This window comes from Sinohyriopsis cumingii, chromosome 3 (assembly GCF_028554795.1).
Source record: "Sinohyriopsis cumingii isolate HCF-2022 chromosome 3, ASM2855479v2, whole genome shotgun sequence".
NCBI lineage: Eukaryota > Metazoa > Mollusca > Bivalvia > Unionida > Unionidae > Sinohyriopsis > Sinohyriopsis cumingii.
This window is the reverse complement of record NC_142963.1, coordinates 87,709,635-87,853,813: the sequence shown is the minus strand read 5'-3', so window position 1 is coordinate 87,853,813 and position 144,179 is coordinate 87,709,635. Positions and strand designations below refer to the sequence as shown.

The 144,179-nt window shown below is 36.8% G+C and overlaps 3 protein-coding genes across 4 annotated transcripts; 2 read left to right on the top strand and 1 right to left on the bottom strand.

Annotated features, from left to right (window-relative positions):
- The first annotated feature begins 29,769 nt into the window (after positions 1–29,769).
- Positions 29,770–80,058, top strand: LOC149803251 (outer mitochondrial transmembrane helix translocase-like). Its single transcript, XM_089952904.1, has 11 exons — positions 29,770–29,871; positions 30,216–30,511; positions 35,659–35,700; positions 41,825–42,002; positions 43,937–44,005; positions 48,196–48,284; positions 63,452–63,494; positions 71,670–71,866; positions 73,921–73,971; positions 77,430–77,575; positions 79,869–80,058. The coding sequence occupies exons 2-11, from the start codon at positions 30,221–30,223 to the stop codon at positions 79,987–79,989; spliced, it is 1,227 nt and encodes a 408-aa protein (XP_089809030.1). The 5' UTR covers positions 29,770–29,871; positions 30,216–30,220; the 3' UTR covers positions 79,990–80,058.
- Positions 80,059–85,631: 5,573 nt separating this feature from the next.
- Positions 85,632–95,587, bottom strand: LOC149803250 (uncharacterized). 2 transcript variants are annotated; one of them, XM_089952901.1, is made up of 2 exons: positions 92,844–95,587; positions 85,632–89,081 (listed from the first exon to the last, which is right to left on the bottom strand). In XM_089952901.1, the coding sequence occupies exon 1, from the start codon at positions 95,581–95,583 to the stop codon at positions 92,887–92,889; it is 2,697 nt and encodes an 898-aa protein (XP_089809027.1). In that variant the 5' UTR covers positions 95,584–95,587; the 3' UTR covers positions 85,632–89,081; positions 92,844–92,886. The 2 variants fall into 2 exon arrangements, with proteins under 2 accessions (XP_089809027.1, XP_089809029.1); XM_089952903.1 differs by having other exon boundaries at positions 92,887–95,587.
- Positions 95,588–117,030: 21,443 nt separating this feature from the next.
- LOC149803249 (uncharacterized) lies at positions 117,031–120,345 on the top strand. Its single transcript, XM_089953905.1, has 4 exons — positions 117,031–117,824; positions 118,196–118,376; positions 118,843–118,959; positions 119,193–120,345. The coding sequence occupies exons 1-4, from the start codon at positions 117,706–117,708 to the stop codon at positions 119,364–119,366; spliced, it is 591 nt and encodes a 196-aa protein (XP_089810031.1). The 5' UTR covers positions 117,031–117,705; the 3' UTR covers positions 119,367–120,345.
- Positions 120,346–144,179: the final 23,834 nt, after the last annotated feature.

Here is a 144,179-nt window from a genome sequence, read left to right as displayed (position 1 = left end):
AAAAAAAAATAACCCACCCATTTTACCCTTATAGTACGTGTCTGTGTATGAGTGCGTGAGTGTAGCTTCTTATTTTAAAATCATAACTCAAAGACTCTTACCTTATATCATTCATTTATTCTTTTCTCCATTTTTTACAATCCAATTCACAATTCACAACACAACACTTTAATAAAAAGTTCATTGACTTCTTCTTTCTCCTTGTTTAGTCTCTCTGTTTTTTGAATTTCTTCACCGTCACACTCTTTTCCTCTTCTTCCTCCTCACTTTCTTCCCTTCTTCTTTTCTTCTCCTGTTTCTTTTTCTTCACCTGTCTGCTTTCTTCCTCTGAAGAATCCCTCTCTTCTTCTGAAGAATCCTTCTTTTCTTCTGACTCCTCTTGTTTCTTTTTTGGGCAATCTGGAGACCAATGTCCTTTTTCTTTACAATAATAACAGGTATCTTGACTTTTGTCTTTTTTAGCTCCTGTTTTTTGACGGTCTGGACACTCTGAAGACCAATGCCCTTTCTTCTGACAGATATAGCAAGTATCTTGACTTTTATCTCGAAAGGAAGGAGAGTAGTCCGTAGGCTGGTCTGAAGAGAATTTTCTAATGACCCCTCGCAAAGCTCTGACGAAACGTTCCATCTGGTTAGTCTCTTCCATCGTTGTGCTCGGCTTGAGAGTGAAATGAATAGTGAAAGGACAAGACACGCACCCTTTTATATACGCTGGTCTGCTATGACTATAAAGTAGCTCATGGTGTTTCAACTTGAGTCATTTGACTTTTTGCTTTCAAGATGAAACGATCCCATTCATTCGAGAAGAAAGAAGAAAAAGAAAGTAAGAGGCAGAAACGTGATCTATCGCCTCGTACCAGGGCTGAAATCTTGGCACAAATTCATGCCAGTGATTTTGAAGAGGACATGAGTGAACCAGAATCAGAACCCTCTAAACCAAGTTCACCACCCTTAGTCAACCCTGAAAAATACTATTCCATTCGAGAGACGGAAAAGCGCTCCTCTAGAAAATTTAGAACCACGGCTTACAAATACACGGTGAAGTTTAAAGATTTCAAGTCCGAAGTACCGTTAGAGAAAGCAGAAGGGTTCATCACCGGAGTGTGGGATTCTCTGCTCACTGCACTCAAGCGACAATGTCAACCCAAAGAAGACGATCGCTTGAGACTTTCCATACAACACGACGGTTTGAAATCCCCTGTTTGGATCGAGTTTAGCACCCCTGCAGAATTGACCGCTTCCAAAGTCATGGACAAGATTCAACACGTGCAACAATCTAATGACCAGTTTGACATCACCGATGGAAAAGCCACATTGGACATGACCCACGTCTCTCCTCCTCAAGGAACCGGACGCAAAAAGATGTTATTGGTGAATGACCTTCGCAGCATTAAGCGTAGCCTTGTCCAAATTCACAATCCTCATGACCAGATGTGTTTAGCCCGTGCCATCGTGGTGGGACGAACCTATGTCAACAAGAACGACACGGTAGAATGGAAAAGAACCTGGAAAACTATTCAACGATCCGATCGAGCCAAACAACGAAGTGAAGCAGAACTCCTGTTACGACAAGCTGGCATGTCCAAAGACACACCCTGTGGCATACCTGAGATGCAAAAATTGCAAGATGCCCTAGCTCCACGATACACCTTGAAAGTGCACCCTCAAGAAGTGCGCGGGTCTTTGTTGTTTCGAGGGCAAGATTTTAAGGACGGAAAATACATTCACGTTTATCATCACGATGACCATTTCGATACCATTACCAGTATCACTGGATTCCTAGGATACGGTTATTATTGTGAGAAATGTGATTATGGTTATAACAATCGAGAGCAACACAAGCATTGTGGATCGAAATGCCCAGGATGTTTGGCCTCTCCACCCTGTCTGAGCGAAGAACCAGTGCCTTGTTCAACTTGTCTGCGCACGTTTGTCAGCCCTACCTGTTACCAACAACATTTGAAAACACGAGGTTCACAGAAGAAATGTGCTTGTCAACTCCTGAGATTGTGCTCTACGTGTGGACAAGGCATACTTACCAACAATGCCAAGGCACACGTATGTCGAGGAAAGAAAAAATGTCACATTTGTCACCACATCGTGGACTTGGAACACCAATGTTACGTGCAAAAATACCAACCCCCACCAGAGAAAGAGGACGGTCACAAGAAGAAAGGCAATTTCATCTTTTTCGATTTCGAATGCATGCAAGAGACTGGCATTCACATCCCTAATTTCTGCGTGGCTCATCGAGCGTGCGAGAAGTGTATTCAAGAACCTATCTTCAGTCATTGCCCTCACTGCAGCAAAATTCCTGGAGGGCGTGAAAAAATCTTTCGAGGACCGAACACGTTAGCCGATTTTGCCCAATGGGTCTTAGACCCCGTCGACAAGACATGGAGCCAAGAGGACATCGAACGTTACCGAGATTGTCATCGTCATGCCACAGTGATGGCTCACAATTTCTCCGGATACGATGGACAGTTTCTTTTGAGGTACTATACGGAACATGGCACCGAACGTCCTAAAGTCACTTTGAACGGAGCCAAAATCATTTTCATGCAAGTGGGACAAGTGCAGTTTAAAGATTCGATGAGCTATTTGGCCATGCCTTTGAGCCGAATGCCTAAAACGTTTGGAATGACAGAAATGGCTAAAGGGTACTTTCCACACTTTTTCAATACGGAAGCCAATCAACACGCCGTTCTACCCCATTTACCTGAGGCTCACTATTACGACCCCGACAACATGCGTACCGAACAACGAGAAGCTTTCTACGCTTGGTACCAGGCTCACGCCTCGGACCCTTTCAACTTTCAGGAAGAAATGCTAAAGTATTGTCGTTCCGACGTGGACATTTTACGGCGTTGCTGTGGAAAATTTCGAGAACTGTTCATGGAACACGGAGGGGTGGATCCTTTGAAAGAAGCTTGCACCATTGCCAAAGCGTGTTCCCTAGTGTATCGACAACGATTCATGCCTGAAAACACCGTGGCTGTCATCAGCCCTCAAACGACCCACTTTGTCAAACGTCAATACTCGGTCAAAGCCCTACGTTGGTTACATTACTTGTGCGACAAGGAAGACAAGTGGATTCAGCATGCCCGCAACGGAGGGGGCGAAAAGACCATCGGAACGTATTCGGTCGATGGCTGGGACTTAGAAAACCCCAAGATCGTGTACGAGTTTAACGGTTGCTTATTTCACGGATGTCCCGTCTGCTACCCTGACCGTGGCACTAAAAATCAGTTTTTGCAACGAACCATGGAAGACTTGTACCAGGACACTTGTCAGCGACGCCTAAAGTTAGAACAGCAAGGATACCAAGTGGTGGAAATGTGGGAACACGAGTACGATCACCGTATGAAAACCGATCCCGAGTTTAAACGCCTCGTGGAAAGTTACAAGCTGATGGACTCGCTGAACCCGAGGGATAGTTTGTACGGAGGAAGGACCAATGCCACCTGTTTGCTGTACCAAGCCGACGAAGAGAAAGGAGAAGAAATCAAATACTTGGACGTGTGTTCGCTGTATCCCTACGTGTGCAAATATTGTCGCTTTCCTGTAGGGCACCCGCAATTGTTGACGGAACACATCGACCTGGTCAACATTCGACAATACGAAGGCTTGATCAAGTGTAAAGTTTTGCCTCCCACGAACCTATACCATCCCGTCTTACCTCACCATTGTCAAGGCAAACTGATGTTTCCCTTGTGCCGTACTTGTGCCGAAACGTGCAACCAAGACCAGCCTTGTCATCACAGCCAGGAAGAACGGGCCTTGACGGGAACCTGGGTCAGCGTAGAATTGTTCAAAGCTTTGGACATGGGATACCAACTGTTAGAAGTGTACGAAATTTGCCACTTTCCCAAGACACAACAATACCACAAGGGTGACCCCACTCAGAAAGGCATTTTCGCAGACTACGTGGATGCCTTTTTGAAACTGAAGCAAGAAGCCAGCGGCTATCCTTCCTGGTGTCACACTCCCGAAGACCAAATACAATTCAAAGAGAAATACTACGAACAAGAAGGCATCACTTTAGACCACATCGAGAAAAACGAAGGCAGGCGATCGTTTGCCAAAGTGATGTTAAATTGCTTGTGGGGTAAAATGGCACAACGCCCGTGTTTACCCAAGACGGAATATTTGACAGAACCTTCCCGCTACTTTCAGATGATTCACGACAAAACCAAATACATGAAACACGTGGACGTCGTTCGAGAGGATTTGATCTTGGTCAATTACGAAGAAGATCTGGACTTTGTACAAGACGACCCTTTTGGAAATGTCATCATTGCGGCTTACGTGACAGCCCATGCTCGCTTAAAATTGTACGAAGCTTTAGAACTGTTAGAAGAACGTGTCCTGTACTTTGACACGGACAGTTGCATTTACATCCATCACCCGATTCAACAGCACCCTGACATCGAAGGAGACCGTTTAGGAGCCTGGACAGACGAGCATCCCGACGACAAGATTCTAAGTTTCGTCAGTGGCGGTCCCAAAAATTACGGCTACGAATACCGGGACAAACAAGGAGAAGTGCACACGACGTGCAAAGTGAAAGGACTGACTCTGAATTATCGTACCAGTCGAGTGGTCAACTTTGGGGTATTGAAAGAAGCCTTGCAATCGGGAGAGGATGGAAACTTTAAAGTGACCACCTATCAACCGAACAAGATTGTACGTTTACCCACTCACCACATCGTCAGTCGACCTTTGGAAAAAGTTTATCAAATCGTGTACCAGAAGCGAGTTCGACTTCCCAATCATTTCACCTTACCGTACGGTCACGTCGGTATTGGTCTGTATATAAAAAGGAACCCTAGGCAAGATCGATAGTTCATTGGGACTACCAAGACCGAGCAAACAAGATGAATACTTTGAAAGAGACATCGTTCCAGTTTGGGGATTGTAAAAAAGTTGTATCTTCCTCTAGTGTGACTAATACTGGATGGATAAGACCCAGGCATTGCGACGGAAAATGTCCGGAAGGAGACTGCGATTGTCCATGTGGTTACCATTGTAATTGCGTAACGGAGTTTGCAGACGAGTGCGATTGTGAGCCTTGCGATGGATACGATGCTGTACGTTGTGACCTGAGCGATGCCGTAAAGCATCATGGGAACTTTAGTACCCCTACCCCTGTCATGGAAAGTGATGCTGTGCGTGTCAAACCTGTCGGATGCGAAAGTGATGCCGCTCGTCCTCTTGGACATTTTACTGGGTTTCGTTTTAAAGGGGAATGTTCACCTTCACGTCTACCCCCCTACGGATGTCATCCAGCCTTGAGCAAACTCCTACCCATGTCACTCAACCCTCATCGAAACGAACCTGTGAAAAACGAATATTCGTTCCCTGTGCGATTGTCGGAATACTGCGACTTTGAAAATCGTCTTCAATCGTTCAAAGGAAAATGGCCAAAGTATCTGGGAGGACCGACCCCCGAAGAATTAGCCAGAGCCGGATTTTTCTACTTGGGCGAAGGAGATAAAGTCAAGTGCTTCAGTTGCGGTGTGTCACTTCACCACTGGGAACCGCAAGATTCGGCCTACGTAGAACATGCTCGATGGTCACCGAATTGTCATTACTTACCTTTAGTGGGACCGAGACATTGAAGTAACTTCTTACCATAATCATCTGTTCATGGATACTTTACAAGAGAACATTCGTGCTTTGCCTGTGGAGTTGAGAGAACGCATTTATCGAGAACTGGTCAAAATACAAGTGAAACGTAAAGAACAATTGCATCCGTTACGTCACCGGTGTTTGAACCACTGGTACCTGAAGGCTATACAAGGATTGATTCAATTGAAAGTGTTCCATCGGACAGACATTGATCAACGATCCTCTAGTTTTAAAAAGGATTGGTTTGGTATGGACGATTGTAGTTACATCATTGTAAACGTACTGCATCGAATTCCAGAGGAAGAGTTAACGAATTACCAACATCTTGAACACAATGTCAACTTAGTGAAAGAGGAAACTTCTGAACGAATTGTAATGTGTAGATTAGTGACTCAACGATTTAAATTCGACACTGAAGTGAAACCATGTTTGTGCAAAGAGTACATTTCTTGTGTCAGACCAAAGAGGATTTAGTATGACCTATTCATGGATACTTTGCTAGAGAACATTCGTGCTTTGCCTGTGGAATTGAGAGAACGCATTTACCGAGAACTGATCAAAATACAAGTGAAACGCAAACTCAAAGTGATTCGTCCGTTTTTAAATTATGCTCTGTTCCAAAGTACAAGAAGACTGATTATGAGTGGATATTACATTAGGCACAAAGTTAAACGAGGCTATTGGCTACCACCCAACGATTCCAAAAACAGTGTATATAATTATGGATACTTTACAAGAGTACATTTTGGGCTTGCCTGTGGAGTTGAGAGAACGCATTTACCGAGAGCTGGTGAAAATACAAGTGAAACGTAAAGAACAATTGCATCCGTTACGTCACCAGATCTTTAACCACTGGTACCTGAATGGTATAAGAGAACTGATTCGTCAGAAATTGTTTCAGTGGTCAGACCTTGTTCAACACTTTGAGTTAGTGAATGATCGAAATGTTCATTATTTTGGTTACTTCGAGATTCACCTACAGCAATACATTGAGGAAGACAAGTTAAAGGATTATCAACATATTTTACGTGGAATCCACTTAGAGGAAGAGGAAACTTCTAAACGAACTCTGAAGTTTCGGTTACAGTATGCAAGATTTAGATTCCCTACTGGAGAACGAAGATCTCTGGCTAGAAAGTACGTGTATTGTTTCCGAAACAAAGAGACTATAAAAACAGGCTGCCATGCCACGACTTATGTCACATGTCATCCAACAGATTCCGTGGAAGGAACTCAATGACCATATTCAAACCGTGGATCATTACCATCGATTATTACAAGAACTGTATCCATTCAATTTGGGACGACAAGTGGTGTGTGTCTTAGTGACTTGTTTTTTGGGATTTCGTTTACCAGCCGATTCTTTGTGGACTCTTTACGATCAGTACTTACCACCTCAATGGCCTTAAATGGTCACGAAAAACTCCTTTTGCTCAAAGCCTTGCGTTTTCATCTGGATACTTCTCGACCTCTACGGGAAAAAAAGATTCGTCAACTTTTAGCTACCCAAGACGTGTATGACGATGTGTGTGTAGCTTGTGACTTACATCCCCATTGGACAGATGTCCGTGCCTGGAAAGAATGGGATTTTGAGGCTTGGACCCAAGAAGTGGCCCAGTATGCACGAGAGTTGTTCAAGGAAAAAAGTTACTTTTCAACCCGTGTTAGTGACGGTGCCAGAAGAACCCGTCACCCAGGACAGGACTGTCGTGGACAGACCTGAAAGACCCTTTCGGGAGGACACTTGTGTGACCTTACCCCCTGTTGAACTGGTTAGAACATTACCCAAAAGATGTGATTGTTGTACAGACACTTGTGTTTATTCCACGTTCATCGTTATCATGTGCCTTTTATCCTTGTACTTAAGCCTTTGGCTTTTATGTATTTTTGTCTTTCGTATTCATGTTTGAAAAAAAACATTCAATAAACGTGTTCTGAAAAAGTATATAAACTCTTGTCTTGTTTGTTTTCGTGTCACAAGTGACATTTCTCACACCATGGCTACCTCTGCTGTCTCTGCTCCCTCTTCCTCTACTGTCAAAGTCATCGACGAACACTTAGATCGTGCCAGTTGGGAGGCTTTGTATCTTCGCCATCCCTTTAACATGCTCATTGCTGGACCTAGCGGTTCAGGCAAAACCGAATTCGTCAAACGTTTGATCGAACATAAACATCATTTGATCGATCGGCCCCCTCAACGGATCGTGTGGTGTTACAAAGAGTGGCAATCGGCGTACAGCCTCTTGCGAGAAAGTCAAGGTGATTCCATCGTGTTTGTGGAAGGCATTCCTAAAGAAGACGACGGCATCGTCTCTGACTCCCGTCAAACCCATTTGGTCATTTTCGACGACATGTTAGGAGAAGACGAAGAAGAAATTAAATTGTGGTTCACGCGCAAAGGGCATCACCGTAATGCCAGTGTCGTTTACATCACCCAAAATTTGTTTCAACAAAGTAAAGCCCATCGCACCATCAGTCTCAATGCGCATTACGTGGTCTTGTTTAAAAGCCCTCGAGATAAATCGCAAGTGCAAGTCTTAGCCAAACAGTTAGGAACGCCTTGGCTGACTCAGGCGTACGACGATGCCACTCAAACGCCACACGCCTATTTACTCGTCGATTTGAAACCTACGACCCCCGAGGATTTGCGATTTCGTACCCACTTGTTTCACCACTGGTGCCAAGACGGAGGGCTTGTCCTGTACACGTCTCCGTCCTCGACTTCATTTCACTCCCCATAAAAAATCTATAAAAACCTCAGACCCTTTTTCGTCTGTCTCACACAGTGTGAACATGACGTCCCTTCAGTCGCATCTTCCCGTCAAATTGATTCGTGCCTTGTATGGCATCAGTCGAGAAAAAAATCCACAAACACGAGCCCGTGTCTTAGAAGCTAGTCTCAAAGAAGTCTTACGATGGTTCACGGTGACGGCACGTCAATTACTCCAAGGAATCATTCAGATTCCTCATCAAACCCAACGCTTTTTCGATCGAAACAAAGTCGCTTTGGTCCAACTGGCCGATCCCCGCATCGACACTCAAACCAAAAAACAAATCATTTTGAAACCTGGAGGGAGCGGTACTCTAGGAGGGGTCATCATTCGCTCACTCTTAAGATGGGATCCTAATGCCCCCAAAGTTATCCCCAAGACAAAAGTCCAACGAAGCCCCAAGAAGAAAAAGAAAAAGACCAGGTCCCCAAGAAGAATAACTTCTCCAGTGGCAGGACCCTCCTCTTACCAGACACCACCACCCCGGAAAAAGAAAAGAAGCCCCCAGAAAAAGAAACAGAGAAAAAGTCCCCAGAAAAAGAAAAGTCCACAGAAGAAAACTAGTCGCAAGAGAGGCACTTCGGCCAGGACGCAACCTTACACTCGCAAACCACGACCTGCCACGGCAGTGACTGCGTCTCCGGCATCCTCACGTTCATCCACTTCTCCGTTGATGACACCCAGAACTGAAGAGTACTTGGAGACGTTGATCACACCAAGAACATCTCCGTTGATGACCCCCAAAAGAACTTCCCCAGTGGCAGGACCCTCCCATTTAGCGGCAGTGGCTGCTGCTCACAAAGTACCTTCTCCCAAAATCAAAGTCCAAGAAAGATCGGGCATGTTACAAAGTTTACTGGATTTGTCCAAGCAAGAACTGGCTCGATTTAGTCCGTTGCGTACCCCTGCACGACGTGTCATGCCTGTCCTCAAACTGATAAAACGTAAAGACAATCAGTGGCGACGCGTTCCAGTATAAAAAGAGCCTGTGACCAAGTCGGGGTATCAGTGAACTTGTAAAAAAGATGTCACCTCCAAGAAGCCACAAAAGAAAGAGACAAAGGCAGACGCGTCATCCGACAAAGCGCTTAGCCAAGCATCGACATTACCCTAAGAAAAGACACAGTCGTTCCAAGAAAAAGAGGCGTCAACAAAGGGGAGGATTCCTTGGTGATTTTGGGAAAAACATTGTCACCTTTATGACAAAGCGATAGTCCCAAAAAAAAGATAAAAGGGTGTGCGTTAAGTCATCGACGTTAGTGTCTGTTCGGTGAATGTCCCGGAACCCACAAGCAAAAAATGTCACCCTCCAGAAAACCCCAAGGAAAGAAAAGGAAAGGACTGCCACCACGTTTAGCTAAACATGGGGACCTGTTATCTGTCCTGTCCAAAGCTTCTTCACCCCTACGAAAAAAACTCATTCAAACGGCCTCCAAAGAGGTCATCGATACCGTGTGCGAATGTTGTTTGAACGTTTTGAAAGGCACGATCCCTTTGTCCAAACACCAGAAACAATGCTTAGGCAAACATCGTCACGTTCTTCGCCAAATGGTTCAAAAGAAAATTCCCATTCGTCAAAAAAAGAAGATGTTGGTCCAACGTGGAGGTATTTTACCTCTCTTGTTAGGCCCCATACTGAAAGGAGTCTTGGGAACCATGTTGGGAGGACTGATGGGAGCAAGATAAAAAGGCCTCGGAAGTTCCAAGATCTCAGAATCGACCCCTGACAACCCCATGGAAGGACGAAAACTAGCTTTAGTGCCTTACAAACGATGGATGGAATACCATCGGTGGCAAGAACAACGCACCCCGCATTTACCTCCCAATCCCAATTTGAGCGAGATGTCCCAGTTACAACACGAATTGCAATCCTTGATGGATCGCCAAGATTTGTCCGAAACAGAAAAATCGCAAAAGTACGGTCAACTCTTGCAACGACTGCAACTCTTTCACCAGAAAGCTTTAGACGAAACAGCTTTACCCACTCTAAAAGATTTTAAGACCTTGATGAAAAGTCCAGCACCATCACCAGTACCAGTACCAGTTCCACCACTACCCGTGACCAAGACAGAAAAAGGAAAAGAAGAAGAAGAAGAAGGGTTTCAAACTCCACCAGAAAAAGTACGCAAGTTAACAACACCACCTACCTCCAGAATTGGATGGATTAAAAAGATGATGGCCACCCCTTCTTCATCACAAGAGAAAAAGAAAGTGAAGACAGAAGTGAAACAAGAACCGATATCCCCCGCTCAGACATCCTCCTCTTCAACACCTATTGCCGGTCGCACACGCAAAGCCTTGCAATCCAAGAAAATACCCCAAGAGAAAAAGAGTAGCCTCTTCCAAGAGTGGGTGCCTTATTAACACACCAATCCACACAAAAAAATGGAAAAAGTCTTAGCTAGCATTTACTACGATCCCTCGCATCCTGCAGGTTACGCAGGAGTTCAAAAATTGTATCGTGCTGCCAAAACGCGACTGAAAAGTCTCCGTTTACCTCAAGTGCAACGATGGTTACAAGAACAAGCTACCTACACTTTACACAAACCCATTCGACGCAAGTTTGCCAGAAGTCGCACCCAAGTGGAAGGCATCGATCATCAATGGCAAGCCGATTTAGCCGATGTCTCTCATTTGGCCAGCTACAATCGTGGCTACAAATATCTGTTTTGTGTCATCGACGTCTTTTCCAAATTTGCCTGGGTCGTGCCCTTGACTTCCAAATCCAGCAGCGAGTTAGTGCAAGCCCTGCAACGAGTGTTGAAACAAAGCGGCCGTCACCCTCTTCGATGGCAAACGGACAAAGGCACCGAATTTCTGAACCAAGCTTTCCAAAAAGAATTAAAGAAACGTGACATTCATTTTTTTACCACCGAGAATCCCGAAACCAAAGCCAGCATCGTGGAACGTTTTCAACGCACTTTGAAAGAACGCATGTGGAAATATTTTACGCATCACCACACTCTGAAGTACATCGACATCTTACCGCACCTGGTGCAAGCGTACAACCAATCTTACCATCGAAGCATCGGACGTGCCCCGCAAGACGTGACTCCCGACAACGAAGTGCTGGTGTTCGAGCGCCTGTTCGGTACGTCCCCGACGAGGGCTGTCCCCAAGAAAAGTGGAGAGTTGGCCGTAGGAGATTGGGTGCGCATTGGCAAAACCAAACGCACTTTCGACAAAGGTTACTTACCTAACTGGACGACCGAATTGTTTCGCGTCACTGGACGAGTGCATGGCCGTCATCCTGCCGTCTATAAATTGGAAGACATGAACGGAGAAGTACTCAAAGGAACGTTTTATTTGCCCGAGTTACAACGTGTCACCAAAAAAGAAGACGACGTGTACGACATCGAAAGCATTCTGGAACGCAGAACCCGTAAAGTGGGCAAACGACGTGTCAAAGAAGTCAAAGTACGTTGGAAAGGATATCCACCCAGTTTCGATTCTTGGATCGACGCTTCGCAAGTCATCGACTATAAAAAGAAGAAGTGACCATCATGCCCTTTCACACAGCAGACGCAGCTACGTCGACCAGTCCTTCTTCCCCTAGTTCTTCTGTGCAAGATTTACAAAAACAACCCTTGTGGGTGTGGTGTGGAGAACGTGTGCCTAAAACGCAAATCGTCTTTTTCTGCCAAATCTTCGTGGTGTATTGTGTCATCGGGGCAGCCATCGCCAATTTGAGTTTGCAACAAGGAGACAAACAATTGTGGACCATTTTATTGAGCAGTTGCATCGGTTACCTGCTTCCCAATCCCTCCCTGAAATTCTCCTCGAACGGGAACGTTGTGTCCAGTGCCAGTGCCAGTCACCAGTCCAACCACAATCAGAACCCCATTTTGGGCGGAGACACACCTCTGACATCCACTAATATTCCCTCGGACAGCCACAGAACTCTGGAATTATGAGTCACCAAAACCAATTTTACTTAACCTTACCCAGTGACAGTTCCATGGAGGTGTTTCCCCACAACACGTTGTGCTGTTACACGGCCAAATTACCTCAAGCCATCGCGTTAGATCACGAAGCCCATTGGGAAGTGGCTTTAGTAGAAATGATTCACCCTACACAAATCCAAAACATCACCGAAAAACAAAACTTTTTTGAGGTGGAAATCCTGAACCAACAATTACAAGAAGCCATGACTGACATCGGGTTTTCAGGGATCACAAGACCAGCCAGCAAACCAACCTTCAGTATCTACACCGTGAAAATTCCAGCAGGGTTTTATTTTAGTGGTCAACATTTGGTGGACACTATTGTGGACAGGTTCGAGTTCGCCTTTGGCAAAGCCCTGAACAAAGCCAAAAAAAGTGTCACCCTGGAGTACCATAAAGTGGCTCGTCGCTTACTGATGAAATTTCCAGATACGGACACATTGTCCTTCAGGTTCAATGGTATTTTGTTTGAAATTTTGGGTGGACATTCAACAATGGTCACAAACAATTGGAGCCCCAAGATCAACAGTAATATGGATTTTTACAAAGCTTTTGGAAAACCGGTAGAACTGAACCAAGGAATGAATTTAATGTTCGTGTACTCCGATGTGGTGGAGTATAACGTGGTGGGACACACCTCTGTGCCATTACTGCGTGTCATTCCTTTCAAAGTGGATTCTACCACGAACGTTGACGAGGAAGGTGGAAACACTTACCACGTCCACCGCGAATTTGTCCATCCTCACTATTTGCCGGTCAGCAAGTCGTATTTGGACACGGTCAACATTACTATAAAAGGAGATTTGGGACAAAATATTCCATTCACCAAAGGAAAAGTCACGGTGAAACTCCATTTTCGAAAACGGTTCTCTCACGACTCGTAAGTCATGTATCCAGTGTACCGAGGGGTGGCTCAGCAGCGAGGACACGGTTTAGGAGACATGTTAAAATCGGCCTTTCGTTCGGTGGCCCCGGTGTTGAAACCGATGGTGACACGCGGATTGCACGCCTTGAAAGATGCGGCACTGACGCAAGGCAAAGAATTTCTCCAAAATGTCATCATCGACAAACAAAACCCTAAAGAAGCCTTCATGAGGGCAGGCAAAAATGTCTTGCTGCAAACGGGCAAAGACATTTTAGGCCGACGAGACACACCTATAAATGCCCTGCACGCTACCGAGTCAAGCATTCAGCAAGGACAAGGCAGAAAGAGACGAAGAAGAAAACACCCTTTCACCAGACTTCAAGCTAGAAAGGCCAAGAAAAGAAGAACCGTTCGAGACTTAGACGTTTTCGATTATTGAGAAAAGAGACAAAAAAAATGATGCACCGAGAATCTTGCGCTTGTTCCAAGACGGAACTGGATCTGTTTGCCATGCCCCCTACCATGATGACGATGCAAGAATCCCAATGGGTGGAATTTCACCCCGTCTCCTCATTGACAGCCTCAGCTCCCATCGAGTTTGAAATCAAAGGACAGCCCGAAGATTACATCGATCTGAATAGCAGTTACTTGTACTTGAAAGTCAAAGTTGTCGATGAGGACAATTCGACCCTAGATGGCGATGAGGTAATAGCTCCCGTCAACAATTTCATGCATTCCTTGTTTAGCGGAGTGGACTTGTACTTGAACAACAAACTGGTCAGCAGCAGCATGGATACTTACCCTTATCGAGCGTACCTGGAAAATCTCTTGACGTACGGAATAGATGCCAAGAACACTCATCTCAATGCCTGTGTGCTATGGGAAGCTGACGAAGCAGGCCAGTTTGAAGAATTCGAAATTATTACAAAGGATAAAGATAAACCATACAATGAGGGATTTACAGAACGAAGAAACAGAATCAAAGATGGACAGAGTTTAGAACTGATGGATCGTTTGCATTTGGACATGTGGTTACAAGAGAAATATTTGCTAAACGGGGTGAATGTCCGCCTGAGACTGAATCGTAGCAGTACCGCTTTCCATTTGATAGGTAAAACTGCTTGCAAAACTGTCATCGAGGAAGCCAGGCTCTACGTACGACGCGTAGAAGTGTTACCTAAAGTGGGTAACGACATCAGTCAGACGTTGAGCAGAACGACCGCTAAGTATCCCATCCGACGCGTGGAAGTGAAAACCTTCACCATTCCCAAGGGACAACGATCCATGATCGAAGATCATCTGTTTCAAGGACAGCTACCCAAACGTTTGATCGTTGGTATCGTCGAAAATACAGCCTTCAACGGAGATTTGGGTAAAAATCCTTTCCACTTTCAACACTTTGGCGTGTCCAAGATCGAAGTCAGTCGCGATGGCAAGACCTTGTGTACCCGACCTTTCGAACCTGACTTTGAGAAGAAGAATTACTTGAGATCGTACTTGTCCCTGTACGAAGCCACCGGCCAGTTAGGAACCAACACCAGTCACGGTATTACGTACGAGGATTACACAGGAGGCTATGCTTTGTGGGCTTTCGATTTCACTCCTGACCAAGGCAGCGACGAGGGACATTTCCACCCTATAAAATCTGGCCAGATTCGTGTGGAAATTCAATTTGCAAACCGAATCCCTGATGAAACGGTGAACGTCATTCTGTATGCAGAATTCGACAATACCATAGAAATCAACAGTTTGAGAGAAGTCATTCTAGATTACTAGAAACCATGGAAGACTGTTATCCCTCTTTACCTAGTGGAGAAACTTTGGACATGAAATGTGAGGAGACTGTGGAAGAAGTGATCATGATGAAGTCAAGATGGCCAGAACAAGAAGCCCATTTAGTCTCCTGTTTTGCCAAACACTTGGTCGACAAAATGACGGAATTGATCAAGAAAAATTGTTATGGATGTCAAAACGATCATCCCAGTCAAATTCAACACGATAAATGCCTGATGTTGAGTCAAGAAGAAAAATTGGACGAGTATCTGGACGAAGCTTGGAGTCTCATCTCGAACAAAGACGTGTTGCACCAGTGGTATAAAGACTTGCGTGAACATTCTTGTCCACCATTAACCACTCAAGAGATCCATCGTATCGAAGCTCTCCTGAATCAGAGTGAGGAAACAGAACGAATAACCGTTTATTCGTCAGACATTTTCAAGCAAAAAGTCAGGATCGAATTGACGACTTATTATTACCTGTGAAGAAGAAAAAAACAACACAGATGGATACCTGGGAACTTTATTACCTTCTGAACCACAGTTCGTATACGGCTTCTTGGAATCCCGTCGTCTGTGCTAAAGATGAACTCCCTCATCGCAAACCTAAAGACCATCAAGCTTACGTGATCAACACGGACGAGAGTCATCTCCCAGGAACCCACTGGGTAGCCGTTTACTTTCCTCAAGAAGGATGTGTGGAATATTTCGATTCGTACGGATTGCCCCCTTTGGAAGACGATATCATCGACTTTATGAGAAGAAATGCTCAGACCACCCGATTCAATAATGTGAAATTGCAAGGCACAGATTCCTTGGTGTGTGGACAGTACTGTGTGTATTTTCTGCATCATCGCAGCCTGGGCTATTCCTTAGAACATTTAGTGACTCATTTTGATCCTCGTTCTTCTGCTAGAAACGATGTGAAAGTAGATCGATGGTTTTGTGACCATTATGCTTATCTTTTGTCTCAAGCTAGGAAACGTAGTGTCCATCAATGGCCTAATGATTTCCAACAGTGGAAATCACAATTTCATTCACAACGTTGTCAGCCCTGTTTAAAGTAGATTGTATTTGAAGAAAAAAATGTTTGTGATTAGAAAAAAATTGTTTGATGTTATAGTGTTGGATTATTGTTAAAAATGTTGTTGTTTAGTGTTAAGTGATTTTTGAATAAAAAAATGTTGTGTTTTGAAAAAATGCTTTTGTCTTTTGTTTAGCTATAAGAATGTTGAATTGATGCTCTTTCATTTCTTACTATCCCTCTCATGACACTCACTGAACGTTGCGGCTCGAAAACCGTGTGGGGGATGTTTTCCTTCACGTCCGCGCTTTCACTTTAAGAACCGGGGTTGTTTCCAGTCTAACCATCCATTGTCGACTCATCCTCCTACGAAGATGTGCTCCAAACTAGCTAAGCTCAACGAAGCCTACGTGAATTTGCATAGGGTCAGACACAGTCTGATACCGAAGCCAGAAGAAATAGAGAATGTGAGAATGTTAAAAATCACTGAAGACCTGATAGAAGAGCTCTTCAGAGAAGAAGTGAACAGGGAGAAAGAAGAATGGACAGAGAAGTACAGACTTCAAAAACAGCAGCAACAGCAACAACAACAGCAGCAGCAGCAACCTGAACCTGACAGAGGCTTTGTCGATTGCCGTATCGACACCAAAGAGTTCTTCTTCTCTTTCCGAAGAAGCAGACCTATTGCCAGAAAGTCTATAATCAGAGGACATCGCATTCTTAGAAACTAAAAAAAGAATGCCATAGCAAAACAAAAAACAGCCCTTTTCAGGGCTACCCAATACTCTAGAAAAGAAATAACTATTAATTTGCCAATGTGTGTAGGTGGAGTAGTGTGTATATAAACACTAACTCTTTTATAAAAAATGTGAGGGTATGTGTTTGTGTGTTTGTGTTTGTAAGAGCTCACGTAACTTGGTATGGATAGTAGATTAAAATGATGTTAGTTTTTTGGCTGTTAGAGGTGTATATTTGGGGTTAGATTGGATTGCTTTGCGTATGTGGATAGTCTATTGAAGTGATTAATAAAAAATTTTAGAATAGTGAGTGAGTGTTTCTTTTAGGTCCGCGCGTTGTTGTTGATTTTGGTCACGATCTAGGTAAGATCCATTTTATGTTTTTTAGGGGATGTTTTCCATCACGTCCGCGCTTTCACTATAAATTGAAACTCGTTCGGCAGTCCAGCTACCCTTGTTGATTGATCAACACAGCCAGAAGAATGACTAGCAGAATAGTGAAACTGTTAGAACTCCAGATGCACCTGGAATATGCCAGGCGGATAGTAAACGAACTATCAGCGGAGGCTATAGTAGAAGAAGCAAGAATAAAGAAGGAAGAAGAGGAGAGAAGACAGAGGGAAGAAGAAGAAAAGAAAAGAGAAGAGAGGATGTCGTTCAATATTCCCGAGACAGAGGATTGGGGTGTTGAAGCGAATCATCCTCCCTCTGCGCTCCCCAGAAGAAAGGTGAAAGAAGACTGGGGAAGAAGATGCGTGTGCGGCGCCAGGCCAGGACGGTGCAACCATTAGATAGGTGCATCTGGAGTTTAAAAAAACAGCCCTTTTCAGGGCTACCCAATACTCTAGAAAAGAAGTAACGATAGATTTGCCAATGTGTGTAGGTAGAGTAGTGTGTATATAAACACTAACTCTTTCTTAAAAATTGTGAGGGTATGTGTTAGTGTGTTTGTGTTTGTAAGAGCTCAGGTATGTTAGTGTGAATAGTAGATTATGGGTTTCTTAGCGTATGTGAAGAGTAAAGTTAGGGTTTTATTATATGAAATGAGAAAGTAGGGGATGTTTTCCTTCACGTACGCGCGTTGTTGGGTCATGATCTAGGTAAGATCCATTTTATGTTTTTAGGGGGATGTTTTCCTTCACGTTCGCGCTTTAAGTATAAAACTAACAGTGTTTGCCATTGGAGCCCATTCTACGGAATAAGCAAACAAGAAGATGCCAGCAGCTTCAGCTTTGTACAACAACCTTATGGGAAGTTGGTATTGGATGGTGGATGGATTGAATGTAGCAGAAAGGCTTGAACAGGAATGGAGGCATGCAGTGACAAAAGACTTCGTCTCAAGACAAGTAACCAGCCTCCACTTAGCCATCGATATAGTAAAAGAAATGATAGAGGATGAGGAGAAGAGAATCAGAGGTTTAATTAACCCACCGTATGTGAAAGTGGGTAAGTTGAAAGAAGCGATAGTTTATGTGACAAGTGTAAGGTGTTTTTTAGAAGACATTGTGGAATGGACAGATTGGTGTTTCGCGAAGTGGGGCTTAGACAAGCTTAAGAAAGCGGAAGAAGTAATGAGGAATGTGCTGACCGAAGAGGTCAAGAAGATCAAAGAAAAGTGGTCAAAGGAAAGAAAAGAAGAAGAAAATAGAAAGAAAAAGGAAGAACTAGAGAAACTAAATGCAAACTGGATGAAAATCCAAGAGAAGTTCCGAGCCATGGGTCACCCGGACTGGTTGCCGGAAACAGAAAAGAAAAAGAAGAAAGGAATGATGGACAAAATAAGAGGATGGTGGAAGAAGTTAAGAAGTTAAAAGAAGAAAAAACCCAAAGGCCCTTTTCAGGGCCAGCCATATTTCTCGAAAAGAGATAGTCTTTGAATTGCCTACCCCTTTTTTTATTTTTTTAAAATTTAAAAAAAAAATCCCATGTTAATTTCCTTTGTCGCTATATGTTCCCACGATTTTTCTCCATGTTCAAATCCCCTTGTCGCTCAACAGTCCCACGATTTTTCTCCATGTTAAATTTCCCTTGTCGCTATATGTTCCCACGATTTTTCTCCATGTTAAATTTCCCTTGTCGCTATATGTTCCCACGATTTTTCTCCATGTTAAATTTCCATTGTCGCTATATGTTCCCAAGGGGTCCTGTAATGCTAATTTTCATTGTCGCTATCCTATCCCACATAACTACTTCCATTGTTGATAAATCCGACTTTATTGTTGTCACCGATATGCAGCGTTGTTGTCGCTGCTTACAAGTTTTTCTTGAACTTGTAGGAATGCTTCGCATAGAAGAAAACAATGAGATGTGTCTTTAACCTTAAGTCACATGGGCCATTGCGTGACTGGCATTCTGGCCTTGTGCCCATAATATTCGAAACTTGGAATGCCCTTATTTTGCAACACATGTGTGTCCGTGTCCCACGCGTGATCCAATACATTTTTACTGAGCCATACATTTTTTTTAACATAAGTTGTCCGGATTTTACATCTTCCCTTACGTCATCGCCAGACCGGATGTATGGTGCATTACCTTAAAATGACTTTCATCCTGGTCTTTAATAACGTTTCTTTACTTAGACACACACACACACACACACACACACACACACACACACACACTTTTGGCTTTTGTATCTTGGTTCTTATCAGATCTATATAAATAAATTTATTCTTTGCTTTTTACCCTAAGGAGTGAAGTTTTGTCCAGCATTAAATGGAAACTAATCCACCTTAAATAAAATTAAAAAAAACGTTTAAGTTTCTTTTTCAACTTCACTTATAACTTACTGTATAAAATTATTAGTTTGTGTTATTTATTTTATTTCCTCAAAACTTGTGCATCGAATAGGTGTTTAATCAGTACAACACCTTTGTTCTCCACCTTGTGTATGATTTAAACTTCATTTTTCCATTGAGATAAATAATAAATAACATCACGCCAAAATATATTATTAATCGTTGTAGAGGTTTCTTTCAATTTGGTTTTTCCTAACTTTAATAACAGTATACCTGCAAATTTGCCAAATATTTGTTTAGAAACCAGTTTTGCCATAATCCATCTTCATTCAGTATAAGGCGCTTAATCCAGGAAAGTTTGATACAACACAAAAATGAGTGCAAGTGAATCATATTTAATCCTCCTCCCTTAAGGGAAGTTATAACAATATCGCTTTTTAGCCTCTCGGTTTTGCCACCCCAAATAAACTTAAAAAATAATGTATTCAGTTGATTTTCTATATAAGGAGAAGGACTTGGTAGAGCAAATCGTTTACACATTATTGGTTTCAATACATTTTATGAGAAAGAAGTAATGCACTCCCAATTGTCTGATTGGCAATCATTGAGTCAGTATTGGCTCATTGCAACTCAGCCAGATGTTACTGAGCAGCTTCTTGGATGATTTTACTAACCGCCACGAGAATTGTTCTCGTGGATGGCAGTGAAAAACTCGTAGTTATGTAATTGCTTCAAGTTGTCGAGTTACTAGTCGATCTTGACTTGAGAAAACCACTTGCGATCCCAGATATTTCAACCGATTCACAAAGACGTTTGTGACGCTGTATACGAATCATATCGCAGCTTGTTTAGCGATCGGCTCAGTACGCGAGGTAAGGTCCGCGAGCTCCTGTGAATAATACCCTGACGACATCGCCCTTTGCCACTTACACAACATGTTTCGTAAACAATATTTTTTGCATTAACAATACGTGCAGTTATCACGCGCACGGTTGTCATTTTTAAAAATTAAATACCAGGTCAATCTCTAAAGTACGTTTGTAGTGTCAGAGTCTCCAACGCAAACACATCTTGAGGGAAGAACAAAGGTGCGTCGATCGGGGATTGTTGCAAGTAAGACACGCAGGCGCTGTCGGAGTAACTGAGAGAAAATCACTCAGGGAAGTATTCGGGGAGAACATAAACAATGTGTAACCCTGCGCAGCTATGCCTGCATTAGATAAACGCTAACCGCTACTGATGACTTCGCGGGTTATATTTGATCTGAATTGTCGAGGTGATATTGACAATGTCTGGCGCGATATTGTATCCGGACCCTCTAAGGCAGATGTGGGCAAACTTTCCAGTGCAAATGCCGCATACACAAATTTACACCTTGTCGCAGGACGCATAGTTCATTAAGTAAAATAATTAATATTTGAAATAGCAAAAACAAAAGGTTTTTCTAAATAACATCATAATTAATCTTCAGTTGTTAATATGTTGTTAATATTTGAAAACTTAAACTTCAAAAGAAGCACATTTATTTGATAAACAGAGTAACATAAACAGAGTCAGTGCGAATGATGACTTGTTCCTAGGCCGCATGAAAACCCTTGGCGGGTTGCATGAAAGCCCTTGGCGGGCATGCGGCCCGCGGGCCGTAGCTTGTCCACCCCTGCTCTAAGGCCTGCGCGTGTGATTCACTTGAACTCTTGATGTCCAACTAGAACTGTTCTCAGCGGTGACTGTCCGATGTCAAATGCGTAATCTGGAGTTCAGACCTAGATGGCAGAGCTGGTTGTGGGCTCGTGCATGCGTATGTAACTTTTAAAATCTTTGCTGACCACCAACGAATTCCTTCACCGGATCTCATCATTGATTGAGTCAGTGTCGCACGTACCCATGGGCAGTGCTATAACGTTCCAAGTTTTGCCTGAGTCTGACAAATACATGAGAGAATTATCGGTACTGAAGCCTCCAAACGGCATAAATTGAATATTTTGCCATCTGCGATAAACGAGCAACGATGCTAGTGCGACCTCTAATGTGAAGGATTTCCCAGTGGTGATTGGTGTCAGGAAAACCACATGGATTTGCGGCTTTGTTGACGAGATTGTAATGATTTAGGTAACGTTCATGTTGTATATGTAACTACACACTGTATTGAGTCTCTTTAGAACACATCGGACATGGATTCATTATTGACGTCTTCATAGAGTTTGTATATTAATGTGCGCAATGTCTCCGGGTCCATGATGTGATCGGTAAGCAACCGCTGACAAATTGGTGTGTGCTCACTAACAGCTTCTGGCAAATTATTACTGACGCGAATCGACTCTACAAGTGTTTTCAACTGACCCACAAGTTCGTGGATCTACTGCTGGTCTGCAGTCGCACAGTCAACAATGCATAAACGTTGCGCTTTTCCTCATACCTTCGCTAAAGAGTTTTTCCGACTGTGATCTCTCAAAGTCTTCTTTTCCAATACGGTCTGCCATGCATATTTTGATTCTTCTTTTTAACTTCACCGTTAAATTCCTCCGACTCTGGGCCCGATGCCCCATGCTGTTAAAACTTGTTGTTTGTAAATTAATTATGCACAGTGCTTGCTTGGCCAGCTAGATCTAGCTACATCGCGGTTAACTTTTTTGTTCCTCATATTCATTCTTATTGTAAAAATCATCAAACTCTTCATCCAAATGGGGTTATCAAACTCTTCTCAACCAACGTATCCACTGTGCACTTTGTAAACAGATCAAAAACAGGTTGAAAAAAACAGTTTTGTGAAATAAACAAGTAGAGAAAACGAACGCAAACATGAATTACAAATTAGTTTAGTAGCTGGAAATAACTGATTTAAACATTCAACTGACAAGGATTTTAAAAACAGAGAAATGAAAAGAAGTTCAGAGAAAATAAGACATTTTATAAATGCAAGATCAGTTAAAATATGAAAGTCATTCTCAGACGTAGTAGTACTAATAGCGACAACAGACATAATAAAGAAGAATACATAACAATGAAGTGAGATATACTGAGTTTCTATCGTTTAGGACAGGGTTGTCTTTTTCTGCAGTGAGTCCATGATTAATAACATTCATCACCAAAACGTTTATAAATCAAAATGTGAGCAAGGCAAAAAGTTCTAAAAGAACAAAAAAAAAAAAAATCCCCCAGAACATTCACTCTATTAACATGTTATGTAATCGATGCATTTGTTACTTTAATAGTTGATGTAACAGCTGTCACTTAACTATAACGATATATATATATATATATATATATATATATATATATATATATATATATATATATATATATATATATATATATATATATATTCTTATGCCACCTGTTTAGGCCCGAATAAACAGTAACACAAGAAAGAGTGAAAACAACAAGCTTTGAAAAAATACAATAATTTATTTCCCTGGAAAAATTCTGTAAAAATGAAAAAAATATGAACTTAAGGTTTTAAAGAATCAGATCCAAAAAGAATCCAAGAATACTCAAAGAATAACATTTTTGTAGTCCTACTAGCAAAATGTTCTACTGATTTCAAGTTCGAATCCCGACGAAGAATCCAAGATGGAAGACGATGACGTATCCTGCAATATCTAGTGTTGAAGTCTACAGTTCCTTGTAGAATCAAGACTTATCACTCCGGTTTTGGAAATCAAAATAAATTTCTTATAAGAACTGTCTTTGATTAAGAATCTCACATGAGCACATGTGTTTTCCAGAAAAATAACAGAATTAATCCTTTTGAATCCAAGTAATTTGAAATAACTCCAAACAGCACAACATACAACTTCCAATTTAACAGCCCAGCTTCTACTGAGAATAATTCTCCAAAACATTGGTTATATCGTATTCTAAACGTAAACAAGTGGTCACGTGATCATCCTCTAGACGCTTATGAAACTACGTACTTGTTAAAGTTCACGTACACCCAATGTGTCCCTGACGAAAACCAATCATTTTATTCTAAGAAAGAAAAAAATTGTTTACATCTTAAGCACAAAGTCTCATCATGACATCGACAACAACCAGTCATTTTTTTTAAAAAATCGAACTTGTTAACGTACTTGCTCAAATTTTTAAACACTGTCATGATTTAGATCAACACCTGGTGTTTAGAAACTAACAGCCAAGGTCAAACTATTGAAAAAAGTATCATCTCTAGGAATAAATTAACATTATAATATCATGTAATGAAAAATATATAAAAAAAATTTAAACTGACGAACAATTAAATTAAAATAAATATATTAAATCGGATATAATTAAATCAAATTATATTATATTATATTATATTATATTATATATATATATATATATATATATATATATATATATATATATATATATATATATATATATATATATATATATATATATATATATATATGAGGATAACAACATTCTGATTAATTTACCACACAGTTAGCAGGTTTGTACTTTTTTTTTCTCCCTTAGAATGTTTGCTCAGACATGGGAAGATATTTCTAGACAAAGACTTTAGGACGACATTTAATTAGTAGAAGATAGGTGATTGAGAATAAAAATTCACTTGTCAGAGATATTTAGAACTGTTACGAGATAGTGATTTTTTTTAATATATGCTGAGAGCGGGTAATCTGCAAATCAGAGCCAATACAGGAAAATATGAAAATTTTTGTCGTGAAGAAAGACTGTGTCAAATTTGTACTGTCAACATTGTTATAATGTGATTTTCCCTATAACTTGTTATGAACAAAATTTGGCCGGCAGTTTCAACACAGTATGATGGGATGATGATTTATGGTAAGAGTTCCCTTCATCGTGCCCAATTTATATGCGGGCTCTCTCAAATCGTTAACAAGATGATATAGTTTTTGTCTCCTTTACGGTGGTATCACACCTTGTGATGATAGTGTTATTTCACATCGTTTGGGGTGCAGAGACGAACTGCAAAGGAAACGAACGCTCATCGTGAAACTCTTATTGAAACTTACTGAAATATAGAATTCTTAATATAGAAAATCTTATTCCGGATATAGAAATACATATACATAAAGTGTTGCATTTTCATATAACAAATCATATATAAAGTGACCATACTTTTTCAAACTTACCAACGTTATACAATTCAGGAATTTCTGTCATTTAGAATATAATGTGTTTAATTAAATATCCAATGAGTTAACGATTAGCAAAAATGCTTAAGAATTCAAATATTTCAGACTGACATCCAAAAGTAATTACGCATTATTAAATGTTTGACTTTAAATACTAAAATACTATCTTCTGTAGCTTCAGCAGTATTATGTTACTGAATACTTAATTCGCTTTCTTAGAATATAGGAATAAAATTACGATACACTTGAAACCGCTCCGGTGGCCTAGTGGTTAGAGCGTCCGCCTCGTAAAAGGGAGGTTGTGGGTTCGATCCCCGGCCGAGTCATACCAAGGACTTACAAAAATGGGACTAACAGCTGCCTCGCTTGGCGCTCAGCATTAAGAGGTTAGTGTTAGGAATGGTCGGCCTGGTGTCAGGATAATGTGGGTGTCTCTGCGGCATGATGCCCCAGTGCTAGACACCACTATAAACTGCCACACCGTAGCGATACGACTGAAAGATTGTTAAAGCCACGTTAAAAATCCTAATCACACACACACACATACATAATACACTTGAACAATGCAAAACATTTTGCGATTCATATTACACATTTGAATTATGCGAATAAAATTGCTTTTATTACAATTTCCTAATAAAAGACTAAATCATTAGCGAAAATGAATTTCATTTTAATACTGCTTGTCCGCTATATGGAAAATAACAAAGAAAATATTTACCATAACTGAATATAAAAATCACTCTTTAGAAACATTTATAACTTTCATACAAAATGGAGCCAGTAAGAATTCCGATGACTAATTTAGCAACGTTTACTATAAAAGCCTTACAGATTAGAGAAGTCGTTTTATCATCGGCTAATGCTACATAGACTTTCGGTCAATATAACAAAACTTGCTCCATGTAGGCTTTAGGTACAATTAGAAAAAGTATACAATGATGTTTAATTGCATGTATAACACTTCCAAAAAGTACAATGTTCTTCTGTTACACAGTAAAACTCATTTTTGAATCGCTTGATGTATTTATATGTATGAAGGGCCATAGGCCTATTTTGCAAATAAACATTATTATTATTATTATTATTATTATTATTATTATTATTATTATTTATATGTATATGTATATTTGATTTAATTTATTTTTGATTTAATTTAATTGTTTGTAAGTTTTAAAATCTTTTTATTTTTAACTTTATTACATGTCAAAGTAATGTAATTTTCAATCAACTGACTGTTAAGCTGAAAAACACCTAAAAATAGAACTTTGTATCTTTTTGATGACCTAGTTCCTGGCCTTGATTGAAAATCAAGTATATAAAAAAAAAACTTCTCTTTTTCAATTCATTCTTGATGTGTGAATGATACTAGTGAAATCGAGGCTGTACTGGAATACGTGACCTTAGACATGTAAATAGCTTCTAAACTGTTCTGGAATGTGATCACGTGACCCTCGTAAAAGTATCTATTTTGCTCATTATTTGACTGTATAACCTTTGTGTATAGAGAAATGATATCAGTTGGGCTTTTACTTTGGACACTGGAAAGTGTTTCGTTGTGACCAGATGAGCCTAAATTTTAATTTTTGGAATTATTAATTCTTTTTCCTGGAAATATTTGGGCGCTGTTACAGAATTCTCGGACAAAGACATTTCTTTAAATTTTATTCGGAATTCAATACCGGAATATTATTTTCTGTGGTTCACAAAGAACTGTAAACACATCAGCTTTATACTGACTACAGTATACGTCATAGCCTTCCATTTTGGATTCTTTCGTCGGGACTCGAACTTTAGTTCATTAGAACATTTTATTACTAGGACTTCTAAAATTTAATTCGTCGATTATTCTTGGATTAATTTTGGATTTGACTCTAAAAACCGTAAGTTCTTTTTTTTCCTTCATTTTAACATTGTTTTTTTTTTTCATCTTCAGGGAAATAAATTATTTGTTAAATTTGTATAAAGCTTGCTGTTTTCACATTTTCTTTGTTGCTGTTTATTTGAGCCTAAACACGTAACATAAGAATTATTATTATTATTATTATTATTATTATTATTATTATTATTAGTAGTAGTAGTAGTAGTAGTAGTAGTAGTAGTAGTTGGTTTATGGACTAAAACATTAGGCTAATATGAATTTAAAAGCAGCGGGCGGGAATCCACCTCACTCACTTCGCTCGCGACGTGGGGATAGCCCAGGTGCTTATTAATTATGTAGTATTGGTCATGATCTCATATTAATGTCACCAGTTTGAAATGTAATATGGTGGCTTAATCTAGACAATTCTTTTTATTTTGGTTTTTGTTGTTGTTTAAAAATAAAATAGTGGCCTTGGGTTCATGATTGTTATTTTTTCCTTGTGTACTCTGGCGATAGGTTTTGAAAGATGAAAATAATGTGTTTTGTGGCTGTGCGAGCATGAATCATGTCTACACTTTATACTGTTGCTTGGGAAGTATCATTTTGATTATGTCCGAGTTTCTGTTAGATAGTCATAGGCATACTAATTTTCTCAATGATCGTGGGTTTGTATTTTAAGATGATGTCATTTTTGTATCTTGTAAATGCATTCATAGCTTCAAGATAGTGAGATGTACTTTTATTGAAGTAAACATGTTTATGTGCGAAATGAGTTCAGGTCATAGATTTTCTTGAAAAACAAATTCATGACTGGTTAGTTGATAAAGTACCTACCTTTGTTTACGAGTCTGAATGCTCTAGAAATAAAAAGACCCTCATTCTGGTTTTGAAATTACGTCTTAGGTATTTATATAAGAGAGTTATGCTTGAGATTTGTTCAGCCCGTTCATAAGTTTCAATCTCAGAGGAGTAATGTAGTTCTGTTCATCTGAGAGGATTTATTTGTTTATTTAATTATTTATTTATTTAAATTATTCATTGGAATTAAAAAGTGCTCAGACTTTTGGATTTTTAAAAAAATAATTACAGTGAAGTTTTTAAAGATACTTCGGATTTTATCAATGTTATACATCAAGACTATCAATTCCGCAAGAAAGATCGAACTTCATTCGGATAAACTCATTTGGAATACTCATCACTTCTGGACTTGTGATAGAATATTTACGACATACGTAGGATTGCATTTACCATGCTGATAGTTATTTTTCATTTTTCACTTGTATTTTACGTACTAAATTTGTTGATTCTTGCTCTTTTCTGTTACATAGTTTAAAACATTTGATTCATAACAGTTTACATGAAACATGATGTTGTTGTCACAATGCCGTATTACCTCAGCTTATATTATCAGCCAGTCAAATCGCTTTTACAAAATTTGGGAAAGCTTCGGTATGGTTTTGCAAGGAAAATTTAGTTGCTTTTTGTTCTTGACATTTTTTCTGCAAACACACGCTCGTTTCGCAGATATCTAACACAACCAAGGAAGTTGTTCGCTTGAATGAGGCTTGTTAAAAATTTCTTTGATGGAGTAAGACAGAGGTAAATGGGGGGGGGGGGGGGGTGTTATTCAAATTGGCAGACAACTAAGTCACACCCTTAAATACGCTTGGCAAACAAGAACCTTGTCGAAAGGATTATGATATCTTTGTGGAATTATTTTTAAGCGAAAGAACGCTTTCTAAATGCTTGTAAAAAGAAACTTGGGAATATTTTGACCAAGAATATTTCATATCAGTCGAGAAGTGGTCGTAATGGACGCTTTGATGGAGTGTGATGGTTACATTTGCAGATATCAGCCTAGGGGGAAAGATAATAAAATATGTGCTTCTTTGCGGAGTTTTGTTTTACATGGAGAGGATACATTTTGGTCCCACTGTTACGACTCTATGTCTTAAAATAAGTAACAGAAGAAAGTGAAACCAACAACTGAATCAACAAACTATTTATTTCTCTAAGTTACAAAGTGAAAATTGAACAAACACTTACAGTGTCTTAAATTAAATCCCAAATAATCCTAAATGTCATATCACAAGTCCAAAAGTATCGAATGTTTCCAAGGAATTCCAATAAATCTTGAATGTCCTGATAAACTAAGACGAAACAGAATGCCCTGGAATTTCTTCGATATCATTTCTAATTAAAGAATTCCATAAAATTGTAAGCAAGTAACCAAGTTTGATTTTTCAATATTCTTAACTCAAGAAAGCTATTTCAATATGTTGTTTACAAATGACCATTATCTTAAAGTGTCATCTACAATCATGGACAAACGTTAAGCACACAATATAGCTATGCATAACACCAAAACTTTCATTAATTGACATTATTAATATCAAAACTTCATACTCAAAACTGAGGTTACGCAAATACAAAGAAACTGCTTTTATCACATTCTTCCTCACCGATACAAATATTACTTTTATTTGCCTTAAATGTATAAGTTGGCATGCTTTGCTTTCCATCAGTAATTTTAGCTGACTTTGTGTACGCCTATCCTTGCCATTTGGAGCGCATCGTTTTCTCTTAACTTGGTTTCTCCAGACCGTTGGTTAAGATTTCCATTGTGTATCAATAACAGCAAAAGTGGGCTGGGTGATCCTGCTCTCCAGTGGGGTGATTACAGAACGCCATTATGCTGCACCATTCGTAAACCATTCAGAACATCGTTGTCTCTTTCCAATATCAGTCGAAAAAGTTCCATGAAAGAGACTTAGAGGTAATCGTAGAGATACTTTAAAAATTTGTAAGTTTTTGGTGGCGGACCATCCTGCTAGATGTGTGAAGAACAGATTTAAAAAAAAAAAAAAAAAACTGAATGATGGTGAAAATCGACGACGTTTCAAAAATCAATGAAATACCTGCACTTTTCCTTTTTGATGTAATTCCTGAAACATTGTGATGAAAAAAAGAAGATATCCTCAACCCGCAACCATTGTTTACGTTGATGTTAGTGATAAAACATGATCTAGTCATTGCGTCATCATGACGCTGACGTTTAGGTTTTAAATGCGAAGTGAGTGTTTTTCTTTGCAACAAAATGGAAAAGTTTTAGGCGGATCGTACATATTTGATATACCATTGAAATGAATAATCTGAATAAAACAGTTGTCTTTGCTGTAATTATAATCGCGATATTGTAATAATTTACATGTTTTGATCTTGTCTCAAAAGGGAATAAAGGTAATTTTGTTTTTCGGAAAGGACATTAATGATGCGAAAACGACGCTTTACGTAAATGCAAAATGGGATAGTAGCAGAAGATGTTCCGATTGCATTGGCAACTTCGAGGTCAATTCCCACAGCATAGCAGAGGTGGTCCGAAGATAACTGTCGGGAACAATTGACCTTGCCTTATTTTATGTTTGTCATTTTATTAATTTTCAGCTTTGAATTCTGGCTTGAAAAAAACACAAAAAAAAAAAAACGTGAAAAGGGAATGATCAGAGTGCTAGATTTTAAGCATACAGCCTTAAAATTTGTATATTTTCCGCTAACTTTGAATAATCCTTTGAACAATAAAGCTAAAACAAGAGCAATAGTTTCTGGAAGTAATTGATTTAAACTTGCGGTGGCAGTACACGTTTTTCTTTTTGAGGGCAATTTAACATGGGAACAGTTTTACAGGCAGTATTGGGTTACTTTTCTGATCATTGGAAGACAGGCCCGAGCGTATTCCCATTTGATCATTTTATTTTTATTTTTAGGCAAGATGGCTACTTCCACGAATGAACAGGTTTCTAGTTCCTCAATAATAATGTCGAAGTTGAGCGATCTGAGTTCGTTTCTACGGTCTTATTTAACACCAGATGAAGTAAAAAAAGTTACCACTCGCATTACACCAGAAATGACAAATACAATTGAAAGAAGACAGCTTCTAGCCAAAATTCTGTCCACCTTGTTTGGAGTAGGCGTGTCCTTTGCACTGACATATTTTGCTGTTAAATGGATGACAAATGCAATGGATCCAACAAGCAAGGAAAAGAAGAAGGCACAAGAAAGAGTATGATTGCTTGAATATATTGAGCATGCACAAACATACAAAGAGAAATGAACACACACATACACACACACTTACACATACAAAGATTTAGGATGACAGTAGTCTAATACTTTGCCAATGGCACCATCACAACATGCAGTCAAACCTAGTCTGGCTACCACCTGCATGTGGGCACAAGGGCTTGAAATTAACATAATTGAATCATTATTCTGTATAGTGAATCAAAAGGTGGGACACTGCAGGGTTGCCAGATGTTTTTAAAATTGCATTATTTGCATAGATGTTGGTTGAATATATGACAGAAGAATGTTTCATAATGTGCTACATCAGTTAACAACATCTGAGTCAGCTAATTCTGTTTTATTGATGAAAAATGTCTTTGAAATTTATGCAAAGTAATAGTTGGCTCCAAATTATTATTATTTTTGTCTGTCCTCTAAAGGTTTAGAGTAGTTATGGCTGGTGTAACCAGTGCCCAATAAATATGCCTGTGGAAATTCTCGCCAAGTGTTGTTGCATGATTAAACATAGATAACTGAAGTCAAAATTCATTTATCCAAGTAACAGCACTGTGACCTTATTTCCACATATGTTCACACTTGAACAGTCAAAGCAAATTAAAAGAGAATCGTGGTAGTAGAGCAGAGAAGAGGCTGAGGTGTTGTCATACTACTTTTTGCCTCAAATTAAGGCAAGATGGCCAGTCAGAAAGGCCTGTCTTAACCAATCAGCTAGTCCTACCAAGCTTCAGTGACTTTGTCAATAAAAGCTTTCGTTTCCATATGTGACAGCTCTGTGATGTGATTATGACAAAGGAAAACCAATACTCTTATGTTTGCAGCCTTACAAAATATATGGCCTCCAAGGGTTATTGCTAATTGGATCAGACAAGTAAGGAATCTACTTATTAACTATTTTCATAAGTACAATATCCAAAGAAATGTCAGCCACATTACATAAAAGTAGCATAGAGATATGCCAACATTCTCTCAACCATGCATGTTTCAAATGCAAACAACTTCACCATACATCTGTCACTCTCTCAAAAGTACATAATAACTGGTGAGTTTCCCCATGGGAAAGCACCAAACAAAGAATCATTTGTAGGAAACCTTGTCCAGAATTAAATTAACCAGGAACAATTTGGATTGCAATTTTGATGAAGAAATTGCTCAGAATCAAGATAATTGGCCACACTTTCTCATCGTGAAATTAACTGGTGAAACCAAAACGTTGGCAAGTTTTCATCATTTGTAATTGCAAAAGTTCATCAGGGTTTGGTTGCAAAACCAAGGAGTTTTAAAAAAATCAGTTTGGGCGAATTACTTGTTAAAGCTGTAAAGATCATTATAATAATCTGCTTCACTCAATGCAATTTGTGGAGATAAATAGCAAAGTTATTTCTCCATAAATATCTGATCTCATGTATCACGGGATTTTAATGGCATCATTGAGATGATTGAAAACCTCAGATAACAGATGTTCTCTCAATTGAAATAAATTGACATTTGTCAAATAAATTCATTCCTACCAACATTTAACACACTTCACAGCTTTACCATTTTGCCTGCATTACTAACAGATGGGTTTTTCAACATTCCAGTAGACCCAGAACATTTGGTGTAAGCATGAAGCCAATCAGTTTATGGCTCAAAAGCTGAAAGGTCAAGGTTAGTTGCTATGACTGAAACTAGTTTTGTACTAAACCTTGAGTTCTCTGCCATTAAGTTACCAAACTTTGTGGATAGTATGCACTTTTGGTGTAAAGAAGAACCATATCAACTTCATGGTCAGATGTTGTTGTTGGTTTAACTTTAGTCTTCAGCACATGGTAGGCTATACATGGCAACCGTTTAAAAACCTTGGTAAGAACTACCATCCCATAGGAAGCTACTGGTAAGCTTTCTCACATATCAACATTTTCTGAGCCAAAAACTTCAGTGTATGAAGGCAGGTGAAATGGCAGCGATCAGTGAAGGTGAGTGCCTTAGACTACTTGGCCACCCTAGGCCCCAAATATCAAAGGTGAAAGAAGAACAATGGTGTCTGTACAATAACTGAAGTTTTCCACTGCATACCTTTATGGATGGCTTGCCCTTTTTGGCTAAAAGGGATAAGGATCAAGGTCACAGTAACTGAAAAAAGAAAAATAATTTCCACAGAATAACTTGTTCTCTGTTTCTGGTGAACAAACTCATGAATGGTAAACAGTTGCTGTAGGGAAGTATTTTATTGATTTAGAGTTGAAAGTCATGGTCTGAGTGAGTTAAAAAAATTTTAAAAAATGGTTTCTGTAAATTAACATTAATTCTACTTGGCATACCGCAACCAAACATTGAGGATAGCTTGCTGTAAGGAGAAATGCTACTGAATTTAATGTCAAATGGACAAGGTCACTGACTGAAAGAAGAAAAATGGTTTTCACAAAATAATTTTAGTTCTATTTAGTTCTACATCACAGATTGAGCCCAAACTTTGTAGATGACTTGCATTTATTGATTTCAGAAGGGCAAAATTTAATGTCATTAACTGATAAAAGAACTGGTTTCTGCATAAAAATTTCAGTTATCTACATAGTGGAATATTTAACATGTGGTGGGCATATAATGTGCTGTTTGAGTTGTAGTCTGATGTAGTGCACACCAGAATTTTGTGAATGCAACTAGTCCTTCAGTTTTGGATGGATCAGTCTAATAGTGTGTGTTCATATTATGGTTGTCATACTGTCTGAATATTAACCAGTCATTGTACTGACAATATTTTCAGAAGCATTATGAACTTTTATGATGATAGACACTTCTCCATTGTGTGTGTGTAGAGGTGTTATGTGGAAGATGTGGGTTACATTTATGTGAGCAAAGTGCTCACCCTTCCATTTTCAAAGATGGAAAAATAACATTTTTGAAGGCACCAGTCCAGGACAAGTGCTTCTTCCAGTTTTAAAACAAGTTCGACAAATGCTGAATTTTGTGTTTTAATACATTTTTCTGCCTTTCATGCCTTCTGTGTGTATGGAATGCTTGACTCTACCTCCTTTCATTTATTCAGTTAAATCACGAGTTATGCCATGTCAGTTTTGGACCTCAAAAGGCCTGTATGCAGTAGGATATCTGAATGACACTACTGTCACTAGCCATTATGTGCAGAAAATCTCCAAAGTTAGAGTTCCTGACTTTCCAAGTGAGGCCATTTAAAACTAGATGAGAATGAAATGGAAAAAAATGAAATGAGAGTTCTCTTTAACAGTCTACACCCTGTGTGTACTTTAGGAGAACACTGTTGAACTTGGTGCTAATTATGAGAACATATGCAGGAACAAGAGACTTTGTCAAGTGATAAAGAGAAGAAGTTAGTGGAGGTCTGAATTCAACCACATTCCTTCCCATTCTTTGCTGATGGAAATACTTATGCTACTGTGTCAAAGCACAGAACAGTGTATATTGTCATGTATATTAATTGTTTGTTTGTTATTTTTTTAATTTTTTTTATTACATGCTATTGTAATATAACATTTTGTATTGGATGTGACCTTGTCCAAAATTGAGTTCATTTCTGCTTGACCCAAATTTGATTTTTTTATGTTATTCTTTGTAAACAACTAATACATAGCTAACTTTCTCTCTCTCTGTATGGGCTTAATATCAGGATCATTAGTAATAGAAGAAGTAATTATATTTATTTGGGTCTAGGTTTTGGAATTTCCTGAGTGTAATCCACGGTTATGGTTTTTGTGTGTGTAAACATTAGGATCATTATTGAAGATTATTGTCCATTACGTATTTTTTTAATAGAAAATGCTGCTTGTGACTTGATGTCAAGTAGAGAATTATATAATCTTGTAGCTGAGAGGATTATTTTATTCATGCTTTAAGTCTTAGCACAATCAAGTTGTATTTTATGTTGTGACCAGTAATTTTGGGTGAATTTTAATTCTTAAAATTAATGAGTTCAGGTGATTATTTTCTCTGGAAATACAAAAGTGCTCTGATAAAATTCTTGGATAGAGATATTCACTGAAATTTTTAGTGAATTCAAACCTGGAATTATATTACTCTGATTCAACAAAAGACTGTTGACACATCAACACATTCTAAGCTACCACAGGCATCATCACCTTCCATTTTTGGATTTATTCTGGACTTTGTACTGAGTTTTATTCAGGACTTTAAATTACTGTAACTTATGTCTGTAATTTTTGGATTATTTTGGGATTTATTTTGCAATGCCATAAGTTTTTGTTCTCATTTTCACTTTGTATTCAAGGGAAATAAATTATTTCTTAAATTTTACAAAGCTTGTTGTTTTTCACTCTTTTCTGTTACTTATTTTAAGAGCATAGACTTGTAACAATTTAGATGTTGAGAATGGAAAACTGAATAAATAAGCCCATTGAAGAAAGAACAGAAATGTGCTATACAATGTTTCTTTCATTTTTTCTGTTGATTAAAGTGCATACATTTCATTTACTCTAGACAATGGAATGAAAATTTGAGACAAAAGAAAAGGTGGGTGGGACAAGTGAAAGTTCGCAGACTACTTGTCCATGACCAGTTCATGCAATCAAAATTTGATTAGCCCTGACTTCACACATATGTTTTAGGATGTGACTTGCTTCCATGTTAATTGCCAAAAGGCCATAGTCATTGGGACTCATAAAGTTTGGACTGTATAGTTTTGGTTTCTAGATAATTGCTTTCAAATCTTGCCTACTAATATTGTGGAAGATGACTTTTGAGAGAAAGAATACATGGCCAAAGATCAAGTTCACTGGTGTTACAGTTTTGCTTATAAGGAAGTAGTGATGTATACATGTATATCTAAACATTGAATGCAAATTCAGATTGGGATGTGAAAACAGCATGAAATAAGAAAAGATTACGTCTAGTTGAAAATGATCAATTACTTACATTTTGGTTTGAAAGGCTTTTCTCTATTTGATTTTCATGTACATATAATTTTGTAGCTTTGTAGACAAGTTAACTTTTGGGTTAGGAGACCATTTAGTGACAGTGGGTCTGAGGTTAAGACTTAATTTTCACATGATGTCGTTTATCACAAAAGGACATTTACATTTGTAATTCTAATGCTGATTCGATTCAGTTCTTGAAGACTATATGTACACATTTCAGTTTTATTTTCATTTTCAGGCCAGAGAAATGTTAAAGAGACTTGGTGTTACAAATGTAAATGTAAGTACCTGTATCCTGACCATTGATTTTCATAGATTTTGAAGATATTTTAAAGCATGGGTAAAATTTTTAGTTTTTGCAGGGGTCACGCTACCATGTGAAGTGGGTGACTAAGTTGCCTAAAAAATGTAAACTTCACCTTTTTCTGTTAGGAAAGCAAAAACGACTTTACCCTGTTATTTTTTTTAAAGGAACATTGAATGACTGACCTTTTTGAGATGCTCCCTTGCTTTAGTCAGGTTAGTTACAGTGATGTTATAGCTCAATTCAAAATGGAGGCTTCAAGTCACCAAATAGTTGGTGTTGATATCAATTGCACCGACAAACAAACTCTAGCACATTCACACTAATGTGTTTTGATAGCATATTGACCATTAACCCTTTCCAGAGTAGGTTGGCAATTAATACTGCCCAATTTCTACAATATATCTTTTGATGATAAAAACATACAAACTTGTTTTTTGAAACTTAAACTTGTGTAAATAGCAGTTTGTGTTTTAAGAATAGAATTTGCAACATGATTATATTAACTGCTGCTTGTAGATTATTTTCTTCATAAAATCAGTATGGAACCGTAATTGAACCTGTCTTGGGGAAATAATGGCTGACATTGCTGAGTCTTGGAAGTACTGCTTTATTAGATTGTCTCTTTTTGTAAACCATGGAGCAAATATATTCATGAAAATATACAATTCGCATAAAGCAGAGTCTAAATATTATGTTATTGAAGACTTAGCTTTAAATGCTATTATGTAGGTCAGAAACATACGGGACGAAACAAAACAACAAGCAAATACTGTTTAACCAATGCCTAACCTTACACCAAGTACGTAGATGAATAATAAAACCATATATTTGCAATCTTATCAATGGATTGTTGTAACGAAGCTATAAAGTGAGTGGTTACATTTAGAAAACCCCTCTTTTTAAAATTAGATGCACTTGCATGTTGGCTGTGTCAATTTGGTTGAAAAAAGGTTCATTCTTATACCAACATTAATTCTTCAGCATGTTGTCTATAAACAGTTATGGTACAATTGTTTAGGCAACAAGAAAATTAGGATGAACAGTATGATCTGAAAGACGTGAATTTGCTCTCATGTTCATGGTACAAGCTTCTTTCAAACAAATTTAGAAATCTTTTCAACTGCCATTTTATAGTGAACTTTTAGAAAGTAAAAAGAAAAATTCTTGATTAAGGGCAGTTGATTAAACATTTGTACTAACTTGCAATTACAGTACTGTAATCTAGTTACTCAGTTGAAATTCATTACAATGTAATGCTTCTGTTGTTCTCTTTTTAAGTTGTATTGCCAGAATACACTGAATATGAATATCATAGTTTTTAAACATGTATTAAATGTGTTTATAATATAGCTAGAACTCAGAAATGTTCAACTTGAAAGTAAATTATTGTTTTAAACCAATGTTAAATGCAAATATGCATACTGGGAAACAGAGTGCATAATTCAAATAAGAGAATGAAAACACATACACATGCTTATATTTATACGCGTGTCTTGCTTTGCTCTCACTTCTCCCTGTTCTCTTCTAACATTTTAGTTTAGCTTGACCCCTGTTTTGGACTTTAATAGTGTTCTGAAGAAATAAAGCATATTTATCAAAAAGATAATGATTTCAATCGAGATACTTGGGATTTTAACAAATTCAGAACAGAGAAAAAATTTAATGATTTTTGTCTACATTGGTAAAGCTTATTAATTATGGGAAAATGTATTTTGTTTCCTTTAGAGGTATGAATTTGAAGTAAAAACTAAGCAATTTACTGATCGAATCCTAGGAGTGTAATAAATTGCAAGCTCTCTTACCCATAAACATAGAAGGACAAAAAATGGACTTCTGTAATTGGGTGGATATGTGGGGAAGAGTCACAAAAAGTTGTAGTTTTGTCACTTGTTATAATCCATTTAATTCAGATAATTGGGCTTTATGGGGCTGCAGAAGTATTTTCTTGATTCACTTTTCTTTGGGGTTTTTCCGTGGAAAATGAATTTGCTTTTGTTACTTTGTTTTTTAATAATATTCAGAGCTTTTATTTTGCAGATTAAACTGTATGAACGTTTTTTTCTACAGCTTGTAATAACATTTAGCAGCTATTTATTGCAGATAAATTAACAGTTAAAATTTTAAAATCTCGAAGAAAAGGTCCTTATTTGCAAAAATATGTGATTGTATAAAACCAAATTTTTAACAGTATATGGGTATAATATTTTGTTGGTTTGAAGTTGTACAAATAATGCATCAGTTTATCAATATAATAATTCTGTAATAATTTTATAACTATCTGAGGCCTTCAGAATATTACTATATTATTTTGTCTAGCTCACCTTAATAATGAGAAGTAAGTCATAGCAGTCATTTTTCTGATGTCATAATGATTGTTGTCAACAATTTATTAAAGTTTTTCATTTGCATATATTTCCTATCCCTGTGACAAATTCTCATCATACATGGTATGACTCATTATAAAGCTAAGACAATTTATTCGTTGACATGTTCTTGAGTGCTTTAAACATCAGATCATGGACATGGTGATTACAAATTTGGCTTAAGGCTTTGGTAGAAGTTTTTCATTAGAAAATTTACCATGAATCTTAATCAAGCTGAGACAATGCAGATTTGAAATGGTTGCTTGCCCCTATCACTTTGGAGCCAAGAAAAGTTATTGTTAAGGTTTTGATTAAAGTGTTTGCCTTTCCTTATATTTCCTAAACCCCTTGATGGATTTAGTTCATGTATGAATCATTATGAAGCTAATACAATATATTCTGTGACACACTCACATTTACTTTGACCACTGTGACAAGGTCACATTTATACTATATATGTTAATTAAAGTGAAAAATATATTCATTTACTTATATTTCTTAAATGCCTTGTTGAATTTTTTTCATACATGGGGGATCACCGTGAAACAGAATTCATTCTGACATATTTACTCACCCTTTGATTTTTGGGTCAAGGTCATAGTCATAGAAAAGTTGGTTTTATGTTTGTAAATTTTTGATCATTTCTTCATACATGTATTTTCTAACTCCCCCTGTTTGATTTTCTTCGTACTTTGGATGAATCATATGAAACTTAGTTCATTGCACAAGGTGCTTCCACAACCTTTTGACCTTAGGGTCACACATTGTACAGCAGTGTTTGATCATTGAGAGGACGTACAGTCAATGTATTTCACATTAATTCACATTATACAGTGTACTATTCAGCTGATTTATTATTTCTTGTGATTCCGTTATGTGACAGTTAGATGCAATGAAGGAACATTTTATGGACATAATTGTAGCACATACTTTTGTGTATTTTTATTTCATTTAATCATCTTATTTACCATATAAATTTAATCAGAAGTGTCTTACTGTTTCTTCACATAATAAGATGGGCTAAAAAAAAAGTTGTTTCTTTGTCACATAAACTTGAACATTGCACATGTACTAATTTCTACTATTAACTGGAAACTGACACTCAGACTGTCTGAAAATTTGAAAATTATTGTTTTTGCACCATGTACATGACCATATCCATGGACTTGAGAAGTGAAAAGAATGCCAAACATGTCATTATATTAACAGGAAATAATTGGGGTTTAGAAATAGAAAGGACTGAACCACATACCCCAACATTAGTCAATTTTATAGGTACTTGTATAAGGGACTGTATTGTTTTGACTTATCTTAAATATTTTGTAGAATCTCTTGAATGAGAATTTCAGTTTCACTTTTAAAAACATTCTAGAAAACTACCTTTATTATGATTTAATGGAAGAGTAGTTCATCTAGTTCATATGCACTTGAATGACAAAGTAGTCAAACACTGTTGCTGCTCAGACTGTACTGGAAGTAGACCAAGTAGCTATGTATTACTTTCCAGTACAATCTCATGAATTTGCAGAAACAAGTGATATACCATGATACTATATGCTGACTCTGAATTCAAAATCATACCATGACATATCGAATGGACCGACATTCCAAAGTATACTAAGTGAACCTGCAACCCCTGATCTGTCTGATGACTTTGATTTGGAGGTAGATTGTCATGAACTACCAATCCATTTTTACCTGATGAAATCCAAAATCTGAAAAATGGAGAACAGATGGATATGTCTGTGAAGTTTAATAAGTTCACGGCAGAAAAGAAACTTCCACTTGCATTTCCTTTAGTTCAGATATGTAGAATGGTACTCTACTCTCATGATGATGCTCATTAAATGAGTTATTTGCTCAAGTTTTGGTGATTAAACTTAAAATTGTTCAAGAGTAGATTCATGTGGTTTATAAATGGCATGAAAAAGAAAGGGCAAGAAGTTATGTCAACTATAAATCTTTTGAAATCGGAAATGCACTTTCTGTTCCAGATTGAAACTACCTTAAAAGTACTGAGAATGGTTTCAAAAATGTTTAATTGAGAATTTTGTTAGAAATGATCAAGTTTCAGATAAATATGGCAAGATCCAAATCCAGCAAACAAAATTTGTTTGATGGGGGGAAAACACCATCCTAGAATGCCAACAACATGGAGATATTAACACCTTGGACTTTGAAGGTCCACCGTCACAATAATGTCAGGAAATGGGGTGTTTGAAAATGATCCAGAAAGAACAGCATTGGAGAATACAGTTTCACTACAAACTACAAATGAGGGAAACAGTAGACATTCCTAGTGCACTAAAATATACTAAAAGAAACTTGTTATCTAAAGGAAATCACTCATTACAACACTCATCCAGAGACTGAAAGATATTGGTGTTGTAAAGCAATGAATTTATTCTGACAGTCTTTTTTTGAAGAAGGTTGCTATGTTGAATTTCAGAATGATACTCTATTTCTTTTTTTAAGGCCTGTTTTCATTATAAGATCCTTTTAGTGATCATTGTTTTGTATGGACACAGAAATTAACTGTGACATAGAGATTAAGTCTCCTTTTGCAGGAAGTATACTTTGAAATCCGATTTTACTATTTATTCATACCCATTAAATCTTACTGACTTGATCTGGCATTGATACAGCTGTTCAATACACATGCAGTGTATAGAATTCCAACATTTGTACCTAACTCCCAAATGCAAATAAAATGATGTCTGACATTTATTTAGTTTTAAAAAGCTAATTCTTAATAATTATATCTTATATGATTGAAGAAATTAAACATAATTAGATTAAATTACCAATAATCCTTTCAGTCAAAAGATTTATGGTCATATGCCTTTGCTCAGGTTTGATTCTGTGAATTAAGAATTATTTCATCAAGAGGGAGAATAATACAATTTTGGAAAACTAGATGAAAATGTGCCCAAATTTACTGGCTTTGAAATTAAGGAGTCACTAGCAAGTAACTGATGGTCACTATGCAGAATCCCAACTTCAGAAATTTCTGAAAATTATATAGTTCCATTCATACACATTGATTGTCATTTCTTCAATCAGGATTACATATAGGAGTTTTACAGATAAGTTTTCTCTCTCTTTCTCTCTTATATATATATACATACATACATATATATATATATATATATATATATATATATATATATATATATATATATATATATATATATATATATATATATATAATATGTCTGTGTGTGTGTCTGTGTGTGTGTGTCTGCATGTCGGAGCTTTCTATTAGCAGCTATTCAATTTTTTTACTTGTACATTCTTTGTTTTCTTTATTGGCTAGCTTACATAAAATACATGTATCACAGAAGATGCAACTATTGGTAGTGACATGTCATTGGTGTCATTATTGGACTTGCATACAGCTATATTTTAAACGGCTGTACAGTAAAACCCCAAGTTGTAACTATCCACAAATAAAGACCACTTCCCAGTAGTCACCATCCTTGTCTTGTCCCATTCACAATGTAAGAGAACTGACTCATCCTCAGAAAAGAGATTGCTTTCCAATTAAAACCACTATTTCCCAGTTGAATAGGTGGTTTTAATGGAAGATTTGCCTTTATCTGTATGTTATGAGCATTTGTACAGTTTTTACATGGATCCATGATTAGAGCACTATTTGAAGCTTAAATCCAACACCACTTGGGCAAAATTTCCTTTCACCTGTACAGCAGATTTGGAAAAATATTTATTTTCAGTTGACTGATTATGAGTTATGTATTGCCTCCAATCTGGTGGACCCTGTGGCCATGACAACAGTCTGGGAAGAAATTGGAGGGCTGGAAGAAGTTGTTGAGTCGATCAAGGAGACGGTTATTTTTCCATTTCGGAGATCAGATCTCTTCTCCAGCTCCTCACTTATACAAGCACCCAAAGGTACAGTATCTAGTTCATAGTTATGATGCCAGGTAGGGGTCAATAAGAAGAACTGTATATATTTGCTCGTCAGATGACTTGATTGTAAGTCAGCTCCCCACTCCCCCAAAGCCGATTTCACTTTTACCCTCCTCTAAGTTAGGGTGTACATTGCTAATAAAATCCATCTGTAAAGGGTGACTTGCACTTTGGAAGAATAAACTGGCTTGCTGACTGGCTTGATAGAAAGATAGATAAAGACCAGACTTGTGTATAATAAGTATAATTACATTATTGAGGGGAATAACCAATTGACAACTTACACATTTTCCATCATGCTGTCACAGATCCATAGAAATTGATAATTGTTGACATTTTAAGTCAGTTTAATTGAGAAATACTAATGATATTTTTATCCAAAAATGCCTCTCATTAGCTAAATTATATTTGTGCCAGTCACATGCCAGTTGAGTCAAAAAGCCAGATTTATTTTCCATGGCATATGTTTATTCTTCAAAAAGATTACCTGATCATAATGCCTTAGTAGAACTATTTCCAATATGCTTATATGTGGATCTCAATGTCTCTCTCTGTCTGTAGAGAGTGTGCTACTCTGCACGAGCAGAGGTAGTAAATGATGTATGCACAGAGTTTGGTGCAGATATCGGTATCAAGGGGAGATCACTCGATCTGATTGACACCTAGATGGGCAGATAGCTTTTAGCTCTTTAGCTAAAAGGAGGGCTGGATTTCCAAGGTAGTAGAAGTTCTTCTAATAGCTTTTGCTTAACACTGTATCAAAAGGGTTGTGCTGGTATGCTTAACACACACACATATGCATGTGCACATGCACTCATGCACACAGACACGTATACACGCACACATGGATGCATGCACACACAAAAATGAAGAGACACTGATGTAGTGATTGAAGTGGTTAGAGTGTCTGCCATGAATGCAGGAGGTCGTGGGTTTGAACCCAGCCCAAGTCATAAGAAAGACTTATCAAAATGGTACTAACATCTGTTTCAATAGGTGCTTAACATTAAGAGGACAGTGTTAGGACTGGTCGGCCTGGTGTCAGGATAATGTGGCTGGGTGGGAAATGATGCACCAGTGCTAAGCATCACTATATACTGCCATACTGCAGACATTGTAGCAATATGACTGAAGAATTGTTAAAGCTATGTTAAAAATCCAACACACACACACTTTATTTGCTGTATGTTCAGCAGGTAAAAGCTCTTGGCTGTTACATAATCTGAGCATTCAGATATCTGTAACAAGATATCTCATGTATCATTTTATCAAATTGTCATTGGTTATCCCTTGACTGCTAAATAAACATATTTACTAAGTAACAATCCAAGTACACTAGATTTAGTATACAAATTTCAGACAGTCAATAAAGGTGTTACTGACTAAACTTGTTTTGTCATTGTATTTTTCCAAATTGTTTAAGTGCTTATTTGGAAATCTGCTCTAATAAAACTTAACCATCCTACTTTACCAGAAATGGCAAAGTTTTTAAAAAATATTTTCAAGGTGGTAAGTCAGTTTGTTGATGCTGGAAATTTTTTTTTTTTTAAAAATGGAGTGGAATATGATGCTGTTGTTTTTGAAATTCTGTAGTAAAGATTTCTAACAGGAAAACTTAAATTTGGTATAATAATAATGTAAGGGAAACCAGTTAATCATGGAAGAATAATACTAATAATAAAAGAGCAGCAGATACAGGACTTATTACACACACAAACACACACACCATTGTTTTCCATATTTTAGAGGGTTTGTATTTCATGGATCTCAATAAAATATTTCACTCAATAAAATGCAGATGAGTCTATTACTGCACTGTGGTCATCCTCTATAATACACATTTAAAGTTTGATGCTTAGTTATAGTTCTTTCATTCCAGCTCTAATTAATTAAGGCATTATATTATACTGTTTCAGGGGTTCTCCTGTATGGCCCTCCAGGCTGCGGAAAAACATTGATTGCAAGAGCTACAGCAAAGGCTGCAGGTGAAAGTTTTTCTTTTGACTTTGGCTATGCCACCATGATGAAAAAGAGCATTATTTATGATTGCTCCTCCATGTAGTTGTCTGTATGTCAGAAAGTATTCATGATAAATAAGTTTGTTAACCCTCTATCTCATAGTTATGCATGTGTCAAAACCACTGATTGCAGTGTTCTCTAATAGAACACATGTTGCCTAAATGATTCTGTGAAACTAGCCTACTGGAAAATTTAGAGTAGTTTAATATATTTTAAGTTAAACCTAAATTTTAAGCAGTCCACCCTTTTGTGCATATTGATAGAAAGCATTTGGAGTAAAATCTGACCTTTATGGGTGTATAATTATTTATCACCAAAGAATTTTGAAATGATTTATAAACCTGAGAAAGCTCATTCACCATCACTTCATTAAATATATGTAACCTTTGTGAACCTCTAAATATACCAATTCATTGTTTAGGTCTGTATTACTGAATCATCCATATTTGTTAAGTTGTCAAAATTAGTTGCATCAGTATCAGAGCCAATATCTGACTTACTTTATTGTCATAATTTTAATCATCTGGATGAAAAAAATAAGGTGCTGAATGAAGTCCTCAGCCTCCACTTTGGACAAAGGAGAATCAGACCAAGTTAATATTTGTAACTAGCAAATAACAACTTTATCTTAAACAGCAACTATGAGATGTGACATAATTTTCGTCAGTGCCTATAGTTTCTGAAAGGGGGTATTCTCAGAAGGTCGTTCTGCGAAAACCAGCTTAAAATGGCTGATGATTACTTTAGGCATTTGATACAAACTATGCAGATGGTGCACAGGTCTCAATATGCGCTTGTATGGAATTGGAATTGGATCAGAACATTGAAACACACTTCCAGAATTGCTTTATGTGATGTAAGGTGTTAATTATGATATGTATACCATATATTCAATGTAATGCATACTGTAATAAATGTGCTGTGGGTAAATTTCATGACATTGAAAGTCATAATAATGTACATCTATGATGGAATAATGTTCTGATCAACAAGCATCTGGCCATACATAAGATTCAGTTGCCTTTGTCCGTGTTGAGAGCTCCTGTTCTGGGTGTCTGTGTCTTTTTTCAATATTGACCCACCCAGATGTCTTGCTAGGATTTTAAAACTAGGAGCAGCAAAAGTTGCATTCCCCTCCCAGAAGCATATTGGGGATACTTGAAAGGGCTAAATTTCTAGATGAGGAGAACCAGTGGTTGCCATTGAGTTTAATTTTCTAAATTCTTTACACCACTGACATATAGCTCTTGTCTGTACATTGGAGTGAGACCGAATTATGTCAAGTCAAGGAAAGGTCTTATTCCAGGCACTAAGCTACACATCACAAACTTTCTGGATACTATTCCATGTAAAATAACAGTTCTACCAGCTTTAGCACTCTTCTGAATCTCATTCAATCTTCATTCATTTGCTGTTTAACCCCAAAATGCTTACCAAAATTTGCAAATGGCATTTTGTCTATGTCTCAGTGTATCTTGATTTTGAGGTCACATGTACTGCATATTCGGCTTGACTTGGAAACAACCACAGTAATGACCACCTGTGACATCACTAGGTCTTTCTGCCTCTGAATTCCCTCATTGTAAATATCAGCACATTTTACCACCACTCAGCTATTGCGTCATGTTCATCTGATATAGTCTTACGATGACAACATGTACATCTATGGGTCTTTCAGCAACTGAATTTCCTCAGTGTATATATCAGCAAAGAAAAAAAGATCAATTGATCAACATAATTTCCCATTCAGCAGGTTTTCTTGAAGCAGGATGGGCAAGCCTTTGAATTTACCATCCAGCTATTGCGTGTGTATGGAGGACTCCTGCATAAGTGATGTTTTGCATCCCAAATAATTTTTTGAAATTCAAATATGCATTATGAAGTGTTTCTGAGACCTCTGCCACCAATAAAAACCCAAGGAAAATCTAATTTGAGATTGATTAAATCCACAAATACAGTGGTAATGAGGCAGCATGAATAAATTGTGGAAAGTTCCAAGACATTATATGTAGAATCAAGGTATGTACATTTACTTAAAATCAAATTTCGACCAAGAAGAGAGGGAATGAGCTAATCGGGGCATGTGCATGTATATATGTCAAATGTGGCAGATTTGCCTATTTTTCATTTATTATGATACAAGTTCAATAAAGTGTGCCCACTTTCTATGGATACTATTTAGTTTTCCAGTGTGCAGTATTTTCTTCCAAAGTAAAATATTTTTTATTTGAGCTTTTTAAAGAGTGAATGCATATTCTTAAAAGATCATTTCAAAAATGTATACAAGATCGAATCGTCAACTGTTTTTCATCTTCTGTAAATTTGTGTGTATTTTAAGTATTCCTTAAACAGCTTAACAACTGTTCCATGTAGAGCACAAAATAGGATTGTAGGTTAGATTGGCAAAATCAAGGTAAAAAAAGAATGTTTAGTTTTTCTGCATTATCTGTCAAGGCTGGGCATATCAGTCATAATGTCAGTCAGTTTATATCTTCATCATTACAGCTGGCCAGCATCATTATTTAAGTTGGTATATACTGCCATATTCTATCCAGATGAAGGTACATAGCATCACTGTGCTCATATGTTCATTCATTCTCCCTTGGTGTATTTCCAGTCAAAAGCTTTAGAACAGCAAGATGGATAATGGTCAGAGTTTTGTTTCCAAGACTGATATCCATAATACTTGCCTCTGGGCCAGTTTTCAACCTTTTCTGTCAAAATGTGATTTTTGGCTTACATTTCTGTCAAACTCACATTACTTGAAAGTGAGACATAACAGTTACTTTTCTAGCACTGTGTCAGAATCATTATCAACAATTTAAGTTTTGGTTTAATTTTTTCCATTTGCAGATGTTTCCTGAAACCATTTGATATATTCTCATCATACTTGGCATGACTTGGTATGAATCTTTATGAAACTAAGACAATTCATTCTTCAGAATGCTTCATCACTGTTTTTATCTCATGTTCTTAGTCACAGACAGAAAATCAGCATTAAAATTTTGGTTAAAACATTATAGCTTGGTAGTATTTCCTAAACCCTCTGATGGATTCTCGTTATATCAGGCATGAACCAATATGAAGCTAAGACAATTTAGTCCGTTAATTGCTTGCACACCCCATGACCTTGAAGTCGAGGTTACAGTCATATGAAAGTTTCAGTAAGGTTTTGGTACAAAAAATCATTTTTTTATATATTTTTAAATCATTGATGGATTTTTGTCCTGCATTGGATGAGTTATTGTGAAAACAAGACACTCCATCCTATGACATCCTTGCTTTGACACTGAGATCAAGGTGATATGGCAATGCTTTGATCATGAGCTTAACATTCAGGACCAGACCTCGTTTGGAATTTGAGAAACCTATTTTTCATTTCTGTTCAGTAACTTTAGAACACTAATTTTGGCACATGTTATTATATGAATAAAATCTAGGTAATTTTGATTCACAGCATATTTTTGTTTTACATCTATTCTGCATGAGCCAATTGTCTTAAAAATTTTACACAAAGATTTATTGAACTGTTCATTTTCAAAAAATAATCTAATGCTCAGAAGTTTGAATGCCATGATACCAAGGATAACTGTAAAGGGGGAGGATTGCAGGAGACCAATATAGTATGCATTATTACTCGAGAACTTGTATCACATAATAGTACTATTTTATAAGAACTTACTGTTCTGGTGGCCTAGTGGTTAGAGCGTCCACCATGGATGCAGTCGGTCGTGGGTTCGATCTCCAGCCGAGTCATACCAAAGACTTATAAAAATGGTACTAACAGCTGCCTCGCTTACGCTCAGTATTAAGAGGTTGGTGTTAGGACTGGTCGGCCTGGTGTCAGGATAATGTATCTGGGTGGGACATCATGCTACATGTCTGCGGCATGATGCCCCAGTGCTAGATATCACTATAAACTGCCACACTGCAGACATCATAGCAATATGACTGAAAATTTTTTAAAGCTATGTTAAAAATCCAAATCACACACACTCATCAGAACTTTGTTCTTATGCTTGCAACATCTTGTTATGAAACTGATTTTCCAATTTTTATTACACTCTTTCCACTTTTGTAATATTAACCTCATGTACATATATAAATTAATTTATTTTTGATTCATATGATTAGCGATAATATTCATGTTTTTCAGGTGCAAGGTTTATCAATCTGCAAATCTCCTCTCTGGTCGACAAATGGTATGGAGAATCTCAGAAGAGAGCAGAGGCTGTCTTTACCTTGGTAAATGGGTCAGCATATTAAATAATTAGCAATTTTAAGTTAGATGTTGTGATCTTTTAGTAATCAATTGTTGAATCTACCTAATGAATTATTGGTGAATCCATCTTTTTGTTTTAGTCAGCATTATTTAATAACCATTGAATATATTTTGATGGTATTTGGTATGTATGCTGTGTAATTAAAATTTATATGTTAGGGTTTTGTCATAAACATTAGTGGCCTCATCATCAACAGTTTCTTAGGTTTTTTGGCACAGTGTTTAATTTGCACACGATTCATAAACCTCGTGATAGATTCTGATCATGCTTTTTGGATGAAATGAACCTAAAGGTGTGATCCAGTATGATCCAGATTGAATGTCGTGCACTGTGATGTCACAATGAAAGTTACACATATTGATAAACAAATTCATACTAACCTTGATTGTGATGATTCCACTGAACGGGCTCTTATTTTGGCCCAAGTTTAGTACATGGCCACCATTGTAAAAGTCCATAGCGATAGATAATTTTCATCTGGAAGTTTCTTGGTGACAGTTAAGGTGCAGAGCATTCTATAATCAGGATTGAGTAGATTTGGGTTAAAGACAATTAGTGTTAAATTTTAAAAGAACAATTTAGATTTAATTTAAAACGAGTAAATATACATACATGACCCATGTGACTTGTACTATAGAATTAACCTGGCTAAGGTGAAGGGGCACCTCAAAAGGTATGGTCAGTCAATGTACCTCTTAAAATATCACAGGGCAAAGTAGTTTTTGCTTTCCTAACAGAATAAGGCGAAGTTTACATGTTTTAGTGACATAGTCGCCAACTTCGCCTGGTAGCATGAACCCTGTCTTACTGTGACCTGTTAGCATGCCCCTTTAACCTTGAGGTCAAGATCACAGTCATATACAATGATTTACATTAAGGTATTGATTAAAGATTTTTCATTTGCTTGTATTTCATAATCCCCTTGATTCATACATTGGATGAATAATTATGAAGTTTAAACCTTTCATTCTACCACGTTTTCACTCCTCCCTTTGACCTTTGGGTCAGGGTTTTAGTCACAGAAATTTTTTATTAAGGCTTTGGTTGTATTTTATCATTTGCTTCTATTTCCTTACCTTCTTGATGGAATTTGTTTATACTTGAATGGAGTCATTATTATCCTAAGACAAATCAGTCTGTGATGTGATCCTTTAACTTTTTGACCTTCAGCAACACGGGTTAGATATTCATGCCTGTGTCTTGTTTGTTTATCTATATTTCATTGGAAATGGTAGTAATTCCCTTGTTAGGAGATTCCTTGTAATAGAGATACTACCTGTTAGCAGAATTAAATTTTTTTCTGCACACAATACTGTGATTTCAAATATTTTCCAGGGTATCAGTTTTTGTTGTTTTGTATTTTAAAAAATGGGTATTTGGGTGGCATTCTAATGGGTTCTTACATTTTTGGATTCACCTATATCAAATTTTGCATATTAATTTTGTAGGTATTTAATTTCTTGGATTAGCTAGATGCACCAAATAAATTAAAGAAAAGAACTAAATTATGCCAGCAACAAAGGGAGGATGTTTAAATGATGGCTAGGACAATATTACCACTAGTATGAGTACACATTAAACCTTTCCATGATCAATCACTTACAGCAAGTACTTAACATCAGATAGAGCCAAGATAGCCATCAATGTCAAGTTGACTGTTCATTGAAGTACATCTGTGTGATCTTTTAGTACACCCCTGTCCATCACTTGCCATGGCATTAAAACATTTCAGTTGTCTCCTATGGAATGGTGATAGTGGTTTTCTTGTTAGTGCCTTAAGAGTGGTAAAATCAAGTCTTGTCAATAATGTTATCATTCCATATGTAAACAGACTTGCAGTAGACCTTTCCTCAATACAATCAGCTGATTCAGCACAGTCTTTGATGTGCACAAAGCCATCAAAGTCCAGTGATGCTGGATAAACTAAAAGACATAATTGCTGCATGCTCTGTGTATGGACAAATTCCATCCATTACACTTGGCAGCAGCTACAAAGAAAACTGAAATCCAATTGTGTGTGAAACATTTCATATACATCTTTGGGGGGTGGGGGCTGTGAAGGAGTGGATTTTATTGGTGTAGATCAGTACACAATATCAGTGGATCTGCAAACATTAAAACTTAATTAATGCTAAATAGATAATTGCCGCTGATGACAAAGTGTCAGACAGATTGAATCTTACAATTGACACTTTGTGAAAGGTGTACTTGAGTAATTCTGATCTTTTGGGATTATTTATTTGACAGATGCTTGTGTGTACCATGAGACTTGATTGACAATGTTTATTCTTCTGTTTCTATCAGAATATCAGTAAAATGTTAACTTTAGTACACCACTCCCTTGATAACTCACGCCCTAATAACTCGCAAACCCACTTATAACACAGGGTCAGACATGGATCTCATTTTTTAAACCAGATAATACCCCAAAAATTGAGCTTTATTTGTTAAAGTGGAAGAAAATTGCGATCAAAATTGGTAACAGAAACTTTGATATATTGCTTGCTTTATCGTCGAAAATGTTTGATAGGACCTGGAAATTTTAATCAACATTTTTTTACATTTTCTTTCCAAACAACATTCCTAGTACTCCGCAATTAATGATATGTAAGGAAATTACGATCAAGGGTAATGTCACTTACGCAGATGGAAGCATTACTTTAATAAATAAATACAAATTAAATAATTTTTTATCAATTGAAATTTGTGTTCTAGTTCTGTCTTTTAGTTTCTTTTAAGTGTATTCGTCATAAATGCAATATGTCCTCTTGTAATTAAACGTAAAATGTGTCAGTCTTTTGCAACCGCTTTGTCTGTGAGGATTTCTCTGAGGACCTAATTAAGTCCCAACCATGTTTTGATAACTGACTTGCAGAAGTATTTGTTGTATTGTTGCATTGAATTAGAAGCTTGCCTCCTTTGTATTGTCATGTTAATTATGTCTTTTGAATCAAATAAAGGAGGTGGAATAAAAGGAAATTTAATAAAAGGCACGAAAATCATACAAAGTTAAACTCTAGCAGCCCCGGTTGTATGTCAGGTGAACTCACTTAATTTGATCAATTGAACACTTATAAGTGTTATTGTGTATGCAACATAAACTACCTTAAATTAAACGACACTTTCATAACTGTGATCAAAGATAGCAAGGCAGCCAAACAAAATGAATACTTCGTAAAATAAAGAGCTTGATTTCACAGATATGGACCATTGTCGGCAAGCGAGTTTCAGAGAATTCTTGAACTGGCACTTAGAGATATCCTCATGGATTATAAGAAGTTTTTCATTTTTACTTCCAATGAAATCACGACATCAATATTGTACTAATTGAACAATACAAAAATTGAGTTTTTTTGTAGATGATTGTCTCACGAAATAAATATTGTGTGTTTTTGAAAAAATGGAATCTTGTTTCGTGGTATATGGACATTTAGTTGTGTTTCCTGCTCTGTGTACTCCCAATTTGGCAGGATACTATTAAACACCAGATTCATCAAGAAAACAAAAAGCAGTGACGTGTTACACAGACTTTTTGCGTTCACGTGCTGGTTGTTGAAACCAGTTGGAATGATCTTTTACATGTTGGACATTTTGAAAATAAATGTTATTTAAACCAAATAATGAACAACTTCATTAGAAAAAGCTTGCTATTTAAAATTATTATCAATGTGATTGTAAAATGAGGATTTAGTCATTAAACAGCCCAGTTCCCTAACACTGTCCCCCCATGGTTTTCTCGATGTCAACGTGAATATTTTTCAATTTTTGGAGGTTCCTCAGTAACTTGTACTCTCGCTTATAGTGAGGTCTATGTTTGTGGAGCCCATTGTGCGCGAGTTATCGAGGGAGAGGTGTACTGTGTTGTAATATATACCTTGTGGTTAATCAGTGCTTTCGCTTCAGTTAGCGGTCTGATCCCCAGCCGAGTCATACCAAAGACTTACAAAAATGGTACTAACAGCTGCCTCGCTTGGCGCTCAGCATTAAGAGGTTAGTGTTAGGACTGGTTGGCCTGGTGTCAGGATAATGTGACTGGGCGGGACATCATGCTACATGTCTGCGGCATGATGCCCCATTGCTAGACATCACTATAGACTCATACTGCAGACATCATAGCGATATGACTGATATTTTTTAAAGCTATGTTAAAAATCCAAATCACACACACACAGACTCAATTAGCGGTTCTAATATTTTACTGTCTTGTACTTTTGGATTGAAACTGTTTGGATGAAATGAGATGTGCTTTCAGGAGGAAAGTTTGCTGCCTGTAATTAGAATTATAGTGGTTTGCATTTATCTGTGCTTTATTTGGTTATTCTTTGTAATGTATATGCAGTTTGTATTGTTTGATTGACCATTGTCCATAACTGAAGATAGGAGTTTGGGCCTACCTGACTAATGTCATTTTTAAAAATATGTTTACTTGGATTTGGGTTTGGGGCTTTGGTTTTCACCTTGGAAAAACATGGTCTTTGCCAGGTAGTTTACAAAATTTCAGTCCATAACCTGACCTTGTTTACAACTTAGAATGTTCAGGAACTGAACTTTGGAACATCCTTGTCATCTTATTGTGTCTTTGGCTTTTATAGTAAGGTGGTTTGCATCAGAATTTTTCGTTCCTATCTTAACATCTGTAGTGGAATCATTCTTTTACTTGTGTTCAGTTAATATTTTAGAGGATTTATTTATTTAAATTATTTATTGGAATTACACGAAGTTCTCATTGACTTTAGGAATAAATCAATATTTTGAAATTATTGTGAAATCATTTAAGGACATTTTGAATTATATTATTGTGATACATCAAGATTGTTAGGATATCAGTGCATTTAAGACTATTGGCACATTAGCACATTAAAGATTGAAATTCATTTGGAACACCACTGGAATTCATTCAGAACACACTGTACTTTTGGACTTGTGATAGAACTTTTCATGATCTTTTTGGATTTAATTAAAATTAAGTCCTTTTTTAAATTTTAACTTTGTATTCTTGGGATATAAATTGTTTATTGAATCTTACTAAAGTTGTTGGTTTTCACTCTTTTCTGTTACTTAAAGAAAGTAGAGTCATAGCAGAAAATTGGGAGCACTTGTCCAGGATACAGATTGCATTAAAATATTTAAGAGAAATTAATATTGCTTTTTAAATTTAAATTCACATTGTTTCAGGATTTTTGCTAGTCCCTGGTATTTTAATTTCACATATTTGAGAAATTGTTAGTGAAACCAACAAGCTTACACAATGTCATCTAAAGGGAGAACTTTATTTTAAATCCTACCAAGGAAAGGTTAGAATCTTTGAGAAAGGACTAGTTTCTTCAGCTTGCCAGACAATATGATTTATTTTTAAGTAAAGGCTTCTTTAATGAAGCAAGTGATAAGAATTTTTTTTCAACATTTGTTGGAAAAAGAAATTTTTTGATAAAAGTGCATTGGATTGACCTGGTTGGGGTTCAAACCTGTGACCTCCTGCATCTGACATGGATGCTCTAACCACTTAGGCCACTGGAGCAGTCAATTAATGATCAAGTTGGTACCATAATTTCCAGTCAATGCTTGCAGAAAACTTCAATCACACTGATATTTTACATAAATGATGGAGGAATGGATAAGCATTCAGTATAATGGATAAGGTTATCATTACAAGAAGATTAATGTGGAGAGTAAAGGCGTAAATATATACTCTCATCCTTTTGAATCTGACCTTCGACTGAGTGCGTAACTGTAGTACATACAATTTACTTAACCATGAACTATGCCTAATGTTATTAATATTGCTTAATTCAGAGAACTGTTTTGTTACTATTGAACCACAATTAGTTGCTTTTATCAACATTTATTTGTTGCACATTATGTGGACTGGACATGCATTCAACATGGTATCATACTTAATGTATTTGTTTTAGTTTAAATTCCTTATTCATTAAAGTCAGCTTGGCAGTGATTCTCATATATTAGAATCCAGAACCATTTTATATGCTTTGACTTATTGTTAATATAGCTTGCACTGGCAAAAGTGTAACTGTGATGAAGAATTTTATTTATATATTTACCCTGATCAGGAGTGGCCCCGAGTAGTCTAAATTGCTCTCCATTACGGATCACTACCATCTCACATCTGTCTGCGTGGGTTCGAGTCTAGGATTCGACCAATGTGTGTACGTGAGAAAGCTTATCAGTAGCTTCTCGTGGGTCAGTGGTTCTTCCCGGGGTTTTCCTGGGTTCTTCCTCCATCATTAATACTGTCCACCATGCATAGCCTATCATGTGCTGAAAAATGGCTTTAAACTCCACAACAACAACAACAACAACAACAACCCTGATCAGGTCTATAGTTTACCTACAGTGCTTCTGAAGATCTGGTTTAGTTTTCTGTTTACAAGATAAATTAAATTTTTATTCTTGGAAAGAAGAAAGTGATGTTTTATTTTAATATTTGCAGTGTTGCTCATCATTACTATAATACAGCAAATAAATTCAGTATCATAAAATTATTATTTGGATGGAAGAAATCAAATTTTTTGTTTACCGACATTAGTCAGACTTAGCTATCACAAATTTCATGAAATCACCTTCAGACAGTTTCACACAAAAACTACAGACTTTAAAAAGCTTTTTTCCATATGTAAAACTGGAGGAAATACATTGTGACCCCCACACTAGAGCGTGTTCTGTTATACCATGACTTTGGATATAACTTGATCATCGTGTGGCTCCTGAAATTTCATATACATGTAATTTTTTCTCTTGCACAAAAAAGTTAAATTTTCTTCCTTAAAGTATGAAAAATAATGTGAAAAGATTATTCTGGGGTCTTGCATGAATTTGCCAATGTCACAAATTGCAAGTTTTCTTCCTAATTGGTGACAAAATATACCATCTGGCAATGTTTTTACAGCAACATTGTTGACTGTTTAAACTTCTGTATATACAGTTGACCAAACTCATGGCCAATTTAAGTGCATGTACATGTAGCATGTACTGGTGATAATGAACATCGTAATAAATTGTTTAGTGACATATTTTTGACAATTGGGTATAGATCCAACAAGGGCTACCATTTTGTGTATATGTATTATTCATGTTTTCCGTACTCAAATTCATGGATTTTTCATATACATGTACAATACTTGTCTCATTGATGGACTGTACTACATAAATATAAGTTGTCAATATACAGGTGTATTTCAGACTAGTTTTTTCTTCATTTAATGAAAGCCAGTATTTATGTGCCTGCTTTTATTCCCTACCCTGGTCATTTTTTAGGGTACATGCATCATTTTCTTCAACTGGATGACTTGGTTGGTTATGGTTTGGTACATAACACTGTTGGGTTCTATGGACCACAACTATCATGTTATACTGGGGTCATGCTGTAATAATACAGTAATAATAATAATAATACTCATCTCCAATGTACTTAGGTTGTTTGTTGTTGTTTACCTTTTTCCTATTCACTACTTGTTTGTACCTCACAATCATTCCTTTTACAGTTATGATGACTGCTCTGGTGGCCTAGTGGTTAGAGCATCCACCTCAAATGTGAGAGATGATGGGTTAGAACCCCAGCTGAGTCATACCAAAGACTTCTAAAAATGGTACTAACAGCTGCCTTGCTAGGCACTCAGCATTAAGAGGTTAGTGTTAGGACTGGTTGGCCTGGTGTCATGATAATGTGAGTGGGTGGGACATGATGGTACATGTCTGCAGCATGATGCTGCAGTGTCTGACATCGCTATAAACTGTCACACTGCAGACATCATAGTGATATAACTGAAAATTGTTAAAGCTATGTTGAAAATCCAAATCACACACACACACACACATGCACGCATACACACACTCTGCAGTCATGACAATGGAATGGAAAATGTGTATTTTATGCAACATTTGAAGACGATTGAAACATCATATCAATATGATAGACAGACAATAATGTTTTAGCTAGAGTTTTGTTGTTCATTGTTGTTACAAAAGGATACTTAATATTGAAAATTAAAACAAAAATCTTGCTGATATAGTAAGGTATTTTAGTTAAATCATTAAATCAAATGTAAATGTATGTAAATTTGTTATGTGTTTTTCATTTCATGAAAACCTGTTTCATAAAAGGTGTACTCTGTCAACCAGTCAGAGAATTTTCTCAAAGTTTTGATATTGTTTGCAATCATTTCATACTTATCATTGAGAGGCATAATGTTTAAGTTAAAAAATAACAGTGACTTTTATCCCCATATGTCTTTTAAAAATGTATGGATTAGGTCTTTCTGTGTGTCTGTCAGTCATTTCTATTATTAGTAATGTCTTGTATCCCCATCATCATTAAAGACACAGACTTGACACTTTGGAATATAATTGGGATAGTCTTTAGATGTAAACAGTGGTTTCAAAATTTTAATTATGACTCTTGTGATGAGACCAGTGTCTCGAATGCTTATTGTGTTTATTTTTTTAAAAATCTAAATATATGATGTATTGTTGGTGGAAATCTAAAAGTTGGTTTATGTCATCCTCATGGGAAGGGCTGTGAAATATGCATTATGCTTTTGTGTTACACACTTTGGTCCCTTTAGGTATGCTTCCCTTGGGTCACAACTTGGAAATTGTTGAGATCATCAGACAGTAACCTTATATGGGTCTGAAAGACACGAGACAGAACTTGACATACCACCATATCAAATGCAGACTGTAGATTTGCCGAATAAGTCATAGCTTAGAAATAGCTGAGATCCACACCTTCTAACTGTATCCTGTTTGAAGGACATGCAAACAAATCAGACAAATTTCAAGCACAGACCATGAGGAAGGAGGCTTGCTCATGGAACATTACTTAAAAACCGCTGAGGTCCCCAGTGAATAAATATATATAGGTTTGAAGGGCAAGAGGAAACAGAATTAGGCCAGTGTCCAGCACATACCATAGGTTGTGAACTTGCACTTGGCTCATAACGTTCAAATTATTAAGATCTCCATCCTAGAACTATATCTATACATTTAACACACACACACACATATACACACACACATATGTATATATAGAGAGAGGGAGAGAGAGTTACATACATACATACATAAATACATACATACAGACAGACAGACAGAGAAATACACATTTAGAGTATTGAAAATTTTGCCTCTGGATCAGTCCATACCCTTAGCTGCATAGATTGGAAACTTGGTAATATGCAGTGTCATGTCATTTACCTAAGCTTTTCCTTGTGTCTCGCTTTGGATCACTCTGAATTAGATGTCTAATGTGAAAACTGTACTAGTGATACTGTCCACATGCTTCTTGAAGAAAATGTGGAATCAGAGTGCATGGATACTTGTGGAATCTTCCAAAATTATTCTATTTGCTGAAACTAACCTATTAGCTGGATGATATTTTGTAAATGTACACATTAGAATGTGAGATTGTGTTCTTGAACATTAATGAAACAGATTAGGGGTAAATTTAGTGTGCTCTTTGTAACTCTGAATGAAACAGATTAGGGATAAATTTAGTGTGCTCTTTGTAACTCTGAATGAAACAGATTAGGGATAAATTTAGTGTGCTTTTTGTAACTCTGAATGAAACAGATTAGGGATAAATTTAGTGTGCTCTTTGTAACTCTGAATGAAACAGATTAGGGATAAATTTAGTGTGCTCTTTGTAACTCTGAATGAAACAGATTAGGGATAAATTTAGTGTGCTCTTTGTAACTCTGAATTTGATAGTAGTAGTGGTATGAAAATTGGTAAATATTTCAATAAACGTAAAATTTGCCACTTTCATTGTTCTCATTTGATAGTCGGAGGTGTACATTATCATATATGATTGGAACTGTAACTTAAAAACTTTTTAATAAATAAATTAATAGATATAAAACTTGTGTTACGTATATCTGATTTAATTCATATTTATTTTTAATTTAATTGTTTGTCAGTTTTAAATTTTTTATTCTATTATAATGTAAATTCATTCACTGGAGATGATACTTTTTCAGAAAATTGATTGACCTTGACTGTTAGTTTATAAACACCAGGTGTTGATCTAAATTCTGACCTCGATTCAAAATTAGTAAACAAAGTTCTATTTTATTTTAAATGATTGGTTGTTTCCATGGTCATGATGGGCCTACATGGTTTAAGATGTAAACAACTTTTTTTATTTTAGACAAAATTATTGGTCTAATCAAGGCCATATTCTGTGTACGTGATATAAACATGATCACATGACTTCTCTCCCCCCTTTGATTTCGCAATTCTGTTTTTTCCATAACTATGCATTTGTTAGTTTTAATAGATATGTGTAGAGAGAGATTTCTGTTTTTGGCTTTTCATACTGATGTCAGGTTAATTTGTTGCAGCCAGATTTGAGCTATAATAATTCTTCAGATCAGTTGGATTTCAAAAGGATTAATTCTTTGTTCTCTGGAAATATTTTGAGGAGTGCTCACACAGAAATTTTGGAAAGACATTGCTTACAAACTTAATTTGGATTTCCAACACTGGAGTGCCATTATTTGCATTTCTACAAGGAACTGTAGATAAGCACAATACTGACTACATCGTCATTGTCATCCATGTTGGATTTTCCATCAGGATTCAAACTTTAAATTATTAGAACATTTATTACTAGGACTTTTGCAATTTAATTCGTGAATTATTCTTTGATTATTTTTGGATTTGATTCTTCAAACCGTAAGTTCTTCTCTTTTTTTTATTTTTACAGAATTTTCCAGGAAAATAAATTATTTGTTAAATTTTAAAAAGCTTGTTGTTTTCACTCTTTTGTATTACTGTTTATTTGAGCCTAAATACATAACACTTGGTACATTATGACTTTATGTTATCACCTGGAACTTTCATGGACATATATGTATGGCCAGGTCTTTCAGTATAAACATTTTTTTGTCCAAAATTTTTCACCCAGAAGCTGTTGTTAAAGGTCATGGAATGAAATGTTTTCCCCTCTAAAGCCATATTCTTAGCTACAAACTTATGGTGACATGCCAGTATGCATATATTTCTTGCCAAGTCTTGAACTGGAAAGTCAAATTTAAAGAAATTAAACTGAATATGCATGATAATCTGACAGTGTTTCATATACCAGTTTCATAGTTCTATCTTAAATGTTAACATATTCAATATTTTTATCCATCCCATAGCACTAAAACCATTTAAGACACAGTGTGACCCTGCTATAAAATGGTAGTTGGGAGCCATAGAACCCAACAGCGTTATAGACCGAACTGTGTTATAAGAAATCAGGTCAGGTAGCTGAAGAAAATGATGCATGTACCCAACAAAAATTGCAGAGGTGAGGTGGTGTTAGGTAATAAAGGTGGGTGCAAAAATACGTTCTTCATTGGCACAGTTACCATCTTAAATCAATGCATATTAAATGAGAAATACACCTGTAGTGAAAACAGAAGGCATATATAATATTTTACTTTATTAAGAGAAACACACATTGATATATATATGTGTATACTGTTTATATATACATGTCTTATGTATAGATGGAATTGAGTATCAACACCATGTACTCACCCACGAATCTCAACACATACATTGAATCCACAATACAAGTAATTCCATCAAAAATATGCACACACATACATTTAAAATGTTCAATAATTTTGTCACAGGTCATATAGGTCTTAATTCAGTGGGTAAAAATAGCACAATCACGTAACGAATGATGAAGCACAGTTACTTTTCAGTACATCCTGTGTTGGTAAAAGTTAGTTTGCACTTTTAGTTGGTAGCGTTCATAAGCATAAACATTTTTTTCTGTTAAAAAAGAAACTTTTATGGCACAGTCACTTTGAAAAATGAAACAATCATTTACATTCCATTGCTTTTATTTAAATTTTGTATGGATTTCAAAGGTTTTTTTTTATTGAAGACTGTAGTTGGCTTTCTTTGATGAAGGGTGTATGTGTTATTGAAGTAACTGCTAAAGGACAGCTTTGGAGAACCAAACAAATGTGCATTTCTCATTGTGGTGGCAACATCAAATAATTGTATTGCATGACTGAGACTGATTTTTTTCTCCATTTGCTTAGTACGTTTTCATAACAATTGGTGCTTCAAAGGTAATCTGTTTTCTTTGAAATTTCAGCAAACTATTTTATCTGGACACATTTTAAAAAAAAGAATTGGCCACCATTTGGTTAATTGTAGTGACTGTTCCTGCCTGTCTATTGAATAGACCAACAAGTAAGATCTTGTTTTGTTTTTTTGTTGATTTTTTTTCACATTTGTGGTAGCAGAGTGATGCTGCCTTCCACGCATGCGTCAGAAATTTAAAAAGGGTCAACTGATGTTCTGGTCTGATGACAGGGATTACTACAGAAAATGTGAGCGTTCAGAAGGATTTAATTCTGAGTGAAAAGAAGAGGAATTTTACTTACCATCCACATATAAATGTGTCTTTATAAATATATTAATTACTAATGAGCCGCCGAAAATCCAATGAAAGATAGATTATGAGATAATGTCTCATCCTGTTGATCTCTGCTAAAAAAAAAAGCTTATATCTCACAACATACAGTGCTTGTGCTAGATATCAACATAAGCAGATTATGATATAACACTGCATTGTTAAGATGGTTGTTCAGTATGTTCAAAGAATTTGCTTATGTAACAGTAGATACATTTCAGTGCATTTTACATCAAATTTGCAGCTTCCCTTCATGGAGCCTCTGAATTTCTTCACTCCAAACCAATGGTTGTATATATAAGTCTAAACAGCCAACAATGTCGGCAATGAAAAAAAATCAGCAGACGGTATATTTTGCTATCAATCAAGGGGAAAAGTCGCAATTTGTGACATTGGCAGAGCCCCTGCATGACCATTGAATAAATGTTTTACATGTTATTTTTCATACTTATATGAAGAAAAATCTATTTTTTCGTATAAGAGAAAAATACATATAAAATTTCAGGGGCCACGCCATGATTGTCTTGTATTATTCAGAATGATGATAAACCTTTTGGTACTTTTAAGAAAGATTTTTTTTCGTGTATGAGAAAAATACATGTACATGAAATTTTGGGATACACACCACAACCGTGTTATATCCAAATTCGTGTTATAACAGAGCATGCTATAGCGGGGTCGCACTGTATCAGGAGGAATGTACCATGTTGTATGTCATTTCTCAAGGTCAAGGCCAGGCCCAGAACATGTGTGGTGTCATGTTAAATTATAATATAACTGATATATTTGTTTACAGCCTTCTTAAATTATTCCTACTATTTTTGAATAACACATTGTCATTCCATTCTTCTAACATTTTCTTTGCTGTATTACTGGTATGTAGTATTATTGTAGAAGGCATATCAAGAAACCCATGGTGCACATTCATGTTATTTAGTGTTTCTGTATGCAGTATAGAGAGACCCATGCTGCACATCTGTTATTTAGTATTCTTGTATGAAGTATAGTGACATTAATACATCACATTTGTTGTTGTAGGGTTTAACTCCATTTTTCAGCACACGATAGGCTATACATGGCAGCCAATATTAATGGTGGAGGAAGAACCCAGGAAAACCCTGGAAAGAACCACTGACCCACAAGAAGCTACTGGCAAGCTTTCTCACATACCCACATTAGCCAAATCCGAGACTCGAAAACCCACACAGACAGAGGTGAGATGGCAGTGATCTGTAACGGAGAGCGCTTAAGACCACTTGGCCACTCTGGGCCCCCATCACATTTGTATTATTTAGTTACCTTGTATATGTCACAGAGACACCAATTCAGCACATCTGTCATTTAGTATTCTTGTATGAAGTATAGATAGACTCATGCTACACTCATTACAGAGAATTGTAGCATTTACAGAGTATCCCCTAGGGGTGCAAGACTTAGAGACAAAAATCCTCTTGATGATGTCAGAACCAGGAATCAGACTGAGTAAAAAAAATATGATATCAAAACTGGGGGTCATATGATAAATGTTGGGGTCTCACAAATGAGTGTAAAGGGAATCACTGATTTAATTACATATTATCTGCTTATTAGATTTAACAACTTTGGTTGTTTAATATATATTTTGCTTGTTAATCTGTCTCTCTCTCTCTCTCTCTCTCTATCTATATATATATATATATATATATATATATATATATATATATATATATATATATATATATATATATATATACCACATACATTAAAAATAACATGGCTTTTAAACTGTTGGTATAAAGCAATTTGATATACCATTACTATTGGTATATCAAATTGTGATCTGCCCGTGGCACAGTTATATGCACAGTTGGTGAATTTTTACTAATTAATCATTAGTGACATATGAAAATAACAGTAAAAATGTTAATAATCCCTGTTTTTTAAATGAATTTAATATGGTACACAATTTTATCGCAATCCTTTCTGCTTTCTGTTCCCCCTTCCCCTCTCATGCATAAGGGACAAAATATGCAGAAATCTGGAGTGAGAGAAAAAAAAGATTCTGGGCTGGATGAAAACCTTGAAAACTGAACTTACACCAAGTAACCTACATGAATATGGTTTGTCATAATGGTATGTGAACTTTTTTCTTGGGATTTATTTACAGTGTTTATATAATCAATGATGCAAAGTTGCACTAACCTGTTGACAGGATATGGTAAATTTCTTGGTTACAAAGCACACATACTGTAATGTATTTAATACTTTATTACTGTTGTTTTTGTTTCTTAAACCTATTATAATGTTAAAAAAATGATTATACTTAAGTAAATATGAAAATATCCAAAGGCTGCTTCTCTCTCTCTATCTGTCTCTCTCAACCATAATAGCAAGGTACAGGCAAAAATCTTTAAAATGACGAACTTAAAGGGTTTTCACTTGTGTCATACGACTTTGTCTCTGGACCTATGAATGATGGTAAAAGTTAAGTCATATAAATTTTTAATTAAAAGGAAACTCAGCATGCCTCGTTCCCTTTTAATGAAAACTTTATACATCTTGTGGTATATCATTGATACAGCATACATACTGTACATATATTCTATCTTTGTGTGTGTGTGTGTGTGTGTGTTAAAGATATCTGGAAGCTGGGAAAATCAGACTGTGAACTTGAAAGTATATTTATCTTAAGATGATTTAATTTTCCATTGCAGGCCCTGAAACTCCAACCAGTCATTATCTTCATTGATGAAATAGGTAAGAAGTCTTTCATTATATGTTAGCTATACTGGCCATAGATCAGAAGAGTTCATAGGATGACTTGTTGTCCATCATTCATCCATCCATTTGCTCAAGTTTGTTAAACACTGCTTATCCTAAACTACTTAGAGGATTGCCATGAAACTTTGCACACACTTTTAGATGCTCCAGTATGATAATGGTGCCACTTGCACATCCTGTATGACTGTCATAATGGCAATCTTGAAAATCTTAATGTTACTCCTCATTAATAGATGCTCATATTAATATGGAGTTTTCTTCTAAAGACTTCTTACAATCTTGTTATGCCTAAATGAAAATGGTGCCACTCAGACATCCAATATGGCCACCATGGCAGTCATCTTGAAAATCATATCACTATTACACGTAAACAGAAAGTCATATCAACATGGGATTTCCACCAGATGATTTTCTTATGAACCGTAATTGAATGAAAATGATGCTTATCTGATATCCAGTATGATCACTGTTAGAGCCATCTTGAAAATCTTGTTATTTCTACTCCTGAATGGATGGCCATATTTACAGTATTTTCACCAAAGGATTCACATGGTCTGAAATGAAAATGGTGCCATTCTTACATCCAGTATTGTCTGCCACCATGGGTAATGAAAATTATCTTACAGCTACTTCTGAATGGATGATTAAATTGACATGGGGGTTTTAACAAAAAGTCTTCTTATGGTGTTTAGTTGGTCTTAAATGAAAATTGTGCAGATTTTGCATCCAATATGGATATAGTTTATTTTTGTTTGCTAGGGACAGCAGTATGCATTTTCACCCAATCAGAAATGTAGTATTTTATTATTACCAAATATTCAGTGTGATTTGAACTAAGATCTCCAGCATAACAGAAACAGACACTGATACACTGTCATGTTCTGTTGGCCTTTTGATCATTAGTCAGATTGCAGCTTATAATGTTTCTAATCATAACCTTCCTAATATAAATGCAATGCTTTAACTGATAGGTCACTAAAAATAAGTGGACCGGGAATTCCAAAAATCATCAGAACATGAACCTTTATTGATTATTATAGCTAGATTTCAATTTTAATAAGATTGAATGTTCATTCACAATTAAATACAATCATCCAGTTTATAACAAGGCTTAGTTTTTCCTTTCTCCTTCAAATATGTTCCACAATCACATTTTAGGAATATTAGCCTGTGACCTAGCAAATCCAGCTGTACTAAAAGACAAAAAATCCCATCTTATTGTCTATTTTTAGATAGACATAGGACAGTAACTCTTGTCCATTACCTCCCCTTGATACTGCTAGCTGTCGCCATTTTTAGCTCTGCTGTGCCCTGAGATGCACACAGTGCAATAGCATCTGACAGTTCAGCCTGTTTTTTGTTCCTATGGACCCATCCAACATTCATTTTGCATTTATAATGTGAATTAATCGATCTACTGCAAGCTGTATGCTCTATTTTACAATTTCTGCTAATATTTTGAGAGATTTGTCACTTGTTGGGACTTCATCTTGTCAGATCGCCGTCCCACCATGCTATCATTGACCTTTCACAAGGTCATTACAGATTAGCATAAATTTGACTTTATCCGCTTACTCTGTCCGCTACAGAGCTCTTAATAGCAAAGTCTGAAGTACTGATTGATAATTTTGCTTAATTTATTTGTATTTCATGCTGTTTTGATAGAAGCCTGCAGCATATATTTTAAACAGGGCCATAGGTTTCTGATATGACACTTCACCAATCTGTTAATTACGACATAGATTTTAGCGACCTAGTAATTTCACACATTACTAGTTTCTGCTTTAGTTTATGTATCTTGTTTTAGCATATATCAGTTAAACGTTCTTTAGGCCACTTCAGAGCATGGATGTTTACCATGACTCCTGTTTTGTTTATGTTGTGTAGACATGGTTTCTGTTAAGCAACATCTATAACACGTAGTTACAAAAGTGTTTTGTTTCAGCGACCTAGTAATTTCAACATATTACTAGTTTCTACTAAGGTGTGTTTCTTGTATCAGAGCATGGTAGCCTACCATGACTCTGGTTCATTTTTCAGTGTGTACTCATCGTCCCTTCTTTATTAACTATGCATTGTGCCTAAGCTTAATATAGAACATATGTTTATGATGAGACACATTTATGGGTCTGTTTATTACGACAGTATTTTAGTGACCTAGTAATTTCAACCCTTTACTAGATTCTGCTTTAGTTTGTGTCTTTTTTGTCATTTCCGCAGAATATTTTTTAATTGATCTATATGCAATTTCAAAGCATGGAAGTCCACCATGACTCCTGCTTTGTTATGTATACATTGTTTCTTTCAATGTCTATAATATGTAGTATGGGCTGCCAAGTTAGATGATTTATGTTATTAGCTAGTAAGTCACATACTAATTTGCTAATCTATGCTTTGTTCTCTCTCATCTTGTGTTGTTTCAGGAGGAATGTTCACTATATGCATGACATGCACATGCACAAAGGTTGCCCTGTTCGGCATTGAAGGGAAAGAGCTAAATATACAGTGTTTGGTTGGAAAACACATGCACTGCTGTACTTCAGAAAGCAGCAATGGGGAAAGAGAGACGGTCGAGGTCATGACAGGATGCCTCTGACATCCTTAGTCTCCACCCCAAATCAGCCTCAGTGGTAAGCCTTGTGGGGGTCACAGGAATCTCTCTCTCTCTCCCCCCCCCCCGGGCTAAAGTTCGTCACACGGAACCAACATATACTGTTACGTCAGGGGATAGAGAGGATAATGGAGGGGACCATCCATCGCTGGATAAGATGCATCAGTCAGTACAGTAGTCAAAGCCCCACTGTCTTCAATTTGAGCAAAACATCAGGGGAATATTCCCAAATTTTTAGCAACCCAGATTGGGTAAGCCCCCACATATGTCAGAGAATGGCCTTTGGGCTATTAAGTCGGGGTGATGGGATTTACCATTGATCAGCTGGACCCAAATAATAATAATAATACTGCTGCACCAACACCAGTCATCCAGCGATCACCAGCAGTCACTCCGATATTACCAACAGTCCGGCTGTACCAGCTTGGACACCACTTGGCCGGAATGGGCCAACTTCAAAATATTTACGGACATCTTAGTGTTAGATCTATTCATCTAGCTGGTCAGTCAGCAACATATCATTATTTCACCAGCAATTTTGATGAGAAATCAGTTCAGCCACAGCTTTGGAGCGGCCAGCACAGGTGCATCACAGACCAACATATATGCAGCAACAGTGCTGGAAAGACCAACAGTGCAGGAAAGGATGTTGATACAGGCAGTGCTGGAAAGGACGTTAGTGTGGACGATGCAGGCATTGCTCTCTTTACCAGTGATGCCGGATATTAGAGTACACATGGCTTATACTCAGGGGAGAGCTCGTGTCTTGCACAGATATGACAGAGCAGAGTCATCAAGGCCATCCTGCATGACTTATGCTCAACTTGAAGCCGAACCAGATGAAACCTGGCACACAGTAAGGGAGATGAGTCAACAATAGTAACATGTTAACCCACATCAATCCCTATCATGCAATAGTACAGTGGCCGTATGAAACTGATTTGAACTCACTGGACCTCCCTGTTCCCTCGTGGGGGGGGGGCTGATCAAGGTCAGTCGGAGGGGATCGGTGTTTTATTCATAAAAATTCCCTGGCCCCTCCACATGATACACCATCAGATTGGGAGATGGATGCCTTTTGATTTCAGAGGAAATGGTCACTCATAAAAGGCATGAGAGCCTGTGCTAAAGACACCTTCCCTGTGCACATGGTGGAAGTACCAACCTGTCGCTAAACAGCACAAGAGCTTGTGGTAAGGATACATTCCCCAATGAGTTACTCAAGAATTGCTTTTGGCATGCAAACAGTAGGTGGCGGCCTATCATCAACTGGAGTCACCTCACAATATTCAAGATGGGGAAGGCAATGTCGTTTTGCCTCCCTGTCAGACAGGGCATGTATGCCATTAGTCTCGATCTGTCAGGTGTGTACTTCCACATCCCTATCCTCCCCGTTTATTGCTTGTTTCCATGTTGACTGACACACCATTATCAATTCGCCATCCTTCCCTTTGTCCCTCATCATCCCCTGGGCTTTCACTCACACTAGGGTCATCTCCCCATTCCAGTTGTCTTCATCTACATCAACAGCAGAATACCTGGGCAGCATCTCAAAGAAACACACATTAAGTTCTATCCTACTCCAAGGCAGAATGATCTCCCTTCTCTGCTTGATCATCCAGACCTTTTCATGAACTGGGAAATTCAGACCTCCATACATCCCAGAATATCATCCATTTGGGCACGGACTTCTTAACCAACTGGAATCTGGTGCGTCCCGTTGTGTTTGCACTCCCAGAGTCATTGAACTCATCGAGTCCATTTCCATCAAGACTTGGATTTCAGCAGGAGAGTTCTATCAACTCTTTGACTATTATATGGCAGCGGTCTTGACCCCGCTTGGGCGTCTTATTATGCAGGTTTTGCCAGCACATTCATGCCCCGTTTTATGTCCACTAAATCGAGCAGTCATGATCACACCCAAATTTCAATCATTCCCACATCACTGGGGCAATCCAGGCTGGCTGACCATTGGAATCCAGCTGAATAACCCCTGGTAGAAATAATGTAAAGTACTGCTGCCTGTGCACATGGTGGAAGCACCCACCCATTGCTGACCTTCACTACCATTAGCGACACGTGGGGAACAGCCTTTCATTTCTGTAAAGATCGATCATGGGGCAAAATGGTCTTCTTTTGATCCAACAGCACTGTGGTAGTGACCTATAACCTCAAACAGGGAGGTACCAGACCACTTGTCCAGTGTTCTGTAGACACCTTCTGGCTGCAACAGTGACTTCGCCGAGAATCAATCCAGAAGGAGTCATGTCTTTAACATGGAATGTCCCCTCCATCAGTTGGTCATCACTCGGATTCACATACTTCAAGGGCATCCAACGATTGACTGCTTGGTGACAAGGTGGAATGAACAGCTACCCACCTTGGTCCCCCACCCCCCAGTTCCAGACACAGCAGCTTGGGTTGTGAGATGCACTGTCAGCCATCTGGGAGGGGATGGGGGCCTGTGCAACCTCTCTTATGGTGATACAATTACGGGGTCAGAATAGCAAGATGACACTGATAGGCTTTCTTTGAGGGCACAAGCTCTGTATTGCTGATATAATTTTCCCAATGATAATACGCCCAGGAAGATTCTGCTCAACCAGAATCGACAGCCCTCTCCTTCTACATGCTCAGCTTTTACCAATACAGTCTTGCAAGTCAGACAATTCAAACCTTCATTTGTGGAGTAACCATCTATATTGCCCATTTGAGTGCCTATATCCCACATCTGGCTGACTTTCTCTGGCTCTGTTCTTGGATGAGAAACAGTTGGACCCCAATTGTTACCATAGGCTACCGCTCTATGATTTTTGTTGTTGTTGTAGTGTTTAACACCATTTTTCAGCACATGATAGGCTATACATGGCGGCCAGTATTAATGGTGGAGGAAGAACCCAGGAAAAACCCTAGAAAGAACCACCGGCCCACGCGAAGCTACTGGCAAACTTTCTCACATACCGACATTGGCTGAATCTGAGACTCCCGCTCTATGATATTGGACAAATTCTGGCATCATGGCTACATGTTTGTGTGGGATAGGGACCTATCTGATCTTTTAGACAATATTGGTCTCCATGACCAATATCCCTTATTTGTCTCCAAAGGGATCCAATGAGGATTTTTCAAAATGACTAGATTTGAACCCCTTTGAACTTTTAGCCTAAACATCGCTAAAGTTACTACAGACCATGTTTACTGATACCTTTAGCTTCAGCATGCATAGTAAGACGCTGCATTCCCCTTTATGTTCACTGGAATTCTCTTCAGTTCAGATCGGAGGGCTCGGTGGTTCTCAAGATACCATCGGGATTCGTAGCCCAGAACAGGTTACTGTCTGTTGGTAGTCAACCACTGTCCCTGTTCACTTTCTTCCATAGCCAGGTTGAGAACAGCAACATGCAAGACTCTTTTCGTGCCCTCAGGGATCAATGATCTTAGACACATTCTGACATCATGGCAGATGTGACATTTGGCATGCTAAAAATGCCAAGGCATCAACCCTCAAGCCCTTGCTTCTTGGCTGAAATGGGTTATATGCTCGGCGTACTCATGGATATCTCTAGATAAGTCACCTCATGAAGATTCCAGCTCACAAGATTAGAGCCATTTATGCGAGCCTTACTTTCAAACACAATGTTTTGATCCAAGACATTATAGAAGGTGTTGGCTGGCATGCAGATTCGACCTTTTTGAGTTTTTACTCCAGAAATTTAATTTAGCATCGCAGAGACAAATGTTGGACCACCACACCCATCTAGACAAATCAACACAGCCCATTAGCTTCACTGGATTCACCAGTGAAAATTTTGGTAAGGAGAAGATCTCAACTTCATCTTCTCAGCCATGTATATATAGATATATAAGTGAATCCCATCTCAAGGGATCTTGGCCTGTGTTGCTTAGGTCATTAGGAGAATGGGTTCTCTTTCATATGGGAAATACATCCACTCATCCCCAGAAGGATACCCGAGGTCGAGGCCGGATGCTCAGCAACCGCTCCTCCTATTACTTAATCTCCTAACGTAATGTGAGTGGGGAACATATTTGAAGGCGAAAGCAAATTTTAAAGTAAATTATATTTCTTTGAGAATACTTACCCAATCACATTTCTTAAATTCCCTCCCAACTACCCTGCCATGCAAGCATCCACGTTAATGTCTCGCTCAGCTAAAAATGGGCTACATCTGATGGTATCAAGGGGAGGTAGTGGGCAAGAGTTACAGCCCTTTGTTTATCTAAAAATAGACAATGAGAATATTTTCATCTTTTAGTAGGGCTGGATTCTCTAGGTAGCAGGCTAATATTCTTAAATTGTCAAATTCTATCTTCACATAACAATTGGCAAAAGCAAGCCACACTATATTTATTTACATTTTAGTTTTCTGCCATGTCTATGAAGGAGGCATAAAGTGTTGCCCATGTCTATTCCTTCTACTTATACCTTCCTGTAGACTTGTTTCTGCTCAATAACTTTTGAAGGACTTGAATGTTTCTTGCTTAGACTTAGAATCATTACGATACTGTCAATTCTGCAAATGTTCACCATTACCTTTAGTATTCATTTTTTTCTCTGTTGCTGTCACTGCTGATGTCGTTTGTTTACAACTGTTGTCTTGATTCTTTTTGTTGGAAAATATTCTTGTTAGTAATAGCTTTGTTGACTGATAACTGGTGCAGTGATAAATAGTTATAAACTTTATGCTCTTCTTATGGCATATATGATTTTCTGGAATGTTATCTGCAACTGTACATATAAATGCAGTGGCACCTGTTGCTATAAATACTATTTCAATGAGGGTAATATTGAGGAGTGTTCAGTTTCTTATAAACTAATCCAAACTTAAGAAATATCCATGAAGTATAATATTTTAAGATAGAATTTATACTTCCTAATTATTACTTAGCTTCAGGGGAACCAATCTATAATGCACTTCATTATAACAGGAATTATAATGTAATACTGGAGCATCATGGCACCCAATTATTTGCATTTTCTCAGACACTTAACAAAACATCATCCAAATTGACAAACAGATTAAAATAAATGAATCAGTTAAGTTTAAGAAATCTTAATCTTGCTGATCATTATTAATGTTTTAGCACAGTGGTGATGAATTTTCATGAGGCATCTCTCTTAATCTTAATCATTATAAAGGCGAGTAGTAAGGGCTGTTCCATTTAAACAAACATTGTACCTACGGAAGGCAGTTTTAAACAAAATATATGCCAGGCTACTTGGATTTCACAGAGTTAATATTAAAAAAGTTAAGAAAATTCTAAATTGCATTTAACATGTAGTTCACAAATAACCAGCCTGAAAAATTTGAGCCAAGTTTTTAATCAAATTTTACTTGTTGCATGAAATTATGACCCCACCTCATCTTGAATATGCATCATGTGTCAGAAGGATAACGTTTGTAAAGGGACATTTGATTTATGTGAATGATGGTTTGTATTATTCAAAAATCATTTTTGCAGCAGTAATGGATAAGTTGGATGAATGTAAATGTACTTCATGACTTAAATTCACATTTCAGATTCCTTCCTCAGATCTCGCTCTTCCAGTGACCATGAAGCCACTGCAATGATTAAGACTCAGTTTATGAGTTTTTGGGATGGGCTAATCACAGATCCTAGTTGTAAGGTGATGATTATGGGGGCCACAAACAGACCTGAGGATGTCGATGCAGCCATCCTCCGTAGAATGCCATGCATGTTTAAGATTGGGATGCCTGTAAGAATCATTGTTTTTTTTAGGTTGGGGGGAGGGTCTGGTGTTTATAAATCTAACTGCCATGTTTATATATCATGCTGGGAAATACGAGCTCCCTATAGTGTAATGCCTATCAAAATAATTTAATTTCGGATATAATACAGTAGCACTTTTAAAAAAAATGAAATAGATAAATTTTCAATTTTCAACAATCATTAACTAAAACTGTATTTGAAAACCATTTTCCTTGAATTGCTATAAAATATATGACCATATGGGTCGAAAATAAACAGTAAATTTGTCTTCATTTCCTTTTTAACTTGGATGGGTTTCATTCCATTCATGGGGGCCCCGAGTGGCCGAGTGGTCTATAGCGCTCACCGTTCCGGATCACTGCCATCTCACCTCTGTCTGCGTATGTTCGAGTCCAAGGCTCGGCTAGCGTGGGTATGTGGGAAAGCCTGCCAGTAGCTTCTCATGGGTTGGTGGTTCTTTCCTGGGTTTTCCAGGGTTCTTCCTCCACCAGTTATACTGGCCGCCATATATGGCCTATCTTGTGCTGAAAAATGGCGTTAAACCCTAGAACAACAACAACAACAATTCCATTCATGCTTCTGTCATAGTGTCCATTCTTTTCTACCAAAATCTAGCTTGTATTATTAATAATAGGAACAAACTTTCTGGTCTTAATAAAATTAGTAACAGCTTACCTGCTGTCCTTTTAGGTTTCTTTTTAACTATAAAGGGCAATAACTCAAATTTATGTAAATAATTAGTCTGTAGTTATTCCTCTTGGATATTGTTCCGGTGATTCTTAGTAGCATAAAAAGAAAAGAAAATTCATAAATATATAATGCAGGTTATTTGGAGAAGTATATTTTTTGGTGTTATCTAGAAAAGTGGATAGCAATGTCACTGGAAATATATTTTCTTCTCTGAATTTGTGTAAATTATTATCGCACCAACCCTTCAGGTCATCTCTATTGTCAGTTCTTTGATTAAAACATTATTATTTGAACAATTGTAAATGAATAAATGCTATGAAGTGAAAAAAAAAATATTTTAATTTATGTAAATTAAAATTATTACTCTGCTTTTCGGACATTTTGAAAAATTCCCCATTCCCTTTCACACTCAACCCTTTGCTCTCCACCCATGCCCCACCCCTTTTAATTGAATTTTTATCATTCATGCAATAGTATGGTTCAGTACAAAGCACATTTGGCAATTACAGAATCCATATGTCATGTATTTGTTTCCAGTAAATCCAAATTTTGTACTCGTGTGAAGGTTATGTTAATCTGAGCATTTTTATGGCACCAATATGCATTCAGTAAACAAAACTAAGCTGTAAATAGTTTTACTCTACCGCTTGGGTGGCCTAGTGGTTAGAGCATCTGCCTCGGATGCAGGAGGTTGTGGGTTCAATCCCTGGCCAAGTCATGCCAAAGACTTATAAAAATGGTACTAACAGCTGACTCGCTAGATGCTCAGCATTAAGAGGTTAGTGTTAGGACTGGTTGGCCTGATGTCAGGATAATGCATGTCTGCAGCATGATGCTCCAGTACTAGACATCACTATAAACTGCCACACTGCATACATCATAGCAGTATGACTGAAAAATTGTGAAAGCTATGTTAAAAATCCAAATCACACACACACAGTTTTAATATACAAGCAAAGGTGTGCAAATTTAAACCTTTCACAGGTGTACTTGTTAAGTATATATGATTTTGAAATGAGAAGATACTTCTAGGTTCAATATTTGCAACTGAAATCAATTTTCTGCAACATAAAACTTGCATGGCTGCATTAGAGCAGGTCATAAATCACTATCAATTTTCCGGAGGTCTCATATACTATTTATAGTCTTGATAATTATCTTTTTGTATTTCTTCATGAGAGACAGAAATGACAAGCACTTCATTTTGCATCCAATCTGTACCTGAATTCATAATACTTTGATATACTTAGTTAACAAGTGATATTGATAAGTCATTATGTGATAATTACATTTTAAGCTGTGCAGTAAATGTTGACATCTTAATTTAACTTTCTATTGGTCTTGTTTCAGGGTAGACAACAAAGAAGCGAAATCCTATCCATAATCTTGGCGAATGAAGAGGTAATGGTGGGGACTTTTCACACACCCTATCGACACAATATACCAGAAATTTTACACCTGGCTAGATTAATCTGTTATCCTCAGGGTAGATAAGATCATTTGTGTCCATTAATGTTATTTACCAAATACCCTTAATGTTTCTATTATTGTATTTCTGACATCTCCAGGATATCATTTCCATGATGTCACTGCAGTTCATTATGCTTGAGATTAACACACATCTTTTAACTATCTGCAAAGCTGTAAATGATACGAGTGAGAAAAAAGAATCTTTGGTACATTTAGGTGAGCAGGCTAGGGAATTCTAACACCTGAGGATTAATATTTTGCCAGGGACTAGCACAAATTTTTATCCCCATTGGGTTATATTTTCCAATTCTGTGCACAGAAATCAGTAAAGTTATCAATACAGTATATATCACTTGTTCTGGGTATTCTTTTTTTTTTTTTTCATTTACTGCCACACTATCATATTTGAAATACCATGGGAGGGATCTTTTACCAGCATAGGGTGTTTATATCCCGACACATCAGGTCTGTTCTTTCGCCAAGTTTGTTCGGTGTCTGTATCAATGACTTACCTGTAACACAGTCGTGCAAGTTCATGTTTGCAGATGACATTGCTCTCAGGACCCAAAGTCACTCATTTGCTGAGCTTGAGGGGGTACTGAACAAGGACCTGGAGGATATGATGGACTTCTTCAAGAAATGGCGCCTACAGCCAAGCGCAACAGAGACAGCCTCCAATGTCTTCCACCGTAACAATGCAAATGCGAACCATGAGCTTTGCTTCCTCCTCAATGGGCAGCATATAAAACATGACCTGACACCAACATACATTGGTGTGACCCTGGACAGATCACTTACATTCTACAACCACCTGAAGAAAACTGCAGCAAAACTTAGCACTTGAAACAACCTACTCCACAAACTGGCTGGCTCAACCTGGGGCACAAGTGCTCAGACATTCAAGACATCATCATTGGCCTTCTGTTACTTAACAGCTGAGTATTGCGCTCTTGTATGAGCTTGATCTTCCCACACTAAGTTAATTGATGTCCAGCTCAACACAACAATGTACATAATCTCTGGAACACTACAGCCTACTTCTTTACCATGGCTGCCATTACTTAGCAACATTTCTCCTCCACATCTGTGTCGCCAGGAAGCAACCACAAACATGTTGGCTAAGGTCTATGCCAGTGAGAAACTTCCACTGCACATTGACATCACCTCACATCCAGCAGTCCACTTGACTTCAAGATGCCCAATCTGGTTAGGTCCTTTGCTGGAGGATATGACAGCTATTTCGGAATGGAGTGTTGAGTGGTCTTCAGCAGAAGTTGTAAACTGCTCCCTCATAGCTGAACCATCTGTTTGCCCTCCTGGTTTCAATCTTCCACATCATCTGTGGACCGCACTGAACCACTTTTGGACAGGACAGAATCATTGTGCAGTCAACCTTGTACGATGGAGCCAGGCCACTAACTCTTCCTGTTGCTGTGGAGCTCTTCAGACCATGTCACACACTGTGAACAACTGTCCACTGACAAAGATCCCCAGTGGGCTGCAGGCTCTGCACCTTGCTAGTGATGACATCGTTAAATGGCTGAGCATGCACTACACATGATAATAATAATAATATAATAATAATAATAATATAATTCCCATGCAGGAGACTGCTATTTAACATTCACATCTGATGGACAGCACACTGTTTAGCATCATACCCACCAATGATGCTAGTGGAGGTGTTGTGAATTGGTATGTCATATTGACAATAGGGCTGATCACCACACAATGGCTGATGCACCTCTTCTAACCTCAACTTAAAAAGAGAGACACACTTCTGCAATTTTCTTCTCTTGAACCCTGCACCTCCTGCCTTTTGGTTCCCCCATTCATTTAGGGTTCTTTTCTACAGTTTTGTACATTGCATTGGGGTTCGATTTTTTTTAATGAAAATTCATTTTTCCAGGTTGTCTTCATTGGTTATCCTGCCTATTTATAAAAAATTAGTATATTTTAGGTATTGTCAAAAGAACATTAATTCCATTTATTTTTGTGTCCAATTGATGGGTGTAATTTGGGTTATATGGTATACAGCTTGGCCTTACTTCAGATGTGCACCTATCAAAAATCTACCAAGTCATCTAGGTCATTTCCTTGTCCTGGGCTTAAAGGTAAATTGTAAATTCAACAAGCTTTTTATGTTTTATATATTTTATAATTTATTTGTTGCTTTGATTGTCCAATTTTGACATATCCAGGCCATGCTGACTTAACTTTGTTCCCAATTGGAACCTCTCCTTGACCTTCACATGGTTCATCTCATCTAAGTTCAAGTCCTTGTTTTCCATCACACTGAAGAAGTTTTCTTACAAAACTTGATTCATGTTCATATTAGCTTCAGTTTGCAGGGTGAGTGGGCTGAATGCTTTGTGCATGGATCCAATCGACATGCAGTTCCATTCCTATGGCTCAGTAGTATTAATGACACAACCTGGTTTTGTGTCTAAACATGGTTACCATAGGTAAGCACCCAACAAATAACTATCTGCTTTCTCTCCTCAGTCTACCTTTGTAGAGAGGCAAAGCTGCAGGACCTGGTATGTGCCCCAAGATGCTAATCTTAAGTGCACAGAAAATGTTTGCGACTGCTTCAAGAGATCTTCCTACTGTTAAGGCAGGAAACCCACAAACACTGGCCACTTGGCAAATGGGCATTATTAGCTTTTGGCTCATGAAATACAAGCAATTTCCATGAGCATGGCCTTCAGTCATAATGTATCAATTTAAGACATAGTGGAGTCAGTTGTCTGGCATGCTCAGTCTTTCTCCAGCTTATATTTACATGTTGTCGCCTAGCAAACGGGATGGCTTAATCTCATTAGGCCACTGGTAGCTGCCCAGACATTTACCATGTACCATTCATAATAGCTCAAATCAGCCCTGGGTATGACTTTGCAACTTCCGCTGGATTCACTCAGGAAACTTTGGAATATAAGGAAATAGCCAACTGTAAGATCCCACTGGGATCACCTTTGTATGCATATAAATGTATAATTTTCAGGTGTGCTTACTTCATGTTAGCCGAATTACATCCATTCAGTATAGCAGTTATCATGTTCCTGTAGGATGATGTGGGTAGATATTGGATGCTCAGAAGGAATATTTTTTCAGTTAATGATTTTATTATGATCAATTCCTCCTACCCTTCCCAACAAATGTGAGTATCCTGTTACAGGTTTGTTTGAGGCTTAAACTAGTAAACAGCTAGGAAGAAGGGAGTTAATATGTAAGAGTTACTTTCGTTTATATGATTTTTAGACAGACATTTTTTCACCTGTTACAGGGAAGGGGTCTGGATTCAGAGGTAGTAGAGTTTCCTTATGTTGTTGTGTATTTTCAGAGAAATATAATTTACTAAAATATATCTTATTTTATTCATCTAACAGATGGTTGATATTGACTATCCAATGCTGGGTGAGAAAACTGAGGGTTTTTCTGGCAGTGATTTGAAAGAGGCCTGTAGAATAGCTGCCATTAACACAGTGCATGAGTTTATACAGGAGGGAAAAAACCAGTATGGCAATCAGTATATGTAAGTTCATATTTAACATGTAGTTCTCAATGATGATAATTCAGCAGATCAGTAGAAATCAGTTTACTGCCTAATTTTGTTAACCCACTGTAGAGTGTACTTTACAGTGATTTTTTGGGGTCTCTGCAACTAATAAACGACTGGGAAGATTGCCATGAAACTTTACAAACACATGTATCCCAAGGTCTAGTTGGTCCTGAATGAAACATCAATGCAGCCATAAAAATAATATTGTTATTATTAGTTCTCCAGATCGAATGGTTATATCAATATGGGGTTTTTGGTCTTCTTGTAATGTCTATATCATCCAAATGATAATGGTGACTGTTTCAATTCCCATATGGCTGCCTGAATATCAGTCTGTGTGAGGAACTCTTGTTTTGCAGTGGATAAGGGAATCCCACCCCCAGTTTTCAGTTTCTAGAATAGACATTGCCAGTGCTTACCATTGCCTTAAAAACACAGGAAAAGAAACAGATATAACAAGTATTTTTCTGCAGTAAGGAGGGAGGTGAGGGATGGGATTTGGGGAAGGTGCAAAGTGTAGACTTAAACATTTTTGGAAGATTTTGAAAAATCAGCAAAATTAAATTCTGTTTGATATTTCCATGCCAGACTTTTAACACTACAGATGGGAGCACCAGTCTTCCAATGTTGCAAATGTTCAGTTGACATTTTTCCAGTTTGTGTAGCCATGTTACAGATCAAATCAAGATTATGGATTTTATTGCCTGTCTCTCTTGTCTGGCATCAGGGTTTGGGGTTTTCTCTGACATTGTTGCTTAGAAAGCTACATAATTTGGTATTCAAAATTAGGTTAATGTGACATATTTCATGGTTCATTGATTTTAGTCAGCATTTGTCTTTATCTTGTCTGGAGTATTACACATTTCAGTGAATATTGGACCACCATGACTTTCATTTCACAGTCCAGTGAAATTTGTCAGTGTTTGTGTTTAGCTCTGTTCCTATTGTTATGGTTTGTGTTCAGATCATTTTCTCAGATACTAATACTTGTAGAGTGACACAAATTGATATTAGATGTGTCCATGTGTGGTTTAAAAGAACAAAAATGTACACTGACACACTGAATAAAAATGAATTTACAGTCTGACCATACTGCCATTGTTAGAACATTTGAATAAATTTGTTTAAAGCCAGCTCCAGGTATCTTCATGTTGAAGTTATACATGTGCCTTTGAAAATATACAGTTTAACTTGCCTCAGGTAGATATTTTTAAAGAAAATGTGACTTTGAAAATGTATTGTTAAATTGCCTCAGGTAGGTATTTCTACAGAACATGTGACTTTGAAAATTCACAGTTTTAATTGCCTTTGGTAGATATTGCTACAAAACACTTCTTTTAGGATTTTAATGTGTATCTGGTTATTTGAGGCCTGGAGAAATTTTAGTGATTGTATCTGTCCCAGACTGAATTGATGGAAATAAATCTGTCAAAAACTATCATCTGCTAAAATAAATGTGGCAGACTTTTGATTTTTTGTGTGAAACTTTAATATAAAATTGCAGTGTAACATTCCTTTATTTTGTTCAATGGGAATGCATTGGTAGTCACCACTCTCAGAACCTGTGGTAAAACTACAACAATGATTATTCATAATGCCCAAAATAAATGTTTCTTCCTTTCCTGAGCTACCTGATCATTGGTACAGCCACATTTAAATATTAGCACATGTTCAGTTCATTAATGTACCTGTACTAAAGTTTATGAATGACATTGGGTAAAAAAGAAGCCTATTGATTTTTGTGGACAATAGGTCATAGGTCAAGGTCACTTTGAAAGATGAAAAAAGTTGGGATTTTTTAATAATAATTTCCAGTTTATACTTTGACTATTGATTAGAGGGTCAAAAAGTCAAAGGTCAAGGTAATTGTTGCTTGTACATAGGTCATCATTTCTTGGTTGACAACCCATGCTGTTAGCCTTGCGACCCATTACCTTCCAGCCATCAAATGCTAAAGAAAAAAACCTCTTGGGTAGGAAATTTCAGATTGTTACGGTTGATATTGGCAGCCAGTGGAATATAATATGATGACCCAATTTTGGGTTGGGAACCACTGACATAGGATAATAAAAAAGACCTCTACAATTGTGGCAAGGATAATGAGAAAATAATCGTTTTGCACAGTTAGTTCATAGGTTCAGGTCACTGAGAGCTGTAGGTCAGTAATATCCATGGTATACCATACCCTACTAGTGCCAACATCAAGGACTGTTAAACATGGGATTGGTGTATAACATGTCATTCACAGTAGTCTTGTTTCTTTCAGGGACAGAATGACTGGCAGAATAAGGAACCTCACAATGGCAGATATAGAATATGGAGTTGACAAAGTGAGGGAATCCAAGAGGACAATTAAAGATTCTATGTCTATGATGCAGCTTGATTGATAATACACTTATTTTGTGTAAGAAGTTTTAGCCATATTGAAATAATAAAATAATGAGTAAGTGATATAATTTTCATTATTCATTTTCTTACGGTTTTTCAAAGAACAAAAGAGTATCATATTATAAACTCTGTTCCCAAATCCAGAGTTGTACATTGTAATGGCATGAAAATACTAGTATTTGTCCTTTTAATATCATCCTCAATCAAATTTACATTAGGAATAAAAGCCAGTTACCTCCCAATTCCAGTCCTACTTAAGACAAAACTTTGTTTTTTCTGTCACTATCATAGATGAAGGGCACTATTCCTTTTTACCTTCCCATGCTTTCATACAACAACACTATATAATAATAATAATAATAATGAGGACTTTGTATAGTGCCTAATCTTTAGAATCTCTAACATTAGACAACACCTATAACATAAAAAAATAAAAAACTATATAATGATATTATTACTGAAAACAAACACCATAAAATTAGAAAACATAAAAACATGCTATAAATATTTAAGGTGGGGAACATTATTAGGTCTTTAAGTTTGTTCTTGCAGTCGAAATAAAGTGAGTTTTAAGAGCACTCTTGAATGGGATCACTGTCTTTGTGTCTAAGTTCTGTGGGCAATTCATGCCACATTGCTGGACCATGGTATGCAAAAGAACTCTGTCCGTATGACTTTGTTTTCATAGTGGGAATAATGAGTATATGATTGTCAGAAGAGGAGTGTAAGCATCTTGCTGGTGTGTACACATGGGTGAGGTCGGATGGGTATGTTGGAGCAAGGGTCAGTCCATTTTTCTGCCTATACCGCCCTCCTCCTAGTAGAAAAAACAAGCTGGCTGAATCTCTCATTTTGGAGCAGTTTACGAATCTCCTGGAGTATGGAAATTCGATAGGTGGCAACCTGAATATTCTTGGAGATTTCAACTTTCACTTTGACTGACCCGGAAACCCAAACACATCAAAACTCCTAGATTCCATAAATGTTTTCAACCTCAAACAGTCAGTTAACCATCCCACCCATAAACACGGTCACATTTTAGTCTGGATTCTTCATAGACCTGATGATAACATTCTACGGTCCTCCCTGGTATCTCATGACCTTGCATCAGATCACCTCTGCATTATATGCCATCTTGACATGTCAGTCCCTGACCCTCCACCTTTATCGGCTACTAAGAGAAACCTCTGTTTGATAAATAGAACCAAACTAATGCACGACATCCAAGCAAACCTAACAACTTGCTTACCTCCTACAGCAGAACAACTCGATAACTGCCTGCGTTCATTGCTTGACAAACATGCCCCAGCTACCAAGTGCAGAGTATCAATTCAAAAGTGTTCTCGGGGGCCTCGAGTGGCCGAGTGGTCTAAAACGCTCTTCGTTACGGATCACTGCCATCTCACCTCTGCCTATGGCGGTTCGAGTCTCGGATTAAGCCAATGTGGGTATGTGAGAAAGCTTGCCAGTAGCTTCTCGTGGGTCAGTGGTTCTTTCCGGGGTTTTCCCGAGTTCTTCCTCCACCATTAATACTGGCCGCCATGTATGTGCTGAAAAATGGCGTTAAACCCCACAACAACAACAACAACATCAGAAGTGTTCTCCAATGGTATAGCAGTGTTAGGGACCAGCTTCACACTGCTAAAAGAGACCGCCGTAAAGCTGAGAGGCTTTGGCTTTCCACCAGACTCACTATTCATAAGCAAATCTATGAAGCCGCTAAGAAGAATGTCACAGATATAGTTCATGCAGTGAAATCAGCCCACTACACTACTAAGATCATGGAAAGTTCCAGCTGCAAAGAGCTCTTCAAGATTACTAACAAGCTCATGTCAAGGAACAAATCTACACCACTTCCAGCTACCTTCTCTTCAGTCGACCTTCTGGACATGTTTGCAAATTTCTTCCATGACAAAGTACAAACCATTAGAGATAAGCTTGACACCACAATTTCAATTGACTCGTCGTCACCATACAGTTGGGATACAGAATTTGACTGGCAACCATTAGCAGCATTTGAACCTGTCTCTATGGATTTCGTACGTACAATCATGATGAAGAGTGCACCAAAGTCATGTGAACTTGATCCAATTCCAACATCACTGCTGCTTGAGTGCTTAGATCCAGTATTGCCTTCACTAACTGATGTTATTAATACCTCTCTCTCATCCGGGGAATTCCCATCATTTTTCAAAACTGCCATTGTAACGCCTCTGCTGAAGAAACCACACTAGACCATAACAATTTAAAGAACTACCACCCAGTTTCTAATCTTCCATTCATATCAAAAATCTTAGAAAAGGTTGTTCTATCCCAGCTTGTATCTCATCTGAATTCAAACAGTCTTTTTAGCTATGTACAATCTGCATATTGCCCTTGCCACAGTACTGAAACTACTCTTCTAAAAGTAGTTAATGACATTCTCTCTGCATTGGATATTGGAAAGATTACAGTCCTCACCCTCCTTGATTTGTCTGCAGCATTTGACACAATAGACCAAGATATATTACTTCACCATCTCCAGCTTGTATTTGGCATTCATGATACAGCCATACTGTGGTTCAAGTCCTACTTGGTCAACAGGACACAAATTGTATCTGCAAATGGAATATGCTGATGACACCCAAATATACAAGTTTAGCCACCCAACTGAAGTTGATGCTACAATCCAAGGTGTAGAAAGGTGCATTTCTGATGTGAAATCATGGATGACATGTAACAAGCTGCAGATGAATGATGATAAAACTGAGGCCATTCTGATCACAACACAAAGACTTTCTCATTCACATCCTTTACCTCAAACAATAAATATCAGCAACACCAACATTACATTCACACAATCAGTATGAAACCTAGTTGTTACTCTGGACAGTACTCTCACATTGCACCAACATGTCATGAACATATGCAAGGCTGCATATCTTGAGCTGAGATGCATCAGCTCAATTCGCAAATATCTTTCAGTTGATGCCACTAAAACACTTGTGTGTTCATTAGTACTTTCAAGACTGGACTATTGTAACTCAATTCTGTCTGGTTCATCTCAGTATCTGCTCCAGAAACTTCAAAAAGTTCAAAACACAGCTGCTTGGATCATACTTAGAGTACCACGATCAGAGCACACCTCCCCGCTGCTCTGTACCCTACATTGGCTATCCATTCGATCCAGAATCAAACACAAAATTTGTTCTCTGTGCTACGTTTCACTGTCGGACTCTAGTCCAACATACCTATCCGACCTCACCCATGTGTACACACCAGCAAGATACTTACGCTCCTCTTCTGACAATCACACACTCATTATTCCCACTATGAAAACAAAGTCATATGGACAGCGTTCTTTTGCATACCATGGCCCAGCAATGTGGAATGAATTTCCCACTGAACTTAGACACAAAGACACAGTGATCACATTCAAGAGGGCTCTCAAAACTCACTTATTTCAACAGCAAGAACAAACTTTAAGACCTAATAATGTTTCCTACCTTAAATATTCTCAGCATGTTTTTGTAATAATATTATTATATGTTTTTTATCTTACAGGTGTTGTCTAATGTTGTAAAGTGCTTAGAGCTTCTAAAGATTAGGCGCTATACAAAGTCCTCATTATTATTATTATTATTACCATAACTTTTTATGTCCTATAATTTTGCCAAGATGTCATCAAAATTATATATCACTGTGATCAAAAGAACTTATAGTTCTGGTAGTTCTTAACTATCCATCAAGATATTGAAGTAGAAATGACCGCTCACAATGTATTGACTTTAAACGTCTGTGTGACTGATGCTCTGCTGGAAATGACTCCATGCAATTCATGATGTACTTCTTCATCTTGACTTACTGGTAAGTTCAGAATTTTTTTTTTAATGTTCTTTGAATGCATGTAAAGTTATTCAGTCCAAGTGAAGATTACAGTACAGATTTGTGCTCCTTTACTCAGGGCGTGAATGAGTTCCTTGAATGCATGTGAAAAGTCTTCAGTCAGTATGAAGATTACAGTATGGAGTTATGCTTCTTTACTCATTGTGTGAATGAGTTCCTTGAATGCATGTGAAAAGTCTTCAATCTGTATGAAGATTACAGCATGGAGTTATTTCACCTTTACTCAGGGCGTGAATGAGTTCCTTGAATGCATGTGAAAAGTCTTCAATCTGTATGAAGATTACAGTATGGAGTTATTCCACCTTTACTCAGGGTGTGAATGAGTTCCTTGAATGAATGTGAAAAGTCTTCAATCTGTATGAAGATTACAGTATGGAGTTATTTCACCTTTACTCAGGGTGTGAATGAGTTCCTTGAATGCATGTGAAAAGTCTTCACTCTGTATGAAGATTACAGTATGGAGTTATTTCACCTTTACTCAGAGTGTGAATGAGTTTCTTGTATGTATGTGAAAAATCTTCAATCTGTATGAAGATTAATGTATAGAGTTATGCTCCTTTACTCAGTGTGAATGAGTGTGAAAAGTCTTCAATCTTTATGAAGATTACAGTATGGAGTTATGCTCCTTTACTCAGTGTGTGAATTGAGTTCCTTGAATGCATGTGAAAAGTCTTCAATCTTTATGAAGATTACAGTATAGAGTTATGCTCCTTTACTCAGTGTGTGAATTTAGTTCCTTGAATGCATGTGTAAAGTCTTCAATCTTTATGAAGATTACAGTATGGAGTTATGCTCCTTTACTGTGTGTGTGAATGAGTTCCTTGAATGCATGTGAAAAGTCTTTAATCTGTATGAAGATTACTGTATGCAGTTAATGTGCCTGCTCTTTTGATTGATGGTAACTTGGATTATGTATTATTGTGTGATGAAATTATAGCTCAGGGTTGGGCAAAATACAGCCCGAGGGCCAGATCTAGCCTGTGGCCTGGTTTTATCTGTTAATTTACATCATAGGGTGTGGCTTTAAAAGTGCCCAGAAGAAAGTTGCCCATGCTCAGGAGAAAAGGCAAATAGCTGATCTTATTTGTTACTGGAACTAAAGCAATAATGAAGTGTCATAATTTTGAAGACTTTAATTTTGGACATGCTCAAGTGGAAACAGTGGCAGATATTCTGTGGAGGCCAAAATAGCAGCTTGCATATTTCAGCAAGAGAAGTAACTTATGATCAGGTCTATTGAGACTCATGCTTTTTTTGTTGTAAAGAGAGTCACCCATCCCACGCCACCCTACCACCTTGCAAATATTTAAAGCTAAATAGTAATTTTAGAATACAGGATACATGAATTTCAATTCATGTTAAATAAATTAGCAAACTAGTACACCATTAATTGAAATCTGTAATTTGAAACAAGGAAACAGTCATAATATTTTGCGAGGCCTAATAGACATTGTGTCAACTAGGTGATCCCAACTTTTCTTTCCACTCCCGTTTCACTATGAGTATGACTTTGCTTTCACAAGCTTACATATTTGTCAGGTGAGTGGGATTAGGCAGACTTGGACCTCTTGCTTGAGTATTAGTCACTTGTTCATAACATGAATCTTGGAGATGAAGGCCTGAAATGTGTGATATGAATCTGTGTGGTATATACCTGGCACTGGACCTGCATGTGTGTGTAACATAAATGAATATAGGTATATTTTACACTGAACAAATGAATGCATCTGTTTGGTGCTAAGGAATAAGAAGACAATTCTTTATGACACATCATTTACTACATTGTCACACCAAAATGATTGGGAACAGAATAAAATAACTGTCCTAGTTACAGACAAACTTAAACAAATCATCTTTATCATACAAAAGGTAAAATATTTATAATTCTTAAAAAATGTACAAGAAGGATTTAACACTTCTTAATGTTTCCATTTAACATATTTGCAACAAGTTAATAAATAATACATGATAAGAATGAGCATGATGATATAAATGGGTCACGATGCCTGGGTCTTTATTATCAAAACTTTATATGCAGAAAACTTGAGATCAAGCTCAAAACACTGAAATCAGAAATTATACTTAGCAGAAAGAAAGAATAAAAGAATATATATATAGAATACAGGGCCAGAAATGCCATTGGGAAATAGTCTTTGATTTAGTAGAATACAGGGCCAGAAATGCCATGGGGAAACAGTCTTTGATATAGTACAATACAGGGTCTGAAATGTCCAGGGATTTAATAAAGTAACAATTTAAATAAGTATAATAAACATTGTATGTTATCACCACTCATTAGATAAAAGTAGATTTAATTGTATCTATAAGTTTTTCTCCTCATAACATTCCATACAGTTGAAGATATCCAGTGCTAAGAATATAGGTGAAGGGCAATTGGAGAATAAATAGTTATTTCTACACAAGATGTGTGTAATGTTTAGAAGTAGAGAAAGCTCTGTACTTAGGTGCATATACTCAAGTCCAAAGAATGTCACCAATGTATTGTCAATGCTGATATTTATGCCCCCCCCCCAATTATAAACCATTTTTCCTTTATGGTGAAAAAAAAAAAAATCAAAGAAATTTCTTACCGAGGACCATGCTTGATAGAGTTTACTGTATTTGTTTTACAGTGTAAAAAATATGCTAAATGTAATAAAAGCATGGAGAATTACTGCAAATTTGTACGTTTTTTAATTAAAACTACACATTTAATTTGTAGCAACCCATCATTATCTTGATAATAAGAGAAAACAAGCTACATGTAAAATTCTGTATTCCTCAGTCAAACTTCATATTGAAATAAAAACAAGTGTTTTTATCAACAGTCAAAAGAAACTGATGTTGGTGACTTACTCTTGTTTAAATGAAAACCACATCTGCAGTTCATTGTGAGTGATTTCGCTTGAAATCAAAGCTTCAAGCTTGGTACATACTTAACAGCTGCAGTTGTAGGGATGGTGTTGAGTTCATTGACTAAAAGGTTACACTTGAAACATGTCAAAGTTGCAAGTCTGTCTTGGTGAACATTTGCAAAAGATTTCTTTATGTTCATTTTTCATTTCTTTTTTTTAAATTTCGTTTCTTTCTTTTTTTGTAAAATGTTTGCATACAGGACAAATTCAGGCTTATAAATGAAGAAACAGCTACTCTGGATGTTGTTGTTGCTGCTATGGGTTTAACACCATTTTTGAGCACAAGATAGGCTATACATGGTGGCCAGTAGAACCTGAGAAAAGCCCAGAAAAAAAACACCAATCCATGGGAAGCTTCTGACAAGCTTTGTTACCTACATATACTCTGGTATAATAAGTTTCAAATTAAATCAGCCAATATGATAATCATTTTTTTTAAATTGAAGCTTAATTATCTGTTGATTGAATATATATTAGTGATGTTACTTTTGGACAAACTATCTCCAAAAAGATTTAATTTTTTGAAAATTGCATTTTTTTATGCTGAATATCAAATCAGGCTTAGAGATCATAAAAGTTCGAAACTTGAGTTAGAAGGCAATTTTTGGGTTCTCAACCAATCAAAAAAGATTTTGCATCTGTCATTTGAACAGATTTGTAGTTTTTCGCTGTGTGATTCAACTTAGGGGGTATGGTGTGCTTGCAAATATCAGTGAATAATCTGGTCTTTGAAAATCTTTTAAAAGAAGATGGATACATAAACCAGTAGATGCACAACAAAAATATTGTTATAAACTAATGTTCAATAGATGGCTGTAGAAAAGAAGGAACATATTTTTATTATATTACTGGCAGAATGATCAGTTAACTAAAATGCCTATAGTGGCATGCCAGTAGTCACCTGAACTGATAGCATTGTTTTGCTTCTTTGTTTTGGGTTTATATTTGGGGAGTAAATGAACCATTTTCTACAGAGCCTTGGGAATAAAATGTTTAAGATCTGGTACAATGAAAGGTGCTTGGGAATGATAAAGGAATGGAAATAATAAATAAGCAAGGATATCTGCCTTTGGAATACATACCTCAGACATTGTTGTTCAAAATAGGATTTCCATAGTTATATGGATGATGCTCGAGTCAGTTATATGTTTCATGTGCAATAACACTTTTGGTCATTATATCTTAATCTAAATGCCATTTGTCTTTACAAAGCACACATATGGAAACTAAATATAGTGCATGTTAATTACATGATTTTGTTTATTAATGTATAATTAATTGAACCATTTATAATTACCATAGTATATTAGTCCCTCACCAAATATGAAAAAAAATGGAGTTTATACAAATGAGCAGTTATAATAAGTTTTTATTTATACAATGCCATACAAATAATATAATTGTTTTAATACAAATTTACAGTTGTCCCCCACTTGAGAGGCCACCCCCAGAGCACAGACCACCTTGCCCATCACTAAAATAGTATATTTTGTACCATTTTGTCACCAAAAAAAAAGGCCACCCCCAAATCAGAGGCCACCTTGCTCAACATTAAAATAATATATTTGGACTATTTTGTCTTCATCAAGGAGGCTATGTCAGGTTTATAGTAGGGTGGCCTTATAAGATGGGGACATTTTTAGTTCTCTGTTTATAGTTTTTCACTAGGGTGGCCTTTTAAGATGGGGACATTTGTAGTTCTCTGTTTATAGTTTTTCACGAGGGTGGCCTTATAAGATGCGGACATCTGTAGTTTCTGTGGGCTGGCCTTAAAAGATGGGGACATAGGCAATTCTTTGTGTATATAGTTTTTCAGTTTGGTGGCTTTATAAGATGGGGACTGCTGTAATGCTATAAGAGGGGGACAAATGTAGTTCTTGTAAACACCATAACCTGTATAATATAGCCATTCATAACTGTAGATTTCTTTCAGCTTTTTCTCCAGATTTAATATGTCAAATTTTTGTGATACAAGATTGAATGCAAAAATACTCAGATAATTGCCAGATCTGGCCTAAATATTCACCCCACCACCCTTAATACATGTAGCCATATTGGACAGGTTCTGATGTATATAAGTGCCATTTGAGCTGTAGAGTTCACTTGTTACAGGTTTGGACTTGAAATAGAGAAGTTCATAATAAGTGAGGGACTACTGGATAAAACTGATGGAAGACATATTTAACTTTATACAGGGTCAGATGAACTACAGTTTCCAGTCTCTTTTCAGTTGCATATCTGCATGTTCTTGAATGATCAGTCAATGGTTTTTTGTTTGGCTGATTATTTATCTGAAAGAAAGAAATACAATTAAAAATTAAATGAGTCTGACTCCAGCAATACTGGATGCTTATTATATATTTTGTCAACAATGTGGGCTTACATTCAGAATACTAAATTCTATAAAGCAAGTTGGCAGAAAAAGCATCTACCAGGCACATATTTATGGCAGATTACACCAACAATAGGGTAACTTAAATGGCCATTGTCCAGCAAGAAGCTATGGGTATATATGTACAATCTATGTAACTAAGGCAAAGTGAAACACTATTACTTACATGAATTCATCAGTAAATCATTAATATGATACTTCAACAAATAAACTACCTGGTCAGATCAGTTAAGACCATTGTGTGTGTGTGTGTGTGTGTATGTGTGTTTGTGTACCACATATATTAAAAATAACATGGCATTTAAAGTGTTGGTATAAAGTAAATTGATATACAAATACTATTGGTATATCAAATTGTGATCCATTCATGGTGCAGTAATACAAATATATAAACATTCTTTCAATTGCGGACCCATAGATCAATGATGAATTTCTACTCAATCGTCAATCATAAATGACATATGAAAATAACAATAAAAAGTATTAATAGTCTCTATTTTCTAAATGAAATTAAAATGGTACACAATTTCATCAGAATATTTATTTTTTCCATTGCCTTCTCCCCTCTCATCTGTAAGGGACATAATAAGCAAAAATCTGGAGTGCGAGAGAAAAACATTGTGCTGAACGAAAACATTAAAACTGAATTTGTACCAAGTAACCTACAGTATGTTGGTTCATCATAACCGTAGGTTTATGCTTTCCTTGGGATCTATCTAGAGTGTTCATAATATCAGTGATACATTATGTAACTAAGTTGCAATAGCCAGTCAACACTAGGCCTATATGTTAAATTTGTTGGTTATGAGGCACACATACTGTAGCATATTTAATGCTTTATTGTTGTTGTTTCTTAAACCTATTATAATGTTCTACATATCAATTAATAATTATTTAATATAAAAATATCCAAATAGTCACCCTTGCCTTTGCCTCTCTCTCTCTCTCTCTCTCTGGATTATCATAACTAGATAAGGTGAAAATCCATGAAAGTACGAGTGTTGTTGATTTTCCCTTCTGTTATGCAATGATGTCTCTGGACCTATGAATGATGGTAAAGTTTAGTCAAACCGTCCAAAGGAGAGAGAGTGAGAGAGAGAGAGAATTTTATAGTTTTTAGAAATGTTAATTAAAGCAGAATAATGACTTATATGAATTGTCAATATATCAAAAGTATTTTAATTACCTCTTGTTGATTCATCAGTTTGCTTAGTTTCTATTTCCATAAGCCAGTATGTGAATGCCTGACAGTTCAGGTTCAGTGTACAAGAGGCTAACCGTGTTTATAGTGCACTACTTTCTTCATAAAAACCATATTTCATGTTTAAATCATGAGTGTGTCTTATATTGATTTAATAAATGTGAATAAAAATAGAAACTAAAAAAGAAAACAATAAATTGATCAATATGCATATGTGATTATGAACAACAAGAAAAATCCTAGAACAACATTTTGTAGCGGACATGCTCGCAGGGATGTGAGGAGTTCATTCACTCGGTCAATACACAGTTGCCCCGAGCATATAGCTCCACTCAGAGTGCAAATATGTGTATTTATATGTGATATAAATAATATATATAGTATGTATACTGTATCAATGATATACCACTCATATAAATTTTTCAATAAAAGGAAACTTGGTAAGCCTCGTTTCCTTTTAATTAAAAATTTATACATCTTGTATATTATTGATACAGAATACATCACTCCACTATATATATATATATATATATATGATCTTATATATATATATATATATATATATATATATATATATATATATATATATATATATATATATATATATATATATATATATATATATATATATATGATCTGTCTATGGTCTATAATAATGCATACATTATACAGGGTAAATTTCATTATTAATACTTTGGTTACAAAATGATATTTGGAATGGTAACTTGTATCAGAGAATGTAAATGTTGCCCCCACTATTATTAGAAACTAAAATGCACAAGAGAGTTGTAATTATTAATGAACATTGGACTAACTATTACGAAAACTAAAATTTCCATCAGAAAATGTGAAGTTAGACACCTCACATTCACCTCCTGTTTGTTCAACAGCTAACATACAATGCAATCTATGAAGGCAGTTGAATGATTGGGTAATACATGTTAAAGTAAATTACACCAAATGTACCTTGAATAACATAGGTTATTTCCAATGTAATCATGTTATTTATTTCACTTTGATCAGTTGTCTCTGAGTGCATGCAATAATCAAGTGATGCAATGATATTGTACCCATAAATTACTTTTTACATCCAATCTCATGACAACTTTATGAGACAATAACATAGATTTATTGGAAATAATTTTCTACAGATAATGTAATTAAACATTAATTTTGCAACTGTAAAGGAATACATCTTTTAAAAAAAGTACATTTAATACAGCAACAAAATATGAACATCTTTATTCTTGCTTTATGCTTTAAAAATATTAAGCAATAATTTTAAAAAAATACAACAATATACTTTTATAATCATAATCTAACCAAAGATGCAACAGCAAACATAAGTGCATGCATTAATGGCCACACAAGGAATCTTTCAAAAAGTCATTTCAGAGAGGCAACAAAAAACTTTAGTTCATGCCACAGAAAGAATCTTTCAAAGGGCTGAAGACAAAACAGCAAACTTTTATTCGTGCATTAAAAGCCACAGAAGGAATTAGTGCTGTTAGTAGTGTGGCCACCTGTCATGCAAATAAACATATGAAGATATATCATTAAACACGGCTCAAAGATAAATGCAAACACCCAAGTGCTTAAGAAAAATATAAACCAGGAATATATGATGTATTGTACAACTTGGAGTCTTTTGGATTTTGTATTTGGAAGTCGGGAACAATTGTATAAAAATGAGGAGTCCAACAAAAAGCACATTGTAAGCAATGTTTTATACATTGTTACAATGTATTAAAAAACCTGAAGTGAAAATGTTGATGACTATATCACGTAAAATTATTTGTCGTTACTTAGTGTAGAGTTAAATGTAATGTACATAGGTAAATAAAACTAAGGCGATAGACAATTGGTATGAATTCTCAAGAGTCACGTCAATACGAAGTGTGAATTTCGTTTTCTTGTGTTTCAATATAGTTCCTTTTCATACATGGGTCAAGATACATTAACCTGGAGAAATGTTTTACTTTAGAATGATAAATGGGCATAACTTTTAATGCTGAAAAAAGAAACCTTATTAAATCATATACAATTTAAACTAATTCAGGAACCCCATACTGGAAACGGAAGGAGATAAGAAAAGTAGAAGCCCTGTTGCTTCCATGGTACTCAGTTTTTCTACACGTTTCCGTGTGACAAGCATGCATGCTTTTAGACTCTGAAATAAAAAAACAAGTCTGTTACTTAAAATCGGTGCAATAACTACTATTTTCAAATTCATTTTTAGTAATTGGGACAAGACTAAAAGACGAGCTGGTCAACAAAACACCTGGAGGATCAACGGTAGAAAGAGATAAAAAGATGATGGCATATGTGGTTACTGTCAGCCGTTAAGATTTAATGTCCAGAGCTACATGTTACTTTGTCTTGATAGTATTCAGAGGGGAGAGAGATATATAGGAGGGGTTATCAGAAACAAAATCAGTCCATTCACATTTTCAAACTCACATCTGGCAGTCTAATGAAAATCCAGGTTTGCAACTCAATATACCTAGGTAGTTTCCATCTTTAGCGTTTCTTCACCAGTGGTTTCAAGCTCTTTAGAAATGGTTTCTTCGGTGATTGAGTCAACGTCATTGTCACTTTCCTCTTCAGTCCATATCTCGTACGATTCGTCATCTTCGTCGTAAGAAAATTCTCGTACTATCTCTGTCTTTCTAGCCAGAATCTTACTTCTCTCAATCCTACCATTATCAACTACGGCTATTTCCGTCTTTATCTTCACTTTGTCTAAAACTTCTGTGATGCCATCCGCCTCGTATTTGATAGTTGTATGCTTTCCATCTGTGACCGTATCATTCATCTCTCTCTCAATCTCTGATTTACCTGCATCAATTATTAACTTATGTTCAGTGTATGCCTTAAGTGTCTCATCCTCATCCTGTACTGCCCATATTTCGGAATTGGCTGTCTCAGTCTCATCCTGTATTGCCCAAGTTACCGAATTGGCTGTCTCAGTATCACCCTGTACTGCCCAAGTTACCGAATTGGCTGTCTCAGTATCACCCTGTACTGCCCAAGTTACCGAATTGGCTGTCTCAGTCTCATCCTGTACTGCCCAAGTTACCGAATTGGCTTTCTCAGTCTCATCCTGTACTGCACAAGTTACCGAACTGGCTGTCTCAGTCCTATCCTGTACTGCCCAAGTTTCCGAATTGGCTGTCTCAGTCTCATCATGTACTGCCCAAGTTGCCGAATTGGCTTTCTCAGTCTCATCCTGTATTGCCCAAGTTGCCAAATTGGCTGTCTCAACCCTATCCTGTACTGCCCAAGTTTCCGAATTGGCTTTCTCAGTCTCATCATGTACTGCCCATGTTGCCAAATTGGCTTTCTCAGTCTCATCCTGTACTGCCCAAGTTACCGAATTGGCTTTCTCAGTCTCATCCTGTATTGCCCAAGTTGCCAAATTGGCTTTCTCAGTCTCATCATGTACTGCCCAAGTTACCGAATTGGCTTTCTCAGTCTCATCCTGTATTGCCCAAGTTACCGAATTGGCTGTCTCGGTCCTATCTTGCACTGCCCAAGTTGCCAAATTGGCTGTCTCAGTCTCACCATGTACTGCCCAAGTTACCGAATTGGCTTTCTCAGTCTCATCCTGTACTGCCCAAGTTTCCGACTTTGCTGTCTCTGTCTCTAGCCAAACCGTTTTATTATCCGACTTAGTTTCCTCGTTTTTAGACTTAATCCTCTCAGCAGCTGATTCGGCTGTCTCCGTTTCCAATATGGATGTCATTCTTTCAGATTTAATTATGTACGTTTCTGGATTTACCAACGTCTGTAATACATCAACTCTATTTTCATTAGTCTCTACCTGTCCTTGTTCAGCTTCGGGTTTTGTGTTAATTCTCTCCCTGTTGTTTGTTACGAATTCTAAAGCTACTTCAGTTTCCGTAGAGTCCGTTTTAAACATTTCATTTCCAGACACTGGTGCCTGTAGATTTAGTGGCTCTATCTGTTTTGTTTTAGTCTGTTTGGTCTCAGCTCTAATCGTACATTTTGCAGATTCTATTATTTCAGCAGCCTTTTTAGTGGCCACGTCTTCTACATTCATTGTAGAGTGATCTTCTTTGACATCTATCGACGCAACCTGTACCGTATCGTGCCTTTCCACAGACGTCTCAGTCTCATCATTTGTATCCTCTCTTATTTCGTCTCTCCCACCCACAAACTTGTCTGCGTCAACTGGTTTGACTGCAGTTTCATAGGGTGTTCTTTGGACCATGTTATCGGTTGCTGCGGACACAACTACTGTTGATTTCATCTCCGTTTGAGCCATATTAGTTTCGGCTTTTGCTGTTTTATTCTCTAATAACATCGTATTGGCGCTATTATACGTTTGTTCCACTTCAAATGTTTGATATTGTATAGATGTTGACCCCGTCTTAGATTGAGCTGTTTCACTTACAGTTTCTTGCGTCTGAAATTGTATCACTTTACTTGCCAGTGATTGCTCCGCTTCGCTTGCCTGGGATTGTTGGTCCTCCACTTGTCTTGCAGCTGGCTGTACTTGACTTTGACGGAATGCATCTGGTTTAGTCGGTGCTTGGAAAGCCTTTACTTGTGTCTGAGCTAAGTCGGCCTCGAAGCAACTTCCCTGTGATGTTGGTGCCCGAACCACAGGTCCCATCTCTTGTCTCATGTAACCACCATTGACTACCTCTTGTAGTTGTTTAACATTTTGATGAACTTGTGCTGATTGATTGTCAACCATAACGTTTTTTTCACCCCTCAGCTGTGTCTCTGGAAGGCAAAACGGCCTAAGCTCTAGACCGACGTACCCACATTCGTCTACCCCCATTCTTTCAGTCTGTAGCACGTCTTGATTAAATTTCGTCGGTCCATTGTCAGCTACGTCTTGTCTGAGAGACTGTGTTTTTTCAGGACTGATAGTTCGTGGTTTCTCTGGACTAAAACTTCGACTATTATTCGTACTGATCTTTCTGAGCATATGAAGCTTATCTTCTACATTATTCCTCTCCATGTCAACCATGTACCGAATCATCTCGGTCCTGTTCTCCGGATGACTGGTCGCGTCCAATCTACCATTTGCTCCGTCCAGTCTAGTCACCTCCCTTGTCTGTCCCGATCTACATCTCTCCTGCCTTATCGTATTTTGTAACATGGTTGTTTTTCTATCTCTTTCATCTTCCTCCGCTTCCCTATATTTATCAATCAAGGGAGCATACATGTCTTGGTACCTAAATAAGTAACTCTCCACTGGTTGACACGCTGAAAAGGAAATTGGAACATTCTGATGTCCCTATGACATACACGTTGTGATATGGAACTATACCGTACGACCACATAAAAAAGCAGTATGTGACAAGTAGAAAACATGTATCTAACAGTTTCTATGAGTTTGTTTTAGACGGGTTTGTATAATATCCTTGTTTATCTATAGACTGTTGATATACCATTATTTCAAAGGAAGTCTGACGGTTATTGACTGTGCTCAGACAATTCATCAACTGGCATACTTGTAATATAGATGAGGACCCATACGTTATGTTTCACTTGTGCATCTATTCCAATATTTATAGTATTTCAATATGTATACCATTTTGCAAAAGAAATCCAACGGCTGTGTATAGCTGAAGATTTTCAGTGTCTCTGGCTTTGTTAGAACTAAGGGTATATCGGTTTTAGGTATGAAAACATAGTTGTCACAGAACTGTTTTAAAGGAAATAATTTATTACACAGGCATCTCCCTAGCTCAACCGCTCCGGTGGCCTAGTGGTTAGAGCGTCCGTCCCGGATGCGTGAGATCGTGGATTCGAACCCGACCGAGTCATATCAAAGATTTATAAAAATGGTACTAACAGCTGTCTCGTTAGGCGCTCATCATTAAGAGGTTAGTGTTAGGACTGGTCGGCCTGGTTTCAGGATAATGTGACTGGGTGGAACATCATGCTACATGTCTGCGATATGATGCCCCATTGCTACATATCACTTTAAACTGTCACACTGCAGACATCGTAGCGACATAAATGGAAAATTATTAAAGCTACGTTAAAAATCTAAATCACACGCTCACTCTCCTTAGCTCAGAAAACCAGTGAGCAGTTGTGATGTAAAATTAAGAAAAACAATGGCTCATTTGAAAATGTAAGGGTCTAGCGAGAAAATCAGACGGGTCGAGCATTGCTGTTGGAGCGAAACACGTGCTTTATTTCAGCCTGTCATACGAAAGAACTATTCAAAATTAATTGAGATTGACTGTATTAGATATAATATTCATGCAAATCGATGCTGACCTATCATACGTAGATCACATAAATATGTAGCTTGAATAGAAATTATACTTAATCATTTTTAAATGGCGTTTTATATACTAGCACCTTAAGTGAAACATGAGTAGATGAGAATCTTCTGCTAGATGTTATCTCTTTTGTATAGTTCTTATTTATTTTGTCTCCTCAGACTAAACAGTATCGTGCATTTCCTTTGTCTGCACTTCACTTTTCCAGTCACGTCACGATCTACGTTATTTATTTACTGCCTGCACGTGGATTTTGCCTAACAACTATAGGTTATTTAATTATTCTGAAGTTTGGGAATACAGAGGTTAGTCGTGAAATCATGCACACAAAGAAAATGGCAATGCCACACATCTGTGCACATGTTTACACGTCTGTGATAAACAAAGCACATCAAGTCTCAGAAAGGACATGTAACTAATTTTATTTACCATTCCACATTGTCATAACTTGCACCTACATGAGCCAGTTTTTTTTTTTTTGCAGTAGTATATCTTTTCGGGAAGAAAATGGTAGTAGATGAAGCAGTTAATTAATATTACATTTGAAAGTTTGTCATTGACGCAAAATCTATGTTTTAGTTACAGGCTTCAATTTAATGAATTTGATGGAACCATGTTCTATGTGCTAATATAGTGGTATTTAAGGGTTTGCTTAGTTACTATCTTAGCAGGAAACTGGTGTGACAGACTCGCGACTTACTCGAGCTGTGTACAACTTTGTAATGGACCTTTGTCTTGTTATCGTGAGAGACCACTCAAACTCAACAGGTTGCACTTCAGTGGTTAAACATAATAAAAGTTATAAACGTAGGCAAACTTGCTTACAGGAAACCAACATTATCGTGAACCTTTGAAGTATCTCTGCTGATTATAGCAGCAACGTATTTGCATTTTACTTTTATTTGTGTGCAGTTTTCTTTTTCTGCCGGAGAAAACAGTATCAAGTACAAAAGATCGTAATATTTGCTAGGTATGCCGATATTTTATGACTGCATCAAATGGCATTTTGACTTAGGTATTAGGTAACTTGCAATAAAACTCTTTTTTGCCTTGTCTTACAAATTGATAAGGTAGCCGCGATGGCTCTGTGTTTATCTATCGGTAAATACGTCGACGCAGTCACACTTGACTATTAAGCAATGGGTGCCTGAGTCGCGACAATAAAGGGTGCGGGTTCGAATCATACCATCGTACCAGCCTGTGTTAGCTATCGTGGTGTGTCCTTGGGCAAGACACTTTACTCTAATTGTCCCGACACTAAATAACATACTTGTGTTAATGTGCTGTAAAGCACCAAAACCAAACGAAAACAAACTGATACATATGGTTCTAATGGAGGAAAATAACACTTTGCCAGCACTGCCTCGCACACGGATCTTGTTTTGTTGTTCTTGTTTACGTTCGTCGGTCCTTTTAAATTTAAACAACGGAAAAGGAAGACTGGATATAAGTAGTGATTGTTATGACGTTAATTATAAGCTGTCAGCTGGAGGATTGCCACAAAACAATTCACCAAATTATACACTATTACCGTAGAGATTTAAAAAAGCGTATCTCAAGATGCTTTACAATCACATATTCTAATAGTTTGAATGGTTTGCACACTTGCCTCTAAGTCCGTATAAAGTAGATTTTGTAACTTGGGGTAAAGATTTTATGCAGTGTTGATAGGGATATCGATGAGGTTAATCTAAAGGTCAAATTATATTTCAGTTTGTTTTACTCTTTCTTCGGTTTTGAAAGATTGTTGAAATGGCAGCAACAAAATAATTACAAAGCAATGAATATCACATACTATGCATGAAATTTGGACCTCGGATTGATATAAGTTAGCGATGAATCTTTATTCATGTAGAACGGTATTTCTAATACACAAAAAGTGAGAAATCTTTCATGCAGAAAGATAGTTCCAATGCATTAAAATAAAAATCGGAGAATGAGCTGGCAATCAGTTCTAGAAAGTATTTGTTTTTAATCAGTTCCAAAATGACACATATTTTGGCAAATTTTACTTTGCCTTACATAGCCTGAGGCAAACGTTTATGCCATCCGCATTCTTGTTTTGAAATGAAGTTGACTTTTCTTCCTATTGATACTCACCTCGCAATATCTCATTAGACGCATGCCGTGTAATTGCTATCTTCGCAAAGACTGTTATGAAATTTTGCCGACATAAGCGAGAATACCACTCTTGCAAAGAGACGAATAGCTGAACTTCAAAATGCACATTGCTCTCGTGTTTTCCAGCGTTTGTGCAATCATGTTTGTTAAGAAATTCTGCTTTCTACTTTTGAACCGAATAATAATTTTTTCAACAGAGACAATTATGGAGTGTCCCTTCACGTTTTGTGTTTCATTTCTTTTGTTGTCAGAAAACGAATGACCGGATACAATGTAATGACCGGATACAATGCAATGACCAAATACACTGCAATGACCGGTTACAATGCGATGACCGGATACAATGCAATGACCGGATACAATGCAATGACCGGATACAATGCAATGACCGGTTACAATGCGATATTCATAAGGTGGTAGACCAGCTTACTGTCCATAGTCAGAACATCAGTAAAATCTGGAACATAGCTAGGGGTATGGATATGTGACCTGAGTATGTAATTGTGCACGTCGAAATGTTTTAATTGCTAGTTTGGCACTATAATAACACTTTCTTCAGACTGCGACGAAATGGTCAAGATACGTTCTGACATTTCATGCTAAAATGAAACCAAATGCTTATGCCTTTTCTTCCTTTAGGACTGTATTGAAATAACCACCTGGCTAGTTAGTGTAATGCATGTACAACAACACCGAGGCAAAGCCACTTAGCACAAATGGTTCCATTCAACCGCGAATACCAACTGGCAGAAGCAAGGGAAACAAAATCAACGAAAGTGAGCGATCAATCAAGCCTGGACTTGACAGTTATTGGTTAGTAATGCGAACTCAAGATGAAGTAGCAATGACAAACTGTACTTATGGGCCAGAAAATAAATGAGTTAGCAACAAGAAACAACAACAACAACGAGAAACCCATTCATACAAAACAACACCTAGCACTATTAAACAGTAATCAAATTAGTATAATTAATTGTACTGAAAATACTGAAACACGATTTTAAGACAGAGCATTAGTTTGGACCATGACCAGAGAAATGTAAACATGAAATGATTATATAAACATGTCCTAAACGTATCTTGATCCAGTATTTTCTGCGACAAATTGGTAAGAAATAAATATCGTATTCATAATGCAGCCAAACTTTCCTTAAACTCCTCAACATCTTTTCTGGTTGTTTGATCCAAACGAAATACTCTTCTTCCAGCTATTTAGTGTACATACCTGTAAACCAGGTTTAGCCATCAGATGATTTGGTAAATTTTAGGCAAATAATTCCAGTATAACTGTATTGTATCATTGCTACTTCACCCAAACTTGAGCATTCTCTGGAAAGCATCCTTTCTGAATTCTAGTAAGTTCGTTTGGGTTAAAAGAATGAGATGACTTTGGGGATTTATGAAAATAACCCGACATAATCCAAAGCGAAGCCAGGGAAACATCCAATATATTCGTTCTCCTAAATATACACATAATGAAGTAACATTACAGGTGTTGGGTGAATTTCACACATATTTTACAGAAAGTTTCGAAGAAGATCAGTGTACACGAAGGTTGTCTATTAACAAGTTGGTCTTCTCGTATCACAGATAGACAATATCCATTTGAGAACAGTTTCCAGAAGAAATCTATTTCGAGGGGACAATGGTCATCTGGATCGCTCTGAACATCGTCGAATAATTCATCAGTGGTTGCACACAAGCTTTGTTGTCTCTGATTTATATGGAAAGGTATGAGCTCGATGTGTCAGAATGCATATGACACTCACTCAAAATCAGTACCAAAATAAGCGAAGAAGTCTCTCATGGAAATGGCGGATTCTACATCAGTGCCCATCCTTGGCGGTTGCCGATGGGGATTCCAGCTAGTATGGCTTGGCTCACTGTTAACATGCATTGCTGACAAAATCGAAGAATTTCAATTGTATCTTCGGCTTTCAAATCTCTCTCTCTCTCTCTCTCTCTCTCTCTCTCTCTAGAAGGTTCATGTCACGTGCAGATATGAGGTGTGGAATGAATTATAGAAAACACTCTTTGTTGCTACCATTTCGTCAGAGTCTTTATATCATAAAGCAAGCATCCATTATTTTCAAGTTACTTTTCAGGACTGCCCTTGAGTTAATGTAATTGGATAAAATGGTAGTATGTGCATTTTCATTCATGTTTTAATGCCTCATTCTAATTACAGACCAAACATTACTCTTTTGTAATCCTTTTTGAGAAAATAAGAAAAACGCTTCAAATTTTTTTCTAAATTATTTTAACGGAAGTCTTAAATCAGAGTTGAATTTTCGTCTTCACATTCTTTTCAAAGCTCAAATTTGATTGTCGATGTTTTGTTTTTGTATCATTTGCTACTGCGAACCTGTCTATATCAATCAGGATTCATTCTTATGGATACGACGAAGATAAATTTAGTCAACGAAACTGTCTTTTCCAAGATAAGTAAGGATACATGTACATGACACATACATTTTACTTCTTACATTTAAAACATACATAGTTCTATATTAATTAAATAAATTATGCACATTATATATTTACGAATGAATGCGAATGATATTAATGCAATGCTTCATAATTTGCAATTATGTGGATAACGTTGATGTATAGATCTATATGGAATTTAGTCACACACACACATACACAGACACAAACAGAAATGCAGCGTTTAATAACATAATTTAAAAATGAAATATAAAAATTACGGTTATTATTTCCTAATTATAGACCATTATATTTTATACATTTTGTCCTCAGCTTTCTTTTAAAAAATATTCTGTCTCTTTAATTTAAAAACAGTAAGATACTTTTACAAAATAATTGCATCATTGCTTTTCGTCATATAGTTCCATTCTCGGACATAGGGGGGATATGGAGCATGGTCTTTGGAAAATATCTCATCAGAAATAGATTTAAGTTGGAGTGACCTCAGCTGGAAATTGGTGTCCTCCAAACTTCCTTTGCATCAATATTGATAGGAATAATAACTTGTCACATCTTACACTCTTGTTTCGTACAAACGAGATTTATCTCGACACACTAGGGCTTATATAAACACTAAAATCGTGTTACTTTGTAAAGACAAACTATAACTTCAAGTCATCTAGGTTTTTTCTTCACACGATGAATGTTTTCCCCTACATTTGTTACGAGACTGTTACCGCAACGATAGTGGACATGGATTTCAAGAGAACTAATTATATATATATATATATATATATATATATATATATATATATATATATATATATATATATATATATATATATATATATAAACTATCGATTGAACTTTGTTACTTTATCAAGCTGTATGCTGTCCATACAGCTCTATATCATGAATATATTCAAACATAATACGAATCTAAACAATCAGCCTTTAATTATAAACCAAGCAATGCCTAAATACCCATGAACCTTTGCTTTCATTGTTACGTCAGTATTTTCATCCATTTGGAATTCTTACGCAAATTAATGGCAGACTATGTAGTTTAAGCTTTTGTTTGTACAATTTGTACCTTGTAAAACAAATTTAAAGTATCAATTACTGCAAGAAATTAGTAAGTATCTCATACGGTACTGGAATTATTACGTTTTTGTCAGAACCGCATCTGTATGCGTGCGTCTTTAAGTGATGCAGCGAGTTGCAGAACGTAATAACAACGATTTAGTTCAAACCAAGTCGAATTTTTTTAAAAGCGAGTTAAAACGGAAGGAGGGAAGGTTATTCAGGTCGGTTTGCATGAGAATATGGCCACAGTTCTACTTCTAATCTCTGAATTTCTCCTAAAATTGAGATACTGGATGATCTTGCTTTAAGTTACTTTTGATAATTTCAGAATTTCCGATGTAAACATTAAATGCAGAAAAAGCAGTTTTCTGTAGCTTACAAACTATGGAACTGCGTGTATTTTTATTCTTACAACAATAGGATATGTTATGACTTAAATCAGAGAAAATCCTCAAATCCTATTCAAAGATTAAACTAGAAAGGTTTCAAAAGATATAATAACTTTTACAGTCTTTTATATCTTCTAAATCTTCACTGAACAATTAATTGCAAGAAATCTACAAAATAAATCAAATATTAAAAATCTAAATTTTGCTCAATTAATTGTTATATCCTTACTTAGATTACTAATGACAGAACGCATGCCTGGAGACATATATTGACAACACCACATAGGTACTAGTCCTAGAACTGACTAAACTCTGACACAATCAAGGCATATAAAGTAACCATCTGTACCCAATTTATATACAACCCTTTACCCTGTCCAAGTTTACTTAGAACATGTCCTAGAACCCCTGATTACTAACCTGAGGCCCCCGAAGCTTCTGAGTAGTTTAGTGATGCTTGTAAAATCTTAAAAGAGCGAGACTGGACGCTGGGGTTGGTGTAACCGCGGTATTCACTGGATTCCTCAGATACTTGCGACCGTGTACCACTGCTGCTTCCCGTGTCTACTTCATCTTGACCAACGTCCATCGCGTTTCTGGTTAAAGAAATTAAATACTATTGTGAAACTGTGCCAGTTTATTACAAAGACAAATGAGGCACAAGAAGACCAGTTATAAGATTTCTAAAAAATATGGATTTTAGATGAATTATATATATATATATATATATATATATATATATATATATATATATATATATATATATATATATATATATATATATATTAATGATACATAATCATAGTATATTGTTGACGGACATACACCTTCATTCCACAGGAAAATCTGTTTTTCATCCTATTGCTAGTGTTCCTTCATATCAACTTTCCAATAAATCCTAACCTCATCTATTTGTAAAGTTTAGTAAACAAGAAAACGTTTCAGATTACATTGTAGTAGTAGAGAATGGAGATGTGTATTGGCAAATTCTTAGTTCGCTCTAACTGGGCTCTAATTACATAAGATCATGAATGTCTTATTTGTTATTTTGTTGGCACGTTTCAGTCCTTGATCAATACCCGTAAGTACACCCAAAGTAATTTTTCAAAACGAATCGCTTCGTCAAACAGTAACAGTTGACTATCTCGCTAGGATATAGATTGTTATACCTTTGTATGTACATTTTGCTTTACGTACCCTACTTGTGGTGTTATCTATATTTAATTTCTATTGTTTGTTGGCTTTTCTCCATGATTATATATATATATATATATATATATATATATATATATATATATATATATATATATATATATATATATATATATATATAATGTGTTTGACTTTGATCAGTAATTGGCTAAAGGACAACCTGATTAGTGACATTATTTTGTAAACAACATAATACATATATTTCTCTATGATTATAGATTAAGTATTCAGATCATATTCAATGAAGGACAACACGTTTATCTTGTTGGCAACTTAAATATTAAATATTTAAGAAAAGCATGTTGACCTTTTTCCTGGTTCTGTTATTGTGTCGTAGCTTTTCGTAATAACGTTGTTTACTTCAAAATTATTAATGCCTACCTAAACACTCGAAGTGGAATCAGTTTTATTGTTGTGTTCAGTTTTTAATTTGCGAGGATTTATTTATTTAAACTATTAACTGGAATTAAAAAGTGCTCATTAATATGTATAGGGCTAAAGCATTTTTGAGGAGTTATTATAAATTCATTCTACTGCATTTTGAATTGTATCATTATGATACATCAAGACTGTTATCACATCGACACATTCCAGGCTATTGCCATATCTGCACATTCAATATTGATACATATTCGGAACACCAATGAAATTCATTATGAACAATATACATTTGGACTTATAAAAGAACCTTTGGACAATTTGACATTTAATTCATAATAATGTAAGTTCTTTTTAATTTTCCCTTTGTATTTTTGGGAATTAAATACTTTGTTGAATTTTACAAAACTTGTTGCAAGAAAGCAAAACTATTTATAATACATTAAATAAGTTGCTTATTTTCAAATCCTCGAAATATTGGTTTGATCAGGTGGAGTAATTTTTAGATCTTTTTATAGGTCATCTTTAAAGAACAAAATCTCGCAAGTAGATGCAATCTCCAATCTCTCCTCCTCGCTAGACGGAAAGACCATTCCCTCAGAAGTGCTAAAACGTATATAAATGTATTTCCCCACTGAAAAGATTTCGTCTCAAAAGATTTTCTGGGCCGCCAATCAATTATGTTCTACGTTGGCATTGTCCATTTTGAATCTTGTTTGCTACATACATAGATTTAGTAGATCGAAATAAAATGTAAACAAAAATTTCAAGTCAGATTAACTCTTAAATCTATGATGATTTTAATTTACGTCCTAAATTTAGTGGCGACTAAATCAACAAGCCTATGAGTGGACTGGTACGTTAAAATGATTTAGGTCTATAAACCGATGGTATATATTTTTTCGATATTATTGTCTCAAATATTATTTTACGCTGTCGGCATCTTTTAGCTATCACAATAACCTAAGGTTTGCATTTTAATGCTTTCTCAATTAAGTTTTCTCAACATTAAGCAGATATCAAGCCCACATAAATACAAAGGTCTGGGTTATTTGCATATCAATTGTCTTATCAATTTCTTGCCTCGGGATGAAGATAAACTAAAGCATAATGGACAATTGTGAGGACTCAATATATATTTTATAAAAGGTTTGACACTCAAGAGTGTTTCTCTCACAGCGCCCGAGATAAAGGTAATCTATTTCAACACATCATCACAGTAATTCAAGCACATACTGCATTAGGCTTTTGAAAAAAGAAAAAAAGAAATCATATGCGTAGATAAAGCAAACATGTATTTAGATTACATAAAAAGTCCTCATTTTATTGAATTTTGTTACCTTTATACAAAGGAATGTCGTACTGTTTTTCTAACTCCGATGAATTGTCTATGACATTTACTCTTAAACAGTTAAAATTATAAATGATACACTATTTTTATCTATTTGTTTTTTTTTTTATAAAAAAAATTCTTTGGTTCTCGCAAAATGTATTTACGTCCCAAAATAACTTTTTGAGTAAGTTCAAGGAGGTGAATGTTCGTTTTATCGACTCTTTTTGCGCAATATTAAGCTTCTAGTATGACAAATTTGCTGGTTTGTATTTTTAATCAGAAAAAAGCATATATATATATATATATATATATATATATATATATATATATATATATATATATATATAGAGAGAGAGAGAGAGAGAGAGAGAGAGAGAGAGAGAGAGAGAGAACAAAGAGTTCATTTTTTAAGTATTGTACTGTATCTGAGTAATCTTCCAAAAGGGAGGTGAGATAGAAAAAAGTTTTTTTGTTGTGATTTCTAATATGATGACCTCACAATCTAATTGCTCAGCCAGTGTGATTTTATTTTCCATAAAAACAGTACCCATTACTACTTTTGCCTTTTTCTTAAATATCTGCAAATAATGAAGGTATATAAAGAACATATTGGCTCTAACTTCTCACTCATTTCCATGCTTGTGTTACCTTTATGTAAAATAGTTTTGGCGAAACATGACTGGTGAATCAATTTGTTTTTCTGCAAATTGCAAACGAAAGTAAACTCAGTTATTAATTTGAAAATGATTTAACTTAAAAGCATTACTTAGTTTTCAAAAAATGTGCCAAATCTTTCTCTAGGTGTCAAACTCTAGTGAAATGGTTTGCTGGCTATATGTTTTACTGTAAACTTGTTTTGATTTCGCCATGTGTGACAAAAGTACTGTGTAATAAAAGTTCGTTTGAATATAGTCAAAAAAATCGTGGATGAAAATCATTGAGAATGTATATTACCATTATCTGACTGGTAATTTATCCCATTTTTGCTTCATAAGTTACAAATAATATAAAATCTGCATGAAACAAGAAGGTTTCGAAAACCAAAGTTAGAAGACAGAATTTGTACTTTGTGCAGTGCTAATATCATAGAAGATAAGTTACGCATTTTTGTTAAACTGCCGGTATATATTTCGTGTAACTTGAAATTTGTGGAGATGTCCTAAATTCTCCACTGTTTTTGTCTTACTGAATCCCCGCCCCCATGCTAGTCCTAGTAATCTGCATTGATGTGTCCTTTATCAAAGCCCTTGGCTTCCATTTCATCTGCATGATATAACTGATAAAGCACTGAAGTGTTGTTGAAACCATACCAACCAACCAACCAACCAGCCATTATCATGTAGGTAAATACACTGTATTTAGTCGGTGTCAGTGTCAAAAATTTCAATCTTCCTTCGTTTGGAGAATTTTGTTGATATTAGTGGTTGACAGTGGTGCTTCAGTGAATCAGATCTGCACACAGAAACATTTCACCGATATCACTATCATCATTTAAACCGAATGCAGTCTTTGTGAAACTCAAACACTGGACTGCAGTCCCTACGTGACAACGCTACCATGTCTGCAGTGTGGCAGTTTATAGTGATGTCTAGCACTGGGGCATCATATCGCAGACATGTAGCATGACGCCCCACCCAATCACATCATACTGACACCAGGCCGACCAGTCCTAACACTAACCTCTTAATGTCGAGCGCCAAGCGAGGCAGCTGGTAGTACCATTTGTATTAGTTTTTGGTATGACTCGGCCTGGGATCGAACCCACGACCTCCCACCGCCGAGACAGACGCTCTAACATCTAGGCCACCATAACTGGGTTTTAGTTGTTGTGCGAATTTCTAAACTCTACTAATTATTTGAATGATACACTTCTTTTGATACAATCACTAAACGTTAACTTTTCGAGAACTTTTTGTGGTGGGAGTGATTCTTGTGATGCCATAAAGGTGTTCCAGTTTTTGGACTACAGTGATTCGGAATTGAAAAATGCTTTAAACTGATACAGATGTATATGTAAGATTGTTGGAAAATTATTAATCTCTCTCTCCACACACACACACACACACACACACACACACACACACACACACACACATTTTATGCTTCGTCTTGACGCGAAATTCTTGGCTTAGAAAATGCATAGCCACCAATTAATGGACAAGAGGTTATTTTTTGTTTAACAACTAATAACCGCTTGTTCAACTATTGCTGGCAAGTATTAACTCCTGTATCCTAACGTAAACTGGGCATCGTATAGCTAAGTTATATCTACACAGTGCGACAAAGCTAACCTTATTTAATGTTACCTTAAGGGACATGAACTAATATTAGTTTAAAGAACATCAACTAATATCACAAGATCATAACATTTCTAAATGTTTGCATCGAATTGAAAATAGTAACGCCTGTCTGAGTTATAAAAAGCTGTTGTGTATTTACTCCTTGCCTCTGTGAAAAGCTATGCATACACTATAGCATATAAAATACTCCTTGCCTCGTTAAATGCTATGCATACACTATAGCATATAAAATACTCCTTGCCTCTGTGAAATGCTATGCATACACTATAGCATATGAAATACTCCTTGCCTCTGTGAAGTGCTATGCATACACTATAGCATATGAAATACTCCTTGCCTCTGTGAAGTGCTATGCATACACTATAGCATATGAAAAAGAAGCTAATGCACATCTCGAAAAAAATATTTACATATATTCGAGAAATATGACGTTTCTGTTGCACGTTTTTTCCGCTATATAATAAATCATTTACATTTAGATTCGGGGCCCCGAGCGGCCGAGTGGTCTAAAGCGCCCTATGTTACGGATCACTGCCATCTCACCTCTGTCTACGTGGGTTCGAGTCTCGGATTTGGCTAATGTGGGTAAAGCTTGCCAGTAGCTTCTCGTGGGTCGGTGGTTCTCGGGGTTTTCCGGGTTCTTCCTCCATCATTAATACTGGCCGCCATGTATAGCCTATTGTGTGTTGAAAAATGGCGTTAAACCCTACAACAACAACATTTAAGTTCATTATATTTTAAATCTACCTGTAGTATAATTTTTGATGATGGGTGTTTGGCGGAGAGGATATAGGAGTTGATGCGTGCAAGCAAGGCGATGGGTGCTGTAACCCGAAGACCTGGGTTCGAATCTCGTAGTGTACAAATTAAAAATTATCAAACCAATATGATAATATTATTTCTTCGTATATAAAACCTATATTAATGTAATCAGGCATTCTCCAGTGATATCTCTTACAGAGCATAGCACTAAGCATGCATCATGCATAATTCATAAAAAATCATTAGTTTTCTCCCATCAATTTCGAATTATACTGATGTCCAGCCTAACATTCCAAAAGCGGTGTCTGATCGTGTATGTGTTGCAGAGTCTTGTAAATGTTTGTCAGAATACGCGGGGTTTTATCCAATGAAGAGAGGTCACTTTGTTAAGTACTATAAGTCACACGATCTAAATATGCAATGACAAACAAATAATGTATGTGAAAAAATTCGTACATATAATGAATATAGGACTTACTCCTATGCAAAGCAACATAATGGATATACGACTAGTCATATGCAAAGCAAAATAATTGCGCATATAATGGACATATGACTACGCCAATGCAAACCAACATAATCATGCATATAATAGATATACAACTACTCCGTTGTTGTTGTTGTTGAAGGGTTTAACGCCATTTTTCAGCACACTATAGGCTATACAAGACAGGCAAGTATTAATGGTGGAGGAAGAACCCGGGAAAACCACGGAAGGAACAACCGTCCTACGAGAAGCTACCGGCAAGCTTTCTCACATACCCACATTGGCCGAATCCGAGACTCGAACCCAGACAGAGGTGAGATGGCAGTGATCCGCAACGGAGAACGCTTTAGACCACTCGGCCACTCGGGGCCCCACTACTCCTATGTCATGTTCAATATATGAGACATTACGCGAGGATGGACTTAGCTAAGAATTAGAGTAGATTATTTCAATAAATTTGCAATGTAACAGATTTGAGACATATGTAAACTGTATGATATCATTCCTTAAGTCGAATGTTTCATATACTTATTTTGCCAGCTCAAATATAATATTTCTTTTTTTAAATTGCTTCATGAGTTCTATGCATTTTAATACACTACGTAATAATTGTAACGTATTTAGTTCCTACCAAGTACACAGGAACCCAAATCGAATCTGATATCCATCTTCAAAATTATTTCTGTTACAACATTTCGAAAACATTACTCTTTTGGGTTATATTTTGATTATAACGACCAGTTTCAGTTCGTAATTGGTGCATTGACAATCTCATTTTAGTTAAGTACGTGTAAGTCAAGGGGGAAAATGTTCACATAAGCTTCATATTCCAATACTTGTTTGAACTTTTGATAGGAGCATTAGGCACGATAATTTTAAATATGATAGCAAATTTGTGAGCTAATACATTAAAACTTTTTTTTCTCTCAAATATTAAATGCAAGTTAGTTCGCATCAACAAATATATTCCACGTGCATACATTTATTATATCGTTAAGATTTGAAGATCTCTTGAGTGCAAGAATGGCCCAATTTCATTTCAATCTATATACAGTAGAATATCGTCATGACATAGCCAGAACATAAATATAGTTTAAAAAGTGAAAATTCTCTTCATTCAGCTGCTACTGATAAACAATTCTTTCGAAAGCTTAAATGACCAGTTGTTGATCCATCTTAAACATTACTCAATAAGATATATATTTCATTTTATTGTTAAATTTGATTATAGAGCAAAAACGAATTTACAACAGCTATACCTATTAGAAAACAAATTATTATAAGATTAGTACTATGTTGCAGTTGCATTATATAATAATACACGTCCAAGTACTCTGAAAATTATTCGATTTTCACAAGAAGAAAATATAAATTTACAGCAACTTAACATCTTGTAGACGATCGCTTGTGGAAACCTCGAGGATCGCAACTTTGGGCTTGAAATTATAAGCTAGGGCTTAATATATCATCTTGGCCCCACGCATTGTTCCTTACAAGATCATATGCAGTCTTTCATAAGGCAAATGGTAATTGTGGCGACCAGTTAGAAGCTGCACTCAGCCACTGATAACGTCAAATACTATTTGTCATGATATATCATTATTTAGCTTGACGTGAATTATGTACTAACAATTCTCCGGCAGTGAATTATTTAACTGTAGACTTAACGCGTTTGATTTGTTAACAATGGGTTAAAATTTATGATTAAATCCATCCATTAGGAATGAAAGATTCAAGGGTCCAAAATTTGTTTATCCGAGACTCGAGCTCGTTTTGTAAAATCCACGCATGAATCAACAGAACTTACGTCTGAACGTAAATTAAGATCCCAAATAAAGCAATCGGACCGAATAATTTTTCGTATTATTCGATACCGAGCAAAATATTTGTCTGTAGTATCGAATTACACTATAAATCATGTTCCTAGAATTCACGCGCGATTATGTTTACTTGAAACGTACTATATAACTTTGGCAGTATAATGTTAATTTAATATGACTGTTGGACACAGTAGATTTGCTTATCAAAGTCTCTGTGAGTCATTATTAAATTATCATTGAAATTACTGGCATACAGTCACAGACATAACATGAGGTTAGCATATAATAACTCACAATGTTATTGTATAAGAATTTCAGAAAGTCATGTCATCCGTAGGGTGTACTTCTGTTGCATAAAACACAGATTGTATCCAGCAGCCTCATCATGTCATAAATACGTTAGATCACGGATGCCTTAAACTAGCAACGTCATCTAACAACGCGAAGTATAAGCATGACATTTCGTTGAACAGAACCTTAAACTTGTGTTTGAAAAATTTATAACTCTAATTTTTTAAAACTTACTTCTGAAATTTCACACATAAAAATACATGCGATCTCCTTTACAACAAAGACTGGAATGAATCACTCTCTTCAGTGACGCTTTCCATTAGACCCCGAGTGTACGTTATCATTTACGGCTAACGACATCCATTAAGTTTGTTAAGTCCTTCACTAACATGACATTTTCAGAGCTCCTTTCTCCATCAGTGGACTGAAATACAGCAGCAAGATGACAAGCTCATTTGCACAGAATAAACGATGAAACAGTTCACATGCAGCCCATGTTCAAAGCGATTAACTACCTTATTTTTGCGTGAGGTTATTCACATTCAACTTTTTCGGGTTTAAACTTTTTCTATTTTAATGTTAATAAATAAATAATACTTTTGTTATAAATTCTTTCCAGTAGATCTAGGACACTACATCCCTTTTCAGCTTTCAACAATTTCACAGTAAAAAATTAGTGAATGAAAATTTAATGTAATATGTACGTATCACGCGATTAGAGACAAAAAAGAAGACAGGGTCACTACAGAAAGACTTGACTGAGTCTTGGAATTATATTTTGTAAATAAAAAAGCAAAAGATGAAGAGGGCGTAAATCATCCAGTACAAACAGATCGTACAGCGTATGACTTTTATTGTTGATGTTCAGTACTGAAGCAAGCCGTGATTTGTCGTTAAACTTATAAGAAACAGGTGCCGATTATTCATTTGGAATTCCTCTAATATAAAACCTTCCATATGCAAAATCCATGTTTAAATACCGAATTTATTTACTTTAATCTACAGTAATCATGCAGGTAGGTACTTTATCGTTATATATGTGTTCTCACTGTTGAGTATTGCAAGTACTTCTCAAAGAAACACACCTACCGAAATACAATTATTCCATAAAGAACGTCTATCTAGCATAATGGTCAGTCAAACGTGCTGGTGTTAAGCCATAGTGCCAGACTTTGGTAAGGTTTACAGCTAACTGTCCAAATATTTATGCTTAATAACCATCATGCACGTTTTCTGCGGTCAACGTACGCTTGGTAACTAAAACCGTCAGTTTCCACCTTTATTGACGAGGAAATCATTTCCAACCTCGATTTTCAAAGATAGAATTCCACTGTCATTACAAGGAATTCCTTACAGAATGATTCAAATGCACTGATGTCATAGAATCTTACAAGAAGCTATGATTCAAATGACTTAACGTTCAGTTGTATTTCAAATATTATTAATGATTACCTAAGGTTACTTTTGTTCATCATGTATAAATCACGCCTCAAGGCCTCTAATAAACTTTATTTTCTTTCCAATAGAGACCAGTTTATCCTGCTGTATGTATGAATGCATACATCTCTATACATTAGCTATGACTATTACGTTGTATAACTGAACAAGCATTTCAGCTTGTAATTTTTCTTCTGATATTATTTGTTACCCAGGAAAGGAATCCACTGCCTTCTTCAGTAATGCATTTTTTTTGTTCTTGCACAGAGCATGTTTGAAGAAAAGAATTGTTCTGCAGCTAACTCTGTCGACTTTACTGATTAGTCCGTTACTGGCTATGCCGTCTAAGTCATCGACATTTTTCAGATGGATTTACTTTCAAAAGCATATTTTAGAGTTTCCAATGTAAAAACAAAATCATATCTGTTTAAAGAGAAAATGAAAGGTTTATAGAAACGCTATGTTTTATGTCTTCTAAAGAGTAACATAGCTGATAAGACTTTTTGTTTTGTAATGAGACGCATCAGGAGAAAATATATCCACTGTTGATATCGCACCAAAAGTAGTAGTTATTTCAAAACACTGTAGGGTCACTTAGGCATCACTATGAATATCTGATACGAGATTAGCATTTATAACTAACGCCATGTAATAGGTAGTGTCTGAAGTTATCAGCAAATTATTTGTATGTTATATTAAAGTTTATCAAGTTAATAAAGAAGCTAGTCCGCAACTACCTAAATTGTAGAATTCGTGATGAAAAAGAATAAAAGGAAAATAAATCTTTAGGTCATATTTCTTATTGTTCGATTTTTTCCACTTTCTTCTGTAGAACAGTCCAAAATCAACACCTGGATAAGTAGTCGGTTTTGTAAATGTCTGACTTTCGTATATAAATTTCATGTCATTAAATGTAAAATACAACAAATGTTCATTCAAGTCTGGTATTTAGCTTAAGAGAAAAACTATAAAGAGACATCTGACTTTCATCTTTGGAAACAGTGGAGCAAAACTACCGACACACCCAGAACGGGACTGAGAGCATATGCACGTAGAGCAAAGTCGGCATCAACCATTTTCACCTGATATGGAATTATAAAAAATTAGTACCAAAAAAAATGCAAAAGTTGCTGAGATGTCAATGACTCAATGGAATTAGACTCAATGGAATTTTTAACTTACAATGCTGGCAGTACAATTCATCTGAGAATTGTAAGGCATTACTGATATTAAGATATGTCGATCCTTTTGTCAAATAAGTCAGTTCTTTATAAAAAAAAATGTGTTAAAGAATCTTTACTGAGATAATGGAAATTACTATGGTAAACATGGTACTGAGATATTTTTCAACCTTAAACCGTAAATTGTTCTTGACATCTGCCACAGCTGTATTCGTCATTTAGGCAAACGGTGTTAATGGCACGGTGTTCTCGTTAAGTTTGCGTTATTTTACCAAAGAATGAAAAGGCTTTGAACCAACTTTAATCGAAGATTGGCTTTGAAATCAGTAATGCTGTGCAGTTCACACATTCTGTATGTGTTGACCCATATTAGCGTCACGTGTAAGTATTCCATGTACAACGGGTTTGGAAAGGTTCAGGTACTTCCCTCTGTGTAAATATGCTTTGTCTTGCCATATGTAAAGAAGAATGCGGGCGTGTTAATGTATCAGGATAAAAACAGACTACCTCGTGTTACATGAAAAATATCTCACATTCAAATTTCAGTACCGCTTTGTTATCACAATGAAAGTTATTTAAGCAGTGTATACGAGGTTCCTATATCTGATTAACGAGATAAGACGAAGAATAAAGTATCTTTCGATTGACGGTTAGTAAAAAGATAAATGAGTAAATACGGCATCTACGTAACCCCTTCTAGTTATTTTGCTGAGGATGCACATATTGCCAGGTTAACGTAAGTTATGAAAAGTTGCCAGAAAAATGACAGCTCTACATGACAACTACTTCAGCGTACACGCTGTAAAGTGTGTTAAACATATATATATATATATATATATATATATATATATATATATATATATATATATATATATATATATATATATATATATATATATATAGCCTAATCTATGTAGAAAAGTCAGAGTATTTCGCGCATAATTAAATGCATTGTTCAGAAAATCCTTCCTAACAGAGAATCAATAAATGCATAATTCCTGGTGTGAATGAAAACAAACAGCTACTGATCAGAGTTAACTTATTACGTATACTATAATGAAAGAACTACATAGTTATAACACAGAAATTTCATATTCATTGAATTACTGAAGCTTCCTCGTTTTATTGTTAGAAGTCGATAGCCACGCTGTAGTATAAAGCCTAACTACATTATCTAGCCAGGTTATGCGGCGTCATATAGTCTATGCAGCCATTTGATAAACACATATTTAAACAAATGCTAATCAAATATGAAATTTATGAATCCTGTATAATTCTAAAACATATCACTGGCTCAGGCAGACCTGTCATATAATATCATGTAACTATTCTTTATAAATGCCATATCAAATGAATCTATTTGAGTTTTTCTCGATATAGAAAGCAAACGAATTTTAATAATGCTTTGGACAATTCCATTTGATTGGACATACGCTGACATCTTTCAAGCAACAATAACCCGCGTGTCAAGTCCATCGGTCGATCAAACTCCTCTCTACTAGCATGCAAAGCACCCATCAATCACGTTGAAATGTTGCTGTAACATTACAAGCTTGTACAGAACAAGTGCGGAAACAATCTAGTCAAAAGGCATATACCACAGCAATTAAAATCTTTGAGATGAAAAGCACATTCCATCATCACTAAACAAACCCTGGTGTATTTCTTATGGTCAGTTAACGAAAGGTCTTGCGTGTTCCTTAAAGCAGCTTTAGGATATTTTTTTTCTAAATACAATAAACAGCGCAATTTATACAACATCAAAATTTTATTGAGTGGGTAAGTTAGTGTCTCTTTTGAAATGAAAATAATGAAATAATTTCAATCTTATCAACAACGGTAAAAGTCAAATTTATTTCAGGCTAAATAAATGTACTATATAAACACTATATGATGATGAATAAGACGGTGTTATTACAAAATAACTTGCACGTGTCTTGGACTATGCGTCGAGTAAAAGAGAAACTCTTGGAAGGAGGAATCATGGAGGTCTGTACCGGCTAACGGATTGATTGGCTAATAACGTCATGGTTCGCTCTCAGCTTAAAAGTAAACCATGAATAACTATATAAATTCGTCCAATAGCAACGGGAATGGATGAATTCCAATTTTCTGTTATTGTATTTCACAATCAGTATGTAGCTCGAAATATTATACTCATATACGATTTCTTCATGTAGCATACATTAGCATGTGATCCCCATGGCCATATTAATGCCGAAATTCCAATTGTTGAAAACCATGCGCCAGCCATGGTGCACAGGTTTTTCAGCTTGGGTCAGTTGAAAGTCATACGCTGGCCATGGTGCTAAAATCTGACGTGTCTAACAGCTGTATACGCAAATATTTATTTCTCACAACCATTTAGCACTTGCTCCGTAGTCATTGTACACTGGAGTAGCATCAGCTGAATGGATGATATAAAGCTATGCAGGACGATTCAGTGCTTGAAATCAATATCGAGTATCTTATTCCAATAATCTTGCATAGAAATAATCAAAATGTACTGAAACACTATCATCTTAAATTAAAATACGAATAAATGAAAACGAACGACACAGGAAGACCTAAAGAACACAAACTACAAACGTAAACCAAAATAATATGAAAGACAATGGTAGATCACTTGAACATGGGCTACAATCATGAACGATAATCATGCTGGAATACCCCCACCCCCAAAAAATAATCCCACCATAGATCAAAAGGACATGAACGACAATCGTTGACCAAAGGAACATGACCGACAATAGTAAACCAAATGTTGCTACTTAGTATATTGTGTTCATCAAATCACACATTTCAACTATCTGCATCAATCTTTATGGGGCAACACCTGTCTCTTTTTGCTGACTGTGCCATATTTAACAAATTACAACAATGTTTTTGAGATTTAACAGAAGAACGTCAACTTTACATGGCTTATTTTAAAGCATGAACTTAGATAGAATCATGGCTTCTTCCGGAAGACCTAATAATACCTTCCCAAGGTCCTCTTTATACGTCATGCCTCATATTCTCCACTCTCTATCTCTCCATACCATTTACAACCTAAATTACCTACAGTCCTATATTCACAGCAGATGAAGGAACAAATCTCGACAGTTGACCTTGCGTCAAAACTCGCAGCATTATAGTAGTCATTTATCAATATCGAGCACGATTAACAAACAGATAAACTGAGATTAACAGTTAGTACCAAAAAGGTATGTAACAGGAGAGTAAGAAGTCAACATGACTCACACATGGTGTTATATTGGGGCTTATAAAGATAAAACAGATACGAGTTACAACAATTAAAAGCATTCCCTAACGTAACAGCGACTTTCTCAATATTTATCCAAGTACTGTATAATTTCCAGATCTAAACGCAATACTTGGCAAAGTTGCGTTGGCGGACATACACGAAAATAACACTATTTGACCTTTCACCGTCAACATCTCTGGTACTACGAGCCACATGAAAAGTGTCATTAAACTGACAAAAAGACAAATTAAAAACGTCGCATAAAGTATATTGCTTTCCCAAATATTGAAATTGGGGCGTTTCGTAATTTGTTGGGATTTTTCTGTTTTTAATGAACATCATTAGTCCCAATTTTCAGAAATTAAATAATTAGGAAATTGTGCTATCGAAGATTCCTTATATGATGTCATAACTAAGCTTGCGCAGAGCTCTGGTTGGCAGAATGGCGGCGAAGGAAGAAGACTATCTATCAGCTTATGCAAATGGATTACCAAACGAAGCGCATGCTCGCTATAGGCAAAACTTAAGTAACATTAAAGATTATAAGGGTCAGCCTGATCTATATTATCTCAAGTCAGGATGGACATCAGGCCCATGGATTTGGCCACATTCGGCGATATTTACTGCTGCCTGGTTGAAACACCATCTATTTATTCCGCCGAGAAGATGAAGTTTTTTAAATCCCTTGATGCGTACAGGTAAGCTTACCATAAGGTTATAAAACAATATTTTTATCCATAGGAGAACCTATAGTATATATGTATTTTGGAAATACAAGAAAAGAAACAAGACGTGTAAAATAACTTTGCTGTAGGTTTGACGGGTGATGGTGTGTGGATTGAAATAATACAGTAGTGTTTGCATCAACTAATATTTTTATATGAGCATATTAACTTTCCCACATATCTAACAATATTGAGCATTTAAAGTAAAGTTTAATTAAGCTAAAGTTATATGATGCACGGCAGACATGAGCATTAAGTCGCAATTCTCCATGTTTTACTACATGAACATCATTTCTTGCATTTCTGAAAAACCATTGCTGGCTGCACATAATTTGTCTTTTCAGTTATGTTGTCAGTGGGCATGTGAAGGAAGTGTATTATCATTCGATTGAAGAGGACAATCCTGTCTGCTTCCTTTCTGCTAAGATGACACTGTCTCAGATAATTAAACACAAGCCGCACCACCATTGGGTGTGTCTGAGAAAGAAGGAAGCTACAGTCCATTGTGTACATTGCACTTGCATGGCTGGATAATCAGTCGTTGCTTCATGCGTAGAAAATAATTGTTAAATTTGTATATAGGCATCCGGTTATAACAATATTTAGCATTCCAGACCATATTGTACTTAAATTTGATGTTGGAACGAATAATTTTAAAGTATGATACATATAAACATACCATTGGTATTTTTAAATGATCCCATAAACTGCATATATAAGGCAATTGCTATAGTTCCTTATTGCATTGAAATCTCAGCACTTCTTTTTGTTGTGAAATAGTTTTATTTATGAAATTTGAACAATAAGGGATCCAGAGTTAATGATTTAACACACTTAAGTCCAACCTATTGAGCATGAGAAATACACCAAAGATGACAAAACCATTCAAACTAGAAAATATTTAAGCATGCCCTCTTACTTGGAGTAAAATTAACATGTGAAAAATTATTGGATTACAAAAATTATCTAAAAGCATGGGTTTCTATTATAGGCTTGGATAGGTATGCGGTCACTTGACCGCTGTTCTTTTATTGGAGTTCGGCTTGGCATGACACAAACATCGTCCACCAGTCAGGCGTGCAAGTGGAACAAAAGTTTTCGTGATGAGGTAATTATTAATGTTCAAGTGTTTCAAGCAAATGCCAACTAATAGATATTTAAAAAAAAAAAAGAAATAATCGGATTAAGTCAAAGTAAGTCTATGTTCCTTCCCAACCAATGCATCAGTTCATTTTTGTATAAATTAAGAATAGGAAGGAATTGTATTGTATACTTTTTTAACACATTTTTATCTGTGTTGCTACTTTAAAAGAATAGTGCAAGTCTTTTTCTCTGTTTTAGATGGAACCAATGACAGTTGATGAGTTCCAAAGCTTGGTTGGTTATAGTATTAAACCAGTTGACTACATTATACCACGTGTAAATAACCAGCTGCCATCAATAGAGACATTAAAATCACTAAAGGCTGTATGTCCAGATACAGCTTCCCCCCCCCCCCCCCGTATCCCCCTCTAGATGGAGAGCTGGACACTGAATCTGCAGTAGAGACGAAACAAGCATTTCCACCACTTTTAACTTCACTGACTGACGAGACAGTTGCAGGCCTTCCATGACAGGATAAACAGCTGACGTTTGACAAGATTTGGAGTAATTACTCCTGCTCAGAAGAGCAAGTATTAACTTTGGGAAAAATGACAAGATCACAGTCAGTGTGCCCCCTGTTGAAATTAATTCTCGATTACACTGAAGGCGATTGCAGACAAGATGATGGATGAAGGATGTAACCAATTTCGTTGTTTCATGTAAAGACATTAATCATTTGGGCCATTTTCTGTGTGCTTTTATCATTAGGATTATCTGACCATGACGTACACAATACCCTCATTACATGTATTTCCATATCGGCCCAACCAAGCATCAACTACGAGAACGAGGGAGCGAATTTCAAGACCGATTCTTGTTGCATATACCAATGAAAAGATACGGTATCGATGGCTCCCGTTCTCTGAACAGCTACACAAGCAGTTTTTTTCGTGAGAATGCAGGTATATGTATGCTATAAAAAAAAGTTGCAAAGAAATGGCAGTATATGCAACTCCTATTACATTATGTCTGCATACTTGTTACGTTGCTTCTATGAAACCCATTTGTTGCAGCTTATTAGATTAAGCGGTCTTACCGGTATAGTTTTACCGAGGCATTTTTTCCCCAGTGGTATGTACTATGGTACTTTTCACTGTATCAGTACTGCAGTATTTTCCGTCTGTATGGGATGTATGGAAATTTATGATTAGACTTTATTTATGATATTTTAGATATGTTCTCATTCTTCATGTTGAAATAATTTTTTCAAACTTGGTAGTGTTTTACAAAATAATCGTATTTACCACACATTTATTTTCACTATTTCATCCGAACAGGATGTTGTGAGAGATATTGGTGTCAAATCCAACTTTTGGAAACATTTCGGATTAAAAAACGAATTAAAAAGATATCATTTGTTTTATTTATTTACTGTCGTGTGTTAATGTGTTAAGCACATGCATTCTTTTGTAACACTGAGAATAATCTTAAGATTTTCAAAAGAGCAAATAATTTATGTTTGAATTTTACGTAAATTCTCTTGTCTACTAAATGTTTTATCGTCTGTTGTGTTAGTGTGTATCCTGTTTGCTGCCTGGGTGTTTCAGATAAGGTGATGGATATAACATATCAATATTTTGTTATAAATCAGAATAAGATATATTTTTTTCCAGCCATCTCAGAAAAATATTTTCAAGCCCCAGCCACAGAAAAATAAAAATGTTGTATTTAATATAACTGCAGTATTCCGTTGTACATACCTCGGTACCAAATGTTTTGGTGGTAGCCAACTCTACTGCTGATTTATAATAATCTAACAAGCGGTATTTATGAAGAAATTTGTAGGTATATCTGACAATATCTTTTGCACATATATATATATATATATATATATATATATATATATATATATATATATATATATATACTCTCTGAAGCTGTCCTTTTGTCGACCCACAACTCGTTTCACCAATTTATATTGCAAAAACAAATATTCATATGTCGAATCCCGAGATACAGGGGTCTTTGTTTTCATTTGATGTATAAAAGAACGGGAACTCGAAGAGTGGTCCTTGGAACTATTTGCAAAATCAGGTAATAATCCAAAATAAATCATGAGAACAAAGAAACTTCACAAGGTAGAGACACATTAACCGTTGCAGCATTTGCCGTAGCACCAATGTATTTATGCTCTCTATTTTGAACTCTGTTAAACTGATGAATATTTTAACAAAGTTCTCGACAACAAAGATAGTATCTTCGGGTTAGTAACTGTAGTGTACGTTAATCGATTAAACGTTTCGTAATCGATTATCGCAGGTTAGATATTTCTTTGCCAAAACTTGAGACTTCTACCAGATGTAAACACTACTGAAATCTCCCTAACGTTTGCGCAAAAAATGAGAGCGCTATGACATAACCGTTTCCTTGATTTTCATTACACCTGTTTACCTGTGAGAACATAATCTATCAAATATCAGTTACAAAAATGGCAAATCTGAGCAGCAAAGATCAGTCAGCGCTGGAACAGCAATAGAGTACGCAGGAAAATAGGCACGCAAACGAAAGTGATATGAAGTTTACTACAACACAGAAAGAGAATAAATTATGATCAACACAGAATTAAAACGTTGGCCATTCACCATGGACGATATCTGCTACTAATGTTCTACCAATTCCAATTGTAAGAACCTAACATAATAAAATCAGGTGTGTGTGTGTGTGTGTGTGTGTGTGTGTGTGTAAAGAAACGAAACCTGATTATACTATAAAATTCGTAAGTAACGTTAACACAAGAAAAGTAATGATAAGAAACTATTCCAAATGAAAGTCTGTTAATACTGCATATCTAAGTTGTGACATTGAATGGCGGTTAGAAAGTATTCGATAAGATGTCCACAACAGTAACACAGCTGAAAGTTTCATCAATCTATACAAACTACATAGTGTGGATAAAGTAAGAAAATTGCCTTAGGAAAGTAGTCAGGCATTATCATTTATTTCAATTTATTTCCCGCCAACTGTCACCATTACAGAAGAGAGAAATACTCCGTTTTCATTTTAGGAGACGTCCCACCTTCTTGTTAATGTTTGCTCTAAAAGCCACTCAGAAGTGGTAACAAAATATACTAATGAAAAATGAATCGAATAATTAACTATCCTGTACAATAAACAACAATCTTAGCGTTTACAGCTGACGTTTTTCTATGGAGAAGGAATAAATCAGACACTTCTCAAATGCTTAGACACATAGGATGACAATATATATGAATCGTATTGTACTGATGAACCAACACCGGCAGGAAAAAACAACGAATAGATCTAAACGAACAGGTTGTATTTGCTTTTGATATAGTTTATAACGAACACTTGAGCCTTCCATGTAAGCCCTGCACATACTTCTTTCTTTCTTGGCCTATGGGGTGGGGGGGGGGGGCAAAATTATATAGACCTGTTGTAAGAGGTGGACACGAGTGCTTTAAGGAAAAGCTGATTTAGAAGGACGCTGAACATATGTATCTGTACATAAATACCCTATTAATTTCCTACAAGCATTAAAGTTTCTGTGATTTCTATGATTATATGGGTATTACATTCTTTCGGTTTTGTAAGAAACGATAATTTCGCATGTACACAAATTATGAAACTTTGCATGTATTTTCGGTATATCTTTATATTCGTGGTATGTATAAATTACAAAGTTTACGAAACTGGTACCGTGCAAACAGTACTCAATTCAAAGTTTACGAAATTGGTACCGTGCAAACATTACTCAGTTCAAAGTTCAAGCAGGAAGCTAACATAATTTATTGTAAAGCTACAACTTACGTCAGGAGAGCAGGAATCTGATTGGATGATATTTAAATCTGACGTATGTTTTAGCAATGAAGCGTCCTAAGCCTGGATGAAAACTAGGTCTGATTAACAAAAAACCAGCCACACCCCCAACAAAACAACGTCCAAACTAGATAGTCTAGAGCTATTTAATGATCATTGTTGTTACGAAATTATTTTTTCCTTTGTCCAAAAGAACTGCAAAGAATCGATGTTAAAATTTAGCCGGTGGCATTTTGAGCAGAAGCACGATGTTAACATTAAGCCTCAGAAATACGTAAGTTGATTACCTACTTCACACTCGTCATGACACGAATGTTATATGGCACACTGTTTCATAAAACCTCTCGACATTAGCCAGCACATATTTGGGTAACTTGATCAATACTGATAGTTTCTAGATAATGTTATGTAATTCGTCAAGTAACTGACTTGATTATCAAATTCTCCAGCTAAAGTGTCACTTGTGCAGCTTCATTCACCTTTTTCCGATATATAATTATCGTTATTATCATATGGCTGCGCAACAACATAAGTTACTTACATATAACAACAAGAATTGTCTAGGTACAAGTCATGTACAGACCGAATTCATATACAGCACCCTAATTTTTACCTTTGTTAATTTCAAACGAAGTCTCGATGATTGGACATTAACTGTAATACTTTGCATCACGATTGATAATTTGTTACATGTGCCAGGTATTTTAAATCTATTATGAAGTACAAATTAAAATAATCTGAATCTTGTCTACAATAATTCATTTAAAACAGAAACAGATAATTCAGAAAATTCATCTAACGTAAATCACCAGCAAAGAGAATTAAACGGGGATATGGTCATTATCAAACGAATTGCTTGTATTCTGGAGTGAGATAAGAGAGGGAGGTAAGCAACCTAGGATAATCTGTTGTGATGTTTGCATGGCAAATGAAGTACTTGTGGCTGTTTCGTACGAAATAAAGCTATGAAATTACCATTAAACTGATTAGAAACAGATGATGAGTAATTATATATAGTATCATATTCAAACATAAATCCCACCATCTGCAAATAGGATGGAGTCATGTCATCCACTGAAGTCCCTCCACACGTTCAGGGTTTTACATTGTTTCTAGACTCATTTAACTATATCGATCCTAATGCACTATATATCATTGGAATGATTCGGTTGTTACAGCTCTGGATTTCCGAAAAACATGTTCGCGTTTTTCATCTTTTACTGAACAGGTACGGCTTGCTGCTTGACAATCGTGTACATCTCTCGCTCTCCTTATTGCATACGTAGGCAGTTGGTCTCTTGAAGGCGCAACAAGGCTTAAATTCATTTGCGCTAACATAAGTTTACATGATTTTAGATCACATGCTGGCCACGGTGCCAAAAATAAATATATTTTAACATCTGTCTGAATATTTACCTGCTTGTTCACCCCATTTGTTCGTGCTTTGTGGTCAATGTACGCGATCATATCCAGGACTATCAGCCAAAACTTTAATGAACAAGCATCTTTGTTCACAATCTGGTTGAAATCACATCTTCTGACTCTATTTGCATTTACTTAGGTGGTATGATCGGGAAGACGTCCCATATTCTGATGACAGTTCGTTTAAACTATGACCAACCAATGAAGTGCGGGATTTAAGGCCTAAACGAATCAATTAAATTTTCAGTTCTGCTTCAAAGTTGACAATATCCATATTCTATAACACGGCACTGAACGCGTCACATACGTTTGGCCGAAGTATGTTTAAAAAAAACAATATACAAACTTAATTGTGTTTGTGACGGTGTTTTTCGTGTGTGTTGCGAAACGATAGTGTACTATCGCATAGCATCAAAAATCATTGTATCCCTGCATACCACTTTATGTTGTTTTGAGGTTTAACGTCATTCTCCAGCATATGATAGGCTATACATGGTGGTAAGTATATTTGATGGTGGAAGAACCCTGGAAAACGCCGGTTAGAATCACCGACTCACGGAAAGCTATTGGCAAGCTTTCTCATATACCGCGTTGGCCGATCCCGAGACACGAATCCACGCAGACAGAGGTGAGATGTCGGTGATCTGTAAAGGCAGGCGCCTAGACAACCTGGCCACTCGAGGCTCCAATATTACTTCTTAAACTTCGTTAAAACTCCACACACACACACACACACACACACACACACACTTTTAATTCGTACGCTGCGAAGATTAGAAACTGGGTCCGCGGGTTACGGCACCCATCGCCTTGCCTACACGTACCAATCCCAATAGCATTTCAACCATGCACACATCACCGAAAAATGATGCTACAATGTCGTTAATGTCGTTGATGGAGGCATTCGTGCGTAGCAGCCGCACACGCATGTCGATTCAGTAATTAATTCTCGTCTAATTATACAATCCCTCTGGATTCCTGTAGAGAAGTTAACTACAAATATACACCAAGTACAAGTTGAAATTTATGTTAATATCATTTATTCGTATTTAAAATTATGTTAATGTTATCAATTATTCGTCTGTATGATCCAGGAATAGTTCTATCCTATTGGTATCTGCGCACATAAGGTTTCCGTCTCCAACATGGAAGCAAAAGGCATTGTTACGTATATTTGATTTAATTTATATTTGATTTAATTTAATTGTTTGTAAGTTTTCAAATCTTTATATTTTTAATTACATTACATGTCAAGATAATGAAGTTTTGTTAACTAGGAACTCGATATGCTTCAGAAAATAGTTTGACCTTGACTCTTCAGTTGTAAACACCTAAAGCTGACCTAGTTCCCGATCTTAATTCAGAAATCATTGAGACAACTAAACAACTTTTTATTTTTTAACTTATTCTTGGAGTAAAATGATTGGCTTTTGTCAAGGCCATACTGGGACTACGTGCTTTTAGAGGTAAATACTCCTCAAAGACTCTGGAAAGTTGACCCTCATCCGGTAATCTGTTTTGCGTTTCAAGTTACTGTATAATCTTTGTTTATACAGATATTGCGTCAGTTTGGGATTAAAACATTTGATGTCACGTTGTTCGTTTATTTGTGACCCGTTTGGGAATTACATTTTAATGTTTATTAGAATTATTTAGATTCAAATGGATTAATTATTTTTTCCGGAAATATATGAGTGCTCATACAGAATTCTTGGACAAAGATATTTCATTAAATTTTATTGGGAAATTCAGACAGAACTGTAGACACAACAACACAAAAATAGCTACAGTATACGTCATCGCCTTCCATCTTGGATTCTTCGTCGGAACTAGAATTTGAATTCATTAGAACATTTCATTATTAGGACTTATAAAATTCAGTTCGTGCATTAATCTTGGATTATTCTAGGATTGGATTCTTAAAACCGTAAGTTTTTTCTTCTTTTTTTCCTCATTTTTACAGTATTTTTCCATGAAAATAAGTTATTTGTTAAATTTTTCAAAACTTGTTGTTTTCACTGATTCTTTTGTAACTGTTTATTCGAGCCTAAACACGTAACATAAGAGCATATCGAATTCGACCGATTAAAATGCTGCAATGCTTACCATTTGAAAAGAGGCAATTGTCACCAAAATATTCTGTTCAAAATAATATTAATTTTGGGCACAAGGGATACCACCTCCATGTTTTCATGACGGCCTATTCTGCGAACAGATTTGAAAAGATGTAATGTTTATCCATCGGGCTATAGAAATGAATGACATTACTTTGGACTATTTCTGTCAGCAGTTAGCGGAGTAATTAGGTCAGGTTTAAAGCTAGTTTTACAAAATTCAGCTTAACAATTCCAATAAATGGCATGAGATATTAAGCAAACTAATCCGATCTTGTAAAAAAAAATTAGCAAAGTTCAACATTTTATATAAAAAAGCTATTACGTGGGATAGAAACAACAATGAATAGGATATAATGTGTTTACGACGTCTTGTTTATGGGGAAGAATTTAGAAACAGACTATACCATGAGAAATTAATTGAGAATCCCGTTGTAGCGGCAATGTGACACGTTGGGTAGCAGACAATTTTGTACGTTTGGGACACCTTCTTGCAACATTGAAAACTTGGATAAGAAGCAGACTTTTTAAGGTATGCATTTCCATATGTACTTATTTATATGATTCTAAAAGATACATAGTAAATAGAATTTTCTGAGTTACGGGTTCAAGAAGGTCATGAAGTGGGTCTTCATGTTAACATTTAGAAATCACATTTTCAGTAGCATTTTGAGTCGAAATGTGGGATATTTTTGTACACATTATGAATATCATTTTTCGTTTTTAAAGTACGATCGTTCTTTCTTGATACAGTGTGGATTTTTTTACCAAAACTAACACGTGATCCAATGTTTACAGAAATGACGTATCGTCGCGCAGAATTACCCGACGCGCAGAATTGGCCGACATTGTGATATATATATATATATATATATATATATATATATATATATATATATATATATATATATATATATATATATATATATATGGATTGATAGATGTCCGGTAAAATTAGTGGATATTTTCAATTTTGAAAAATTTATGTATTTGTAATTTTGTATGAAATATTCGAGGAGAAGACATATGAACAGCCGATAGAAACTACATGAAACATATTAGAACACTGTAATTAAAATATGTGATAAAAAGGCAGGTTGGTATGTTAATATTTCAATGAAATGCTTCTAATATCCACAATGATTAAAAAGGTACCATTTCGTTAGCATACAAATGTTTTCAAGATTAATCTCATCACAAATAAACAAACATGTTGGACAAAAATATATTTGTGACAAAATGCTTTGCGTTTTCCAACCACCAAATAATATGACCAGAACACAAAGATTATGTTATAATATACATAACTCAATAGATATGATGCTTGAAGAATGATCAGTTGCAAAATTCAAAAGCTAACAATACTAATTAAACGTCTGCATAGTTGCCGCAAATGGATACAGAGTCAAGAGATACAAACCAATAATTTACAGAGCAGCGGTTTGTATTTAAATATTTTTCAATATGTTGAGTAAAGAAAACAGAAACAAAGGACAAAACAGAAGTAGTATATAGAAATGGGGGTTCTGGACCTCTTTTTTCAAGTTCATGGAGATGGCTCACGCAAAGAAAGAATTGTTATTTTGGATACAGAAATGGAGGTTCTGGACCAGGGATGGTCACGCCAACGTAGAAAAATGGGTATTGTTTAACCACTCATGGGTACCAAATGGGGGTTATGTGCCACTGGATAGTCACTTCAGCGCTGGTTCTGGACAACTATTGGTTGCATCGGTGTTTACACATTAAATAGTGGTTGGTAGTATCCGTGTACGAGTGTGTGAATGCCATCGGTGGAGTATCGTTTTCATCGAATGGGCATAGTCTTTTTTTTTTGTTAATGAGCGTTGTAGATATTTTGCGCTGATTTAATCGGAAAGTTCTCATGGAGTAATATTGGAGATGTCCGTGTAGTGCTTGTGTGTAACGATGGTTGGTATCGATGTGAGCGATGACGTTATTTTTTACACCTTTAGTTTCTTCATGATGGTTCCATCGTCGAGTGTGATGGAGTGCATTTTGAATCGAAGTCCGATGAATTCAGTGACGGGTACGCCATGAGTTTCATCTTTAAACTTTCCTAGCACTTTTTTATTATCGTCGCACTGGAAGGTGTGGTCTTGTGGATAATTGCTGTGATCGAACAGTTCTCGGTGTTGAAGTAGGTCTGCGTAGGCTTCACCGGTGTGAATTTCGTACATGAGCTAGTATGTATCGGTGATGAGCAACGTTGCCTTGTCTCCGTCTTTGTGTTTGGAAGTCGTAATGAAACTCGAGCATGAGCATTTTGGAGAGATCGAGAACTGCTGCACCGACGTAGAAGGAATCGTCGAGCTCGAAATTGTGTTTTCTTCTGGATTCGATCGCAACTAGATCTTCATCGAATATTTTCATGCTTACAAAGGCATCGTTAGCTACGAGCGTATCTCGTCGTCATATACGAGCGTATCTCGTCGTCATAGGTTAATGACGATTTCGATTTTTTAATGCCTAACATTTTCCATGGTTTTTACGAACACGCTAATATTCATGAGTTTGAACAAGTCTTTGTCGAACGCCATAGTGGCGCTGGCTCGTTGTGACTTTTGAAGTCGATGTAGAGTTTTATCCATTGTGACTGCAATATTTGAGTGCGCGATGAACTTTATTGAGAATGAGTCCATGTTTGAGAGCTTATTCGAGCAGTGGATGACGCATTTTGTATTTGGTTTTGTTCGCGAGACTGGGTACCAGTTTTTTCAGCTCGGCGTCTCTAAGTCCGATTTTGTTTCAGATGCAGTTGTTTCCGAGAAAGGATCGAGTTAGTGACAAGAATTTGTTCAGCGCAGAATGGATAATCGTTATGGATGTAGTGAAAATGTTGTGGATATACAAGGTCGGCTTCAACAAAATATCCCCAGTCGTCGTGGTATCCTGCTTGTCTTTCTTTGAGGAACTGTTCTCCGGTGATCCACTGAAAATCTCCTGTGGGAAGCGGCTCTAATATCACCCTTCCAAAGAGATTGTTTGAATTGAGGTATAGGATGTATACGGGCGGCTTTGTCGGATCGTATTTTTACGTGCATTTGTTATTGGCGTGGTTTTTGCTTATGACGGATATATATATATATATATATATATATATATAGAGAGAGAGAGAGAGAGAGAGAGAGACAGAGAGAGACAGAGAGAGAGACAGAGAGAGAGAGACAGACAGACAGACAGAGACACAGAGAGAGACAGAGAGAGAGAGAGTATTGCACTCTTCATTGCGACGGGAAGTCAGTGACTGAAACCCTGCCTGGTTTGCCAGGAAGGTGTTCGAGGTTAGCACCAGGTATGTCAGCACTGCGGTGGTCGAAACATCAGCGCGATTAAATATTATTAAGAAAAATTGAGAACCACCATCAGAACCAAAAAATTGCAGCGGTGTTTGACGGGTTTCTGGCGAAGATTAAGCATGACGCCCCTGTGCGAGGAAACGGAGATGTGCGTAGCGTGCGCACTAAGATGGGGTACGTGTTGAGATTCAGCACCACCGGATACTCCATCGTTTATTTGTATGTCACTGGGATCAGGGTCACGATGTACCGTCATTGTTTTGTGTTTGAAGCCCATCGGATACTCTGTCGTCCATCTTAATGGGTATAAATCCGATAATCGGCTGAACAACTTAGAGATAAGACCTGACGGAGAGCAAAAAAAGGATTTATTTACAAAACTGTTTTCCGATTCGTGAAAATTGTGTGTTTGTTTTGCCAGTTAACTATACATCAGTGGATATGTGCAACAACCTGATGAGCTCGTCTCGAGGAATGCAAGGGATGCAGTGTTTGAAAATGAAATCTTTATCGTAGACGATGTTGACTATACCATTGTCGTAGTACTCTTACGGCTTTGCCGCCGTGAACAGCATGAGATCGTTTCCTATCCCGACCACTTTGGTGATAGCAAGAGCCACGCTGATGTCTATGTTGAGTTGTAACGCGTTCACAATTACATCCTCGAGATCCTTTCGATTTTCCACGACGACATAAATAAGCTATCGGGTATGGTCCACTATGTCAGCTTTGGTGAATGGGACTGCAAATGAGTTAATTGTGTCCACTGCGTGGTCAGATAATGCTCTATCTTAAGACTAAGATAATTTTAAGAACCTTTTAAGAGTTTTTGCTCATAAATCTCATGCAGTGCTGACATATCAGATCGTCGATGTAAAAGATCCTTACGATGCTGTTTCTAGATAAATGCGCAGGCTTCTCTCGTATAAGTAACACCTTTTTGCGTGCTGATCTCTGTCTTTTCGTCAGCGCTAGTTTGAGCGTCACAGCATAGCAGCCGGACATTTCACCGATATATGAACAAATGACATTTTTAGGCAGCATATTTTTGGTTGTAGCATTTTTCGAATCGGCTTAGCGACATCAATTGTTTGCCCACCATGTCCACGATGAGATCGTCCACGGTTCTCATTTTCGCCGATGAGCAGTTGCACGTCAAATTGAGTCCCACGTAGATACGATTGGATCTTATTGAGCATTTTCTAATACAACATGGTCTGCTTGGCGCTAAATGTTTTTGGACTCTAGTTTAGGTTCGATGCGTTTCATTATAGTTTGTAAAGCCAGTCCTGACCCGGACAAAACCAGCATCATTTGATTGGCTAGCACGCCTGTGGAGATCACACCGGTGGCAGTCACGGCGAGTGGTATCCCCTAGATCACTCTGATTATCCTCTTTTATCGTCTGTACGCGTGCTTGTAATGCTCTTTTGGTGGTAATAGCGGTAGTACGATTATATCTCGCAAGAGATTGCTTCGCCGACAAATTCTCGTCAATGTCGTTGAAGTCGATGAATGGCTTCATCGCTCCTGTTATGACAAAACTCTTGATGAGCGTTTCAAGCTGTGACAGGTAACCTAAGAGGAATTTGATATGCGTTTGATCCACTGTGAAGGTTCTGTCGTCAAAATCGTTGGTGAGGCCACAGTTAATCGGCATGCTAAACGCCAGATTCCTTTTTATCTCGGTCATCTGGTTTAATATAACAAAATCCGCTAATTTGTCAGGAGCCGCTTGCAGGTAAATATGCTCTAAGTATTCAAAAGAATTGTCCATTACTGCTAGATGAAACGTTATAGTGTATTGCTCACCTCGGTCATATATGTAAAGGTGATACAAATCATTAGCTACTTTTCCACGTTTCTATTTACATTTTCGTAAGCTAATATTTTTCGAGAAAGACCCACCACATACAGGACAGATTCATACTTGAAATAGTTCATTTGCTCAAGCACATATTGAAAGGCCACTGGAGAATGAGCGAAATCTCAAATTGACGATGGTGCCTCTGTCCTTAAGAATACTGGCCAGCTTGCTAACGAGTTCGTTCCGCTTCAAATGTTCCCGGTTTAGGTACACAACCGCGGCCAGATTTGTATTCGCCTTTCCATGGTCTCCGTACATGATCACTTATCATAAGGCTTCTATGGCCTTAGGAGATTCAAGCATGGAGCACGACCTGGCGGTTTTTCAGCTGGTACTTCATCGTCAGAAGAACCTCCACCAGATCCTTCGTCGAGCTCTATCACCTCCACGATCGTGTTATGTCCTCGTACTCCAAGCCGACGTGCTGCAAAAGTGTTCTTTTGTCGACAGCATCACGCAGTGCTCGATTGCCGCGAATCGTTTTCATGCCACGACTTTGTCCATGCAGTCGTGAAATTTTGTACGCGTCGTCGTCTTACTTTTGACTAAACCGTCGTCGTTTCGCGAATATGGTTTTCACGATCTCGTCCACGAGGCTCAGATGCACCTCGCAAATAATATCGTGCACGATGCCCTCGATGGTTTTGACTGAAATGTTTGATGATTAAATAAACAAAGATCTTCATTCTAATCTTGAATTAAGAAAAAATAAGTATAGATCTTTTCTTGAACAACAGCCTCCACAGAAACAACAGAAACAACAACAGAAGTCTTCATAGAAACATCAACCTGCACAAAACCACAGGCAGGTCTATTTAGTGGATTTACATCACAAATGTTGTGCACAAGGGAGAGGATGAATCTGAAACAGAAGGAAACAGGGTTTCTTGCATCCGCGAGAGACGTGGAAACCGAGGCGATGGCGGCATCCGATACTATAAAAATCCAGCCGAGATTGTCTTCCGGATAAAGTTGCTTATCGCCTCTAAACAAACTGAGAATGTCAGCGATGAAATCCATAACGAGATGGTGGACATCCTGGACAACAAGCTTCTCACATCGGATCAGTATCAGATGTTATAGGAGAACTTGATTTAGATGGTCAACATCGACCACCTTTGTCACATGCACTTAAATAATAATGATTCTCAACGATACCACGCCGTTGTTCGATTCGCGTTTGGTCATTTCCATGGTGAGGTATAATTGTCCGCTGAATTAAAATAACAATCGTAGTACGAGATCGCGTTGATCTCCGCCGAAATACAGAAAATCTTCTTTAATGTCACCGCGAACAACAACCAGTTTTCGTATATTGCACAAGCAGGTCCATCGAAAACGATCACGATCTCGCCAGGCGGGTAGAAAATCACCGATATTTCCACGGAAATCTCCAGATTGATCACCGCCAACAGAGACGTCACTGTGATCGCAAGATGGCTAACAGGAAAATATTTACAGACAAAATATGTAGCTGTTAAAATGAGACAATCACGTGTGAAACGTCGTAAAATCGTTGACGGATTTTTATCCGTGCTGTTTTTTCTTCCGTTCGAGCAACCCTTCCAGGTATTTCAGCGAAAACTTCTCCAGTTTCCCTCAAAGCGGCTGAAGCTGAAGCTACTGAATCAGCCTCTTCAGCTGCAACGGCCGTGGGACAAAAATAGCCAGTAAAATTGCGGAACCACCTCAGTCCGTACCATCAACACAGACAACTCTGGAGACTAAGCTTCAGACGACGCAGCTGACCAATATTTCGACGCAGGAAAAATATGCTCTCAATAAACCTTAGCGGTTCTCAGCGCGCGATCATAAAAGATTTTATAAGATCTTAAAAACCGAAGTGGAGCTGCATCAAAGCCATCTCTTGGTACCATAATGTGGTAAACAATATATTTAAAATAATGGCTTTTAATAATCGTGTGATTTTTTATCACAGTGTTATAACATAGCGACGTGATGTATGCGAGGTTACTTCCGATGAACGACGATAGTCCCATCGACGACCCGATAACCTAGTACGAGTACGTCGAATACCAGGACATGAACATCACCAATCTCAATACATCGAAAAATATAGACGCGTGACGAAGATATGTATGTGGTTCCCCATAATGCCTTTCTTGAGATCCGCGGTTACGTACAACCAGTGGCGGGTGGAGAAAATTATTCAGCAGCATCTCAAGTCACGCTGCAGAACAATGGATGACCGTTAGTTAAATCGTCACAATACCAGCCAAACAATCAGACCGTGGAGGAAATCAATGTCAATTGTCACAAGCATGCACGATCCTGAATTTAATCATGTTCAGCGATGACTACATGCGATCGTGTGCCACCAACACGTGGTGGTTTAGAGATACAAACACCGGAGCTGCAGTGAATTATAAATTCTCTGCCAATGCTGATATACTTACAGTGGCTGATGTTGATAATGCTACTAAACTTACCAGAAAGCATTTCAGAACTCATTTTGCTTTTGCTGGTAACGCAGCATACAGTCAAGGATTTGCTTCCAGGCGTTATCTCACGGATTCCAGTCCTGAAATAAGCCTGATGCTTCCATTGAGCAGCATTTTCGGAGTATGTGAGATATCCGTACGGTGTTCAAAGGAGTGAAGCATACGCTCGTTCTGGAAAGGGATTCTCCGACACAGTACATGCACGTAACAGACCGAGCGGCAGATGGACAATTCACCATGAGGTGGCTTTCATTGTGGACGCCAAAACTAATACCTTCTAATGCTCACATGCTAGAATTAAAATCCACGTTGGCCAAATTTACCAAAACACTTTACTTTGAGCAAAACAGGATTTACATGCAACAGTTTGTGCAATTACAGCAGTCGTGGCGAGTAGCTACCAATCCATGAAGCGAATTTCCATGACATGCATTCGTAACATTTCAATCATCAGCATCGCGCGAAAACAAGTTTGGAAACATGCAAGTGTTTAATCATTTGGGATTATCTTTCGCATACACGTCCGCATCAATTCTAGACAATATCTAGAACGAGAACTCGAATGTTATTTTGATGTAGTTACAAGAAACTAATCGAGGCCCGAGTGGCCAAGTGGTCTAAAGCGCTCACCGTTACTGATAATTGCAATATCACCCCTATCTGCGTGGGTTCGAGTCTCGGGTTCAGCCAATGTGGGTAATGTGAGAAAGCTTGCAAGTAGCTTCTCGTGGGTCGGTGATTCTTTCCGGGGTTTTCCCGGGTTCTTCCTCCACCATTTATACGTGTCGCCATGCATAACCTATATTATGCTGAAAATGGTGTTAAACCCTATAACAAGAAGAAGAAGAAACTACTCCTGTGCGTATAAGATGCTCTTGGAAGCCATGCAAAACTATCAGGACGTGGAAACGGGTACGCAGGTAACGCTGGTCTATTTCGCAAATGTGTGTCCCATTTTCTATTTCGATGTATCTAAACATTCCGAGCGTCTCAAAGATTATCCAGTCAATATCGATATCAGGTGGACTGTTGGCGATCCATTTGGTCCATTTGTGTGTTACGTCCTAGTTACATCAGACCGATTCATGACTGTGAACGTACTCAATGGAAAAAATGAACATCATTGTAAATACAATGCCTAAAAAGTAAAAGTAAAAAAATCGTCGTACCGCAAAGAGACAAGCTGGTTTTGAAACCAATTGGTGGTTACATCTCCAGCACTATAATTCCATTCGTGAAGACGACGGCGCCAAAAAATATTTGCACCGGTTCTTGAACCACTAGGACTTGTTGAGGCGACTGGAACCATTACCAGATCTTATTATAAAGCGGCGATGGAAAACGGTGTTTCCCGAAGCAAACACTTCCACGGAGAAAACCTCCGACAAAAACGCGCCATCGTGACATCATCCATTGGTTATCGAAATAAACCAGTCAAAAGACCCCCCCAACAAAATAATAGCATCTGTTTTAACATAGAGTAAACAATGTCGTACGTGCCAGTTGATTTAACGGTGTCACCACAGCAGAATAAACGTAGCGCTGTGGCAGCCACGCATAAAACGCCAGTATCGATCAGGCTTAAAGCTTCGGCACTCACAGGACCGGACCGAGTCATGTTGACGCACCGTCAGCTCATCTCGATAGCCAAACACGGTGCTGCCCGAAAAGGAATTGTTCTTAATTTGTCGGCGTCATAGCTGTCCAAACAAGGAGGATTTATCACACCCCTGTTAGCAGGAATCGCTGCAATGTTACATCCAGGGCTGCTCGGCATCCAGGAAGGACTACAACTTCCTGGAACCACGCGCGGTAAAGGACTTTCCAGCAAAGACATAAGGCAAAGAAAAGGTTTTAACCCGGGAGATTATGATTCCTACGGAAACAGGTCCTCTGCTCTCCAACATCGACATCGAGCAAGAATTAGTACCCAACGTTGAAAGTTTCAGAGATGTATTTTCTAAGGATCAGCTTCAACACATTACACCCAACTAGAGCTGCGTGATTAACCTGCAAAATTGTTACGATGAACATGGTACACATTACCCCAGTGTGGTCAACGATCCATGTTACAACGACGTCAAGTATTTCAATTTGTTTTGATTGCCTACACCAGATGAGGTTGTGGAAATATTAATGAGCCACTGCTTCCAGCATGGGCACCTTCATTTGGTCCTATCCCACCGTAAATCCATCCTATCCCAGCGTACTTCCATAGTCTTCGAAAGCTTGTTTGCACGACTACACAATAACTACTTGACATACACTGCATTTAACAGTCATGTATTAATTTATACCCAGACTACCTGTTTACATTTATTTTGTGTGTCATTTAAACCATATCTGCGGGTTTTGTAAGGTTTTTAGCCGTTCTGTACTTGTTATGTTTTGTCCGCAGAGAAGCCAACGCAAATCTTGTATGAGGTTGAAAACGAAAAATGTTTTTGAACAGTAGCAATGGACCTGTGTAATTAAACTCACCGAAATATATGAAAAATCCAAATCATGTGGCTATTTTTCTACCGACTGGGCTCATTATTTACTTCTAAAATCACTCGAATAAGTTGTTCTCCATATAGGGGTATCAACTACTCGTATGCATCAAACCATACGACCATACGCACTTTGTCTAAACCTGTTTTTCTTGCATAAAACACAGACTTCTCCCGGGTGTGCTCCAATAAGATTTTGCAAAACAAGGGTCATGACAGGTACTCAGTGCGTTACAACTGTACCTGGTCAGTCTCACAACTATTACAAATCGGACTTGTAATTGTTTAGTCTGACCACTGTTACAATTCGAACTTGTACCCGTTTAGTATGACCATTATTAAAGATCAGACTTGTACCTGGTTAGTCTGACTACTGTTACAAATCGGACTTGTACCTGTTTAGTCTGACCAGTGTTACAGATCAGGCTTGTACCTATTTAGTTTGACCGCTATTACAGAACAGACCTGTACCTGTTTAGTCTGACCACTATTACAAAACGGACAAATAAATAAACATTGAAAGGCAACAGATGCAGGTTATTGAAAATTGAGTAGCTACATATATAATTACCTAATTAAATTTTAATCTTCAAACAGCAACTACAGCAACAGCTATATACTTTTTTACCTTATAAAATCAAATTAAATTCGAAGTTTCAAATTTAAAAATGACCGCTAAGGTGGCTTAGTGGTTAGAGTGTCCGCCTCTGATACGGAAGGTCGCGGACTCCAACCCCCCGAGTCATACCAAAGACTTATAAAAAAAATGGTACTAGCAGCTGTGTCGCTAGGCGCTCAGCAATAAGAGGTTATTGTTACGACTGGGCGTGATGCTACAAATCTGCGGCATGATGCCCCAATGCTAGACATCGCTATAAATAGTCGCACTGCAAACATCGTAGCAATATGACTGAAAAAGTGTTAAAGCTACGTTAAAAATCCAAATCACACACACACACACACACACACACACACTTAAAAATATTACATATAGAAACAACCAGGCTTCATGCCAGCTAAATTTGTTTGTTAATGATGTTCATTCTTAGGACACATTCATCCATTTATATCAATATATATGTGGAGTGTGCATGGGTCTTTTTTTGCAAAATTATCTTACAAGAAAAATGAATTTTCATTTTCTTTTCTTCGTATCGAAACCAGAGGACTAAAAGACTGAAACGGCAATGTAAATAAAGAGGAGGGGTGGGGGCATTTCATAAAAAGGAGGGGTAAGGGCATTTCATGTAGTCTGTATTTAATGTTAGCTATGATCTAGGAAAGTTGCTCCTCGTCGGGAACCGATTGGCATGACTTTCGTAAGTTGAGATCATTTGAAATAGTGATTGACGGGTGAAGCTGATCAAGTATATCAATTAGTATACCATGCAACACAAGATCAACCAGTAAGAGTTATTTATTCAATCTTTCTCTGATAGTGGCAAATACAAATGCTCCATTTGCAACATCTTTCACAGCTTATGTATAAAATATCGTGCATACACTCACATTTTCTGACGGTCGCTTTTGAAACTCGGCTTTCCGGTGCATGCTCTAAAGTCTCAAACACAACCTTTTATAACATTCACAAATACTTCTTTTCAAATCAGAAACCTATCTCATGAATTTCGAAAACAAACAAGTGATATATCGACACAATCAGTTGAAAATATACTAAGAACAATAGGACTATTTTGTAGAAATTATCGTTCAAAGGAAATGGATTGTTGAGAATCATAATATGATCGAACTACACCACGTTTTGGAGTAACACTGGGTTTCGGTCTTTGAGAGATAATATCCTTAAAAAGAACACTCCTAATAATAATCTGAACTCTTTAAAATATTCAAACTTCTGGATAATAGTCAAAGCGACTAATGTGTGTATAACAAGTTGCTTGTCCTGTGTTTTGAAGCGGCGTGAGAACCTTGAGCGAAACAACAACCATTTGAGCTAGAGAGAAAATTTGAGCTAGAGAGAAAACAAATGCTCATTTGAGCGACATAAATGCTGACACGATTCAAGGAACATGATCTGAATTGATATATGTATAACACCTTGGATGTGATTCTGTACTTTTTTCTGATATCTGCCTTTGTTTCTGCTATTTACACATCTCAAGACCTTTTAAAATGTATTTATTTATTTAATTTATTTATTTATTTATTGTGGACTTAACAGTGCAATCATTCCAGTTGCATAACCTGTGACATCAAATACTCTTCAAGAGGTACATTACTAATTTGCAATGTTTGTCTTCGACCGACATCATATTCGAGATAGTACCATCACGGTTGAATGCAATATAGCTGCTACCTTCTCCAGTCAAGTGCAAAAACTGCAATTTGGTAATAAAGCACCCTTCCCACTTGATTTTAAAAATGGTTTCTTCAACAAACCTCTTTAGGAACTCTTAATCATATGTCTCTCTTCCAGATAATTCTCCAATGTCTCTTTAACCCGAAAACAAAAGTTTTGATCAGAATCGGATTCCCGCAGAAAGTAATAAGGATGAGAAAAGTCGAACTAGAAAGTAATGCAAGGAAAATGAGCAATCGCGTTGCACACGTGAGTACTAAAATTGTAGCTCAAGTGATTATAATAAAATTTTATATTGTTGCTAAATTGTCCTGTGGCAGTTTTTAGACTGAAAAAAATTCAAAAATATTCGAACACCGTGTTCTGTGTAAGATGTCATTTTCAAGGCTAAACAGTACGACAACATAAATAAAGTGACGGATCCATTTTGCCTAGATAGCAAGAAGCATTTCGACGTTGACTATTAATGTAAAAGATAAAATGCTGCATGTTCTACAATAAGAAAATAATTCTACTGGTGTAAAATTAAGGTCTAAATTTTCGCTGCCAGCATTTATATTCATCTACAAAATACGCATACACTTTTGTGTGTGTGTGATTGTGTGTGTTGATGTGTGTGTGTGTGTGTGTGTGTGTGTGTGTGCGTGCGAAGTGAGATTCCATTTAGGAGAGCGAAAACATAACTTAAAACTATGCATGCAAATAAGGAAATTTAAATGAGAGAGAGAGAGAGAGAGAGAGAGAGAAAGAGAGAGGAACAGTTATGGTACAAACGAAAGGGGTGGGGCAGTGTTTTCTTACGTGGCGGTTTTTTTTTTGTCGACAGTGGAACTTTGTCCAATCATTAAGATACCTATTCATAATTTGTGAAAATGATGGGTGGTCAAAGGTCGCCGCGGTACTGCCTTTGGTGGAGCAGATTCATCCTCACTAAATGTGTAAAATGATTATAATTTATGTATAACTGATAAATGTAATTACCTTTGAACAACCAAATCCAATTCGTTCCCCGCTCTTATGATTTCCATCTTGGCCTGTTCATGTGACATGTAATTGGCTGGAGTATTTCCGATCATCAAAATCCCATCCCCTGGCAGCAACCCACATTTTGCCGCTACACTTTTACTAGTGACCTGAAAAAGAGATCACATCATTTTAATATTCGGGAGATTTTTCCCCGCAAACTATGGAATGTTTAAAGCGTTTGCGGATTTTCCGCAGGACTGGCAAATTAGCGGATTTCGTCGACAGTTGTACAAATTCTTTAAAATGATTTTGTTTCTTTTGATGGCTCTTAAAAATTTTAAATTACAACAAATTAAAATTATTGACATTAAGCTTCGGTATACGCAAGTGACATTAGGCAGGCTGTACGAAACAGACGTGTTATGGGTCTGTTGGGCACTTTAAGACACATCAATGAGTGATGGTTATTTAGTGCGTAGTAGCGTAACTTGCACTCGAACACACCACAATATCCAAACCCTAATGATCTGATGGTAGGATTACAATCCCCGTCATTTCGGTCATAAATCCTGCACACTAACAACCAAGCACCAATTTTCCTGGATATAACACAATCGAAATTATAGATAGAGATGTGAACTTCAGGTTTTTGTTATCTGAGGTTTTTTAGATTTGTGGTATGGAAATTGTGAATTTCCTTTCTAGATGATATGGTCATCTGGATATTTGCTTATATCTACTGTGGCAAAATTTATTGCAGAAAAGTGACTGTTGACAGGTTAGAAAAGTATATATATATATATATATATATATATATATATATATATATATATATATATATATATATATATATATATATATATGTATATATGTATGTATGTATGTATGTATGTGTGTGTGTATGTATGTATGTGTGTGTGTGTTGACCATTGCCTTTCTTTCTAATTTAATGTTTCAATCAACATTAAGCTAGAAGTATGGGCAACATGTAATTGCAAGAATAATTAAAGAAATAATTAAAAAAATAAAATAGTTTCTTATCTGGAATTTTTAGGCTATGGCTTTGATGAAGAAAATTTACTTTTCCGAAGACGATTGCATACAGCATGCAATCCAATTTTTTTTCAAGTTTCTTGCACACAAATAGCACCAGTCTGCGCATTGTATACATTTGTTTGGCTTACGCACCTTGTTTTCCTTTTTAAATATTAATTCTATCCACTACCAGAGGCAAAGTCGATATTTGTTGCTACTTGAACTAAATAATTTCCAAACTAAAATATTAGTGAACATCAAGGCAGTTTTGAGCTGCTGGGACCTCACTTACATCGGCAACGATTGGATCTGGCCAGTTTTGAGCTGCCGGGACCTCACATACATAGGCAACGATTAGATCTGGCCAGTTTTGAGCTGCCGGGACCTCACATACATAGGCAACGATTGGATCTGGCCAGTTTTGAGCTGCTGGGACCTCACATACATAGGCAACGATTGGATCTGGCCAGTTTTGAGCTGCTAGGACCTCACATGCATAGGCAACGATTGGATCTGACCAGTTTTGAGCTGCTGGGTCCTCACATACATAGGCCACGATTGGATCTGGCCAGTTTTGAGCTGCTAGGACCTCACATACATCGGCGATGACTGGATCTGGCCAGTTTTGAGCTGCTGGGGCCTCACATACATAGGCAACGATTGGATCTGGCCAGTTTTGAGCTGCTAGGTCCACCTATACATATGGTTGACCGGGCTAGTTTCTTAACACTTCTCAACTTGAGTAAACTTATTTATCTCAAACCTTTTATTATCCATGCACAATACTTCTGAGTAGCTATATGTAAAACTGTGATTGCCCAGTTTTAAAACACACTTTAAGTTCATTTTGTCTACGTTCTAAAACTGGACATGAGAAAGTACATCTGTTGAATTGTTTAAGCCTGAAAACACGACCTAACTGAATTATCTCCAAGAGACCGCAAACTGAAAATCAAACCCATTGTCAAAGTTGTGCTAACCAAAACATGGGGAAACTCTGCTCCTCTCTGCGAGGGAAAAATCGCAATGTGCTGTTTAAAATTAAAGTTAAAATGTGTGTTTAAATTAAAGAAGGATATCGAATCAGTCCATTAATTAAATATGGTTGCACACTGAGTTTGTTCTGGCTGTTTGAATGAAGTTGAGAGAGAGAGAGAGAGAGAGAGGGCGTTAACTGACATCTGCTTATGCTGGATAAAACAAGCAAGTCTCATAGACTGTCCCTTACAAATGAGTTTCAATGCACATGCTATTCGTAGCAACGCCCTTCTTTACAGCAATATGTCAGATTTATAGTATGTAAATGACCGTGGTTTGAGTTGAACTAGATGTACAAATTATGTGTGACATTTGCTTTCTCGCCAAGATGGTAATGTCAGTGGCGCCATTGTGAGGAGCTTAATTTAAGTTCATTAACTTATTTTTCACGTTAGGACATGATCTTGATAAAACGAGATATAGCGGTTCATGTACTTTTATGAAGGTCATTAAACTTAGATAAGTGTAAGTCCGTCTACTAAATTATGGAGGCCCTCTCTTTAAAGTAATTGCCCCTCACTTTCCTCAAAATATACCCAAATTATTATTACGACTTTATGGTCTTAGACTAATTTACAGAAAAGAGAGAAAACCAACAGGTTTTGTAAAATTCAACAAATAACTTATTTCCAATGAATACAGAGCGAAAATTTAAAAAGAACTTACCGTATTGCGAATTAGATCCCAAATAGTCCCTAAAGTTCAAGTAAACAATATTATATAATAAACTAAGACACAAAAGTAGAGACAGGATGTAGGTCGAAAGTTCATTTCTAGAAAATCTTTAGTTGTAAACAGATAAACTGTGTTACTGAACTATAATGAAGAACATGGGAAACATCAGGTACGACAGGTTCACAATGGGGCACTTCCAGTATCCTAGACCCAGACCGAAATAAGCATGTTTACCTTTTCCCATAATGATTCTAACATTTAACCAAAACGCCTAGAGAAATATTAACTATGTATTATTTGTGTACAAAATAAAAACACAAATGTCCCTAGTCAGGAACACACTGAACTTGATTTTGGACAAAGTCAAGTTCAAAATACAATTATACAGAACTAACAAATACAAATTAAATGTATATAACACTATAACAGCGTGGTATATCCTCAAAAAGCATGACAGTTTGGTGTCAGCAGTGACAAAAAGTAAACCTTAAAAAAATGGGACAATCCTAAATATGTCAACCTTCATCACTGCAGAGAAACAAAGAATTTATTTTGGTTTTTCTGTCTTATAATAATTAAGGATGCATTTTATTCTTAGAAGATCTGCATTATAATTAATTTGTTATCCACATAAATTTAGACGTTCGAACTTGTACTTAGTTGTGAGGACAATGAAATTCTCAGAAGCACCGAAAATAGATGAAGAAAAAAAATACCGAGAGAATCAACTAACCCATTGGAAGATATTGATATTACGTCAGAATTTATATAATTCTGTGATTTTAAAAGATTAGGTCTAAACAGATCCAACTGAAAGAGACCCCCTTAGAATGCGGAGTAGTCGAAACGACCAACTCTATCATCAAGGCATGACATCTGGTCATCGGGTTTAGTGAAATAGCTTGTCAAAAGTTTACAGTGTTAAAGGTATGTAAATGTCAGGTATTAAATTTCACGACTATTAGATTAATAATTGTTATAATGCTGACGGAGTATTTCTCTTTTATAATGTTGTCTTCTTTAGTATGCAATATAATTTAAGATGACGTGATGAGACAAAATATATGTGCACACTGCATTATTGACTGTGAGTATGTAGAGCCCCAGCACTCCCAACACTTGATTCTAACATAAACTTCATCAAATCATTTGTGTTATCACTGCGCCCATATTGTATATGAAACACGGCTATTCCTCAGCAAGAATCTAATTGAAATCAGCATCTAAAAAAGACCGTTACCGATCTGGCATCAATAGAGTAAAAACAAGGACGTTCCCAGGTGCTGATGTTGGGAGTGATCACGACCTCGTGATTATGAACTTCCGAGTGAGGCTGAAGAAAATTAACAAGCCAAAGAACATCGGGCTCAAATTCAACCTTGAACAACTGAAGGACCCTAACATCTGCAAGTCATTCCAAACCACAATTGGAGGAAAAATTTCTCCACTCCTTGTAATGGATGGTGATGTTAAAGTGATGACAGACACTTTCAACACAGCAGCTGCCAAGGATATCACTGGCCTCCATCGCCCAAAGAAAAAACTCTGGCTTACAGAAGAGATTCTGAAGTTGTGTGATGCCCGAAGAGACCTAAAAAACACCAGACACACAATAGGGGCAATGGAGCAACGAGAAACAAACAAGAATATCAGAAAAACTTGAAGAAAGCAAAAGAAGATTGGATTGGACAAAAGTG

What these genes read in the sequence shown, in the direction of transcription:
- LOC149803251 (XM_089952904.1), top strand. Translation starts at nt 30,221, where the DNA reads ATGGCTACTTCCACGAATGAACAGGTTTCTAGTTCCTCAATAATAATG. An exon ending in TGTTTAAGATTGGGATGCCT is followed by an intron (nt 71,867 to 73,920) that starts GTAAGAATCATT and finishes GTCTTGTTTCAG; the next exon opens with GGTAGACAACAAAGAAGCGA. An exon ending in TAATCTTGGCGAATGAAGAG is followed by an intron (nt 73,972 to 77,429) that starts GTAATGGTGGGG and finishes TTCATCTAACAG; the next exon opens with ATGGTTGATATTGACTATCC.
- LOC149803249 (XM_089953905.1), top strand. Translation starts at nt 117,706, where the DNA reads ATGGACATCAGGCCCATGGATTTGGCCACATTCGGCGATATTTACTGC. An exon ending in AAATCCCTTGATGCGTACAG is followed by an intron (nt 117,825 to 118,195) that starts GTAAGCTTACCA and finishes TTGTCTTTTCAG; the next exon opens with TTATGTTGTCAGTGGGCATG. An exon ending in GTGTACATTGCACTTGCATG is followed by an intron (nt 118,377 to 118,842) that starts GCTGGATAATCA and finishes TTTCTATTATAG; the next exon opens with GCTTGGATAGGTATGCGGTC.
- LOC149803250 (XM_089952901.1), bottom strand. Translation starts at nt 95,583, where the DNA reads ATGTATGCTCCCTTGATTGATAAATATAGGGAAGCGGAGGAAGATGAA.